The 139,006-nt window shown below is 37.9% G+C and overlaps 6 protein-coding genes and 1 pseudogene across 6 annotated transcripts; 6 read left to right on the forward strand and 1 right to left on the reverse strand.

Annotated features, from left to right (window-relative positions):
• The first annotated feature begins 12,840 nt into the window (after positions 1-12,840).
• Positions 12,841-14,867, forward strand: LOC149827791 (uncharacterized). The gene is made up of 2 exons (XM_090019640.1): positions 12,841-13,096; positions 13,828-14,867. Exons 1-2 carry the CDS (start codon positions 12,917-12,919, stop codon positions 14,443-14,445), a joined length of 798 nt encoding a protein of 265 aa, XP_089875766.1. The 5' UTR covers positions 12,841-12,916; the 3' UTR covers positions 14,446-14,867.
• A 28,730-nt stretch (positions 14,868-43,597) lies between these two features.
• On the forward strand, positions 43,598-52,402 carry LOC149827792 (small ribosomal subunit protein uS19). Its single transcript, XM_090019641.1, has 4 exons — positions 43,598-43,710; positions 43,811-43,956; positions 44,065-44,122; positions 51,948-52,402. The coding sequence occupies exons 1-4, from the start codon at positions 43,708-43,710 to the stop codon at positions 52,194-52,196; spliced, it is 456 nt and encodes a 151-aa protein (XP_089875767.1). The 5' UTR covers positions 43,598-43,707; the 3' UTR covers positions 52,197-52,402.
• Positions 52,403-53,530: 1,128 nt separating this feature from the next.
• On the reverse strand, positions 53,531-53,869 carry LOC149827793 (spliceosome-associated protein 130 A pseudogene; annotated as a pseudogene).
• A 10,624-nt stretch (positions 53,870-64,493) lies between these two features.
• Positions 64,494-66,047, forward strand: LOC149827794 (uncharacterized). The gene is made up of 2 exons (XM_090018573.1): positions 64,494-65,237; positions 66,015-66,047. Exons 1-2 carry the CDS (start codon positions 64,494-64,496, stop codon positions 66,045-66,047), a joined length of 777 nt encoding a protein of 258 aa, XP_089874699.1.
• Positions 66,048-68,601: 2,554 nt separating this feature from the next.
• LOC149827795 (uncharacterized) lies at positions 68,602-69,357 on the forward strand. The gene has a single exon (XM_090018250.1). It carries the CDS (start codon positions 68,763-68,765, stop codon positions 69,279-69,281), a length of 519 nt encoding a protein of 172 aa, XP_089874376.1. The 5' UTR covers positions 68,602-68,762; the 3' UTR covers positions 69,282-69,357.
• Positions 69,358-107,712: 38,355 nt separating this feature from the next.
• LOC149827796 (uncharacterized) lies at positions 107,713-110,623 on the forward strand. The gene is made up of 5 exons (XM_090018574.1): positions 107,713-108,232; positions 108,400-108,901; positions 109,075-109,276; positions 109,420-109,884; positions 110,051-110,623. Exons 1-5 carry the CDS (start codon positions 107,713-107,715, stop codon positions 110,489-110,491), a joined length of 2,130 nt encoding a protein of 709 aa, XP_089874700.1. The 3' UTR covers positions 110,492-110,623.
• Positions 110,624-117,576: 6,953 nt separating this feature from the next.
• LOC149827797 (putative inactive leucine-rich repeat receptor-like protein kinase At3g03770) lies at positions 117,577-119,365 on the forward strand. Its single transcript, XM_090018575.1, has 4 exons — positions 117,577-117,712; positions 118,074-118,207; positions 118,378-118,561; positions 119,043-119,365. The coding sequence occupies exons 1-4, from the start codon at positions 117,577-117,579 to the stop codon at positions 119,363-119,365; spliced, it is 777 nt and encodes a 258-aa protein (XP_089874701.1).
• Positions 119,366-139,006: the final 19,641 nt, after the last annotated feature.

A 139,006-nucleotide genomic window follows, 5' to 3' on the forward strand; every position in this document is an offset into this window, starting at 1 on the left:
AAGGTCGGAAAATTGTGATTGACTTTAATAGAATTGATAACCCGCAGGTTTGCTTGATAAAATTGATGACCGGAGGTCTGACTAACAAAATAGGTGACCCGAAGGTATGATTGATAGACTTGAGTGACCCGAAGGTTCGATTAACAAAATTGTTGACCCAAAGGTCGATTAGACAACAATTGATTGACCCAAAAGTCAGATTGACAAAAGTTGATTGACCCGAAGGTCTAATTGACAAAATTGGCATTGGTCTTGATGTGGAATTAGCGTAAAGATTGATTTTGAAAGAATGACCAATACAAATATGATATTTGGTAAAAGAACCAAGGTGAAGTTGGATTTTGTAAAAGGACCAGTTTGAAAATTGGATTTAACCGGACCGGTGTAAAACTGAGTTCGGCAGGAAGATTCAAATCGGAATTCAAATCTTCAAGGAAAAACTAGATGAATTGGATTTTGAAAGAAAATTTGAGTCGGAACTTGGATCTTTTAGACTAATTACTAAATTTGCAAGAAAGTTTGAGTAGAAATTTGAATCTTTAAAGGAAAGTTAAACAAATTGGATTTAGAAGAAAATTCGAGTCGGAACTTTGATTTTCTAGACCAATTCTGACATTTGAGTTGAATTTGGAAGAAAATTTGAGTCGGCACTCAAATCTTCTAGACCAATTCTTGAATTTGAAGGAAAGAAAAATCGATAAGTGTAAAATGAAATTTTGGACTAATTCAACTAGTAAGAAACTGGATTTTGGAATAGTTTGACCAATAAACTCTAGATTTTGAAAGAGTACCAGCATGAGTACCTGATTTTGAAAAATTACCAGTACGAGCACTGGATTTCGAATGATTACTAGCACGAGCACTGGGTTTTGAAAAATTACCAGTACGAGCATTGGATTTTAAAAAATTACCAGTACGAGTATGTTATCGTCGCAAAATTTTTCCCTCTTTCCTTCCCTTGTGAGAGAAAAAGACAAAAATGTTTTCGCGAGTCAAACTTGACCGGATTTTGGAAATTGTTTAGAAATATTCGCCTCCGTTTTTTAAAATAGTGGGAAAATCCATGGGATGGGGCTCAACCTGTCAGTACGAGGTTCGACCGTTCCTGCCGCCTTTAACAGGGGTAATCGAACCAAGGACCAAAATGTGCTTGACTTAGATAAATGATCAAAACCGTGTTATATCCTAAATGCACAAAGAATTCAGGCAGGTGCTATGAAATTTTGTAAAATGCAAAGTTGGGAAACATGATGCATGCTTAGAAAATGTTTGGAGTTGAAAAGCATTTCTCAGAAAAGTCAATTTCTCAGGAAACTCAGATGAAAGGGGTTTTGAAATCACGAGAAAGTTCATAAAGGTGTGGGAAAATCATGAATGGATGAAAATCCTGAGAAAATGAAAAGAATTCTTGAGAAAAGGGTAAACATTTGAAGGAAAAATGCTTGTCAGGAAAAGCTTCAAGTTTTGAAAGCTTTCTTTGGAAAATGATTGAAATTCATGGGAAAATTCTTTGGAAAGAGAGAATTGAAACTCGAAAAACTGAAATCCTGAGAATCTTAGCCTTGAAACACTTGGAAATCGATTTTGATCTTTTGAGAAAGGAGCGAGACTTCTTTTGAAAATCTTGAGAAAATAACATTTTCCATGGAAAACTGTGGAAAAACTTGACTTGGGAAAATCGATTTTGAAAAATTCTCAAAGTTTCTTGAGAAATCGATTTATTGAGAAATCGATTTCTTGAGAATGAAATTTTCTTAAGAAAATCATAAGAAAACCAATGATTTCATGATGCAAATGATATGAGTGAATGAATGCACTTTGAAACGATTTTCTGAGAAATTTGTTGGAAAATGTGTATTAAGTCAAAATAAATCCTTCACATATTCTGACTGTGGCCATGAACATGTTCAGAGCTTAATTGATTTAATGCATAATACTTTGCAAAATTGGAAATATGATGTCATTTTAAGATAGCCTAAGAGTGTAGGCTCAATGTGACTGGTAGAGAGATGATGGATCTGGGTCTCGTCCATATTCCGACTAGGGCCGTAAATATGGACTCCACCGAGTTCATTAACTCCCTAAGAGTTGGTGCATGTGTCATTCGTGTACATTCATAGTGCTTTTGAAATAAAATGCATGAATCACATAAACAGGATATTGCAGGAATTTAAACTATATGATATGCATCCTAGTTTAAGCAGAAAATTAAATCTCTTATTCCAAAATTTACATTATTACATCACTAAATAAATGAAATAAAAGGAAATTGCAAACTTCAACTCCTTCCTTTGAATGTCTCTGCCAAGCTTGAAATGGAGTTAGTTCAAATATGTGGGTTTTTCTAAGATTTTCCAATAATATTATGAAATTATTGGACTTAGTTAGATATAAACCCTATTTTCATGCTTTCTTGATATTTGAAATGATGTGAATGCAAAAAATTCGGTATAAAATAGTTTGAAATTCGAAATTGTGGTCAAAATGACCAAAATACCCCCAATATTGAAGTTACATCTTTAAAATCAGGGTTTTTGAAGGTAAAATTGAGATTTTAAAATTCGAATCAAACCAAATGATGATGAAATGCAGTATGAGGCATGATGACATGTTGCTAAACACATTAGAACTGAAAATCAAAATTTTGACATGCTACCATTCGTCACAAATAACAAATTTCACTTGTTTTTCGCTTGGATCAGTGTCCCGCGGGGCCCTGTTTTGATGATATGGCTAAACCGAACCTCAAATGAATTTCAAATCACACCAAATTCGGTATGAAGCATCTCTCTATTCTGATAAACATTTTAAAATTCTAAAACTCACGAAATGACATGGTTTAGATGCTAAAATTTAAAGAAAATCCTAAAAAGGGCAAATTTCGCCTACGGACTCGAACCAAATGCAACACTTAATGCAGTAATACGAGAATTACACCATAGAAACATCTGATATTTTGCAGACTGCTAAATGACATAAAAATAAACAATTTTGTTTTTTACAGCTTTAGGATTTGAACTACGGTGAGTTCGGTAACGAGAATTTGGTTCTGACGAAGGCAAAATCAATCTGATCCGATGTAAAATTACATAAAAAATAGCATATTACCATAGAAATTTCTGATATTTAACAAAGAAACTAAAGACACACACAAAAACAACTTTCATTTTTATGATTTTGACATTTGATCAACAAGAACAAAGATAAAAATACGAATTTTCATGCCTAAATCAACATAGCAGACAAATATCACAAAACAGAAGACTGACAAGAAAAATCCGAAATAGATATCAAAACTGTTCTAAAATTCATAAGCTTTCAGATGAAAATAGAAGACATCCTGAACATGACATTCATTTTTTACATATTTGGATTTGGAGCAATACCCAAAGAGAACCCATCGACTTAAGTCGATCCAAAGTCTCAGAGACCCAAATAAGGCTCTGACACATATCCCAAACTCTTGGATTTTTGAAAGACATCACAAAAATTCATAAAAATATTATAAAATCATATTAAATACTAGACATCATTTCAAGTTCAGAACATTTTTTGGATTGAAAATTGGACCTTATATGAGAGAGCTCTTGATTTTACAAGTTGGAAATAACTTTTTAAAACGTATCCCGGGTAACAAAACCTGACCTACTATTTTGAACGTTTACCATAGTAAACAAATTCAAATCATTCCAAATTTTTGGAATATTTCTAGGGACACTTAAAGGCACGTACTGTGATTTTTTTATCATTTTTAAAGAAAAATAAATATATGAAATGATGTATGGACTGATTGACAAAAACAGGAAATTACATAAATGAAGCTGAATGCATGAAATATCAAATAAATTCATGGAACATGCTATTTTAATGAAATAAAACATAAATCTAACTTATTTTAATGCATGAACATGATGAAATACAGAAATTTAATCAAGAAAGCATGAAAGACATCCTTTGATATGTGTCATTTTATGAGAATAGCTCGATCCATCACTCGGATCAGCTCTTTCTTCAAAACGACAATATGAATCAAGTAATGATATTATAATATCAAAATTAATAGAAATATAATTGCACCTTGTGTTTTCCTGCAGCTTTGGAACTCCCAAAATGAACTACTATCAACGACTTCTTTCATCCTTCGATCCGAGCTTCCGAGGGTTCACGAAAATTGATCCACACGCCTAGGTTGAGTTGGAATTGATACGAACAAGGTTAGGGCTTCAATGCACCTTCTCAACTGAGCCCAAAGAGGGCATGAATTCCAAAATTCAAAATCGTGTAGTAGGACACTCAGAGTGAAAATGCTAAATCCAAAGGGAGCTCTCCCTAAGCTGGGCGTGTGACCTTGTATTTGTAGCAATTCTGGAGAATTTTGAATTTCAAGCAGGCTTAATATGAGCCCTCCATGTGGTGCCATCTCAGAGTATGCCACTTGGATTTTTGAGAAAATAAAAAATGAGAATTTTGTAGGTGAGACACCTCGGTAGGGGAATTTGGAATTTTTCAAAAAGTTTGCTTGATTTTCTCTGCAGAAGGCTCCCAAATGGTGCCACCTCAGAGGGAGTTGCTTGGGTTTGAAATTCAAAATTTGCCTTTTGCAGGGAGCCCTCATGTGGCGCCACCTCATGGGGCTACTTTTATTTTGAATAAAAATAAAAAATGAAAATTGAGGCCAAGTGGGGCTATAGAATGGCGCCACCTCAAAAGGTGTTTGAGATTTGAATCTAGAAGCAGTAGAAGCATGCCATGTGGCACCACATCAAAGTGGCTCTTGACACGTGTCAGAAGAACAGGGCAGTGGGCTCAGAAGGTGCCACCTCAGAGGAGTTTGAATATTCAAATTTCTGCTTTTTCTGAAGGGAGCAGAGGCTGACATGTGGCGCCACCTCAGGGTGGCTCCACACTGCCATGTGGCAAGAGGACAGGAACAGAAGAAGCAGAATGCGCCACCTTAGAGGCTATATTTGAAATTTAAATGAGGCTGGCTCTGAAAGAATGGAGGGTGGACATGTGGCGCCACCTCAGGGTGGCTCCTACAATGCCATGTGGCAGGAGGGAGGAACAAGGAACATGTGGTGCCATCTCAGACCAGATGGAAAAAGTAAAGTTCAGGATTTGCGCCACCTAGGCCTTGTTTGAATTTTTTTGAATGGTTGCTTTTTCTGAAGAAGGCCAGGGGTGACACGTGTCCTCTGCTTTTTCTGAAGGAAGCTAGAAATGACATGTGTCACCTACTTTTCTGAGAAAAGTAGGGAGAGACATGTGTCATCCTGCTCTTTCTGAAGAGAGCATAAAATGACGTGTCCTCTACTTTTTCTGAAGGAAGCTAGAAATGACATGTGTCACTTGCTTTTCTGAGAAAAGCAGAAGGTGACATGTGTCAGTCTGCTTTTCCTGAGGAAAGGAGAGAGTGACATGTGTCACTTGCAGGAGACATAATTCAAATGATGCCACCTCAGGGGAGACAAACTCTACTTTTTCTGGATAAGGCAGCACATGACACGTGGCGTCCTCAGAGTGACATCAGAATGACACTTGGCAAGGGGTGAAGGTGGTGGACACTGACACATGGCATGAAATGAAGATGATGTCTAATGACATGTGGCAGCATCTTAAGGTGGCCCCCACACTGACACGTGTCGGAGGATGGAAGGAGAGAGAAAATGACATGTGGCGCTACCCCTAGGTGAACCCCACGCTGACACATGGCAGAGCAATGGGAGGAGAGAGAAAAACGTTCAGTGGCGCCAATCCAGGGACAAGGCTCCTATATTTTTGGGTTTTTTCAAAATTCAGGTTTTTCAAAAGGAAAGCCTATGTGACACCACCTCAATGTGGGCCCCACATTGCTTCTTTATTGAAAGACAATAAAACCTCTTTTTGGAATTTTCATAAAAAACCTGGACTAATTGGCAAAACAGAAATTTTGAAAAGATTTGGCCTCTGTGGGGTGATTTTGCAAAAGAAGGATATTGGAAATTGCTGATAAGAGGGCAAAATCTGAGATAAAGTGGCTGAAATCCATATTGAAAGCTATCCAGATTGTTTTCCTGAGAAAGTATTTTGAAATTTAGAGTCTTGGGGGTAAAATGGGAAGAATTGATAATTTTGAAGACCCAGGGTTTTGAAATCGATTTTGAAAAGAGTTGAAATTCGAATCTGGATTGAAAATTTTGAAATCGATAGTTCTGGACCTCGAAATGACATGTTGTGCAGTGCAGTGATATGAAATGTTCATGCAATGCTATGCAATGACATGTCTTATGAAATATAATCCTGAACCAGGATTTGAAGGTTCCCGTCTCCTGTAAGGAATAAAATTTTGAACATCTGAGCTAAAATAGAGAAATTTTGAGAGTTGCAGATGCAATTTGGACTTTTGCAAGTTCTGAGCTCAGAAAATGACCATTTTGCCCTTCGGTGGTTTCAAAGGCTGGATGATGGTGCTTGGTGAAAATGTCAGGGAGATGGGCGAAAATTTGGGGTGTTTACAGAGTACTGGATTTTGAAAAATTACCAGTACGAGCATTGGATTTTAAAAAATTACCAGTATAAGCACTGGATTTTGAAAAATTACTAATATATGAACTGGATTTTGAAAAATTATTAGTAGAAGCACTGGATTTTGAAAAATTACCAGTACGAGCACTGGATTTTGAAAAATTACCAATACAAGCACTAGATTTTAAAAAATTACCAGTACGGGCACTAGATTTTGAAAAACTACCAGTACGAGCCAATTGGGACTCTAAAAAAAGAGTCCTGATCCAACTAGGACTCTGGGATTTTTGCCAAAATGATAGAAATGGACAAGGGATAAGACAACATCTGGTTTAAAATCAAAATGGAGTTTTGAAAAGGTTTAAAAAGATGAAAAGATAGAGTCCTGATCCAACTAGGACTCTGAAATTTTTGAGAAATTTGATAAATGAAGGAATCTAAAAGTGACACCACCTAGATGGGTCTTATCTAAAGATTGAAATAAGTTGAAATTGAGTTTAAAATGAACCCAGATTGTTTTCTTAAAAAAAAACATTTTAAAATATAAGATCCTTGGGGGTGGCAAATGGCAGAATGTCGATTTAAAACCCAGGTATTTAAAATTGCTTTTGAAACAAAAGTTTTAAAACTCGAATTTAGATTCAATATTTTGAAAACAAGAGTGCTGGATCTCGATAATGAGATGTAATGACATGCAATGTCATGCAATGCAATGAAGTGATATGCCAAATGCATGCAGTGATACATGAAATGTAAACTCTGGATAAGGGACTTGGAATCCCGAACCCCTGACAGAGACAAAGAATTTGGAGACTCCCATCTGAGGATGAGAACTGATAATTGAAATTGAGCCAAAATGAGGGTTGAATCTTGATTGCAGGATGGAGTATTGAATTTTTTGTAAAATTTGAGCTGTGAACAACCCTGGCTCAGATTTTGACCAGCTAGTTCTTTGAAGACTGCAGAGAGTGGGTCCCAGTGACAGGAAGCAGGTGTTTGTGAATGAGAGTGAGAATTTGGGGTGTTAACAAAACCCCAAAAAATAAAATATATAAAAGTGTGTTATCATATACCCAAACAATCTGAAAAAGTAATGAAGATATACCTCGAATGGAGCTTTTGACCTAACAATGGCTCCTTTGACTTCTAAATCTTCTTTATGGTTCTACCTTTCAATATTATCCTCTCAATAGTATGTAGAAACTATGGTTATCATGCGAAGTAACCATCTTCCCTCAACCACCCTTATTAATAGGGCTTCCCTCATATGTTGCTAGATTTTTGGGAAAGGATAGCTACATGTTGCTTTTAGGTTATCTCTTTGTTAGACTTATCTAGTTTAGGTTCAATGAATTAATAAATTTTAACTTTTACCATTTACTAAAACTTTCAGTGTTGGGCGATATTCATATTATGATTGAACCCCTAAATGAAATATAATTTTAATGAATCATTTTCTAAAAAAATATTTTTAAAAACATTCTTCCAAAGTTCAATATTGCACATAGGCCTTCTAGGAAACAAAAATTATTGTCAAACTCATGGCCTATGCAATTAACCATTGAGGATCCAAAATACTAATAAGATCTTATGAAACTTTTCTATAAAAATATGATAATTTTTTTTACAACATAATTTTAATAAAACACTGTTAGAAATTTTATTTATCAAATTACCAAGCTTGAATTTATTTTTAATCTAAATTATACTTTTCCTCAATGCTAGATATTCTCCAAAATTGGTTTTGAATCCCTTGTTGGATACTTATCATTTTTTAGGTATTTCACTAATTATCTAATATACACACTTCAATAAATTTATTACAACTTATTTAGGTATAATTAAAATAATTGGATCATATACTTAATAATAAATGTGTTCCTCAGATCAAAGGATATTATGAACCTTTTTTATTATATGAGAAAATTATCTACTTATAATAAATGATTTTTAAGATAATTTCTCATATGCAGCCAAGTCGGTGTACATTTAAGCACCCCATTTCAATGACTTGCGAAATAGTCATTTCATATCTAATATGAACTTCATACATTATGACAAACCTCAGAAAGAGTTGTCCATCCTTATCCATAGTTGTGACTATTTCCTGTACAAGGAAATAGAAAACTAGTTCTCCCATGTTTACTCGAAGTCAAATATCTAGTTACCCTATAATGTAACATGTGGACCCTCATGATATCCCATATCATATCGGTCATCTCATAGCCAAGATATATTAATACCCACAAACAAAATGATCTGGAAGTATAGTAAAATATTAAATACGTTAAAAAATATTTTATTGGATTTTCAGGGCATAACATCTAACAATCTCCCACTTGCACTAAAATCCAATAATGCCTATGTTTGATTCTTATGTTTTCTAAATGAATACTAAAGTCCTTTCCTAATAAGGCTTTGTTCACAGGATATGCCAAGTTTTGCTTACTAGAATCTTTTGAAATCAACAACTCTTTGTGATTGGCAAAATCTCTTATCAAATAATATTTTTTATGCACATGCTTTATCTTGCCATGATTCTTTGGATCTTTGCATCGAGCAATTGCCCTATTGTTGTCACAATATAAAGAAATGAGAGCTAACAATGAAAGAACATTTCCTAACTCATTAAGAAATCTACGAAACCATATAGCTTTTTAAGTTGCCTCAACTGATGCAACATATTCTGCTTCTATGGTAGAATCAACAACATATTTTTGCTTTACACTACGCCAACTCATAACTCTGCCTCCCAAAGTGAAAACATATCCATAAATAGATGCATACTTATTAGGAAAATTTTAAAAATTTGAATTTGTATAACCAATCCCAACAAGATCTTGACTTTAAAAAGTAAGCATATAATCCTTAGTCTTTTTTAGGTGCTTCAAAATATGTTTCACCATTGTCCAATGAGCAATACTTGGGTTATTTTGAAAATGGCTAACCAAACTTACAACATGACAAATATCTGGTCTTGTACACAACATGAGATATACAATACTACCCACAGATGATGCATATGGACATTTTTTTACTCTTTCAATTTCATATATAGTTTTAAGTGCCATATCTTTTGAAAGAGATACCCATATCTAAAATGTAACAATGCAAATTTACACTCTTTCATGCTATATTTGACCAAAAATTTATCAATATAAGAAGATTGGTTCATTCTGATGGTTATGTTCTTTCTGTTTCTAAAAAGTTGAATTTTAAAAATATAAAAAGTGTCTCCCATGTCTTTCATGCAGAAATGCATTGACTACCATAACTTAATAGATGTTAAAATTCTTACGTAATTCCCAATGAGTAGGATATCGTCTACATATAAGACAAGCAAAATAATTGCTCTCCCACTTTCCTTTTTGTAAATACATGGTTCTTCAAAATTTGTGTGAAAATCGTATTCTTTGATTACTTAATCAAAACATATATTTCAGCTACTTGAAGGTTGTTTTAATCTATATATAAACTTGTTTAGCTTGCACACTTTATTTTCTTGTCCAAAGGATACAAAGCCCTCAGGTTGTTGCATATAGATATCTTCCTCTAACACTCCATTAAGAATGTTGTCTTAATATGGATTTCAAGGTAAGTGATATGGCTGAATTGTTAGGAATAAGTTCTAAGATTGTTGGATATGATGTGATGGTAATAGTGGATCCTAGAATGGCTTGCCTAAAGATTTGGTACTTACTTTTAAGAAAAAATGATCTCCAAGGAAGAAAGGGAAGCAATCTTGCTATAGGTGGAGTTGGATCTCATATGGAATTAAGATCATGATCTATGTATAAAAACCTAGAGTTCAACATAGACTGTTGGTATTTGTATGGAATATAGGTGTCAGTGATTTATGACTTTCAAGGCTTTGTTGTGTAACTCTTTAGATACGCTTTCTTGGAAAGATTTGTTCTAGCTTTATATTTTGATCATTGACTGGGAGGGAGCCCACTCTCAGCATTCATTAAAAAAAACATAGACATTTTAAAATTTGTATTATTTTGTCCACTGCTTCATTATAAATTGAATAATGCCTATGTGAGCAAATGCACAATTTTTATTTTTATTTGTAACTATGAATTTCAACCTTTTTGAAGTCAAATGTAAGATAACTTTTCAAAAGCAATTCAATTTAAATATGTTATACAAAACTATGGATCTTTAAATTACTCGATGCCTTGATACTTTTATATAATGCTTAGTAGCTAAAATATACAAACTCATTCATAGGTAACTTGAAATACAAGGCTTAGTGATTTTTTGTGCCACTAGTTATTCACAAGAAAATTTTAAATTATATTGTTATTACTATTTTGTTAGTACTACTACTTTACGTTCAGTCTGTAATACTAGTTTTAAGTCAATCTTAATCTAATGTCTATGCAATATCAAATAAAAGTTTTTTGGATGGTTCTAATCTTAAAAGAATAGGATGTCCATTTTGATTGTTGTTTTATGCTAAACAATATAAGGTTTTAGTTTGAATTTAGAAAATTATGCAACAATATGAATTAAGAGAAAAAGTACCATATAAGGAGATATGAAATTGATTTAAAAAAAGTTGAGAAAGAAGCTATTTTTATTTGGTGTGGATGATACAAAAGAAAAATTAAATTTAAACTTTCAAAAATATCAAACAAATATCCATAAGTAAGAATTTCTTGTTACATTTGTTTGGCCATTTTTTTTCATCTAATTTGGTTCACTTTAAAATTCATCATCTTTATACCAAGATGTTTTTAAAGGGAACATGTAATTGTCTATTAGATGTTCAAAAAAATGGCTTAACTTATATATAAATATAGCTTTTCTGGTATTTATTGCACATTTTGTAATGTTGTTAGACATAATATTGTAATTTGGATGCTAAAAAACCTACTATACATTTTGGTTTTTCCTTGGAGGGCACTATAGGTAAAGAACTTCAGTAAAATAGAACTAACATGATGGATGTGGGGTTTTACAATAGAAAATAAAATCTTCTATCCATAAGAAAAACTAATATTCATCTATTTAGACTTGCATCCTCCCATATATCTCAAATGAGCTTACTGTTTCTTTAGATGTTCTCTATGTTAGATGTGTTATACATGATACATAATTAAAGGATAGAATGAATTTTTACGTGAATTAGAAATATATCTTGAAGTAAATAGACAGTATCCTTAAAAACAACTTAATGGGTTTTATCCTATAAGAATTCATGGAAGAAAGTTAAGGCATTTGATTATTTAATTTTTCCTTCTAAGATATCATCTTCATGATGATGAACTTTATTGAAGTGTTCTAATAACATACAAGTGTATAATTTCTCAAATTGTTTGGTTGAATAAGACATTTAAAGATAAATCAAGTTGATATAATGCCCTTTACAATGTATAATGTTCACAATATGACAATTATTATTATAAGTGTACCTATATATGTAATTTGTTAATAGCTTGAGAAGACTAAGGAGAAATTAGTATAAGCTTCAAGAATTTTATATTCCATTGTAAACGAGCAATTAAGCATAATTGTACAAGAAAAAGAATGATTTAGAAACTAATTAGCTTAAATTCATAGTAAAATGTACCATATACACTATATTCAACTATTTCCTTGTTTAGTAAGAGAAAAACTCTAGCTATTTATCCTAGATTCTCTTGGAAGACATACAATGATTGAAAACATGTAAGAAACTATCCAAATCCATATAATTAACCCAATTTCTCAAAAGAAATTCCATCATTTTAATCATCTAATTATCACAACCAAAAAACATGTGCAACCTCTGCCACATTCAAACAAAAATTAATCAATCAAAATCCAATCACATTTCTGCTTTTTTGCATCATGGCCATCAAAAAACTAATCCCCCATCATTCAAGATCATCGGCAGAGATCAAAATGCCAAATTCCGCGATTAAAAGACCCAAAACCTTCACAGGTATCCGAAAGATGATGTTCCAGACCAATGTAGCTTTCACACCTCATATCTCCCCAATCCTTGAACCAAACCAAGCGATCAAACACTCATTGGAAAGCCAAGGTCCTAAGGTAAACACCAGTGAAAATCCCAAGCAAATTAAGCAAGGGAAGCCCAAGTTATGGCCAACTAAAGAGGGTTGAGAAACACACCTAAACCAGCCCCATACTGCATCCCATTAAGACCCCCGAAGGTTGGACCACTGAGGGTCGTCGATCGCGCCAAATCGAAAGGCCCACATTCAAAATTTCAATGGGAAAAATCCGAGTGAAGCGGTTTTCAACCAATCACAATGCTCCTTTTGTCTACCGTTCTCAATCCCGGATGGTATATAAGCACCACGCATCTCGGGTTCTTTCTCCATTGGTGTATCCCTTCTTCTCTTCCTCTTTCCGTCTGCTCACCGACTTCCTCACTCTCTCCGGCCAATTTTATCCCAAAATGGCTCCTGCTGAAGACACCAACGTCGCCTCTGCGCCTGCTGACCCTCCTGCTCAAGCAGAGGAGAAGCCCAAGGCAAAGAGGGCGAGGAAGCCTGCTGCTCCCAAGGAGCCCAAACCCAAGAAGGCATCTGCATCCAGGGGTCCTAAGGCTCCTCCTTCTCACCCTTCCTACTATGAGGTATTGCATATTGAGATGTCCATCTTCGAATTTGGTCTGTTTTTTGTCGTTTATTTTTGATTTAGGAGTTTTATCTTCTATTTTTATCCATTCCTTCGGTTTTCGTTTAGTTCTCAGATGCCCATGTTCTAGTTTGATTGATTTCTTTGTTCTCTGCCGGTTTTTGGAGATGTCAGTCTTCTGTTTCAGTGGATTTCATTGTTTTCTCGTTGCTTTTAGAGATGCTCATATCCTGTCTGATCCATTTCTACTGTTTATTCTAGTTCTCAGCTGCTTATCTTCTTGTTTGGTCGATTTATGTTGTTTTTTTGCTAGTTTTAGAGATACTAGATTTCCTTTCTTTCGGTCTTTAGTTTCGTTAAATTTCTTTGTTTTCTGTTTCGGTCCATTTCTCTCATCTAGAAATTTCCATTTCGTCTTCCTTCGTGCTCTGAGTTTCTAGAAATACCTTACTGCTTATTTCAGCAAGTTCTTAGATATAGTTCTCTTCTAAATTGGTCTATTTACTTGGTTTCTGTGAAATTGGGGAGATAAATCATCTTGATGTTTGATCTGTTTCAATGGTTATTAGTTTCTAGAGATGCCCATCTTCTGTTCAGGTTGATTTCTTCAATCATTGTTTGTTTGGGGATGCTACATTTATTCGTTTTCTATCAATTGATAGGATTTGGGAGTCCCTTCTGTTTTGATCTATTGCTGATTATTGTTCTGTGTTTGTCGGGATGCTTCAGATGATCATTGAAGCAATCGAAGCAAGGAAGGATCGCAAGGGAACGAGCCAGTATGCGATTGGGAAGTTCCTCGAGGACAAGCGAAAAGACCAATTGCCATCCCATTTCCGCAAGCTGTTGCTGGTTCAGCTGAAGAAGTTGGTGGCGCAAGGCAAACTCTCGAAGGTCAAGGGCTCTTTCAAGCTTCCGGCCAAGGAGAAGGCCCCCAAGAAGCCAGCTGCTCCTAAGAAGCCCGCTGCTACTACGAAGCCAAAGGCCCCCAAATCTCCGTCTAAGCCCAAACCTGCTGCAGTGAAGCCGAAGCTGAAGGCTGCTGGTGCAGCTAAGCCTAAGCCCAAGAGTTCCACTGTGAAGAAACCAGCGGTGGCGAAGAAGCTGGTCGCTTCAAAGCCTGCTGCTAAGGTGGCTAAAACATCTGCCAAGGCCTCACCAAAGAAGCCGGTGAAGAAGCCTGCTCGATCGGTGGCAAAGAAGCCAGTGAAGAAGCCGACTCGATCGGTGGCAAAGAAGCCATCTGCGGCAAAGGTGGTGAAAGTGAAGAAGCCTAAAAGCGTGAAGACTGTAACAAAGGCAAGGACGACGAGGACGAAGTCTCTTGCAGGAAAGAAGGCGAATTGAGGAGGGTGAATGATGGTGGTGGCGGCGTGGTTGTTAGGCTTAGGATGTGGGTGGCTTGTATATTTCCTCTGACGTAGTCATGGCTATTTGATCTCCTTTTTCTTTGTTTTAATTTCTGTACAAGAATGATTCTCTTCTTCGTCTTCTGTTTTCTTAGGATTGGGAATTGTTAGATGGTTTTCACATGACGGGGATGGTCGTTCCCATGGTTGTATTTCAGGAAAAAAATTGCAGAGATTAGGATTTTTGTGGTTGTTCCTTCACTCCATGTGGTGGTGGTGGTTTTTTCTTTTCTTTGTTTTCCTTCTGTTGTTCTGGTCTTCTTGCAGTCTGGTCCGGATGATGACTTTCAGAGAATCCTTTCTTTTACTTGTACATCTTTATTGAAAAAATCAAGGGAAAGAAGGTTTTGTTGAAGAAAATCCATCTTCTTTAGGAATGAGAATTCAGTGAAGTTGGTATGACGAATCTGAACTCATCCATGTGTAGCAGCAGAACTCTTTTTTTTAACCAATAGTTTCACATATATATGAAACAAAGATTATATGGGTGTTTTGCTTGACAAGAAGCGAATAGCTGTGATGAAAGTAGGAATTGGTTTTAAATAATCTTTCTATCAACTTTGCAACCTTTTCTGATGTTTCAACTATACTACTCACGGGATTTGAGTTGTGGTTGCTTCGAGGGGAATTGATTGTCCCGTGAGGTGGTGAAATGAGTGTTATTTTCCTCCCCTTTTAAAATAGCAATTGTCAGAGTCTCGAGATCGGTTTGGGTTGTGTCAAGAGTCCCAGAGGGGGGTAATAATAAATAAACTTTCTCGACTAAAAAACTAGTCATTCCAAATATCACATTTAATATCAAATTTGAACAAAGACAAGCTCTTATGGGAGTCAGGGTTTTCAGTAGTAGTGCCTTGCTATCAGAACACTAGTATTGTTTATGATGCAATTTGTGCATGAGAGGAGGTTATTTTGTCCAAATGTGGGATGCAGTCTGGAAGTATTCCCTGTTCCATCGTGAGATTCAGTCTCTGCTTTGGAGCCTTGAGTTTGACATGGAAACCCCAACATTTACGCTTGTTGAAATGTGATGGGCTTCTGATTTCATTTCCAACGCAGTGTTTTGACAATGCCTTTGCTCAAGTCTCCAATGGTAAAATCTCTGGGATTCAGTTTAAATCTGTCAAACATAGCTTTATCAAATAAAGGAAAATTTTCACATGGGTTTCTTAGGGAGTCTTGGCTCTGGGATGGGCGTTTATCCATTCCATTTGGTTTTCCCGAGGCAAAATGAGCACGTTTGGAAGGATTTTTTTTTTTTGCCTATGAAAAGTTTTGATATGATACTTTTTCAAATGAAAATTTGATCTGTTTGTGTAGCATGAGAGCCGAGTGAAAAAATTTAAGAAAATGAGAGCGAGACAATTGAAAGTAGGAACGAGACAGATGAAGGAAGCTCCTGTACAGATGAAGGAAGCTCCTGTTTGTGATAGCCAATAAAATGACTTGTGTTGTGGTGAATGGTTGCCCTAATGCAAAAAAAAAAAATTGATAGAAAAAAATTCCTTTACCTCTACCTCCTAAGTCTGGTTTAAAAAAAATGATTAACTTTTTCAATCATTTCAAATGACTTTTTTTTTAAAAGAGTTTTTTCGAAAAAGTGAGTTTTGATAGAAAAAATTCTTCTACCTCAAGGGATAAGAAAATTTTTCTATCAAAAATTCATTTTGATAAGGGCAACCATTCACTTACAACTCATCTCATCTCATGAGTTGTCACAAGAAGTGCTTTTTCCATCTTCATCCCACCCACCACCATTTTTTGGTCTCTCTCTCTCTCTCTCTTTCTCATTTTTCTCACATTTTCATTTTGTTTTTCTAATGTTAAACAAGTGAATATTTTATTTAAAAGTTGTCATATAAAAAATTTCTCATAGATTTTTTTTTGTGAGAATTTTTCTTGCTTCCAAATATGCCTTTAATTAGAGGATTTTTTTTAATATAAAAAACCATATTTTAGAAAAAATTTATTTACAATTTTTTTTCTAGTTTGAAATAGATGAACCGACTCAATGGAAGTTGGGGTTTGCCACAGCCCGCCGAATCAAACCCTGAATGTTGAGGTTTCCAGTACGAGTGACTTCCAATTTGAAATCGTTCTCCATTCGAATTAAAAAATAAAACGAAAACGGTAATGATATGAGAACTAAATTGTGACAAAAAATAAAAGGAAAGCCATAATAGTATCTTGTGGGAAGTTTTTTTTATTACCTCATCCAAACATGAATGGGTTCCAAATCATGAACCATACAAATTTCATGAAACACCATTAGAAGATATTTTTCCTATCTTTAGGAGTATGTGTGGAGTTTTGCACCGGGCTGCTATAATAGTGCTTGGTCAAGATTTCACATCTCAAAGATCCACAAAATATAGTTTTTCTCTGACATTAGTGTGTTCAAGTATTCTTAGTCAAACCGTGATTGATGTTGATGGGTCCAACTCTCAGCATGCTTGAAAAATAGAATTGGCGTTTTAGGGAAGACATTACTAGAGATAATCAGTTTCCACAATAGAATGTTATAATACTAATGCAATACTTCTGGTTAAGAATGTAGTTTGTTCGGGTTCAAATCAAATGTCTCACTGTTGCTTAATCCATTTATTCTGCTTCGGTTGTTAGAACCTGTGACAATATAAAAGCTATTCAGGTCAAATTTGAAACAAGATCTTTAGTTATAATCTTTTCAAGATTTCATTCATCCTTATCGTATCTTGATTATTTTCCCATATTTGTTATAGATAAAGTTTCTTTATCTCGATCACACACCTGCATAAATATGTGAGTGAGAGACTGGATAAGATGAGAAAGAAAGAGAGAACATGAACTTTTTCTCATGAACGTAGGTCTTTGAACGAACCACAAAAATGTCTGTTATTTCTCTTTGTCCGTCCTAAATTTTTTATGTAAATTTTATTCACTCTTTTTTTTAACACGTGGTATCAGAATGGGACTTGATCCCATCTTCACCGACTGGCTGCAATTTTCTTTCCATTAGCAAGTTTATACTATAATTTTCATGTAGTGCATTTTCTGGTGATTTAGGTTCAGCTTGTGACCTGTCCAAGTCTTGGCTGCTGCCATTTCTTAATGACTTCAATCAAGTGCATCAATTCAACATACATTTTCACATTTGCAAGTTGAAAATTCTTTTTGTTCATCCTCTGACTTGAAGGGTCATGTTAGAATTTGCAACAATATGAAAATGGTTTTAGCCAAATCTGAAGTAAGATCTTTCGGTTATAATCTTTTCAAAATTTAATAGATTTAAAGGATTAAATGAGATTCCATCCATCTTTATCGTATCTTAATTATTTCTCATATTTGTTGTAGACAAAGTTTTTTTATCTGGATCATACACCTGGATAAATACGTGAGTGAGAGATTGAATAAGATGAGAAAGAAAGAGGGAGAATGAGCTTTTTCACGTAGATGTAGGCTTTTGGCTGAACAATGTAAATGTCTTTGTTATTTCCTTTTCTTTGTCTTAATTTCTAATTTTATTTTTCTTCAATCCATCTTTTATTTTTCACATCAATAGTCAAAGTTGGATCCAATTAATAAGTGTATCTGGATCCAATATCAAGTTTTTCATTCAAATCCAAGAAAAATCCCAACATGAATACATGTAAATATCAATTTTTTATGTAGTGCATTTTCTGGTGACTTGGGTTCAGCTTGTCACCCGTCCAAGTCTTCGCTGCTGCCATTTCTTGATGACTTCAATCAAGTGCATCAATTCAACATACATTTTCACATTTGAAAGTTGAAAATTCTATTTGTTCATCCTCTAACTTGAAGGGTCATGTTAGAATTTGCAACAATATGAAAATGGTTTTAGCCAAATCTGAAGTAACATCTAAAGAAAAACTACGAAAAGAATCAAAACAAGAAATATACGTGGTTCGGTTATGTAGAACCTACATCGACGGAATAACCCTACTGCTTGATCTTATTCATCACTTGGTTTGTAACATAAATACAAAACACAAACCAGTAGGATCAGCTACAGGCAGTTACAGGAAATTTTGAATGGCCTTATTTTTAGGCACATGATAAGGTAAGTCACTCGGATTTTTGCTGGCTGCTACTGTTACCATATCTAGCATCATTTTTACCATTCCTTGATTCATGCATAACGGCTGGATGCTTATCTTAAATAACAGCAGCCACTTCATTACGTAGCATCATTTTAGCATTCCTTGATTCACGCATACCGATTGGATGCTTATCTTGAATAACAACAGCCACTTCATTGTGATCTTGATTAACGATTCCTCTTGTATTCGGATTTAGACTATCTCCCTTAATACTTCCCATCCAATGAAGCCGGGTGTGGAGGCTGAGTTTGTCTCTCAAACTTAAGAATTGCGCCTTTCTCAAAGGCTTAGTAAAAATGTCTGCAGTCTGTCTGTGAGAAGGAACAAATTTTGTGATGAGGTTTCCATAAGCAACCATCTCCTTAGCATAATGAAAGTCTATTTGAATATGCTTATACCAAATATGAAAAACTGGATTTATGGTCAAATAAAGAGCGCTTAAATTGTCACAATGAAGGATAAGGGTTGAAGAATTCTGATTCCGATGTCTTGAAGGATCTGTAGTAACCATGTGACCTCTGCTGCTGAAGACGCCATAGATTGATATTCTGCTTCAGCACTAGATTTGGCTACTGTGTTTTGTTTCTTTGCACTCCAAGATATACAATTTGCTCCAAGGAACATGCAATATCCTGATGTCAATCTTATGGTAAATTGACATCCGGCCTAGTCTGCATCTGAAAAAGCATAAAGTTCTAACAAACTTTGAGATAATATCCAAAGTCCAAAATTCAGGGTTCCTTTTACATATCAAAGGATTCTTTTAACAATTTAAAAATGTCCTTTTTTCGGTATATGCATAAAACTGACTTACAAAATTTACTGAAAAAGACAATTCTGGCCTTGTGACAGTCAAATATTGCAGTGCTCCTACTAAACTGCGATACAATGTAGGATTGTCAAAAAGCTTATTAGAAGAGTGATTTTTTTCCATCTTGGTGGCCATGAGAGTGCTTAATGGCTTGCAATCAAGCATTTTTGCTCTCTCAAGTATATCCCAAGCATACTTAGTTTGACACAGAAGCAGACCTGTATGGGTATAAATGACTTCTATACCAAGAAAGTATTGAAGTTTTCCCATGTCCTTTACTAGAAACTCATGCTTGAATTGATCTATGAACGTATTGATGAGTCATGAGTTGCTCCCCGTGAGGACCATGTCATCCATGTATACAAGTAAGACAAGGCAATCTTCATGAGAGTGATAGGTAAACATGGATGGGTATGAAAAACTGCCTTGAAATCCATATTGAAGTAAGAAATCACTTAATCGTTCAAACCATGCTCTAGAGACCTATTTGAGACCATACAAAGCCTTTCGAAGGTGACAAACATGATGAGGAAGAATTGGATCTTCATATCCCAATAATTGTTCCATATAAACCATTTCATGGAGTGATCTATGAAGAAAAGCATTTTTGATATCCAATTATCGTATTTCCCATTTCTTTATAGTGACAATAATAAGAATAAGGCAAATACTTGCAGGTCTTATAACAGGTGATAATGTTTCCTTAAAGTCAATGCCTTCTACTTGAGTAAAACCTCGGGCAACAAGGAGAGCTTTAAGTCAATCAAGGCTTCCATCTGACTTAAGCTTGGATTTGAAAGCCCATTTTGAACCAACCACATTCATAGAGAGTTGCCAAGGAACGAGATCCCAAGTTTGGTTAGATTAAAGAGCATCAATCTCTTCATCCATGGCTGACTTCCATCCTGGGTGGGCCAAAGCTTCTCAAGCACCTTTTGGCTCTTTTAGAATGTGATCATAGATCATGTGTATGTTCGCATATTTATGATTAAGTTTAAGAATGCCTGCCATTCTCTGAGTAACCATGGTTCGATTTCCAATGGTGGTCTCTCCATGATCCTTTGATGCCCCATGTTTCGGTTCTCTAACTTCATTAAGTCTGTTATCTTGACTTTCATGGCCCTCTTCTTGACTTTTATTTGTTGAGGCATGACAATCTTCATTTTGGACATCACTTGCATGATCATGTATATCTTGATTCTCAAAACCCTCTTCTCGACTTTCATTTGAAGGAGCATGACAAGCTTTATTTTGAATATCACTTTTATTAACATGCATACGAGGATCTAAAACATAACGAGAAGGGGAAACCTCCGTGTTTGTTTTCTAGGATTATCCCTTATCCTGAAAGAAAATAGAATAAAAATTGACAAAATTTAATCAAAACTGATAAAGTTGATAAAAAATTAAAAGAATTGGTAAAAATTGATAAAAAATCAATAAAAATTAATGAAATAAAATAAAATAAAATTTTGATAAATAATTGACAAAGGTTGACGACCTTTGGTAAAATTGACGAAAAATTATTGATGAAAGACTTCAAGATTATCCCCTATCCTGAAGGAAGAAGGACCTCGCAGGACGAGGTTCAGGTTTATCTCTTAACCTGAAAGAGAATACCTCGGGGAACGAGGTTTAGGTTTATCCCTTAACCTGAAAGGGGAAAAGAATAAAATTTGAAGAAATTTATGAAAAATTGTTCTGAAAAAGAATTCTCACAGGTAGCAGTGTTGCTCCTATGAGGGGTCTCAGGATTATCCCTTATCCTGAAAGGGAACACTTCGGAGAATGAGGGTCAGGTTTGTCCCTTAACCTGAGCGGGAAAAAGAGGAAAGGAATACCTCATTGAAAAGAGGCATCAGGTTTATCCCTTAACCTGAAAGGGTATAAGAATAAAGATTTATAAAAACAAAAAATTGATGAAAAATTTGATAAAACTTGATAAAATTGATAGTAAATTCATAAAAATTTGATCAAATTGAAAAATGAAATAAAAAATGGATGAAAACTAGTAAAGATAACAAGATTAACTAAAAATTGATACAATTTTAGGAAAAAGAGTTTGTCTGATCCTGCCTGCACATGTTATTGAGAGGGAAAACATATGTATATAAAATAAAAATGCCCCAGTATTATGGAGAAGAATGTGAGAATTGATAGAAGATCATTGTTTTATTGAAAAGTCTCTTTAAAGAGTACAAAAGGCTAGAATGAACATTTTAAGTATAAAATCTCTTTAAGTGCAGAGCATTGATAGGATCTGGCAGTTCTACCCCATCTGCGTTGATCAAACGATACAAATTGCGAGGCAATGCTTCTTTAACCACATAGAGACCTTTCCAATTGGGTGACCACTTGCCCCGTGGTCGATGCTTGAGATGAGTTGTCGATTTGAGCACCAGATCATTAACTCAAAATCTTCTCTCAATGACTGACTTGGCATAGTGTCGAGTTATCCTTTGACGATAAGTTTGAGCATGCTCTGTTGCCTTGAGTCTTTTCTCGTCCAACATGTCATTGTACCAACCTCTGTTGCTGCTATTGATCGAGCAGGAGTTCTATAAGCAACGCAAACTTGAATGCGGGCTTCTGAACATAAAGAGGTAATACTATCTCAGTCCCATAAACAAGTTCTGAAGGAGTAGCATTGGTTAGAATCCGAATGGTGGTTTGGTATGCTAAAAGTGCATCGTGCATCTTCTCGTGCCAATCGTGACCCATTTTCGCAGTTCTTTCCAGAATGCGGATCAAAATCTTGTTGGTGGCTTCTGCCTGACCATTCCCTTAAGGATAATACAGAGCCGAGAAATAATGATGAATCCTAAACTTCGAACATAAGGTCTTCACTTGCTCGCCCTTAAAGTGGCTGCCATTATCTGACACAATATCATATGGTACGCTGAAACAATAAATAACATGAATAAAAGAAACCACATGTCAACCTTTTATTATTCGCAGAGTTACAACTTTGACCGATTTGGTGAAGTATTTTGTAGCTGCGAGAAAATATTTGTGGCCATTAGAAGCAGAAGGAGTGATCAGGCCCACCACGTCGAAGGCCCACATTGAAAAAGTTCAAGGAGAAACCACAGATTGCAAGTATGCGACCGACGCGTTTATCGAATGTGCGTGCATTTGACACATTTCCTCATGAATCGATGGTAGTCCTGCTGCATGGTTTTTCAGTAATATCTTGCTCTGATGATCTGTTTGACGAGTGTTTGGTAGCCAACATGACCACCACAAATTCCTTCGTGTGCCTCTTGGACAACTTACATGGTCTCGTTCCTGTCTAAGCATCTGGCGTACTCAGAACTGAACCCACGACGGTAAAGAGTATTGGAAATGATGAAATAGTAGGTTGCCATGCGTTAGATCGCACGTTGCTCCCTTCTTGGCATTTCCAGTGGAAATTCATTGGTTTCAATAAAGTCTTTGATGTCTTGGTACCAAGGCTTCTCTTTCTGAGTGGCTTGGTTTACTTGCTCAACTGAAATGAAGGCAGGTTGATCAAGTCTGCCAATCTCGAAGGAATGGCAGGATTCACTGTCTTTGAATGACAAAATAGACCACAGACAGGCCAAACCATCGGCTATATGGTTGTATTCCCTTTTGACATGATTGAGCTGAAATTCTTCAAAGTTGCCTATGAGAGCTAAGGCAATCTTCTGATAGGGGATTAATTTTAAATCCTTGACTTGCCACTCAACATTAACTTGGCTGACCACAAGCAATGAATCACTGAAGGCATGTACTCTCTTGACGTTGAAGTCTTGCAAAATCTTGAGACCTTGTATCAGAGCTTCATACTCGGCCTTGTTGTAAGTACATTGAAAGCTGAGCTTAAGGGAATAAGGGATCATCTACTTTTCAGGAGTGATCAACAAGATTCCGATCCCTATGCAGGACATATTCTTGGCTTCATCAAAGAATAGACTCCAAACTGAAGATTTTTGAATGTTGCAGATGCGATCAGCAAGAAAATCATCTTCCGCCTTGATCTTCTCTGTCAACGGGAAGTTTGCCAACTGATCTGCGATAAACTGGTCTTTAACTGACTTCTGAGATATATACTTTAAGTCGTATTGCATCAGAAGGACTTGCCATTTCGCAATCCATCCAGTAAGGAAAGGTTGCTTAAGAATGTACTTGAGAGGATTGAGCCTTAACATAATTTTGATTTCTGAGGCCAACATATAATGTCTCAACTTTTGACATATCCACACTAAGGTTAGACATGTCTTTTCCATCTGAGAATATCTCTTCTCGTAGTCGATGAAAGTCTTGCTTATGTAATAGATGGCGTGCTCTATCCGACTGCCTTCCTCATACTATGCAAGAAATCCACCATAAGCATTTTGATTGACGAAAATGTACAAGAGAAGTAGTTTTTCAAGTTCTGGTGGCTTCAGAATGGGTGGATTGAGGAGATACTGCTTGAAGCATTCAAACAAAAGCTGACATTCTGATCCCCATTTAAATTTCACTTCTTTTCCCAACAAGTGATTGAAGGGCTCGCATCTCATGGCCAAATTAGAGATGAAGCACCAAATCGACTGAATGCGCCCTTGAAGGCTCCTCAGCTCTCTGAGATTGGTAGGAGACGACATATCAATTATCGCTTTTGCCTTAGCTGGATCCACCTCTTTTTCTTTCTTGCTGATCATAAAGCCAAGCAGTTTGCCTGACTTTACTCCGAAGACATATTTCTGTAAGTTGAGCCTCAGCTTGTACATAATGAGTCTTTCAAATACTTGGCTGAGAGCATCGAGATAATCCTCTCCTTCTTTAGACTTAACCAGGATGTCATCTACATAGGCATCCATGTTCTTATGCATCTGGTCATGAAAAATAACTGTCATTGCTCTCTGATAGGTTGCCTCAGCATTCTTGAGCCCAAACGACATGACTGTGTAACAAAATGTACCCCAAGGCATGGTAAAAGAAGTTTTTGACTGGTCACGAGCGGCTAGTTTGATCTGATTATAGCCTGGGTATCCAACCATAAAGGAAAACATGACATGGCCTGTCGTGCTGTCGATCAAAAAATCGATATTGGGAAGTGGATAATCATCTTTTGGGGTAGCCTTGTTGAGATCTCTGAAATCAATGCAGATCCAAACTTTGCCATTCTTTTTGGAAACTGCTACGATGTTCGCCAATCAGTCTGGATAATCAATGGTCCGGATGAATCCTACCTTTAACAAATCCTCAAGTCCTTCCTTAACTTGTGGAGCCACTCGAGGATCCATTTTTTTTAGTTTCTGCTTGATTGGCTTGAAGTATGGCTTCAACACAAGACGATGCTCGACCAGTTTGGGATCTAAGCATGGCATATCCTCATAAGTCCAAGCGAAGACTTCTTGATGTTGTTTGAGAAAATGGACGAGTCTTTTCTTCTCATCTGGACTTAAACTGGAGCCAATTTTGAGGATCTTCGGATCATCTTCTGAACCAATATTGACATCCTCTGTCGGATCCTGAACCAAAGGTGACGACAGTTTATCCTGTTTCTGAATACTGGCAACTCTTGAATCGCTGAGTCAAACTTTGCTAGCTCTTCAATCTGTTCTACCATCTTGTTGACCCTTGCTCCTACCTTTGCCTTGCAGATTCTGGCCAGTTTGGAGTTATTTTAAGAAAAATTAGGATTAATAACGAGCCTTTTGAGCAATTTAGGAGTCATGATTTTGGTGATCCTGAAAAGTGCAAAGAAGATTTTTGAGGAAAATTAAGAAATTCAAAAATGACCTTTTGTACAAAAAACAAAGAATGATGACATAGACAAAAATGTAAACAGAGAACGATATACGCCAAGATGTGAAGAGAAGATCAAAATTTCATTGATTGATTAAAGCTGAAAACAACAACTTGATATTTACAGATGACTTGATAAAAGAAAGGAAAAACTGGGACTGAGTTGTCCTTACAAGATGACAGAAAAACAGAAAAGAGAAAACATAAAACAAAGGCATTATCCTCATTCTACCCCTTTGATGAAGGTAGTGCGCTTGCCCGAGGTCTGACAAGTAAAACCCAATCCTGCACTAGTGATGTGTCAAACGGGAACGATCGGCTCCAGTATGCCATCCTCATTCTTGACAAGACCTCTGAAGGACTGGTAACCATGCTTCATCAGAAGATCGAATCATCTCTTGGTCTTTGAAAACTGATGGAACAGAGGATGATCTTTGAGAGAAGCGCAATTGAGGCGTCCTCCTAGCTTGAAGAAATGAGATCTCTGCCACTGAACCACTGCTGCAACATTTTCTATAGGCTGAACTTCTTTCAACTTCAGCATGTCCAAACTTTCACTAAGATTAATTTTGTCAACTTCCCGGATGCTCGGGATGTCAGTGGTGAAAGTAGGACGGGGAATCATGGACTGCGGGAGTCTCTCCTCCGGATCTTCTCCCAGAGCTGTGGTGATCATGCCTCCCTTTGACCACTTTATGCATTGGTGAAGGGTAGAGGGAACAACGTTGGCATTGTGAATCCAAGTGCGCCCTAGCAGAAGATTGTATGTGGATGGCACATTCACCACGTGGAACAACACAATGTGCATTGAATAATTTATGAAGATTTCAAGGAAGATCTTTCCCTTGGCAGTCTGCCCGTAATTGTCGAAGCCGTAGATTGTTATCTGGTCGGGAGTATATTTCTTTTTCTTTAGGCCCAAGGCCTTGGCTGTCATCTCTGGACAGATATTGAGGTTGCTGCCTCCGTCAGCAAGCACATGTGGGACAATCATGCCCCTGATCCGCACCACTATATAGAGAGCATTATTGTGGAATGTATGAGGCTTTGGCAAATCCTCATTTGATAAAGTTATTGGTGCATTCGTCATGACCTGGTTGACTATCTATGCCATATCTTGCGGAGTTGTGCTGGGTTTGACTTTGATTTTTCTTAGTAAGTTATCCAAAACTTGTTGATGTTCCGGGAAAGCATGGGCCAAATCTAGAATGGAAATGTTTGATAGAGCTGTAATCGGCTTCTGAACTGACTCAACACCTTCGCCCTTCTTGGAAGCTGACTTGATGAAGTGCTTCAGAAATCTAGGCGTCTGTTTGGCAACTTCTACTGCTGCATCTGCTGACTCGCTAACTAGCTTCTTCTTGCTGAGAACTGAGATGATATCCACCCTCTTGGTGGAAGACTGTGCCTGGCGTAACACTAGGACCCAATGTTGATCCTGAATGTCCTGGCTGGAACATGGCTAAATATTGTTTTGAAGGAAAGTTGATTGTTCTGAAATGACTGAAACTAAATGTTTTGGGAAAGGTTTGGACAAGATCTCAGGTTGTTCTTCGTCCTCATCCTCAATCAACAAGTTTTTGTCGATACAGTCCTGGATTATGTTTTTGAGGACAAAACCGTGTTCCGTGTCATGTCCCACGGTTCGGTGAAATTTGCATAAGTTCTCCTTCCACTTGCCAATAATAACCGGAGAATCAACCACTTTAGAGAGTTTGACCATCCCTTTTGATAGCATATATTCGAGGACATCTTCGCACGATTGCTCTAGAGCAGTGAATTCTCTGTCATAACTCCAACCATCATGCTTGGGTTTCATTTGTTTTTTTTCTTCAGGCTGTGGCACTGGCTGAACAGGGTGCGGCTTGACGAATTTTCCCTTCTGGGATGCCGAGTTTGCTCTTTCAGCTTAAGAGTTTTTTGAGTTCTTGCTGCAGTTTTTCTTGTTGCTAGCACCTATAAACACCCCAAATTTTCATTCACCTCTCCAACATTTCCACCAAGCATCATCATCCAGCCTCTAAAATCGCCGAAGGGCAAAATGGTCATTTTCTGAGCATGTAACTTGTAAAGTCCAAATTTCATCTGCAACTCTCAAAATTTCTCTATTTTTAGCTCAGATGTTCAAAATTCTACTCCTGACAGGAGACGAGAATCTCCAAAGCCCGGTTCAGGATTACATTTCATAAGACATGTCATTACATGAACATTTCATATCACTTTACTGCACAACATGTCATTTCGAGATCCAGAACTCTCAATTTCAAAATTTTCAATCCAGATTTGAATTTTAACTCTTTTTAAAATCAATTTCAAAACCCTGGGTCTTCAAAATTATCAATTCTTCCCATTTTACCCTCAAGACTCTGAATTTCAAAATATTTTATCAGGAAAACAATCTGGATAATTTTCAATAAATTTCATCTCAGATTTTGCCCTTTTGTCAAACAATTTCAAATATCTTCCTTTTACAAAATCGCCCTACAGGGGCCAACTCTTTTCAAAAATTTTGTTTTGCCAATTAGTCCAGATTTTATGAAAATTCCAAAAAGAGGTTTTGTTGTCTTGTCTTTATTTCAATAAAAAAGCAATGTGGGGCCCACATTGAGGTGGTGTCACATAGGCTTTTCTTTTGAAAAACCTGAATTTTGAAAAAACCCAAAAATATAGGAGCCTTGTCCCAGGATTGGCGTCACTGGACCTTTTTCTCTCTCCTTCCATTGCTCTTCCATGTGTCAGCGTGGGGTTCACCTAGGAGTGGCGCCACATGTCATTTTCTATCCCTTTCCATTTCTTTGCCAAGTGTCAGTGTGGGGCCTCTTCAAGATGGTGCCACATGTCCACCATCTTCCCCTTGTGCCATGTGTCATTCCCAAGTCACCATGAGACGCCAAGTGTCATGTGTTGTCCTATTCAGAAAAAAGTAAAGCTTGTCTCTCCTGAGGTGGCGCCATTTGAAATGTGTCTCCTGCAAGAGACACATGTCACTCTCTCCCTTCTTCAGAAAAAGCAGGATGACACATGTCTCTCCTTACTTTTCTCAGAAAAGTAAGTGACATATGTCACTCTTAGCTTCCTTCAGAAAAAGTAGAGTTGTCTCCTTCTGAGGTGGCGCCATCTGAGGTATTCTCTCCTGCAGCAGACACGTGTCACTCTCTACTCTTCTCAGAAAAAGCAAGTGACACATGTCACTCCCTGCTTTTCTCAGAAAAAGCAAGTGACACATGTCATTCTCTGCTCTTCTCAGAAAAAGCAAGGGACACATGTCTCTCTCTGCTTTCCTCAGAAAAAGCAAGTGACACATGTCACTCTCTGCCTCCTTCAGAAAAAGCAACAATTCAAATATCCAAACTCCAGGCTGAGGTGGAGCAAATCCTGAAGTCTCCTCCCTAAATTCATTTTTTGAGATGGTGCCACGTGTCCCTTTCCCTCCTTTCCCTCCCTCTTGCCACATGTCACTGCAGGATCTCCCAGAGGAGGCGCCACATGTCCACCCTCCATTTCTCCAGAGCCAACCTCATTTGAATTTCAAATTTCTTCTCTGAGGTGGCGCCATCTGAAGAACCTCCTCCAGCAAGCTGACACTTGTCAGGTATGGAACCATCCTGGACTGCCACATGTCCAGATCTCCTTTCATCAGAAAAAGTAGGAACAACTCCCCTCTGAGGTGGCGTCTTCTGCTTCTGCCTCCTGACACATGTCATTGTAGGAGCCACCCTGAGGTGGCGCCACATGTCAGTCTCTCATTTCCTCTAGAAAAAAGCAGAAATTTAAATTTCAAACTCTCTCTAAGGTGGCACCATCTGAATCCTCTGCCTTTCCTTCTGACACATGTCAATGTGGATGCTCTAAGATGGCGCCACATGGCAGTCTCTCCTCCTTCCAGAATAAAGCAGAATTTGAATTTCAAACTCCAAGACAACACCCTCTAAGATGGCGCCACATGGAGGGCTCAGATTAAGTCTCTTTGAATTTCAAAATTTTTCAAAAATTTCTATAAATACAAGGCCCCACGCCCAGCCTAGAGGAGCTCCTTTTGGATTTAGCATTTTCACTCTAAGTGCCCTACTACACGATTTTGATGTTCTGAATTCACGCCCCCCTTGGGCTCAATTGAGAGGGTGCATCGAAGTACCAAGCTTGCTCGCATCAATTCCAACTCAATCTAGGCGCGTGGATCAATTTTTGTGAACCTTCGGAAGCTCGGGTGGAAGGACAAAAGAAGCCGTTGGTAGCCGTTCATTTTAGGAGTTCCAAAGCTGCAAAAGAACACAAGGTGCACCTCTATTCTAATTGGTTTTATCGAAATAATGCCTTTGTCTTGATTTGCACTTTCGTTTTGAAGAAAGAGCTCATCTGAATGATGGATCAAGCTATTCTCATAAAGTGACATATATTAAAAGTAAAATTATGCTTTCTTGATGATTTTAACATTCATGCATTAATTAGATTTAGTTCATATTTCATTTCGTTGATTTAGTATATTTTAGAAATTAATTAAATTTTTTTTAGCCTTTGTTTCAATTCTGCTTCATTTCTATAATTTCCTGTTTTTGTCAGTTAGTCCACTCATCATTTCATGCATTTATTTTTCTTTAAAAAGGCCAAAAAAATCACATTACGCGTCCCTAGGTGTCCCCAACAATCTGCCAAAAATGCGAAATGATTTGAAATTGTTTACTGCGCTAAAAGTTCAAAATGATAGGTCGGGTTTTGTTACCCGGGATACGTTTTAAAAATTCATTCCCGACTTGTAAAATCGAGATCTCTCTCATATGAGATCCGATTTTCTATCCGAAAAATGTCCTGAACTCGGGATGATATATAGTATTTAATATGATTGTCTTAAATTTTTCTGAATTTTTTGATGTCTGACAAAAATCTGAGAGTTCGGGACACGTGTCAGAGCCTGATTTGGGTCTCTGAGATTTTGGATCGATTTAAGTCGATGAGTTCTCCTTGGGTATTGGTTCAAATCCAAATCTGTAAAAAATGAATGTCATGTTCGGGATGTCCTCTGTTTGTATCTGAACGCTTATGATTTTTAGAATAGTTTTGGTATCTGTTTAGGATTTTTCTTGTCAGTCTTTTGTTTTGTGATATTTATCTCCTCTGTTGATTTAGGCATGAAAAGTCATATTTTTATCTCTGTTAATGTTGATCAAATGCCAAAATCTTAAAAATGAAAGTTGTTCCTGTGAGTGTCGTTAGTTCCTCAGTTAAATATCAGAAATTTCCATAGTGGTTTGCTATTTTTTTAGCATTTTTATATTAGATCAGGTTGATTTTGCCTCCGTCAGAACCAAATTCTCGTTACCGAACTCACCGTAGTTCAAATCCCGAGGTTGTAAAAGCCAAAAGTGTTTAATTTCGAGTCCTTTAGTAGTCTGCAACATATCAGATGTTTCTATGGTGTAATTTTTGGATTATCATATTAAGTATTGCATTTGGTTCAAGTCCGTAGGCGAAATTCGCCCCTTTTAGGATTTTCTTTAAATTTCAGTATCTAAACCATGTCATTTCTTGAATTTTAGCATTTTATGCTGTTTATCAGAATAGGTAGATGCTCCATACCGAATTTGAAAGCATTTGGAATTCGTTTGAAGCTTGGTTTAGCCGTATCATCAAAACAGGGCCCTGCGGGACCCGAATCCAAGCGAAAAACAAGTGAAATTCATTAATTTTGATGAATGATAGCATGTCAAAATTCTGCTTTTCAGTCCTAATGTGTTTAGCAACATGTCATCATGCCTCATACTGCATTTCATCCTCATTTGATTCGATTCGAATTTCAAAATCTCAGTTTTACCAAGTTTTCCTTCAAAAAAACCTGATTTTAAAGGTTTAACCTCAATATTAATTAGGGGTATTTTGGTCATTTTGACCACAATTTCGAATTTCAAACTATTTTCTACTGAATTTCTTGCATTTACATCATTTCAAATATCAAGAAAGCATGAGAATTGGGTTTATATCCAATTAAGTCCAATAATTTCAGAATATTATTGGAAATCTTTGAAAAACCCACATATTTGAGCTAACCCCATTTCAAGTTTGGCAAGGACATTCAAAGGAAGGAGCTGAAGTCTGCAATTTCCCTTTCTTTCATTTATTTAGTGATGTAATGATGTAAATTTTGGAATAAGAGATTTAATTTTCTGCTTAGACTAGGATGCATATCATATAGTTTGAATTCCTGCAATATCCTGTTTATGTGATTCATGCATTTTATTTCAAAAGCACTATGGATGTACACGAATGGCACGTGAACCCACTCTTAGGGAGTTAATGAACTCGGTGGAGTCCATATTTACGGCCCTAGTCGGAATATGGACGAGACCCAGATCCATCATTTCTCTACCAGTCACATTGAGCCTACACTCTTAGGCTATCTTAAAATGCATATCATATTTCCAATTTTGCAAAGTATTGTGCATTAAATCAATTAAGCTCTCAACATGTTCATGGCCACAGTTAGAATATGTGAAGGATTTATTTTGACTTAATACACATTTTTCCAACAAATTTCTCAGAAAAACTTTTCAAAGTGCATTCATTCACTCATATCATTTGCATCATGAAATCATTGGTTTTCTCATGATTTTCTTAAGAAATTTTCATTCTCAAGAAATCGATTTCTCAAGAAACTTTGAGAATTTTTCAAAATCGGTTTTCCCAAGTCAAGTTTTTCTACAGTTTTCCATGGAAATCAGTTTCTCAAGAAACTCCTAAAAATCTCCGAAGTTGGATTTCCAAAATCAAAGTTTTCCCTTGATGCCCCCTGGAAAATATTATTTTCTTAAGATTTTCAAAAACAAATTTCTCATCTTTCTCAAGAATCAAAGTTGATTTTCAGATGTTTCAAAAACAAGATTCTCAGGATTTCAATTTCCTAAGTTTTGAATTTCCTTCTCCGATGAGCTTTCCTATAAAATTTCCATCATTTTCCTAAGAAAATTCTCAAAGTCCGAGTTTTCCTGAGAAGTGTTTCCCTTTTCCAGTGTTCACCTTTTTCTCAAGAATCACTTCTATTTTCCCAGGATTTTCAACCATTCATGATTTTCTAAATCTTTATAAACTTTCTCGAGATTTCAAAACTTCTTCGTCTGAGTTTCCTAAGAAATTGACTTTCACCTTTCTCCTGAGAAATATCTTTCAACTCAAAATATTTTCCAAGCATATATCATATTTTTCTTATTTCTATTTTCCAAAATCTCATAGCACATGCCTGAATTCTCTGTGCATTTAGGATAGAACATGATTTCGATGATTTAGCTATGTCAAGCACAATTTTGGTCCTTGGTTTGATTACCCCTGTTAAAGGCGGCAGGAACGATCGATCCTCGTACCGACAGGTCGAGCCTCATCCCATGGATTTTCCCGTAATTTTAAAAAACGGAGGTGAGTATTTCAAAACAATTTCCAAAATCCGATCAAGTTTGAATCGCGAAAGCGTTTCCCTCTCTCTTCTGCAAGGAAGGGAAGACGGGAAAAATTTTGCGACGAAAACATGTTTGGCGACCGTGATGGGACCTGTCCTTGTCTGACCTAAATTGTGCTTGACTTAGTTCAATTATCGAAATTATGTTCACAAAATGTCAGCTCTTTTACTTCTGATATCATGCGAACCTAGGAGCCTAGATTCTGACCTAGCTGACATTGATTGCATATAGACTAGGCATGGTTTGGTAGGACCAGATTGAGGAGATATTTTCATGTTCACATAGACTTAGGTCTAAATACAACTCTCCTCAATTTAGTATCTGAATGCAAACAATGTATGCTTCTTCAAAGTTTTCAAAATCTATCTCTCTAGGATTTAGAGCCCTCTATTTCTTGCATGTGATCATTTTTCAAAATCTCCATTACCTATCATTACCCGGTCTTCACGTTGCTGGGCTCTCTTCCAGAACCCTAGTTCGGGACTGAGCCTCAAAACTGGGCCAATTATTTGGGTTAACACCCCCCTACCACGTACCGCGGGCCACAGTCCGAAGTATATCGGTAGGCGCTCAAGGATGTTGGAAAACCTTACCTTAGAACCAGAGTTGAAATTATATGTCACGTACCTTGGATTTCGATTCAGGTATATCATCATAACTGGATTGGACAAAGATAATCTGAACCTAGAGTTAGGATTAAGGTCCGACAACTGTTTTCAAAATAATGCATCTAGAGTCAGCCTTTTAGGGAGTATTGAATGTGCATAAATGTTTGTGCAGGATGTGATTGTTCGTATGCTACCTTTATTTCTCTCATATTTTCCCTAAAAATATTTTTCAAATATCCATATTCTCATCCTTTCCTTTTATTTTCTCAAACCCTGGATGATCTTCTCAAAATATCCAATTTCTTTCAAAGCTCCAGGTGATTTTCTATTCTCCCATTCTACTGGATCTCGAATTTCTAGCTTCATTTTTATCCTGCCTGCAATTTTCCAAAATCAAATGTTTTCTCTCATTGGATTTTCAATCCTTTTGTCTATTTGCAAAATTCTTCATCTTAGTTTCCTCAAGCATACCTTGATTATTGTAGTGGAAATTGTTTACCTACTTGCCTTCTCCTTATTCTAAATCCATTTGCGGAGTGTTTTTCCAAAAGATATCTCTTTCCTTCAAAAATGGTGTTTTCCTCGTGGTTGACTACCTCGCCTAGGTAACAAGGCACATTTTCCGTTGTTCATTTCTCTTACAAAAGGATGACAACACAATTGTCGTAATCCTCACGACGACTAAATCCCTAGTAATGGGATACTCTTCCAATGGTCTATCATATTTTCCTCCAAAAATCCAAAAAATTTTCTCAAAATTTGATCCTGTCTTTGCCCTGCAGAGTCCTGCAGAGAAAGAGAAAGAGAGAGAATACAAGAAAGCCTTCACAATATTTGATGGTTCAGACAAGGTCCGGAAGGAAAACATCATCACAGCGTATCAGCTACTCATCAACATCAGAAGGAGAGATGAATTCGCCAAGGTCAGACAAAGACCAAGAGCAGCCAGAAGATGACGATATCGACCCTCAGATGTACGCGATGTTTCAGAAAATGATGAAGAGGATGATGAGTGAGCAGGCTGGCATCAGCTTAGACAAAGATCCTTTCAGTCAGAGAATTAGAGATCATGTGGCCAAGAAATCAATCAAGTCCTCTGAGAAGAATGTTCAAGATACTTCAGACGAAGGAGAGTCAATAGATGATACCGAGGAAGAATGCAAGATCATTCATGAAGCAACTCACAAACCAAAAAGTCAAGTCGCAGAAGATCCTCTGCAGACGCAGTTTAAAGAAATGGTCAGAGTTGTTAAAGACCTGCAAGCTCGTGACAAGGGCAAGAAAGTCGTTACCAGTGGGAATTTTTATGACGGTTTAGAAGTGGATGAAAATCTGGAGAATTTGCCCCGCAAGTTCATTAAATTCGATGGTTCTGGTGATCCCAAAGCCCACCTTGCCATGTTCTTTGCTGAATGCTCCAAATTTAAGAGAGACAATAGGGCCCTATTTCTCTGTTTTCCTCGTAGCCTAGAAGGTACTGCCGCCAAGTGGTACTCCGAGCATATCAATCCAATCGAGCTGCGAGAATTTGATAAGGTGGTCAATCTATTTATCGAGCGATTTCTGTTCAATACTGAAGCGCTACCAACGTTAAATCACCTCTGTAATCTGAAACAGAGAGATAGTGAAAAAGCCAAGGACTTCATTCGCAGATGGAGAGAGACCTGCAACAAAACGAGGGATCCTATATTAGAGAGGCATGCTTTATTACTGATTCTGAATAACTTCTCACAACCTTTGAGAAGTTTATCTCCACCTCGCCTTCCAAGTCTTTCATAGAGCTTACTGAACGAGCCGAGTGGCTCGAGATGAGGTTGGAGAACGGTGTCAACGATGGTATCAGCTTCATCAAGAACAATCTAGATCCAAAGAAAAAGGCAAATTTCACCTCCTCCACCAACATCAGCCGCAATGATAACAAAAGTAGTAAGGGCAACCATGCGGATCGAGAGGAAAGACAGAATAGCAAGATATCTCAGCCCAACTTTCCACAAAAGGAAAAGATAAAGCGTGAAGGATGGAGTAATGATCGTGTGTTCACTCCTCTCAAACAAACACTCGAAGAAGCCCTTGAATTCATGCTGACTAAGGGATTAGTGAAGCTCCCAAAGGCCACAACTCCTCCCACCATCATGGGAAGGTTTAAGAATCAGTTTTGCAAGTTCCATCGAGCAGTGGGGCATGACATCTATCATTGTTTTGTCTTCAAAAATATTGTTCAGGATTGCATTGACAAGAGCCTCCTTGCTGAAGAGGAAGAGGAAGACGAGCTGGCCATCTTGACCAAGCCTTTCCCAGATCATTCAGAAAATTGACGATGCTAAAGTTTCCTGATTTCTTCCTTTCATTTTGCCTGTCACCTCGTAAGGGCAAGTCCGCCCAGTTTTTGCAACCTTTTGGTCGAGTGCTTATAAATAGGCAATCTTTTTGTTATCAGTTCTGCTTATCAATAAAATGTCAAGACGATGCTTTGAAATTGACCCTTTTTCCGTTCTCATTAAAGGACAAGGCCAAGTATTGTTTAAAGTCCTTAGATACTATAGAAATAGGGTCCTGAGATCAAATGTAGAAGGAGTTTCTGAAGAAGTACTTTTCCATAGACTGCACCAACCAGTTTAGGCGAGTCATCACTAGCTTCTAAGAGCTAGAGGGCGAACAATTCTATGAGATCTGAGATAAAATGAAAGATCTCCTTCGTAAGTGTCCTCATCACTAGGTACCGAGATGGCAACATGTGCAATGCTTCTACGATGGTCCATCTAAACGGAATCGTTGGATGATCGACTCTTCGTGTGGGGGCACATTCATGTTGAAGAGCGAAGATGAGGCATGATAATTTTTTTATATTTTGAGCGAAAACTCCCTTCATCATGCCTCTAGCTCTTATTCTGAGAGACCCACACCTAGCATTCTCAAGAAAGGTGGTGCTCTAGAGATTGGAGAAGTTGTTGAGTTAAGGAGCAAAACTGAATAGATTACTTAAAAGCTCGACCAACTTCTCGTGGTCCCATCCCCCATTCATCAAGTGTGTGCTCTCTATGCCAGTCTGACACATTCTGTTACCGAGTGCCCTTTAGCAACTCAGTACCTTGAATTTGTTCATGAACAAGTTTAGGTTGCTTAGAGGTTCACCAAACCCATGAATAACTCATTTTCATCCATATACAATCTAGGTTGGCAAAACCATCCTAATTTTTATGGAGAAATCAACAAGCCCCAATTCCAGCCCTTCCACCTCATCAGGTTAGGCCTAGTACTTTCACTCAGTCATAACAGAGGCTGAATTACTCCCAGCCTTTCCCTATCTTTCACGTGGTTACCCTTCAGGAGACTGCTCCACAACTATTTTTTGAAGAGAAAATTCTTCAAGCATTGCAGGAGGTGAAAACCTCCAGTCATAATGCTTTGGAGAAATGTAACCAAATGCTCAACTCCCATACCCATTCTATAGCCAAGCTTGAAACACAGATGGGTCAATTAGAAGATGCATTAACGATGAGAACCGAGGGTAGTCTGCCGAGCCAACCTGTTATGAATCCTAAGGGTAAGGAACTTATGACTTTCGATCTGAATATGCCACAATTTTACTGAAGAACAGAATAGAATCTGAGCAGAGATTGTGTATCATATGTATATAGTAGAAATAGAATTTTATTTTATTTGCTTTGATTTTATTTATGTGGTTACTTTTATTTTTTTGTCATGCAGGTATGCTTTAATATTTAATGCTTCAGTATATGAGTTACAGGTAGCAGACACAAGGAATTGCTTCAGGAGCATACTAGTGGCCAGACTAACAGAAAACTATGCATTTGTATATGCATAGTGGTGGTGCGAAGTCAAGGCAATCATCAGCTCAAGAGGCACTGCAGATAATCGGATTATATCTTTATTTGCCCTCCTATTTATTTTATTGTTCTTTAGTATGCATCTGCATTGCATGTTTGCATTTTTGTATGCCACTAAAGACAATGTCATTCAAGCATGGGGTAAGGTATTAGATGCACACTCATAATTTTTTTTTGTTTAGGTAGTTGTCTGTAATAAAAACTCATAAAATTAGGCTTTTAAGAAACAAGTTTTTAAGCATATATAAATGTTTTTGACATAATCTGATAGTTTAGAAATTTTTATGCCTCATATAAAAAAAAGTTTGAACTAATCTAAAAAGAGTGGTTATTTATGTAAATTTCAAAGAAAAGATCATATTTGAATGTTTAAGAGTATTTTGAATCACAAGTATAAGTATGCACAATCTATTTTTAAACTACTAAGCAAACGAAAAATATAAAGAATTATGAGCTTAAAAGAAAAAGAGCATATGTTTAGTTGTTGATGTCTTTGTGATCCCCAGTAGCTGAACTTAGACATAAGTTGAAGTGTTTGAGTTTCATGACGAAAATGATAACGAAGGAAATCACTTCTTTGTCCAGTCAATATATGTGGCTTATTTGGTTCGAGCGAATAGAGCCTGAGGGGTGTTTACACCTCGTGCCCTAAAGCCATCTGGTTTGGGAGCCACCGGCTTGAAAGCCTGTTATATGGACTTCATAGAAAGCCTAATAGATATAGACATTGCACATGACAAAGGGAAGACTATACATAATCTATGAAAATGGAAGGTCTAGTGGCTCGAGCAATTAAGTTCGAGGGATACTTTGTATTTGGTGCCCTAAAGTCGTCTGACCTAAGAGTCACTGACCTAAAGCTCGTTACACACGTCACAAAAACTAGAAATTTGAAATAGTGCTCAAGTAAAAATTGAAAATGAGAAAAATATGAAAATTGGAAATCTCAAGAAAAATAATGAGCTTAATGAAAAATTCATTGCTTAGAAGTAATTGTGAAAAACTATGCAAAAAATATACAAGTGATGATAAATGAGCAATAACATGATAATACATGATTTTATGAGGAAAACGCATAGATGATGCAAATTTTTAGAAAAGTGAAAAGGAAAAGTTTTTACTGTGGAGGCGTGAAAATTCTAATTATGTCATGAGAATGCAAATTACATGAAATACTTGCTTAAACTAATTTCTTAATTGCCTAATACTTTTTGAAAAAGAATTTTTATTCATGATGTTTGTGGGTAGCATTAATGTAAACCCTCACGAGACCTTACTCGTCCACTGGGGTAACCCAGGGGTTCAAAGGGCTTGTTACATATGCTAAATACAACCGTGATTCCTACAAAAGTGAGTTAGAAATTGTATTTTATTTGACTTTATTACATGCATTGTTTATTTCTAGCACTTAGCATACTAATTTTTATTTATGAGTTTGTTAAGGGACTAATAAATATTCAAGCATGGAGATATAATGCACATCATTTTCATACATTATTCATGCATTTTTTGTGTAATTTCAATGATTAAAACCCATGTATTGGTATAGTTAAATTGAGAAAAATAGAGCACTTTCGAGATTTTAGAGCGGTTTTCAAGGTCATTGGGATCTAGATCTGATCCAAGAGCTCAGGTTTCGATCTTGGACTGGACCCAAACCGTAAATATCCATAAACCTACGTGATCCAAAGTGTTTTCCATGAGTTTTTACCAAAAACCCTCTCTCTTCAATACATTTAGGTAGTTAGTTGCAAATAACATAGAGTTTTAGTATTTAGGTAGAATTTGTTTAAACTTTAGGTGGTTTTTAGAATTAGGAAATAGTTAGAGGTTTAAATAGTTCTGAAAAACCCTAGGCTCACATTTTTTGAGTGTTTGGAAAATCGCCCCTCCCTCTCTCCTCTCCTCTCCTCTCCTCTCCTCTCTTTCTCTCTCTCTTCCCTTTTCTCTCACACGCCCTCCCTTGCGTGTTTTCTTTCTCCTCTTTTCTTTTCCTTCTTTCTTCACTTTATGTTTGTATTTTCTTTGTTGGTTGTGTTGTTCTTTTACAGGTGCTGCAGATCGAAGGTGAGCTTCTCCTCGGTGGTGTGCCATCTACATCAATAAGGGGGTAGCCGTACTCTTCCCCCGCGCGGCTCTCTCCTTCTTTTCTTCAACCTCTCCTTCCAAATCGGCTCCTGGACGAGTGCAGCAGCATAAAGGAATATGGCAGACCACCAAAAGACGTGTTGAGCATGATTTCAACCTCCACTAACCACTCATGTTCTCCCTCATTCGTCGGATGAGCCGAAAGGTTTACATGCATATGGAGGAGGGCGGGTAGTGAACGTTGATCCTTTCGCTTCTTCAGCTAACATCGGAGTTACATATTTTAGATTAGGTTTTTTATTTGTTATTTACAAGTTTGTAGCATTATAACTCTTTCAATTTTGATATATTAATAAAGTGAATATTTCAAGTAAATTGCTTGTTACCTTATTCCGTTCCCTGAGTTTGGCCCGATCTTATCACTATTGTAAGCTGATTTATTTTTATAATTTGGTGTACAGTTTACACAAAAGTTTTATCGAAAAATTATTTTAAAAAATTAACACCAAATACCTTTTAGCGCGGTTAACAATTGTTGTTAAAGGTCCCAAGGATTGTGCAAAACGTTAATTGTGAGCACTCGCTGGATCAATGTCAGACACTTTGAGATTATAAAGTCGACTTTTCACACACACACACACACACACACACACACACATATATATATATATATATATATATATATATATATATATATATATATATATATATATATATATATATATATATATATATATATATATATATATAGTAGCTGCCTACCACCAGTGAATAGGTGTTTCTGGGTTGTTTTTCATAAATATGACCCTACAGATGTGTTTGACATGGTTCATTTGCTAGAAAATAATCCTTGTTTCGTGTTTTTTTTTATAAAAACATGAAATTTTAAGCATTGAATATTTTTTAAAATAATAAATCAAAGGCATGTAGATCACATAAGTATAATTAGATTTTAGAAAAAAAAATCAAAGCCCAATGGACTAGCGTTTGGCTAGAAAAGTGGTAGCTGCTTACCACCTGTATGCAAACAAGTGATTTCGGGTTGTTTTTCATAAATCTAACCATGTAGATGTGTTGGTCATTGTCGATTTGCTAGAAAATGACACTTGAATCATGTTATATCAAATAAAAATATGATTTTTAAGCCTTGAATATTTATGAAAATTTTTAATGCAATGAATTTTAAACTTTATAAAAACTTACCTTTATATTGGAATCAGATGATCCAAGAGTATGGTAAGCTAAAAAAGTGGTAGACAAATGGCACCATATATATATATATATATATATATATATATATATATATATATATATATATATATATATATATATATATAAGTCCCAAACTCTTGGAAGTGCACCGACTTCCAAGTGACCGAAGTCCATGTTTTCAACCAAACAAAATTTAACCAATATTTTTATAACAATCATATTACTTGTTATCATTATAAGCATTTAAACCTTTTTCTTCATTTTTTTTATTTCCAATGTAACTACGTATCATCATAAATGTTATTTAAGACCTCTCCCTGTCTCTCTTCCGTTGAACTTCATACAGTCCCACGTCTGTCTTTGCCTCTTCCATGGGCATGCCAACCTCTCTCTCTCTCCCTCCTTAGACTCACGCAACCCCGATTTGTTTCTCCCTCTTCAGTCTTCCCCGTGCAACCCCCTAGATCTATCTCTAGCTTCCTCATGGAGCACCATCCCAACCCTACTTCTTGAGCCCACACAATGGCCCGCCTTACCCTTACCCTCGTATAATCTAACCAAGAACTATATTAATTTCAGTTTGCCATTTGCTGAATAAGGATAGGCCTAAAAATTATTTTAATAACATTCACCTATGAGTTTTGAATTCGTGTATACCCCTCTCTCCACCTCCTCACCTCAGGAGGGTGGTGTGTGTTCTCTTTCGAAGACGGACACTTTGCTATAGTGCGTGATCGAGGGTCTCAATGAGTGCCACATATGTAAGCACACGAGGCTCATATTCCCGTGTGTGTCAACATCATTTAGCATCGGAGTCCGATGCAGTTGCAAAGACTTAAGTACCCTTTCTTGCTATTCTTGCCATGAAACGACAGTTCAAGAAAATGACAAAAAAGTCCTCCATTCAAAAAAAGGGAAAACAACTGTTCGAAAAAAGGATAAAAATATCCTTCATCCAGAAAGTCGAGGATGATGTTAACTCTTTAAAGTCCAAACAACGAAACAAACATGAAACACTCTCTTTCTTTTCTGTTTGAAATTTCCGTCATCATCTTCTTCTTCTTCCTTCTCCGTGAAACACTGTAAAACCCTCTCTCTCTCTATAGAGAAGAAATTAAGGGAGGCAAAGAGCCGACGATCCGATGGTGATTGTCGTCCTCTTTCTGCTAGCAATGGCCAGAATGCTACCCTTATCCAACGGGCAACCGACTGCGGCGGACCCTCCGCCGCCTTCGAGGGACACCTACAACGAAATCTTCCTCCAGTACACCTACAACTGAGTCTTTCAAAGTACAATCCGTCTACCCCTACATCGGCGATACTTCCGATCAAGGCTATGCCTTCCAGGCCACCCTGACACTGCTCAACACTGACGTTCTCACCCTTAAGTCTTGGCGGGCATTCATCGGGTTTTGGCACCGCAAGGTCCTCATCTCGACCTCCGACGTTATGCTCTCTGACAAGACACACCTCCCTGCCAATGTCGGGAATGGCACGTTCCTCTCTGGCTTCCCCATCACGGACCTCAAGACTACCATCGGGACGACTGGCGACTACAGCCTGATCATGACGAAGATCGTGCTCAAGGGGGTGGTGTTTGGCATCGCGATTTACACATTAGCGATTTATGAAAATCGCGTAGCGCAAAAAAAAATGGCAAATCGCAAAATCGAGTAGCGATTTATGAAAATCACATAGCGAAAAAAATAAATAAATGGCAAATCGCTATGTGATTTTCGTAAATCGCTATATCGAGTAGCGATTTACAAAAATCGTGTAGCAAAAAAAATGGCAAATCGTTAAATCGAGTAGCGATTTACAAAAATCGCGCAACAAAAAAAATTTAAAATTCGATAAATCGAATAGCGATTTACGAAAATCGCGTAGAAAAAAAAACAAAAAAATCGCGAAAAAGGGTGTTACGAAAACCGTGAGCAAGAAACAATTGAAAGAAACATATGAGTGCCACGATCAAATAAAACACTTTATTGTTCTTTTTCGACAATTACAAGAGGGAAAGAAAATAAAGAATTTATACAAGGCCCCATTTTTTTTTTTTCTGGGGGGAGCCCCTGACCCACCTCCTGTAAGGGCAAAAACTTTGAATCAGGCTCCACAACTCATCAAGTTGAACCATGCTATAGTCAGTGTGCAGGTCAATTGGTGCTTGATAGAGCAGTGTAGGATCGTCTACTGGATGTAGAGAGAGAGAGAGAGAGAGAGAGAGAGAGAGAGAGAGAGAGAGAGAGAGAGAGAGAGAGAGAGAGAGAGAGAGAGTTGATATTTATGGCCTTCTCAGGGGGGATTCCTTTCTCGAATAATCCTGCAATGCAAGGATTGAGTCTTAAATAACCATCTTCGGGGTACTTAAGTCTTTGCAACCGCTTCTTTTTCTAGAATCATCGTTTTATGGCACCAATAGAGGAAAGGGTACTTAAGTCTTTGCAACTGCATGAGACTTCGATGCTAACTGATGCTGACAAACATGATGATACAAACCACACGTGTTTACATATGTGGCACTCATTGGGACCCCCGAAAACGTGATGTAGCTAACGACCATCTTGGGGGGGGGGGGGGCATATAACCTGCTTCACCTCGCCTCATGTTGGGTTAAAAATATGTAAATCTGTTTTTTTAAGTAAATATTTTTTTGAATAATTCAAAAGAAAACCTCCTCATCACCAACCACACTTTGGCTGGCTTTCCTGTGGTAAAACCCTTGAGGTCTCTCTTGCTCACGAGAGAGTAAACTCAGTTTTGACTTTGCAGCAAGTGATGCCATTTGTGGGTTTCGAACTGGTAACGTTTTGCCAACTTGATGACATTTATGAGTCACCCCTACTAGATGAGTGGATTTTTTAAAAGTTAATTATTTTTTAAGTGAATGTTTACTCATCAAAAGTTAAGATTGAAGATACAACGAAAATCTTGTGACAAATTAAAAAATATAAAAAAAGGAAAATAAGGAAAAAATATTAAAAATATCAAATGTATATAAAAGTATAAATAATGCGTTCATAATGCTATAATATCACAATAAAAACATAATATTTTCAAAATAGTTGATATTTTGAAAGTATTCGAGATTATGTTGGGCATTTTTTTGAAAATCCTGTGAGATTATAAAAAATTACCAGATATTGTGACTAGGACGTAAGCTGGATCTGATACCCGACCCACTTGACCAGCCTTATATAAATACCCCATGCCCGTCTTCCCTTAAAACCCTATCGCTCCTTTCTAAGGTTTCTTGCCGATACAGATCTAGGGTTCAAGCCGGCACTCCCCCTTTCCCTCTCTCTAGTTTCCTTCTTCCTCGTTGATTCAAGCCATGGTAAGCAATTTCTAGGGTTTCCGGTTTGGATGATAGTTTTCGTGGACTTCTTGATGAGTTTTTCGGGTTTTTTTTCTGGGGGGTTTTGGCCGTTTTGCAGGCGGATGCCGAGACGGAGGTCGCCGGAGGGCAGCCCAAGAGGAGGACGTTCAAGAAGTTCAGTTTCAGGGGGGTCGATTTGGACGCTCTCCTCGACATGCCCACGGAAGAGCTCGTGAAGCTTTTCCATGCTCGGGCTCGGCGACGGTGCGTCGGTTTTTGCGGTCTTTTCTCTCCTTTCGATCTGCTCCTCTCTCTTTTTATCTTTTTAAATTTTTGATATGCTTTGGCATTTTTTCCGCGGTTAATGCGTAGGTTCCAGAGGGGTTTGAAGAGAAAGCCGATGGCTTTGATCAAGAAATTGCGCAAAGCGGTAAATGATCGTTTTTCCTTATCTGTTTGTTTTTAAAAAAATTCTTGGTGGCGTTTTTGATCGGTGTATTGGTATTTGGTTTTCGTTGAGATTCTTTTTTATGCTATGGTTGTGGAAGCTTGAAAGATTTCTGATATGTTCAGTAATGCTAGCAGTAAATTTTTGAACAAAAATTTAGTGTTTTTTTAATCATTTCGGTCTAGATGGGTGAGTTATTATTGCAACCAGGAAGACACAAGATTTTCTGCCCATACCTTCATATGCATTTTAAAAATCCGCCCAATGCGCATGAGCTTCAATAGGGATTGAGCTTTAGTCGGTGGTTGTGTTAACCAGCTTAGGGAAGTACCATTTGATTATGCTAAAACATTATCTTCTTGATTTTGTGATGGGTAGTTTGATGACTATAAAATATAAATGCCATGAGCTTGCTGTGAAATCTTGCTCTATTGTTTTCCATGGCATGATGGTGTAGGCTTCTTCCAGTTATCATAGTGCCACAGAGTTTGATTAACAATAATTGGCTTTGTTCATGTGCCCTAAAGCTGATTTTTTGCGAGTGTAATATGGATGATTGACCAGATTTTCGTTTTTAACATGTCTTACATGCACATGCATAATGTGGTTGTAGTTTGATTTTTGGTATTCTCCTCTATTGGATTGCATCGACTTATTTCATTTAACTTTTATGCTTCTTCAAAAAATTGACTTATCTCAATTGGAACCTTTTATACTTAATCTTGTGATGCATAGAGGCATGCAATGCATTCTAATTCGTAGAGTGTTTGTGTTTGCCTTGTTGATTAGTTGTTTGGTTGGAAGCTATGTACATGGATACAGCTGTCGATCTGGGGACAGGGCCTTTTTTATGAACTTTCCAATGAGTAGCATATAAGGGAATGTGGAACAGAACGTGAAATGGAATTTGTGTGACTCAGGCTGGAAGGGATAGTCATGCTGATGTGCTTAAGGTGTCAATTGTCTATAGGTCTATAAAAGGACCCAGTCAAGCAGAAGCTGACCTCTGTTATTGCTGCTGTTGAGCAGTCATGAATAGTTTTTTTTTGGCGGTTACGTTGAGTCCATCAGCATTTATGTGGATGGTACAGAAGAAGTGCAAAAGAACAATATCATGGTGTCATAGGGTACAAACAGATGGCATGGAGATAAACATAGGATATCTCACTCTTAAGTCTTAAGAGTAACTATCTTTACCCCTTAGCTTATTGTTGGTAGTTTGGCACTAAACAAAATTACAAATGCTCCATTGTTTAATTGTCCATGTTTGTTTTGGTGAATGGAAAATCTTGGGATTTTGTTGTAAGAGATATTTCGTGGAAAGTACTTGTGATAGGATGTCTACTATTTTAGTTTCATAAAAACAAAACGATTTATCAAAAGGGGCTCCGTTTGTTTGGTAGGAGCATTAAGTGCACGTCACCTTGTGTTGGGATGTTGCAAGTTCAAATCCCAATGGTATGGTTGTATAACTGGTGGGGGTCTGCCTAACCCCAACTTGCCTATCTTAAAGAAATACAATTTAATTAGTTTTTCATTTGACAATGATGATGAACCATACCTTTTTTATGGACCATAGTCTTCTAGACATCAGTACTGAACCCTAAAATAGAATATTAAAAAATTTCCGAGTTAAATAGAAAAAAATTAAGTGTTTTTTTGTAATTTTAGAAAAGTTTCAAGATTGTTTTGAACAAAATAGAAAATATAACCCTATCTCTAGTATTTTTCAAAGAATAGGTATATTTATGGAATATCCCAAAAAATAGAGCCTTTGTTCAGTAAAACAGAGGGGCACAAACGAAAATAACTGAAAAGATTGGAGGTAGTAACATAATTTCATCCAAAAATGGCTGAGTTTGAGAACCCACATTTTTTGGTTTTTTCTTTCTTTCTTTTCCCTTTTTTCTTTTCTTTCCTTTTTATTTCTCTTTCCTTTTCCTTTCCTTTTCCCTTTTTCTTCTTATTTTTTTCTTTTTCACCCTCTCGTGCAAAGGGGAAGGCCCTTAAGGTTTCCCCCTTTACAAAAGGGGAAAACAATAGAGGAGAAGGTGGGGGCGGTGACGATTGCCTTCTTCACGGGTTCTGACTGCCTCCTCTACTGAGCACAAGCACCGTCCCAAAGGTTTAGTGCGAAATCACTGCCTCTTAGCCGAGCGTATCCCCATTCGTCGGTCGGCCTCCTCTGCTCAACGCCAGGTACCTCGGCCCATTCACGAGTCTATGGGTGCAACAGTTGCTGGAATGTTGAAACAAAGGCTTGAGCTGGAATGGTTCAAAATTAGCAATATGTGGAATCAAAACAAGTGATTGTTGAGATTCGTGCTAGAACATCCACTTTCCATTTTAAAGAGAGGGTTCAAAAACATATTTATTCTAACTCTGAGGGAGAAATGCATTAGAGTACCAATGTGTACCATTCCCCCAAATATACACACGGTAATGTTTATTTCTTACCCAAAACAAGTCATTTATGGATCTTATTTGGAGGTTTGTGCAAATCCCATCGAGTGCCTTTTTCACTCCACAAGGATCAAGATCAAATGAATGTTCAAAATCTTTCTGTCCAAGAGAGATATATTTCTGACTTCTCGATTAATAATAATCGAGTGAGACACCAATTGTTTGGCTCAGATTCCCTGTCGAAAAGAGGGCAGAGGATTTCTGATTATGCGACAGGATTTGAGCGAGTCATATCCAATGGGCATTGGGATTTCATATATCCCACCATTTTTCGAGAAAATTCTTATTTATTGGCGAAGAGGCGAAGTAATAGATTCATCGTACCATTCCAATATGATCCGGAATGTGAGAAGGAACTAATGCCCTGTTCTAGTACTAGTATTGCAGTTGAAATACCCGCAAATGGTATTTTACATAGAAATAGTATTCTTGCTTATTTTGATGATTCATGATACAAAAGAAGCAGTTCAGGAATTACCAATTATGGCACCATAGAGGTCGATTCAATCATAAAAAAGAGGGTTTGATTGAGTATAGAGGACTGAAAGAATCTAGACCGAAATACCAAATGAAATTTGATCGATTTTTTGTTATTCCCAAAGTACATATCTGGTCCTAGTATTCGTTCATAATGGTACGGAACAACAGTATCATTAGAGTAGATACACAAATCACGTTTAATACAAGAAGCCAAATAGGTGGATTGGTCCGAGTAGAGAAAGAAAAAGATTGAACTGGAAATCTTTTCTGTAGCTTTCCATTTTCCTGGAGAAACAAATAAGATATCCCGACACATTGGTATCTTGATAGCACTGGGAGCGAGAAAAAAATGGATAAGGGATCAAAGGGGAAAAATTGGGAATGCAAAAAATTGGGTCTATGTCCAATGGATCACACCTATCAAGAAAAAATATTTTGTTTCAGTACAACTCGTAGTGACATATGAAATAGCGTATGAGAAATCTAATAATGCTTTTCCCCAAGGATATGTTACAAGGAAAGGATAATTTGTGACTCCAAGTTGTCAATTATATCCTTTATGGGGATGGCAAAGCAATTCGAGGAATTTCCCACACAAGTATTCAATTAGTTCGTACTTTATTATTGAATTGGGATAAAGACAAAAAAGGTTCAAGCTTCTTCTACTGAAGTAAGAGTACTTCAGCAAATGATCTTATTTGATATATCATAAGAATTGATTTGGTGAAGTCTCCTATTTTGTATACTGGAAAGAGGAATGATAGGGCAGGTTCATTGATTCCTGGTACTGGGTCATATTGTGCCAATACCAATCTTTTTTCTTCCAAGGTGAAGATGAAATCACTTAGTCAATATCAATGAACCGTTCATACATTTCTTAAAAGAAATAAGCAAGGCCAATCCCTTATAGTTTTTTCATCGTCGGGTCCCTTAGGTACTGTACCTAAAATTTATAATTTTTCCTCATCTTATCATTCAATAACTCATAATGAGATCCTATTAAATAAATATTTATGTTTGCCTATATTTTTACTTTATGGTTAATTGATTATGTTTTATTTTAGATCTTTCGACATCGTCTTCACATTCATGAAATAGAGATGATCTTGCACGGCAATACTACAGAAGCATGAATGATATACCATGACCAGGGTTATCATTGAAATGTGTGTTTGTGGTGCTATTATTCGTAGGTGGGATGCATAGATTTAAGCAACATATCATAGGTCTTCGTCAAAAAATACGTTCATGTGATTCTCCATCTATTACTATCACTTTTCATGCTGATGCTATTGTTAAACTAGAAGCAATTGAAAGAAGGTTGCAAAAATGCAAAGGACTTCCAACCATTGTTCCAGATTCTGAAGATTGTAATGATGACCCACTTGCCAAAAAAAAAGTGCTAATATGAAGAGTTGGTGGCATGACAGGTAGATGCAACAATAAGGATTTTTTGTCTTAATTCTTGGCCTATAAAAAATAGGATATTTATAGTTTAACTTTAGAGATGAAGATTAGTAGATAAGACATTTGTTACATGTGATGTTTTTAGTTAGCATGGACTTTCAATAGTTTAATTATGACTTTATGACATTTTAGTATGACTTGGATGTGAATTTAATATTGTTAAGGCTTTAATTATGTTTAAATTATGTAATTGCCTTTTATTTACATTGTCAGCTATCGGTTGCATGGTTTGTTTCATGTGTTATGATTTTTGCTATTTTTCTGTTTTTTCTTGTTTTTGGAATTTTTTATCAAAAAATTATGATTTTTTACGATAGGATACATATCTTAGTTTGGGCCCGATCGATACAGGTAACCATACGATACTTACAATGTTGGTCTAGGGATTATTGTAAATAGTTACTAAGGGCCAATAATGGAGCATGGGTCAAACATGGGCTGGGTTCTAGTGGTGATAGGTCCATACTAGTTGAGGTGATTAGGATATAACTACGAGTAGGGTTGTAATAGTTAGGGGACGACCTGCCTAAGGAAAGAATGGATTGACTCTCTCTCTCTCTCTCTCTCTCTCTCTCTCTCTCTCTCTCTTACACACACCATCACCTAAGTCACCATTTCTGATAGCATTCAAACTGAGTGCTATCAGTATACTTCTCACATACACAAACAAATATTTTTTTGCTTCAAATCTGCTAAAAGATATGAAGAAAAAACAGAGTAGAGTATAAGAGGTGCATGGTAATATGCAATGTCTCCTTGTATCATAAGATGCTATATGTAGAAGCACCAAAATGCGTCTAGCAGCAGCACCTGAAATTATTGACATCGATATGGGTACATTGGGCAAATTCAAGTACATGTTACACAGTTTAGCAGACATTATTTTGTAAGATATATCATTTTTAATTATGTTTATCTGCATACAGTTTTCAAGAGTTTTGATGGATGAATTGGTAAAAGAAGATATGGACAAACTGTGCTTTGTGATGATTTAGATTGTGGTCTCACATTATGTTATGTTTTTTGATTCTACTCGTGTTGGTGGATGAGGATGATAAAGGTATATATTTATTATCTTTATTGATTGGAGGGAGGGAAACCTGGCAAGTCTGGCAAAAAATGTTCAGGTCTCATTCGCGAGGATTAGATAGAAGATGCTTCCCTTGGTCTGCCACTGACGGCACTCATGGATCCTGATTCAAAACATTTGATTCTTCTTCTTGATCAATCGGTAATGGTGGTAGACCTGGTATATGTATAATGTGGATGATATAGAGAGAGTTGGTTCAGATTAATAACGCTTCCCTTTCAACTGAGAAGGTCTTGGATTCAGTGGATGGAAATAAATGGGATATAGTGCCTGGTCAATTGATCAAGACTGTTACTAATAATACAGACTGTATTTATTGTAGTCATTGATAATTAACCTTGAAACTTTAAAGGGGGCATGAGACTATGGAGTTCTTTTTCTTTTTAATACAGTCAAGTTTGGATAGTCCTGGTGGGCATTCTAACCTCGGATGCTATCGGAGAAAGTATGATTCAAACTACTATGATTAACCATCAAGTCTTTAAAAATTGTGTGCTTTGGAATTTGCATTATTTCGGAAACATACTTTATTTGATACCATGTTGGCACTGTGCATTTGATGACCACTATGAATGTGGAAATCCTATGTTTATCATAAAGGGTTTCTTAAGTGGGTCTTTGTTTGCATGTTCAGCTAGAGGTGCATTTTGAATAGAATTTTGGATGAAGATAAAATCTAATTTTATCTCACCTATGCTTCACCTGCAAAACATGTGAATGTGAGCTGCAAAATCTTACCAAATGGATAAAATTTGCACAACATTAGTTATAAGTTTTATCTGAAAAACATTTTATTGGTCCAAACAATTTTACAGAGTTGATGATATTGGTTAAGAATTTGCTTCTTTATTAAAGTGTAATTCGTTTGCTTAGACATTTTTATCCATTGGAGAAAATTGTCCAAGAGATGAATTTATTCAGAATTATTTTATCCAAAGGCATTTGTAATTTGTTTGAATTGAAGCACAAAAAATTATTTTCGCAAATCATGTATATGGAGACATGTTTGTGGAGTCCGAGAGCAAGCTTTTCCATATATGATGCAATATGGAGAAAGCAGTGTGTCCCACTCTGTATTGGACACATTTGACTTTTTGATATAATTCTCCAGGTAATTTAACTGCCCTAAATGAAAATAAATGCATAGTTATAGTTGTTAAACAATAAGCAACCATTCTCCTATTAAATGAGATAAGAGTACTCTCTCTCTCTCTCCAGCATACCTTTGTGTCATGTGCCATTATATGCCACTCATAGTAGAAAATTACATAAAAATGACGTGTTCCTCTATCCCTGTGCTTGTGGCATTGTGCGTGCGTGTGTGTGTGTGTGTGTGGCCTATTTCATTGGTTTGCGTTGGGTTTGTTTGGTGGTGGTTCACCGTTGATGTTTTGCTAAAGAACTCTTTGCTTTTGGTGGATTTATGTGGTTCAATATGCTTTGATTGGTTTTTCAGTTTCATTCAGTGTACATGACTTGTATGTGTGCATTCATACTCAAGTAAAAGGGCTGCAATATTCTTTCCTGCTTGTTTTGGCGTGTGAAAACCTCCAAGCTGCAATATTCACGAATTGTTTTGAACTTTTGGTGTATTCATACTCAAGTACATGACTTGCTCTCTCTCTCTCTCAAAGTATTACTGTTATTGTTTCTTTTCTGCAACCAAGTAATTCTTGCTGTTTTTATTATAATTCTTGTTGTCTGCTTGTTCATTGGATACTCTAATAAGCTGAATTTTTGAAGAAAAAAAAAGTTGCCTACTGTAAGCCAATCACTGTAGCTGGTTTATACCAAAAAATTTCACCTTGTGTAGCTGGTTTTAATTCAATTGCAACTTTATTGTTGACAAGTACTACTAGAGGTTGATAAGCCTTATTTGCCTGTGTAAGTTGGATAACAACTTGGGAAGGGGGGACATTCTGTAGGTAACGCAGATCATATTAATTGCACAGACCATATTCGATGGCCCCATTTGGATCTTCATATTCTTGCTGTTTGCCAAACCAACAAGCTCAAAAAGTTAATTGCAAATATTTGAAGTGGGAGGGGCTATTATGCAAATATCATTTTGGTCCCATTTTATAAATACCAATGAATTCTTTGTGTGGAATGATAAGATGAGCTTTGCTAAGACTACAAAGAAAATTTTTAATAAGATGTAGCTGAATTGATGTTATTTGTCAGTGCTTCATCGTTTTCTTTGTTAGTGATTTTGTGTACAAGTGTAGCTGATGCTTATTCTGGCCCGCTGTGTATGCAAATTTGTCATTCGTTTCTGACTATTAGTCTATTTGCATTGTAAATCAGAAACGTGAAGCCCCACCTGGTGAAAAACCTGAGCCAGTGAGGACCCACTTGCGCAACATGATTATTGTGCCTGAAATGATCGGAAGTATCATTGGAGTGTACAATGGAAAGACTTTTAACCAGGTTGAGATCAAGCCAGAGATGATCGGCCATTACCTGGCAGAGTTCTCCATAAGCTACAAGCCTGTCAAGCACGGGAGGCCAGGCATTGGTGCCACCCACTCGTCTAGGTTTATCCCTCTTAAGTGACATGGTTTTTGCCGATTTTATATTTTGGTAATGAAACTCAGAGGATGCTTTGTAGTGTTTATTTGTTTCTCTTTTGATTAGACAAATTTTGGCTGCACTAGCTATTTCGGATATGTGACTAGCGATGGTACATTTTGTTGGTCCAGTAACAGCTAATTAGCTGAATATGTTTTTAATTTCTTTATTACAATTTAATTTGGGGTTCCATGAGGCTAGTTTTTGTCAAAGAGTAGCTATAAGGTGATTGTTGATGTCCATATTAAATTCTGTAACCAATGAGGTTGAGGTTGTGAGCAAAGTTGCCCCCACTGTTGCGTGTTTCTCTTCTGAGAATATGCAGGGTTCTTTAGGGCGTGCCTGTGGCATGTTTACCATGCATGTATGTTACTGCGACACGGCGTTTGCACTCCGTACCTGTGTTGACACGGGTACCAGGCAGCAGCGCTGGTATGCCTGGTATCCGAGAAAAAAAAATTTGCCCTCCCAAAACCCTTGACTCTCTATTTACCTCTGCTTCCTCTCGGCTTCCCCCCCCCCCCTCTCTCTCTCTCTCTCTATCTAGAGAGAGGGACAGTGGCGGACTTCTTCCTGCAACAAACCGGGAGAAAATTAAAAAGAAGCCCTGGGGTTATGCCCTTCTCCCTTTTATTAGGGGTCTTCGTTGACCAAGTTTGGACAAGTCCAAATCTGGTCAATGAAGCTAAAAAAGTTTAATATGAATGGATGTTGATATGAATCCATACATAATTCAGACCCGTGTTGCGAGAGGTGTACGCCTCAGTACCTGAAGTGTATGCCTCAGAGGCGAAGCACACGCTCAAGGTACTGAGGTGTTGCAGTGAGGCGTTTCAGGCTTGAAACGCACGCTTCATTCATGTGAAGCGCACACCTTAAGTCGAAACGCGCTTCGCTTCTTAAGCATACACATCTATGTAGTCCCTACAAACTGCTGCTTTCCTGCCAAAATCCGCCGCCAGAGATGGTGACATGCAGGTTGGCGCCATTGTCAATGGGCTTGGACCACTTGTGGGAGAGCTGAGGTCAAGTTCGTAGAAGGTGAGATGCTTTTGAGCGTCAATGGCAGCATGGCCGGAGGGGTCCTGGTCGGCATCGGAGTAGTCGAGCTTGATGGCGGCAAAGATGGAGTTGTCGCAGTCGACGACAGTGATGTAGTAGATGAGGGTGTGGGACTTGTGAGCCTCGAGAGGGGAGGAGATGGTGAGGCGGGCAGCGGTGTCGCGGTTGAGGACATAGACGAGCTTCTGCTTCTCGCAGGCGCCGATCATGACGGCGCGGCCCTTAGGGTCGACGGCAAGGAACTGACAGGGGACGATTCAATGACAACCGAACTTGCCGAAGGTCTCCTGGTGGACCTTGTCGAAGGCGTTGCACTCCTTGTTGTACTCGAGGATGACGATGCGGCCGGAGTCGGACCCAACAACGACGTAGTCCTTCTGGGAGCCGGTGAGGCGGAACTGGGCGAGGTAGCGGACGGCGCCGAAGACCTCAACGGAGAGGAGGGCCTGGAGCTTGCCAGTGTCATTGGGGCAGAGGAGCTCTGGCACCTTTCCCCGTGCCACCACGATCTCCTGCATTTTTCCACTCACGAAGCTGCCATGCAACGTGCACACCACCCCAGTCGCCCGCTGCAACGTCAGGCTGTATAGATACATCCTTCCTTGAGCCACTCTACCCTCCCAAGACCATCTTCACTTTACTCCCTCCTTTTCTTCTTCTTCGTTCTCTGTTTCTTTCTAAGGTTTTCTTTTCTTTTCTTTAGGGAAGAAGAGGATTTTGTCGTTGCTTCCTATGAGTTGTTGAGAGAGAGAGAGAGAGAGAGAGAGAGAGAGAGAGAGAGAGAGAGAGAGATGAGGATGCCCTAGGGGTCGGGGACTCGAGGGTGAAAATGGATCGGGTTCGATTGGACCCCAATTGATCATAAAGCTTACGCTCCAATGCCTCGAGGCTTACACCTCGCTTCATAACATGCTCAACGCCTCGCTTCGCCTCATCGCCTCGCCTCATCGCATTTAACAACCTTGATTTAGACCCAAACTTTTTTTTTTCTCTTTTTTAAGATAAAAAGGATTTTTAATATGGATCCTAATATAAGTATTCATACATAATCTAGACCCAAACTCTCTCTTTCTCTCTGGTATATAATATATATATTTAGATTATATTCAGTTTATTTTGTATTCATGTGAATATATATAATTATGTCCCCTTACCCACATTTTTGCCGTGTTGTAACTCACTCCGCACCTGTACTCAGGTGACAGCCGTGAGTTGATCTTGTTGTTTGAATAAATTTTACCTCCAAATTTTGTGGTTCCTATTTTCACAATTTCAGGTATGTTTCATTTTGTCTGGCTCAAAGCATTGGGGTACTATGTTTAGACCTTTCAAATGTCAGGGTCCCATATCGCTTGCTTCTCTCAGGAATGAAGGTTGATTGATTGCGTGATGAAATTGCCCATAGCCATAAATGTGCATGTAATTTGGATGTGGCTGAATTTATGGCTGGTTTACCGATCACTACTTCACCAAGATGTATTGTCGTTTTCTCTTTGCTGACTTGGGGGATCATTAAATTTACTTACTCCATTATGATAACTACAGTTGGAGCAGAGGGTGCAGGACAACTATTAAATTTTTTTTTGAGAGTCAACTATTACTTATTAGGGTATGCATCCAGCATAACCTAAGGCCCTGTTTGGATGACGGGACAAAACCAGGTTTTTTGTCTAACTTGGTTTGCCAAAAACATAGATTATAAGGTGTTTGGGTGACAACTAAAAGATAAAGAAAAAAATCAGAAAAAGTTAAAAAATGAGGCTGTCCATTTTCCGGCCACCCACTTGCTGGAAAATAGCTGAGGGCCTTGCTCAGGCAGCACTGAGCAGCAACATCTCGGCCATTTTTCAGCCTGTGGTTGGCCAGAATATTATAAAAACAGCTAAAAACAGAAAAAAGATGCCGGGTTGGTGTCACCCATGAAAGATGACACCATCCCAACACTTTTCTGCCAGGTGGGTGGTTGGAAAATGGCTGAAACACCACTAAAAATAAAGAAAATGGAAGCTAGCCTTTTTCTGGCTGGTGGGTGGTCGAAAAATGGCTAGCTGGCCTCCTTTAAAATTGAAAAAAATAAAAATTCTGGCAAGATACTGACCAGAAAATAGCCAGGCCGATACCACCCACGGCAGGCGGTACCGGTCCAGTCATTTTCCAGCTGCTATCCGGAAAATGGCTGATGGTGGTTAAGAGAGGGGACGGTGGTGTGAGAGGGGAACGATGAGGGTGAAGGAAAGCAGGTTGAAAAAACTGATGGGGTACTGTTTCCAATACCCGGTATTTTGAGGTTTGATGTGCCTGGGCGGGGACTAACGGGTCCCTGCCAGGGCTGTGTCCCTCGTTTGATATGTGCGGACAAAATATGCTGTGCTGCATCCTGCACAGTTGGGTTTGGCGGGATGCTCCAGGGGTGCCACTGGCGCGTTCAGGACAAACACATCGCATCCTGCCCATGCGGTGTTTGTCCGATGGATCAAATGTGCCCTAGGAAACCAAGTTTTGGCATCAAGCAAAACGGTGCCAAAAAAGTCCGTTTAGAGGGCAAAGCCAGGTTCTGGGCATCATCCAAACGGTTACAATACCTTCTTAGGCGTGACATCCGGGAGACTTCATACGGCGGTGAACATCCAGTTTCTAATTCAGTCAAGTTCCAACTAGGGCAATTCCTTCTGTATGGTCTACAATGATTTCTTCATCGGAAAAGTTGTTTGTTATCTCACCATAGGACATAGAGAGCACCCCAGATTGGGCAACATGCCCATGAAAAGATACATTCCACACAACTAAACTTGAGTAGAATCCTGATCTGATTCAAACACAAAATTGGTTGTAAAAAGTTTATAGCGTGATTTGGTTAGCATTACTGTAACTGTTTATAAGGGCGAACTTTTTCTTTCTTTTCCCCTTGTGATGTAAGGTGGGGAATGGTAGGTAGGGACCTAAAAAAGTTTGCACAATGACCACCGAAGAAGGCCCCCAAACCACCTGATTTATGCATGGTCTCCATGGCTCCGGCTTGCACGTCCTTCTCTGCTTCCCGCTGTGGGCAATTTCAAAACCTGTCAACGCGTTCTCCATCATACTTGTTTGACAGGAAAGCATGCAATCGGTCCAGAATAACGGTCATTTGATATATATATATATATATATATATATATATATATATATATATATATATAGAGAGAGAGAGAGAGAGAGAGAGAGAGAGAGAGAGAGATTGGTGGTGTGCCTGAAGTATTGGTGTGTACCATTAACCTTGAACTTTTCAATCAAATGATCATATCTAATCTACATGGCCTGCTCAGGAAAAAAATATGTTTTCAATCACATGATTAGGACGCGTAAGAAAGATTTTCAAGGGTTTCAAAAATCAACAGCCCACTGTGTCAAAAAAAGATTTTACCTCAAAAAAACTTGATTATGGTATGATCCCTTCTAAGAAAACCATAAGGTTAAATTTGCAGGCATGGACAGATGTGTTTGCATTTGGTTTTTTTCTTTTAATTAAGAATTAGCATTCGAGCTCACAAGTGCTTGGCATTCCTGGCTAAGGGTGGGGATGTTCGTCAACTAACATGTGACAACAATGGCTTAAAATATAGGAGCGGTGCCCTTGAATTTGAATCTGGGTGTACTCCCCATAAACAGGGAAAGGGATGCTAACACAACAATTTCTCATGAAAAATGAACTTAGGAGTAAGATGCTCTCTCTCTCTCTCTCATGCCTGGTCAAGCGTGACCTCATATCCAATCCATTTGTATATGTAAACAGATCCATTTTGGTAATTGGATCAGGAAGAGGGCATTTCATACGCGTAGCTGAATGTGATTAGACATGCTGACATGAAAAATTTAGATCTATTTAGGTTCAAATGGTATACAGATATCTTTTAAATATACTCGTAAAAAAAGGAGAATCAATCAAATTTGAACCATTTTATCAATTTTAGCATCACAATGTCAAATTTGAAATCGAGCTTTAACTTTAGATTTAAATTGGGTTTGGATTTAGATCAATAAAACAACAACTATATACAACAGGTATATGCGTGATGTTAACCGATATTAGCCTGTTTGGATCCTATTCAATTGGACATAAGTGATGTTTAGGGTCCAAGGTCCACTGGATAGAAAGCTGTCTAAAAAAAACTGGTTGTCCTGACTTGGTTTCATAAGGACCGTTAGTACGGCAGGCAGAGCCAGAGCTAATAGGTCTATGATCCTGGGGTGGTTTCTCCGAGTAAAAATAAAAAAAAAAAACTGTCAAAAATACCGCTGTGACCCGATTCATGACATGACTTATAAGAGGTTTTAAAAACTGTCACGATAATGCAGATAGTTTTTTATTTTTAACAAATAAAAAACTATTTTTGATATTTAATATATATTTCATACTACAAAAATAACTATGTTTTTGAATCGTGTCAGCGTGTTAAAGCGTGTCCGACTTGTGTCACCAGCAACACGCCACTAAAATGACGTGGGAATCCTTAGAGTTTTAGCTTCACAACACCCAAAAAATAAGGAAAAAAAGGGGGTCAAGATCATTAATTTTTTATTATGACGTGTTTGGATAAGATTGGAGGTGTTAGATTGAATTCTTTTGTTTTTTCGAGAAAGATGTAGATGGCAGTGGCACTAGCTTTGGGGCATAAGACTGAGATTGACCACGAATTACAAAGATATGACAATTTCTTGCAATATAGATATTCCAAACATGGATTTTCCAGTGAATCCAAACACGATCTTTGAAATTACACCACATCCGCACAGACATATCAGGTGCAATCACATTGCACACCTGATCTACCCTCTATCTTCTGTTGGGCGCCACAGCTGACAGGCTGTACCCATAGATGGAGGGCCGTGAGGCACTGGGGCAATCTCAAAGTATGGAATGTGATTGCACCTGATTTGCCCTCATCTACGCATGGCACTTGATGCGGCAGTCACATGGTAAAAAAAGTTGAACGGATTTGCCAAGAAAGTCTCTGAGATATGTTTTCTTAGGGTGAAGGTCGAAAGTCGCTTTTTTTTTTTTAAACCATTTTGTCTTGAGAAAATGAATTACATATTTGCGAAGCAATGACCAATTTTTCTCACTGAAACAAAAATGGCCCTACTTTGTTCGATGAGAAAGCATTTCACAGGCTATGAAAGTGTGTCCTAAATTTCTTGCAGCCCATAGACGAAAAGTCCTTCCCCAAAACCCAAAGATTTCTACACTCATAAGGACTACTTTTTGTCCCAAGGCTGGGCTAAAGATATAGAATTTTGTAATTTCTAGAATTTCTTCAAGTTGTAGGAAAGGCAAAAGAAAAAGAAAAAATATCCAAAAAAAACTGTTGATTCTTTGGGTATTGTAAACATGTCTCCTTGACATACATGGATTATGGATGCCATGCATAATCCATGGTATTGCTGAGATCATGGGACCAGCAGCATTCTGCACAGAGCTGAAAACGGATCGGATATAATTAAATAACTTATTGAAATTTGACTCATTATTTTCTAGTTTTGGGTCATTACAATAAGTTTTCAATGTGGATTTGGATCAGATTTAGATCCACTAAATCAGATTTCTTTCCAATTTGGATTGGAGATCAGTATTTACATCGGTCCTAGTTTGGATGCACTATAATAAATTAACATAATTAATATATGAATATATATTCATTACCGGTGAGGTCGACTAGACTCGTGTACAAGCAAAGCGAGCAAAATCCTCTTCCCTCCCCTCTCACTACACGACAAAAATAAGCTCATCCATCCCTTTGACCTACACGTGCCAACATCGTCTCCAAAACCCAAAAAAAAAACCTGAGTAAATGACCAAATAACCCCTACGCATTCAAAATTTTCCCCCACTCTGCGACAGTGGACCGCAGTGCTTGGTGGTCCCACGCCTACGGACCCCATTTGCAAACAGTCATTACCGGACACGTGTCGGATCTGACGAGACGTGAGCCCTACTGCCAACTAATGTCCCTCCTGTCTCTCGCTGACCAACATTCACTCCCACCACTCTCTCCATGACGGAGAATCTCCCACCGTTACCGTTACCGTTACCGCTACCGTTACCTTCGCGGCCCCGGCTCTCAACGGCAGAAACTGTGCCGTCGGTCAATACCCAATTACTAAAATCGCCCTGCTTAACCCTTCATTTTCATGGATTCCACAAATTGGGATTTTGGTCAGATAGAACCAAATCCATTTATTCGGATTTGTTAAAAATCACTAAAAAGTGGAGAAATGAAGAAAATCATTGGTTATAAAGGTTCAATCGAATTACAAAATCTGCATCCCAATGCTTAAACAAAAAATTTTCAAACGAAAAACCGATCATTCAAAACAAAAAAGAAAAAAGAAAAAAATGATTCAACCCAGATCAGGGCGTATTGGACCGGATTCAGCTCGATACGGTTGATTTGGGGAATCACCTTATTTTACAAGGGACCTGGATCGGCCTCTGTATCCAATTAACTTCACGCCGATTTGATTCGCTTCTTAGTAAACTGGATGCACATGCAGCCCCTGATATTCGGGTCGGATAATTATTTTGGCCCATTGTCCTGATTATCTGAGGTTCTCTTTTGAGATCCAGAATGTTTTGGTCATGTGCTACATACTCATTTTCTCAACGGCCTCGTTGGAACGTATGATGATGATGACCATGGTGGGGCTTATGCTTTTGATGTCTATAGGAGTGTTAACTGGTTGGGTTTGGTTTGGACTTGATTTTCGTGTATGATATCGGTTTCGGACCCGAGTCTAATTAATTCTATTATAAGAGAAATCATACACAGGCCCGATAAAAACAGCATAAACCAGATCCGGACAATACCTGGTAAAATAATATTTTTTAATCATTTTCATATAAAAAAATTATGAGTCCTAAGCGGAACTCGGATCAAAACCGGGTCTGGTATAAAATTTCACAAACTATACTCGAATCCATGTATTAACTGAACCTTTGAATCTAAACCCGGTTCTTATTATTTATCATCATACCCGGACCTTATAGCGTTTGGTTCGAGTCGAGTAGGGTCCGGGTAAACCAGACACATTGACACCTCCATTACATGTGAGGTATGCAAGAATGCCATGATCATTAGCCAACGGCAGATGGTGATGCATGGCATGACATATCATCGTCATCATCATGAGAACCAGGAGGATGGGGCCGCCTCCGCCGTCGATTCCATCTGAAAAAGAGACCACTCCACGCCATCGATTATATATCACTTTTCCTTTTCCTTTTTTTTCTTTATTGTAATGATTAATTTAATTAGTAAATTCCAGGAAACCAGCCACTTAACAGGCAGATGATCCCACACCAACCCTGCTCGTTTATTTATTTAATTTATTTGATTTTTCTGATTTTCTGCAGTAATTTATGGAGGAACATGACAAAGGGCCTAGGCACTAGGCACTAGGCTCGGCTTAGATTCGCCTTACACGCATTGTTGCTTGTGTGTAAACACACCGAATTTCTTGGTTTTAAAATAACAAAATAGTGATCAGAAAGTTTTCTTTTCTTTAAATTGTCATTTTATCTATATATATATATATATATTTTTAAAATTTAAAGCAAGCTGGGATACTCGTGTCATGAGCAAGTTTAGACAGAGAAACAAAGTTTAACCTAATTCAGTGACTGGACTCTGTCAAGGTCATCCAGTCGGTGAGTCAAATCCATGAGTGTGCCAACTGTGATCTGACTCATAGTCATAGATGTCTTCAGGTTGATTTATTTGATATACGTTGGGTTGTTTTTTTTTTTTTTTGAAGTTCGATTTTTTTTTCCACCGAATTTTGGTGCGATTAGAGGTGTTGATTTTTGAAGCCCTTTGACAATTCATATTTTACTCACAGTTATATAATCTAAAAACTAATTTTATTAAATAAACCGTATAGATAATACTTATCAGGGGATTTTAACCATTGGAACATTGTCCGGTGCACTAAGGTGAACTCAAATCTCTCTCTCTCTCTCTCTCAATATATATATATATATATATATATATATATATATATATATATATATATATATATATATATATCATGAACTGATGTTTAAGGGTATCAACCTGAACCGGACCCATACCAAACCCTAAGGTCAGGGTTTGGCGATAAAAAAAGAGGTCCAATTAGAAACCAGACCCAAAAGATTCAATTAGTATATACAACCGGGTACAATTTGTGTAATTTTATACTAGACCCGAGCTCAACCTGAGCTCCGATTAAGACCTGTGATTTTTAACATAGAGAAGATAAAAGATATTATTTTACCGAGTGTAGAACGGGTCTGGTTCATGTAATGTTTGTAGGATGCGGGTATGGTTTTCTTATAGCAGACTTGAGAGGACTCGGGTAGCAGTACCTCAAAGAGAGATCTGGGTTTGGACCCACTTGCACGGGATGGGTGACCTTTTGGGAAGTCCTCTGGTTGCACCACTTTATGCCTAACTCCTTTATTTTTTTCTTTTCTTTTCTCAAAAAAGCTTCACTCATCTACTAAGGGCAACTTATAAATGCTACCAAGTTGACAGGACATTGCAAGTTCAAAACCCATGGGTGGCATACCTTACCACAAGCTCCAAGCTAGGTGTACTCCCCGATGGGCAGGAAAGACTTCAAAGGCTTTACCAATTGGTGTGCGGTGTGGTTGGGGATAGTTTTTTTTTTCTTGGATTATCAAAAAACAGGGTGTTGTTGCCTGGGACTTGAAAATGGTTTCAACATGGGACCCACATACCACCACTGGTAAAACAGTGGTTTCAACATTGGATTATCAAAATCCTTTTTAGACTTTGGAAAACCCATTATGTGAGGGTTTGTATAGGTAAAACAAGGAACGCATGGTGAGGAGTTCCTTTTTCATGACAAGGTAAATAGAACAAAAAAGAGAAAAATAGAAAGCCAGTGTGCTCTCTTTCTTGAAGAGACGTGAGGTTGACTCTTAAAGTCTTGGGAATTGAGATAGAGGGAGGGTATTTTTTGATTTAAAGCTCGCATTGTTTTTTTTTTTTTATGGTTATCAGGAGAATAAAAAAGAGAATGAGTTTGGCTTTCTTGTGGTGGCTCTTTAGGTTTAGACTTTTCTTGGGCATTGAAAGGAGTGGTTGAAGGATAGAAAGAAAAAGGTATATCGACTCTTTCTTGGTGACAAAGGAAAAGTTATAGGCCGAATACATCGATTATCTTGATGGGTCAATACATATGCATGACTGTTTTCATTTTTTTTTTTATCAATGATTGATTTTATATTGATAAAGACTCTCAATACTTTCTAAGTAGACAAAAGCACATGGTTGAACCACATAAACCCTTATGTCTTATGATTGCTTGCTTTTTTATTGGTTTCATTATATCTTTGTGTTTTTTATTTTCCGATATCATAGCTATTGGTTATAAAAAATATGAAATATAACCCTAAAGATGATGAATATTAAGTTTGAGATAGAGAAATTTGATAACAAATAAAACTTTGCATTATAACAAAAAAAGGTTAAGGATTTGTTGATTCAACAACCTGTGTACAAAGCATTGTTTGGTAGGCTGAGTAAACTAGTGGCATAGTGGGACATCAATTATGAGTGATGATAATTGAAAATATTTAAACTTTTTAACATTGAACACAATTCGATCATGCATCATGGATGAGATAATATATAATGTGCGACAAACAAACTCTGTTAAAAGCACCAATTATATGACTTGAAGATGAATGGATGTAGTAGTGTATTGGAGCATCTAAATGCCTTCAATAAAATTGTGAGTTAGCTCCTAAAAATGGATGTGGTACTTAAAAAGGATGGTAAATATTTAATCCCCTTAAAATCATTGTCTTTGGAGTATACAAATTTATAAATTACTTTTTTTTTATGAGAAACAAATTATCAAATTTGATGATATAACTACAACATTACTCTTTAATGATATGCTCGAGAAAACTAGCCCCAGAAAACAACAAGAGGAGGGCTTGATGGCAAAAGCATTATATCATGATCGACACTACAAGAAAAATGTAGATTAGCGACAGACGTTATTTGTCGCTAATCCATCACAAAATTTGTCGCTAACATGTTTAGCGATGGATTAGCGATGAATAGCGTCCGTCGCAAAATCCTAGTCGCTAAAATATAACAGAATTTATCTGTCGTTACTTTCGTCGTTAATATGTGATGGATTAGCGACGAACATGCTCCATCGCTAAATAAGCACGAATTTAGTTTTGCGACAGATTATATTCTGTCGCTAATCTGTCGTTAATTTAGTGACGGAATATAATCCATCTCAAAACATCAAAAATTCATCACTGAATATTAGCAATAGATATTAACCGTCGCTAATCCATCATAAAATTAAAAAAAGAGTCATGAGGCATGCGCATCATACGCCTTGAAGCGCACGCCTCGAGGCGAGGTGCGCCTCAAGCTGAGGCATACACTCCTTGAATTTTTTAGTCAAATGAGGGTCAAAGTCCTCATTTGACCAAAAATTAGGTTTTTTTTTTTACGTACACGCCTTGGATTTCATGAACCCACCTTTTGTTTTAGAGAAAGCTGGCACATGTTCTTTTCTTTAAACTAACATAGAAAAACTAAAATAAAACCAATCTTTCATATAAAAAACTAGCATGTGGAATCAAAATGCCACAAACAACTTCCCAGCCAAGACAATTGGTAGCTCAAGATGTTGTGCATAATGGCAATTTTTAGTCAACAATTTACCAGGTAGAGTTGAACCACCTACCATTCTGAACAAACTTGAACTTCAAGATGTTATGCATAAGAGTGGTTTTCAATCCATTACCTTCGGCACGGAGAGCCCAAGACGAAACTTGTGGCCATCATAATGATGCAGAACAAGTTTGAATGAGTCTTCCTCCAGTGGTTTGTAAAGCTTCCGAACACGGATTCTCACCTGTTGATTTATGGAGACACCAAATCAGGGAGATATTACTAACTGATCAATGATGTATGATAACTGTGCAGGAAATCTTGATTCACCTTTACATTTTTTGTCTTCCCAAGCCGTAGGATCAATATTAGTTCCACCAAAACTGTCAGCTTATACAAGAATCAATAAACAATATGGTAGGGTGAAAATGTTTGAGGCAAATCATAGTAAATAAGAAAAAAAGGGAACAAAATAATTAAGAAGAAAACTAGTGCATGATCATCGGTGTGGTAATTCTGTAAAGAAAGAACGACCATGGCTCTCCTCCAAAACCCTAAACCCTCCCTCCTCTGCCTCTGCAAACTCCTCTTCCTCCGCCACTCTCCTTTTTTCTGCCTCCTTCCCTCTCCCTGTCCCCTCCTCCTTGGAAAACCCCTCCTAGGGTTAGGTTTAGGGTTTTCCCCCAATTTCAGGCGGTTCTCAACGAAAGCATCCCGAAGAAGCCCGAGCAAGCGCATCAAATTCTTTGATTCTGATAATGAATCCGGCAGCTATCAATCGGCAAAGACGAAGGCGATCGACAAGGGCAAGCTCTCCCCGCCCTACGACCCCTTCAGCAAGAAGCCCATCGTGGAGGAGCCCGACGACCCCAAGAACCTTCAGAAGGTCTTCCACAGGATGCGCACCGAGGGCCTCACCCCGAACGCCATCAAGATGTTCGATTTCCTCTCCAGAGATGACCTAACCCATGAGGCGCTGGAGCTCTTCGCCGTGATCAAGGACAACGGGAACATGCCGGATGTCGTCGCCCACACGGCCGTGATCGAGGCCTACGCCAACGCTGGCCAACCCAAGGAGGCCCTCAATGTCTACCTGCGGATGCTCGCCGCTGGCGTTCGCCCCAACGCCTACACCTACCACATCCTCATCCGGGGGCTCGCAGCAGCAAACCGCCCGGGCGATGTCGGGAAGTACGTTGTAGAGATGCTGGATCAGGGGATCCGGTCGGGTCCGACGATGTACCTGGCAGTTTTCAATTCGTTCTGCTGGATGGAGAAGGTGTCGCCACCCGCCGCTCCAGCGGAGCCCTTGCATATATATATATATATATATATATATATATATATATAGATAGAGAGAGAGAGAGAGAGAGAGACGCCCATCGATGCATCTGGTGTGGAGGCTGCAAGGAGAAAGGAGGGAAGAGGGAGAGATCATGCCCCAAATGGGGCTTTTTATATCATCAGCAACGGATTAGCGATGGACAATTTCCGTCATGAAATCCATCGCTAATTTGCGACATATTGGTGAAAAAAAAATTCGTCGATAATCTGTGCCTATTCTGCGATAGATTTTGGGACAAAAATTTTTCGTCGTGAATCCGTCGCTAATTAGCGATGAATTTTGCGACAAAAAAATCGATCAATAATTTTGTCGCGAATTTCAATTTTGGCGACAACTAGTTTTTTCTAGTTAATCCGTCACAAATTTGCGACGAAAAAAATTCGTCATAAATTTTCATCGCTAATTAACATTTTTCTTGTAGTGCGAGACTGAAATCCTAACGTATAATAAGTTCGTTATAAGGTACTACCATTTTAATAAACTGTCACAAGAAGTTAGAGTGAAAAAAGCATGAAGAAGATATGAAAGAAAATGAAGGCCATAGGTATTGATCAAATAAGTGTTCTAGCGAGTACTGATGTGGATGAAGAAAGTTTGATTGTTTTCTCAAATATGAATTCCTTTCACTAGTTAGCTTTTAGATTCTGGTTGTCCTTATAATATATATTATAACATGAATATGTTTCATTCTTACACTACATGTGATGGCAGAATAGTTCATATGAGGAATGGTGTACATTGTAAGGTAGTAGGGGTTGATATAGTTAAAGAATGTTTGATGAAGTGGTTCGTATTTTTGGTGAGGTTAAACATGTACCAAAATTGACAAAGAATTTAATTTCTTGAAGTTCATTGGATTCTAAAGGTTGTATCTTTAGTACAAAGGACGAGACCTTGGTTGTTAAGAGACTGAAAACCTAAACCGAATGGCTGCAAATGTTATAGTCGAGGTAACTGCAATATCTTCTTCTTTTAAGGTAGTATTAAAAAAAAAACTTGATTGGGTTGGATAAAATAAATGTGACTGGTTGTGATGTCAATGTCATCAAGAGCTTCACGGTGAAGGCAAGGAAAAAAAAGGTTCAGAGTAGTAAAAAATGAGAGAAAACTTGGTTGCAGGTGAAGCCTGAAAAAAAAGAAAAAAAAGATGATAGTTCTTCATCAAGATATTCTAAAGTTCAGTAAGAGGATAGCTCACAGCAGAAAGCGATTCAATTTCAAAGAAAAGCTATTCATGCCCAAAATATGACTTCAGCAAGTAAAGAAGATAAGAGTGAAAATTGCAGGGTTAAAGTTAAGAGGTAACCTGAACTTGGTCTCTATTATGAGCTAGACCACTTGAGTCCTAAGGAGAGGGCTTGTTTGTTTGAGAGATAAATAAAGCGTCAACAAGACAAGGTGGAGAATGTTAGATGTGACTTAAAAATGGGTTCCAACATAGAACCCACATAATATTATTAATAAGACCAACAAGGCTCTCAATACTTTCTCTATGGATGTAAGCATATCGCCAAACTAAGTAAATCTTTGTACCTTGTGGGTGTTTTCTTCTTTTTCTGGTTTTATTGTGTTAATGTGTGTTTTTTATTTGTTGGTATCTGATCTGACCTACTGTGATCTTGAGCACAAGCTCTGAAAATCTCAACACTGGGTATACATTGAAAATCACCTTCAATTGGTTATTTTCAAATTCACCTGAACTCATCTCTCCTGAAAGCCAATCTTAGATCATGAGTGCCAATCTGAAAAGGTCCATGAGTCCAACCTCTTTATAAAATTAATTTGTGGGCAAAAATTGAAATGTTAATCTATAGGCTTGTGTTATATATATATTGTTCCATTGTTGCAAGGAGAGGAAAAGTTGCATCCTTTACTTCTTTCTTCTTCTTCTGTGTTTTTTTTGTTTTTATCATATTAACATAAGGGGGCGGGGGGGGGGGGGGGGACAGATATACGTGGGCGAAAGTGGACACCCTTGGCTTTGGGGCTTTATTCAAAACGACAAACCAGCCTCCAACGTCATTATATTTTTGGAATCCTTCATAAATTCCGTAAGTTGGCAAAGAATTTCCTAACACTTGCACATTTACAATTATGTGTTCAGTTTTGACATGATTTACAAAAGTACCCTCGATTGTTTTTTTTGTAAACCGAGCCAAACTTTTCATGAGCTAAGCTCGAGCTTACGATTAAACTGAGCTAAACAATTAAAGTTCAAGCTCACTAAAAATATTTCAAAGCTGAAAGCAATAGGAATCGATCTTTAAGCTATTAAGCTTACAGAAGCAAAGTATATGGATTTGAAACAATAAGCATTTGAGCTCTGAACTTATTTGCATGAAAGCTAAACACTTCAAAAATGTGATTTAGTTTTTGTAATCAATAGAGTGTATGGATTGGTTTGGACCAACATTGGTGGATCTTGCAGTACCAAGCCAAGCAGTTAGGGATGTTAATGAACCTTTTTTTATTTGATATCTGACATAATTCGATCCCATTTAGTTTCATTTGGTAAGCCAAAACAATAACTGATTAGAATCGGATGTGGATATGAGTTTGTTTTTTTTGCTACCTAATCCGAATAAATATTAGAATTTGATGGTTTTTTAAATTCGTTTTACCTGGAAAAAAGCAGACCTGGTACAAGCTTGCTACTATCTGAATCCAAATCTGTTTAGCCAACATCCAATTTGTTGAATATGGTATTGACTACATCCGATCTGAATCCGAACCGTTTGCATCCCAAGCAGCAATCTAACCAAGACCCAACAAGTGTCCATGTATTCGGAACCGAACCAACTCAAATTTTCCCCCAACCAGTCATAACCTCACCACTAGCCAAGTCAAAGCTCAAACAGCCCCAAACAAACTCCACACATACAAAAGTTAAAAAGTTGCCAAGATGGCAGTTTTGTAAATCACCTACAAGATGGCACTGATTACCTGACAAGAGAAAACTATACAAAACCAACACTCACGTCACATATATGCATAGTCAAGCATGTCCTAAACATGCATATATGCATAGTCAAGCATGTGCCAACATACATAAAGCATAGTCATGCATGCATTCCCTCTCTCTCTCATGTAAGAGAGGAAAAAAACCAACATTCATGTCACAACCATCAACGCATCAATCATGGATCGTGCCTGCATACATACATGGATAATCATGCATGGTACATGGTATATATAAGAGAGAGAGAAGGGTTGGCGGTGAAAAAAGTAAATTTTGCTGTCGCGTAAACCGCGGATTTCCTCTATAAATACATCGTTGGCCGCCCTCTCCTTCGTGCCTCCTTTCTCATCACGTTCCTCTTTCTCTCTCTCTCTCAAAAACCAGTAGAAAGGGTTTTGTTTCCTCGCTCTATCCCAACGACGTTCTTTCTCTCTCTAAAATCAGTAGAGAGGGTTTCGTTTCTGCGGTTTGGGGTTTTGGCGATTTTCTTTTCTTCAGCCATGGCTGTGGAGGCGCTCCACATGGTGAAGGAGGCGGGGGCCGGCCGGCCAGCGGCATCTGCGCCGGAGAAGGAGATCCTGTCGCAACCGTCGCCGCCGTCGACGCGACCGGTGCCGGCGAAGGAGACGCACTTCCGTGGCGTGCGGAAGCGGCCGTGGGGGCGGTTCGCGGCGGAGATCAGGGACCCGTGGAAGAAGACGCGCAGGTGGCTCGGCACCTTCGACACCGCCGAGGAGGCCGCGCGCGCCTACGACAACGCCGCCCGAAACCTCCGCGGGCCCAAGGCCAAGACCAACTTCGCCTTCGCCGGCGGTGGTGGGGAGCAGGTGCCGCAGTGGTGGGGGTTCTACGGGGAAAAGCCTTTCACCGACGCGGTGACGGTGGCGGTAGCGGCGCCGGTGGTGGCATCCGGGAAGGCGCCAGAGTTCCGCTTCGAGGTGGGGAGTGTAGAGGACGGCGAGGCCGAGGGGAAGCGGCGGTTCCTCTTCGACCTCAACCTCCCGCCTCCACTCGTCTGAGTTTCCTTGTTTGATATTCATGTTTTTCTTCTTCGATTGTGTAAATATAAATTTTAAGGGATTGTTTATCGTGGAACTACAGGTCCAATTATCACCTTATATCAACTCTCTCTCTCTCTCCGTTGTGTGTTCTTGTGGATTAAATCGTTTAGTGATATGATTATGATGGTGGTGTTGGTGTTGGAGAAGGAAGGACGCGATCTAGTTTTCTTTTAAAGGGTGAATAATAAACTTAATGGGCGTTCTCTCTCGCTCTCTCTGTTTTTGTGATATGGTGCTTATGATGAGCCGGAAGGCCGTGTGCTCGGAAAAGGAAACGTGCACTCTATTTTTCTTTTGTTTATAGCTCTATTCTCTTTCGACAGGGAAAGAAGAAATTTAATGGGTAATGGGTGCTCTCTCTCTCTCTCTCTCTCTCTTACTCTTCATTGGATCGTTTCGTTGGCATGGTGTGTGTTTGTGAGGTTTGGCTATGAGGTCGCAGGAACAAAGGTGTGCCATCTTGTTTTATTAATCTTTTCTATGGCTTTGTTGCTTTTAGATAAAGGGAAGAACCTTGATAGGTATGGAGGGGTGTGGGACTCTCTCTCTCTCTCTCTCGTTTTGGGGAGTAAATATCGGCGGTCAAAGGCAACATTAATGTCGCTGTTTGTGTGAGCCAACGGAATCGAGGGTGCGTGGGGTAATAATTAACGCCCAAGAAAGAAAAGAAAAAGGTGAAGGAAAAAAGAAAAACGAGATATATCAACAAAGAAGAGGGGAAGGCGGTCCCTTTCTTTCAGCCCTCGGGGTTCCGTGAAATTATCAATAAAGAACAGGGGAGAGTCTTTTCAATGAATGACGACACTGTCCTTCCAACTTGTGTTTGCTCGTTACGTGGGGCCTACGGCACGTCAGACGCGCTGCGGTCATCTTGAACAGGTCCGCTGCGTACTTGGCCGTGTCTCCACAAATCTCGGTGCGGGCGGTCCCGGTATGTCTTTTTGTCTTGGACTCGTATATGGATCATGTGTTAAATCGGCTCCGGCTCGTGCCTGCTCAATATGTTGAGTGGATCCGGACCTCAATATAGGACACAAGGTCCATGATTCCATGGTCAAAAGAACATTCTCCATCTAATTACTCCAAAGCAAGTTCCTATAGAAGCACACTAAGCATCCTATAGAGATCACATCACGCTGGATTTTTTTTGCCTTCTAGATCCGAACCGTCCCCGACACAAAGTTCACAACCGGATTCGATAAGATCGGACGGAAGGACACGGGGACAGAAGATCTTTACGTCCACGACCGTCCGTCAAACGCCCTCCGCGAGAAAAACAGAAACAGAAAAAAAGAGAAAGAAAAGAATAAATCCGTGTGAAGGGCCGCCCACCGCGCCGTACACGGACGAGAAAACGAATATACGGGGGGTTGGGGCCCGCCGTGGCAGTGAAGGCACATGCACCCCAGCCGTACGATCGGAGCGCGAGGCGGACGTCGTCCGTCGGATCCGGTCAGTAGGCGGGGGCCACCGCTGACTGCCATTGTCTCTCCCCGCCTTCGGCGCTTTGTACGTGTAGAACAGGCAGCCTCGCACGTGCGGGTGTCCGCCGTCGCCGCGTGACGCGCGGTGGAGGGCCGTCGCTTTCGGTGGGGCCCGCGGCGTCACGTGGGTCGTCTGCGCTGCCTCCCCCCCCTCTTTTTTTTTAGTAGTATATCTGCCCATGCATGATCATGGGATTGCATCCATGAGTAACATATATGCTATGCTCTCGGCATAGTGATAAAAACGGCAAAATATCGTTTTTCAACCCTATCGTTATTTACTTTTTTTTTTTTAAATTTTTTTATGACGAGAAAGCGGAAAACCCCGGGTGGATCCCCACGACCACTCTGTCGTCTTAAGTGCTATGGACACACCCTGACACCAGCAGAGTTTGATATGGTGACTTCATCTCAGCGCCCTCATAACCACCCTGCTGGCCACGCACGGTGGTACCTCTTGTGATTCACAAAAAGACTTTCATGTTCTCCATAAAATGATGATTTTGCCCTTTCGATAAAGATGTCCTTGCTTGGGAGCCCGAATCAGACGAAAGAAATTAGGGTCCATACATACAAAAGGACCAACATGTCCAAGGGTATTCTAGTGATTTCAGTTGTTTTTTTTTTCGTTTTAGCATGATCATGTTCATGAGATGCCACAACTGGTTCAAGTTCAATGTTGTTAAAATCGGTTATAAATAAGAACGATAAAATCAATCTGAAACGGGAATTGTACCGTACCGTTCTAAAGGTTATATTCGATTGATTTGTGTTGATTTTTAACCTTTTAAAAATGTATTCTATTGGATCTTTTTTTTTTTATAGAAAAATTGGATCCCAAACCTGTTTTTCTTTCTTTAAAATAAAAAAACATATCTCAGTGCAGCCATTGCCCAAAGTGATTAATCCAAACATATAAGTGAAAAAATCAGGTGCAATATGATTGCACAAATATTTGTGCATTAAGCACCTGATCACCCTCCATCTTGGGGACAGGGCCTGTCAGTTGTGGGGCGCAAGGCCTGATGGAGGGCGATCAGGTGCTTAATGCACAAATTTTATGCAGGGTATTTGGGTAACCAGGATAATGTAATGGTTACCTGAACATAAAATATCGTTGAACTTATCGTTGTCTTTTTCAAAGATGATGTAATGGTTACCTACGCATTAAAATATCGTTATAGTGATTACAAAGATGATGCAATAATTTGAAATCTGTGAACTTATCGTCGTGTTTTTCAAAAGCTGAAATCATGCTAAGAAATCCAATAATTTTTAAAATATCTTCATTTTATCATGATAGAAGGTAGGCGTTGCACTCATTGAAAATAAGATGAGAAAGAATTATTTAAGGTGGTTTGGACATATTCGACGAAGGCCTAATGATGCTCCAGTTAAAAGGATGAAGAAATGGAAAAATATATTGGTTAAAAGAGGTCAGGGTAGGCCTAGGAAGACATGGATGGAGGTAATAGGAAAGGATATGAATGTTTTGAACCTCACCGAGGACATGGCATTGGATAAAAATGAATGGAGGAGAAAGATTCATGTGGAAGACCCAGAATGATTTTCTTTGTTGGTTCATATCGCCGACCCCAATTGTTTTGGGATGAAGGCGTAGTTGTTGTTGTTGTTGTATTAATGTGCTAATTAAAGGCATTCTTAGTTTCTTATATCACTTGTGCTTTTGCTTATAATTTAAGTTTTTCTATATGCAGATTTTTTTAAAGAAATTGTTTGAGAAAAATATTGTTCTTGGGTATGTCATGTTTGTCTTAACCAGAATTTTATGAGAAACCAGATAATTGGGACTTTTGTGGCAACTCAGGCTATGCTTGAAAGCCTTCGGGACAAGGTACTAACCCCTTGATCCCAGGTTCAAGTCCCACGGGGCATGCAGATGCCTTTCACTGGTGAGCTGCACAAGGGCTTGGGTGTCTCGGTTATCCCACCCGGAGCTTACCTGTTTTGGTGGGAAACTTCTTAGTAAGAAAAACAGTCTTGGATCTTCCTGTCAGATTAATTTGTTCCTGACAGAAGTTAAAAAAGGCAAAATATCGGCAGTAAAAAACTCACGAGAATTTGATTTTTTTTAAATCTCACATTTTTGGCAAAATCTCTGCAATAACAAATAAATAAAAATTAATTTTATAATAAAATATAAATAAAAAATATTTAAAAATAAAAACCACACATTTTTCATGATAAATAGCCGTTAAAAATATAAATATTGTGTTTAAATCATGATATTTATGTTTTATCAAAAAAATCATGATATTTTAAAAATATCACGAGAAATTGTGTCTTTTAACTTTCAAGTAATTTCTAGCAATATTATCACTAGATTTTCATAAATCTCACGAGCCGCATCAACGTTCATATTTTTACATGATTGGTTTGGGAAAAGAAGGGGCAATTGTGCCATTAAAAATTAGAACCGGATTCTGATCATTTTTTTGAAAAGCAAGCTGGGGTTAGGCAGACCCTACCAGTTATACAAGTATACCATTGGGTTTTGAACCTGCAATATCGCAACAAAAGTCGACGTGCACTAACTTTCCTACCAGACAAGGACATCCCCTCTTGGGCTTAGGGGTGGCAAAATCTGACCCCACTCATCAATCCGTTTCTTAGCCGGGTTAGGGTTTGGCTTAAAGGGGTTCGTGTCGTAAACAGGTCGACCCGCCTAACCGGTTTATTAAACGGGTCGTGTTAGGGGCATGCCGACCCGACCCAACCCCATTGCCACCCCTAGTTGGGCCAACCTCATTTGTCATTAAAAAAGAAAACCATGGGGTTTTCGGTAAAAAAAGATTGTTGGTGTTGCTGAATGGCAGCCTAACAAGTAACGGCCGTCAAAGTTAACGGCTAAGTCAACCAACTTGACGTTTGTTCTCCACGTCAAAGTGGAGGTTGTATTGGAGAAACGTGAAAGTAAAAAAAAAAAAAATGGAATTATGTTACCTTATTGTTGCAATAAATATATAATTAAGTAATTTTAATGCACAACATTAAAGATCGTTAATAACTTTTAAGCACAAAGACGAGTAAATCCCTCCAAGGGGGTAAATTTTTAGTTAATATTTTTTTTTTTAACTTGGCAAGCCCCAAGACCAGGAGGCCTTTGGCCGCTTAGACCCTTGGACAGGGTTCCATTCCCATGAGTGTCAAACCTCTTGCATTAAGGACGGCAATTAATAAGTCCTTGCTGAGCCAAAGCCCGACGACTTCTTGAAGACAAGGGGTGCGCTACTGGTTTACGCTATCGGGAAGGCTACCATAGGCTGAGCCTAGGGATGGCCAGTGGCGTAGCTAGGATTCGTGTGTAGCAAAAAAACATATATTTGTGTGATAGTCGGGGGTAAGGGGCAGCGCCCTCGAAGAATTTTTTTTTAGATAAAATAAAAAATGGCTACAATTATTAATAAAAATCTATTTCATATGGACAAATCAAACTATTTGCTGCAGTCAGGGCTGGGCTGAGCTACAAAAATGGATAAAAATCTATTTCATATGGAATGAGGGCTGGGCCAGAACTGGGATTTTAAAATTTTTTTTTAACTGTTTCGGGAGGAAGGATTGGGCTACAGCCCAGTCCTGCACCCCCCTAGCTACGCCTTTGGGGATGGTAGTGGGGCGGGGCGGGGTGGGGGACAAGGTCTCTACAACCGCTCCGCCTCAAGATTAGAACCTCCATCCCCGAAGGGGATGGATTTTAACCTCCACCCCTGCCTTCATCCCCGTTTCATGTCCTCCATCCCCGGTTCAAACGGGGATGGGGCGGGGCGGGAAAAAGTGTAAATCCATCCCCGAACGGGGATGGATTTTAACCTTCATCCCCGCCTCCACCCCCGTTTCATACCCTTCATCCCCTGTCCAAACGGGGCGAGGCGGGGCGGGGCCTCGCTTTCCCCCGGTCCACTGCCATCCCTAGCTGAGCCAGCGCAACTAGGTCTCTTATCCTTGGAGTGGTTTCCCGTCCCTTATGAAAAACATTCAAATTAGCAAGTATGTTTTGGACACAATTAAAAAATGCACCTCATAACCATTATAATCAAGAAAAATAAACCTATTTTTTTTGAAATTATTTGAAAAAGCACGTACTTTGTTATGATTAGTAAAAAGTACTAATAAAAGGATTTGACATTAAATTTATAGCAAACCCACAAATATGACCTTTAAAAACTTGTTAATATCTTTTTCTCTCTTATTCTCCAAAGTTCGATATTTTCTTTTCAATAAGTAGAAAAACATTCTTGTGAAATGGAAATGATTGATGACCTAAAAGATTATTGCAAGTTGAATAAAAAACAATGAAAAAAAGGGGGCTCACCTCAAACCCACCAAAGCCTAATTTAACTCTTATGCCACCCGAAAGAACTTTAATGGGTAAAGAGTAAAAGGGTAAGTTCATTATAGAAACCTTCCATAAGTTAGTAAAAGGGTAAGTTGATTAATTTAGTGCTCAATAGAGATCTAAGAACCAAAACCAACAAAAGGTTGGCTAAACACCCGCATTAAGATGTTGGCATTTATACAAGATTTAATAGTGTTTGGAGCATAGTTACTAAAATAAGAAATAGGTGCAAGAAGTGTGGAGTGGCAAGCAAGTGAAAAAACAATGATACAAATAAGTAGAAAATGATATAAAAATCTGGTCAAAAGTTGTGCTCTCTAATTAAAAATGAAATTTAAGGATTTTTATTAATAATACTCATCATATATGTATATTTTATAAAAAAAATAAAAAAATGAAAAGGTACAAAATTATTTTAACAAGAGAAAGACACTTACACTATAAAGGAAGTTCATTTTCATATTTAGAGACAAACTTTCTATTTTTTAGAGGCTTCTCATAAAACTTCGACAGGATCAAAGAAATGTGTGGTTTCACACTACCAAAGTGAGCTTCTTGGGAAGCAAATTTTCAAGGTTTTAATAGGCTTTCTTTTTTTTAAAGGTCAAGGAAGCTTCGAGTAACTATGATTTATATTTTAGAGAGTCGAACATTTTGTAGGAGAACATGAGAAGAAACAGTTAAAAAACATCACACCATGCCTAGTGAGAAATTGTTTTTAAAAAGCACACGACAGTAGGGCTGACTAACCAACTGAGCAGCTCGTGACTCGGCTTGGTTCGGTTGGTCATGAACTTGTTCATGATTGGTTCATATAGCTAGTGAGCTAAGAGATGAGCAGCTCGTATAGCTTAAACGAGTCAAGCTCGAACACAGGGTGTTCAGCTTGGCAGCTAAGGAGAGCACCTTATAGATAAAGTATATATATTTCATGTACAATATATATTGTAAGTGTAATATATAAAAAGAAAAAAAACATAAAACAGATATACAAAGAGAATGGTGCATAGAAAATATATACACAACTTATCAACTATCAAGTGTATAAAAATATATATTCTATATTTAAATAACATGAAATATTTTTACATGAGCCGAGCTCGAGTTCGGCTCGGCTAAACAAGAATACAAACTTAGTCACGAGATCGGTCTACTGGTAAATGAGCCGAGTCTGAACATGCTCTGTTCGGCTCGTTTCCCAGCGCTACACGACAGTCTCCCATGATCAAATGCCAAGGAATATTTCTTATCAAACATAAGACAAAGAGACTTTCCTGGCGAACAGGGAGGGGGTCACCTTGTGGAGTTCTACACTGCGGACACTGAAACAATCTCTTGTGAATTGCAATCAAATGATACGAGGGATATCTATTATTCAACATAAAAACATGGCTAAGTTCAAAACCAAATCCTCAACTGGATTTTTTAGCAGACATAGTCATGAGAGTAAGCAACGAAATAGAGATGGGAGTGTAGTGAAGCTTAGTGAGAAAGAAATACCGGTGGATGATTCTTTCAAATATTTGGGATCTATCATTCAAAAGTATGGAGAAATTGATGGAGATGTAAATTATAGGATAAAGGTTGGGTGGATGAAATGGAAGAGTGCAACTGGAGTGTTATGCGATCGTAGAATGCCATTGCGGTTGAAGGGAAAGTTTTATAGGACGACTATTAGGCCCGCTTTACTATATGGTACGGAATGTTGGGCTGCCAAGAGACATCATATTCAAAAAATGAGTGTAGCTGAGATGCATATGCTGAGATGGATGTGTGGAAATACAATAAGAGATAAGATTCGGAATGAGGAGATACGTAAGAAGGTAGGCGTTGCACCCATTGAAAATAAGATGAGAGAGAATCGTTTACGGTGGTTTGGACATATTCGACGAAGGCCTAATGATGCTCCAGTTAGAAGAATGGAGAAATGGGAAAATATATTAGTTAAAAGAGGTCGGGGTAGGCCTAGGAAGACATGGATGGAGGTGATAGGAAAGGATATGAATGCTTTGAACCTCACCGAGGACATGGCATTGGATAGAAATGAATGGATGAGAAGGATTCATGCGGAAGACCCAGAATGATTTTCTTTGTTGGTTCATATCGCCGACCCCAATTGTTTTGGGATGAAGGCGTAGTTGTTGTTGTAGTCAAGCAACACTTTGCCAAAGTATGGTATGGTTACAAAATTTCATTAAGCTTTTAAAACAGAGTGGAGCAGCACTTTGCTAGGTGTGGTCATAATTTTTTCAATAGTCCCAGAAAGCCATTGATACATGCAGACATGGAGCATAGTCTTGGACCCATAAGATCCGGAATGGATCCAGTCACCCTGCCTTTTGTCCAGTTTTTAATAGCCCTTGGTTGTTCAACCCAACCGATCTCTGATCACTTAATTGCCCTGTGAGGCAAAAATTCTGCCCCACCCTAATTATCCAGAAAATCGGGATAAACTGGGATTATGGAATTACGGAGCTCAGTGCAAGTTCCTCATCCAACTTACTCTTATAGGTTGTCTGAGGGTTTAAACTTTAAACACCAACTAAAGTACAAGGGTGATTAGGCTGCAGAAACCCTACTTCTTTAATTGAAATTCCTTATTAAACAACTGAACTTATGCAAACAAGCAATTGAAAATTTCACAAACTATACCCAGATCCATGTATTAATGGAACCTTCGAGTCTAGACCCAGGTCTTAATCGGGACTTCTTATTTATCACCATACCTAGACCCTAAAGGGTTTGGTCCTGGTTAGGTCTGTGTAAACCTGACCCAATGACACCCCTAGGGGGAACATGTGGGTGGGGTTGCATATTGATAAGGATACGAAATGAATACACTAAGTGATGCATGAGGCAGGAGCATGTAAAAAAAACATGAAGCACATAGGTTTTGCCCTTTTCGAAGCAATTGCGAAAGTGTTAGAAAAGTAAAACAGAAAAACGTATGAGGAAGCGAACTGAAGAAGAGATATGAAAGCAAATAAGAAATGACATGAAAATGTAAAGGTATGAGCAAACACACACACACACACACACACTAAATACAAGCAAAAGACTTAATGTGGTTTTGCAAGCTTTGCTTAGTCCAGTGGCAGAGCTAAGAATTTAAACTAGGGTAGCCACAAATGCACAGTAAAAAGAAGAAAAAAAAAACACAAAAAAATTTAAAATCTAATTAAATATTCATGCTATTTAAAAAATATATAAAACCTAAATTCTAACAAACACCATTCATATATATAATAATTAAAAAATCCTAAAATTTTAAGTTTATAACTAAAATCAAGCTTCTGAAATAACGTTTAATGTTGATTGAAAAGCAAAAACCAAAAAGTACCTAATGCTAATTGAAAAAAAAAACAAAAACTCAAAAACTTAATAAAATATTCATGGTTCATGATATTTAAAAAAATTTGAAAACCTAAAACCTAAACAAACATCATTCACATGTATATGCTAAATGAAAAAAACCCAAAAATTCTAATTTTCCAATTAAAATTAAGCATGTAAAATCATGCTTAATGTTGATTAAAAAAAATGCAAAAATACCTAATTAAATATTCATCTTATTTAAAAAACCAAAATCAAATACCTAAATACTAATTAAAAAAATATAAAAAACTTAAAACCTAATTAAATATTCATGCTATTTAAAAAAATTAAAACAAACATCATTCATATATGTAATAAAAAAAATAAAGCCCCTAAAATTCTAATTTTATAACTAAAACCAAGCATGTAGAATCAAGTTTAATGTTGATTGAAATGAAAAAACATAGAAATACCTAAATGCTATTTTTTTTGAGAGGTAGCTAAATGCTAATTGGATAAAGAAACACAAAAAACCCTAAAACCTAATAAAATATTCATGGTTCATGATATTTAAAAAATTAAAACTAAATAAAAAACCTAAACCCTAAACAAACACCATTCACATGTATATGCTAATTAAAAAAAACCTAAAACCTAATTAAATATTTATGTTATTCAAAAAAACTAAATAAAAACCCTCAATCCTAACAAATGCCATTCATAGTTTCATACATAGGCTAATTGAAACAAAAAAGTAACAAAACCCCAAAAAATCTAACTAAAATCAAGCATCTGGAATCATGTCTAACGTTGATTGAAGAAAAATGCAAAAATAACTAATAAGTATCTATCTTATTAAAAAACCTAATTGTTAATTAAAAAAAACACAAAAAGCCCTAAAACCTAATTATTGCTATGCAACTATTTAAGAAAAAGTAAATAAAAAATCTAAATACTTAGTCCTAAGAAACATCATTATTAATTTTATATGTTAATTGAAAAAAACCAAAAAATCACCAAAATCCCTAACCTTAAAAAAAGCATAAGAAGAAGAAGTTTGAATGTCCACCATGATGAAGAGACTACCTCATGACAGATTGCCGAATGTAGCCACACACACATGTACCATGCCAGACTCCAACATGAGCAAAAATTCAAAGAAAGAGAGAGAGGTGGGTCAGAGCCGGGGCACACATCATGCCTTGGCCTTTGGTTGGGCTTTTGTGGTGCCCACTCTAACTTAGGGCACCTCTAATGTGTGCTCTAGGTCAGGGTGGGGACTACCCACCTTGACCCAATACCCCTTGGGGGAGTTTTTTAGGTCAGGGTGGGCACGTGCCCACCTTGGCCATAATGTGGCTTTGCCATTGCTCTCTCTTTCTTCACACACATTTGAGAGAGCAAGAGAGTTTCCATTGCCTCTTATAAATAGTTAAAATCTTAGGTTGAATGGAATCTTTCCTTTACAAGGTAGCTCAAATTCACAAGGAAAGTTACAACAATTGTCAAGATCTTAATATCTTCTTAATTGAGTATGTTGGATAGAATTAGACGAGTTTTCATGCTTCTATGACTCCATCTCAACTTTCCTAATTTGCTTCTTAGCCTTATCTTCATCAAGTGGCTTATGAAAAGATCTTGATGGTTCTGTATCTTAAAAAAATGTTGTTCTGCACACCTTTGTGCAATTAATATTTCAGGGACAATCAACCATAGTGTGCAAGTTTTTTCTAGTGCATATGGCAGTGACTCTGTTATTATAATTCTTAATGAATTTTGCTTTTTGATCGTTTGATTCAGTTGTTAGTCATTGAAATAATTCAAAATCATTAAGTTTTTTGTTATGCAACTCATCATACAACTGAGATGCTTCCGCTTCGACGATTTTCAATTGTGCTTTATTGTATTAGAATCCATTCAATAAAAACATGTTCAATCATGTCTTATTAGTGTAAAAACCCAAAATAGTTCTACTGCCCAACAAATGCTCATATGACTTATACAACAATACCAAGGGTTCTGATTTCTCACTTGCCATTTGTGCAACATTTTCAACTGTCATTATTTGTTTAATATTACCAGTGTTTTGGTAATCTCCTATTATTTCATCACTGATATCATCCAATTTTTTACTGTCTTCATTATCACTACTACTATTAATTGACTGTTTCATTGCACAAACTAAATAAAAATTCATCAAATCTATTACCTTCTTTGCTTTCATATATGCAACATTTATGTATTTTCAACTTTTAAGATTAACCATAAAAATATAACATCTATCATCACACTTACATCTTAAAAATAAATTATAAAGTTCAATAACTTGTACCTAGATTTATCATGTCTTGAAAGGCTAGATGCTATCCACATTACTGCGGCCAATATCACTGTCACTAATTTACCCATGTAGTTCAACACCAATTGTTTGCGAAAGTTCTTTATTGTCTGCATCAATGCTCTTTGCATGCCTGAGCTCAATGTTTGGGACATGAATATCATTAACTCTTTGAGAAATCTAGATGTTCACTAAAGGACTGAGCTCGATTGATGGTGCTTGAGATAGATTGACATTCTCTAAAAAATTCTCATCATCAACTCCTTCTTGTACATCATTTACCACTGTTTGTTAACTTCGCAAGCACCAACTTCTTGTTCAACTTTGCGAGCAATTAAGTAAATATTACTACTATATAACATCAAGTCTATACTATCATCATCCAAAACTTCTATCTATATTTGTTAGCTTTCAATGTTTGAAGAATAACAATACCTAAGGCTCAATAACTTATGCATATCCGGTTTTATTAAACATCAATTCTATAAATTCTTTAAAGCCCCTGTTTTTGAACACCATTATAAATCTTCAAATAGGATAATCAATGAGACAATAGTGTATTTTAATACTTTTAGAGGCCATCAATAACTGTCACCAATAACCACACAACAAATAATTCATCTAATAAAAATTGTATGTGAGAAAAGACCGTCCATATACATTTCATATATTCAATTAACATAACTAGCTACAACAACTAATCTCTAAACCCTTTTTAATGCTTGTGTATAGTAAACCCTAACCCCATCACATAAACACAAAACACCAAATATTAATTAAAAGACAAGCAAACAAATACAAATATACATGAGGCTATTAAATGCTCACCTTTCGAGTTGACCTGAGAAGTCGATGCGAAGGATAAAGAAACCTCATCAAAATACAATAAATTTTTTATGAAAGTTACTACGATTTCACGGGAATTGCCACAAAGAGAGAAAAAATGCTGAGGATTCTAGAGAAAAAAATGTTAAGGTTCTTCTGAAAACAAATGAGACAAAAAAATAAAATAAAAACAACTTTATATATGATTCAACAGGCATAAAATGTAAGAAAATTCACATGCCAAAAACTTGAGCAGATATCCCCTTATTTGCGGATCTACTTCAGTTGCTTAATTGAAATCAACATATTTCTATGCGAACTTCATACTATATATGCGAAGTTAGTTTGCAATATTTCGATGAAGTTCACAAATATGAACTTCGTATTATTTATACGCATTTAGTGAAATATTTGTAAAGTTATAATATATTAACATGAGGTTTACACTATTTTTCCATAAATTTCTTGTGATATATGCAAATTTAGTATGTTAGTATTAGTTTAACAGGAGGTTTGCAAATATAATTATTACCCGAAGAACATACCGATATATCAAACCTCAAGAGGTCCTAAGGTTAAAATAGTTATTTTAATGATAAAATAAGTTTTGCACATGAAGCAAATTTTAAGATTTTCGCATAAACCCAACATTTTTGTCCTACAATACGGTCATTTGCATCCCTAGCTGCCTTCAACAGGCAGTTCCCGAAACAGAGCCTAAACTACATTCCCCGCAGCTTCTAAGGACAACCATAAGGAATGATGTTCGGAGCACCGAGTTCAGGTAGCAAAAAGTTCTGTGTTGCAGATGGTGCTGAACTTCCAAATGCTTGGCTTTTCTGTCAAGTAGACAATTAATGCAATGAGTATAGGTTCCATCTAAATCCGAGCTGCGTTGATTTCTAAGAGTTGATTGTTCAAACGCCAAACTCAAAATCAGACATATGAACACCATGATCAGATCCTTTGTAGCACTTTGTCGGTGCCAAGAATGCACATGCAGGCACACCACCTGCTAGAATCTGGCACGGAGAGAAGCAAACACAAACAGGATTTAGTTTGGCTCGCACATGCAAGAACGGCGTTTGCGTACCTCTGTGTGTGTGTGTGTGTGTGTGAGAGAGAGAGAGAGAGAGAGAGAGAGAGAGAGAGAGAGAGAGAGAGAGAGCATCGCAGGCTAAATAGGGGAGGGCAGAGGCTAACAACGAACTTCTTACTACCACTGATGAAAACGGTAAAGCAGCAAAATACCTTCACATCAAAACTCATTTTCTCAATCTCACAAATTAAACAACCAACCAAAACCAAAGGGTCAATAACAGAAGACTGCACTCTGTAGCCTTTAATAAACCAAAAAAACCCTCTTCAACAATCTCAACCATGAAATCCACTCATGGAAACAAACTACTACTTCAAATCTTTCTCCCCATTTCCTAATCTTCTCACCATCAATCAATAACTAAAAAAAATCATATATAAAAAAATACCATAAGATTATCTGCATGCTCTATGATTCAACCACAACAAATCTAACCAAAAACCCACAAAACCTCCTCTTTTCCTGCATGCTCCAATTATATAAATATTCCAGAAAATAACACCATTATAAACAAGAAATCGATACTAAAATTAAAACCCACAAAATAAATTACATAAAAAAGGCAAAACAAGAAGAATTACTCTGCTCAGAAACTCAATCCGACGGCTGCTCTGCATCCACAGATAGAAGAACCTCTGCCGGAGATGATCTCTCACTACCAATCTAACATCTCCGGATAGCAACTCAATCCGACGGCTGCTCTGCATCCAAATCCGGCAGATGGACGGATCGCACCCTCGTAATCCTCTTCCACGGCTGCAGCACCGAATCACCATACCTCGACGGCAATCTCCTCCTCTTCGACCTCAACCCCGACGAGATCACCCTCTTATTCTCCACACCCACCACCGTCTTCTTCTCACCAACCAAGCTCTCTTCCTCCCCCTTCACGCTTTTCCCCTCGATCTCGCCTTCCTTCCTCAGCCAGAACGCTTTCTTCCTCCTCCTGACGACCCTTCTCTGCATGAAGGGCACCCCGAACTCCCACCCGGCCATCAAGGACGCCGCAGAGCCGTCGAGAACGTCGCCGACGACGTGCCGGACGGCCCTCGCCAGAAGATCTAGCCCCTCGCATCTCGCCGCGAATTCGAGCTCGGCCGAAGGCGAAGAATTCGACGAATACCCGGAAGAAGGCGAAGTGAGTGCTTCGGAAACCTCATTCCTGGGCTCGGGGGGCTTCGAAATTGAGATCGAAGGGGAGTCGTTCCAACATTGCCAAGAGGGTCGCCCTCCCCTGATCCTCATCTATTCGGGCCCGGATCGGATCAAAGCACGACGATCGGAGGATTCTGCGAAGATGGGCACCGCGGAAAACGGTTTCCGACGGCGGATTTCGCCTGAAACAGGGAGAGAATCGGCGGATAGAGGTCGGACGGGACGAGCGTCTGGTGTGGATGTGGAGGGAGAGTAATATAGCATGGCGTGCTTGCGGAGAGCTGTCTGTACAGAGTTAGAAAAGTACGAAAATGCCTCTAAACATAATCTCCCTCTAAGAGTTAATTAATTAGTCATTATCAATAAAGTTTCTATTTCATTAAGGATCCGGAACTTGGATTAAGTTTGGACTAATTTTGGTTTAAGGATGGGATTTGTTCTAGTAAGAGTGTATTTTAAGCAAATTAAAGCTTGGTCTTTGTCATATTTTGGAAAATGAGTTTCAGCACGGCTAGGTCTATGAACCCGAGGGTAGTTTCACCGTGTAAATATAAAAAAAATCTACACAATGTTGAAATGGGCATTGATAGGGTGGAAGATTGCAAATTCACCTCTTAACCTCTCCCTGATTTGCATGTTGTCTAGGAACAAATAGGGGCATGGAAATTGGAGGGAAACTTGCCTTGTTTTTGTTTTGGATCCGGTTCAGCCTCATAGGCCCAAACGTAGCCTTGCAGAGTTTGTGTTATCGGGGGCAGCTAAGAGCATGTTTGATCCACCGTTCCCAGTGGAATTCAGACAAAAATCTCGCTGGGAACAGTGATTTCCATCATACATTGGATGCGGCGGACGGCGTTCCGCGGGTTCGCCGCATCCATAATAATATGTGATTTTTGATCCACCTCCCCATGTTACAGAATGAACAGGAATGGAGGGGACGATAAAAAAAATGCATCGATGGGCGAATCACCCATCGATGCGTCTCTCTCTCTCTCCTCTCCTTCCCTGCTTCAAACTCACCATCGCCGAGCTCCTTCTCCACCCACGTCTCGGCGCATCTAAGATCCTTCCCCACCGTTGTTGTGTTCCTTTCCCACTGCACCAGGTGCGTCCTTTCCTCTCTCTCTCGCCTTAAACCCTAATCGGTAAGGGTTTGCTCCCTCTCTTTCCTCCATTGTATAAGAGACACCCACAAGAGGAAAACCACGGTAAGGGTCTCCCCTTCTCTTTCCTCCATTGTTTCTCCTCGAGCTCGCCTTCAAGATCACCGTCCAAGGACCCGTATGAGGAGCATACCTACGTGTTCGTCAAGAGGTTGATAGAAAGCAATGATTTCTATTCCAAGGATTGTAATGCCCATAGAAAAAAATGATGCCATTGAGATTGTTTGTAGGTGAGAATCAATGGTGTTTGATTTTTTCTGGATTTATGATGTTGGATATTGGTTAATTCGATGATGTGGTGGTTGGTTGATGGTTTTACCAGATGGGTAGTAGAGAACAATTGTTTTTAAGGAAAAATAGAGTTTGGGATGTTAATTAGTGTTAATTGTTTGATTTGATGAATGTTGGTTCCCAAAAATTTGATGGGGTTGAAGATCAGAGAGGAGCAAGGTTCATTCTTTGTCTCAAGGGAGGAGATTTTGCAACATATAGAATGAGATTGCTTTTACAGTTACTGAATTGTCAAGAATTAGATTGATGGTTCAAAAAAAATTGGTTGGTGCAAAATAAGAAGCAATTGATCACTCTGAAGCAGGGGAATCAAAGAGGATCAATGTTTTTTTATGTTTATTAGATGAGAGAAAATAAAAAGTTGTGAAATTTTGGATGGATCATCTATCTTGCATTATATGATTCAAGTAGCAGAAAAAAAAAGAAATATGGTTGTGACATTAGTGGCGAATTTTCAAAACTTCTGTCTAAATAGTTTTTTGTTTATTAGAGCTTGTTTATTTTTCTAATGTTGTTCCTTTCATTTGGTGCAATATGAGACTGTAACCAAGCAAAACGAAAATTATATATTTTATTAGATAATTCAATGCAGTTGAACTAGGAAACACCATGAATTGGTGATGAGCAGACATACAAAATGCAGTATTGATGAAATTGTAAGATGACCAATGCTAAGCTTATCATATAAAGAATATGCAATAAGGACTAGTTGAACTTTTTGCAGTGATATTTTTAAAACATTATTTTCATTAAAAGCATTTGGAAAATCGTCAACCAAAGATAATAAAAACCGACTTTTCACGAACGTAGCGAGTACGGGTCAAATCCACAGGGAACGGGATACATTCACATTATATCTAAAAATTCAATTTATTAACATCACAAAGGTTTACAACTATGTTAACATTACAATTCTAATTTAAATTACAATCTAAAAATGAAAATCAACTTGAAACATGATTGCTAAGTCTGCTCCAGATCGCCAGGAGTAATTTTGTTTTTTCGCTACACATGCATCTGCACTTCACATTGTAAATACACCTGTAGATCTATTTTTAACTCATCAACCTAAAACAATGAAAATAAAGAGTCAGTAAACAATCACTAATTAAATATAAGTTACGTCTACAATTATTTATGAACTAATTATGAAATTAAACTACAATTAAACAAACAAAGAAAACTAAAACAATAATCTCTATCTGAATTAACTAAGCAAATGCACTCTAACTAGTCTAATTACTGTTAATTTATTACTAAATGTTAGAAAACACTGAAAACTATCGAAAATCAACTAAGTAAGCAAATGACTGTTTTGTCCCTAAATAGTGCAAAATTGAATTCAAAGAGGTCTTCGCAAACAGGAAGTGTGAAGGGGTAAACTAAGTTTGATTCTAAGTATTTCTCTTTTGTTCTCTTTTTGACAAACTCAAGAGTCTGACGGAATTTACGGAATTGAAAAACTCATCCGGGAACTCCGGATACAAGCGTTTCAAGTTCGATAAAAATTATAGAACCGTTTGACCCGAAATCTAAAATCGTGTGAAACCTAATTTTGCAGAATGCTTAAAAGGTAACCCAAATCAACTCTGAACGAGTTGATTTTTGGTTTGCATGCATTTAACACATTAATGAATAGCATAGAATAGTAATTTCAAGAAAACTCAGAATATTGCATGTAAGGTAGCAAGTGGAAATCAATGCAAAAACTGAATTACTACTTCAGTGCACTATTCATTCAAATGAATACAAAGCTTGCATTATTGCTTGAACTATCTGCAATTATTCATAGTTCTAAAATGAACTCAATAACAGAAAATACAACTAGTAAGGCTAAGAAAATAAAATCTAAATTAGCTACCTACGTTACCTATGAGAACTACAAATTAATGCTAGAACAAAATGCTGGGTTAGGCTAATTTGAACTAACCTACAATTATGAATTAATCTAAGTTAACTTGATAACATCAATTAACCTAATGCTAATTACAAAGAAAGAACAAACATTACAATCTATCTAAACCCCAAAAATTAACTATTGCTAAAATCTACCTAAACACTACTAAATCAAGATTCAACTAGTACATAATTAAATCTATAACATCACAACCCAGTTAACTAACTAACCAACACCTAGACTAACACAGAAATACTACTAACACAGGAAATCAACAATTGTAACCTACTTACATAGAAACACCTAAATTGAATATAGTGAAAAATACATAGAGCAATACTACATAATGATTTACACTAATGCACCATTAACTATACTAACACAACTTATTTGATTCACTAATTAACAATTAAAACTACCTACCGAAATGCTGATAACACAGAAAATAAATAGACATCTTATAATGTACCTAAAACCCAAAACATAGAAATCGGGTAGCTCAAAACATTATGGAATTTAAGCAACACTACACCTACTCCAATATTAAAATTGCTTAAACCTGTACAACAACTCCACTCAATTAAACGAATTTATTTACACTAATATTCTAACATAAAATGCTACAACCGACTAGAATTAAACTAGCCGGTTTAAACAAACCTAAAGAAATCAATATTCACAATTATCCAATAAATCAAAAAGCAAACTAAAAGACAAAATCAGACCTTAAAACGTATACTCAACCTAGTGTGCTGGTTTATGCACAAACTATGTATGCTATGGCTGGACGACAAACGTAAAAACAGAAAAAATGAGAAATCGACATTTGAATCTTCCAAATCTAAAAACGCATAAAAAAATTAAATGCTACACGGTTCCTAATGTGTTGGTTTCTGCACACGCACACCTACACTACGGTTTGAAACAGGAAAACTGCACAACAATCACAAACATTAGAAAATCAAACAAAACAAAACCACACACACATATTGGGTTTTAACTAAATGAAGGGGAAAAAAGGAAGACAAACCTTATTTCGGATGCCCGACGAATGGAGGGGTAGGGGTGAGCGGACTTTGCCTGGAATCTGCCCCAAGAGATCCCTCGGTGGTGCTGGGCTGGTCTTCTTTGATGTGAGTGCTAGACAACGTTGGATGGAGGTACCCCGAAGTATGGAATGCTGGAAGGTGGTGTAGAAAGCCGGAGAGGAAGGGCCGACTGGCTGTGGAGGGGCAGACAACACCCCTTCCACAGCTGGTGTCCTCCATATTCAGCTACAACCTGCAAAAACGCCATGAACCTTCAGCTGCAACAAGGAGAGAAGAAGGGAAGGTTTGGAAGAAAAGAATGGAAGAACGAATGGTGGCTGCTCCAATGGGGGATGCGTTTTCTGCAACTCCACTGATGAAAAAGAAGGTGGATGCAAGGGGCGACTGGGAGGAAGATGGAAGAGCAAGAATCAGGCTCTCTTGGGGCGCAACTTCCAATGCAAAGACGCCTAGGGTTTGGGCGTCATTTTGGTTTTAAACAAGAGAGATTCTTTTCTGGAATTTCCAGAAAAGAGATTAAAATCAAAAGTTTGTCTGGGCGCCTCTTTTGAGAGTGGTTTTTAGCAATTCTTTATAAAACTCGAGTTAAGGGCTGGGCTGGGATGGATCTTGGTGTGTTTTGGCCCAGATCCAAGGCCCAAATGCACCAGTTGGATCCGAAATGCCCCGAGGTTTGACCCGCTTCACTGTAAATGCAATAACTTTCTCGTTTTAAGTCCGATTCGAACGAAATTCGAACCGTAGCTCAATGACATCAATATGCATCTAAGTGTGGGTTCTAAACCTATAAATGATGCATTTATGTAGTGAAAATATGTTATGATTACGCGTATTTAATGTATCATCAAATACCCCCATGCTAGAATAATTGCTAGTCCCTAGCAATACACCCTACCTTTGTAATGAAGATATGGACTTCCCGAATAACATGCAAGCTCTTATTAAACAACTAACTCACTTTCGTAGGAATCACGATTGCATTTAGCACATGCAACAAGCCCTTTAAACCCCTGAGTTACCCCAATGGACGAGCAAGGTCTCGTGAGGGTTTGCAGAGATGCTACCCACAAACATCAATGTCATGCAGGAAAAAAAAATTCATTAAAAAAAATATTAGGCAATTAAGAAATTTGTTTCAGCAAACATTTCATGTAAGCTACACTCTCATGACAAATTTAGAATTCTCACGCCTCCACAGTAAAAACCTTTTTCTTTTACTTTTCTAAACTTGTAATTATTTATGATTTTTCTCAGAAAGTCAAGTATTATCATGTTCTTATTTATTTATTCTTACTTGTATATTTTCTGCACAGTATTTCACCATTATTCCTAAGCAATGAATTTTTCTCGTTAAGCTCATTCTTTTTCTTATGATTTTCAAATTTTTACCATTTTTCAATTCTTCTCACTTGAGCACTATTTCAAATATCTAGTTTCGTGACCATTGTAACGAGCTTTAGGTCAGTGACTCCCAGGCCAGACGACCTTAGGGCACCAGATACAGAGTATCCCTCAGACTTAATTGCTTGGGTCACTAGACCTTCCATTTTAATAGTTTACGTATAGTCTTCCTCTCATCATGTGCAATGTCTCTATCTCTATGAAGTTCATGTAACAAGCTTTCGAGTCAGTGACTCCCAAACCAGATGGCTTTAGGGCACCAGGTGTAAAACACCCTTCAGACTCTACTTGCTCGAACCAAATAGGCCACAGATATCGACTAGACAAGAAGATGATCTCCTTCGTTATCCTTTTCGTTATGAGACTCAAGCACTTCAACTTGTGTCTAAGCTCAATCTACTGGGAATCGCGAAGACATCAACAACTAAACGTAGCTCTTTTCTTTTAAGCTCATCTTTCTAAACATCTTTCAATTGCTTAGTTCTTCCACAAAACATACTGTGCATACTTATACTAAAGTGATTCAAAACATTCTAACATTCAAATACTATCTTCCCTTTGAATAGTTTCATAAATAACCACTCTTTTTGGATCAAATCAGAAAAAAAAAGAAATTTTTTTACATGGGGCTTAAAAAAATTCTAAATTGTTAGATTATGCCAAAAACATTCATATATGCTACAAACTTGTTCTTAAAGACCTAATTTTATGAGTTTTTAGCTACTTGACATAAAAAATTTTAGTGTGCATCTAAACCATCCCCCCATGCTTGAATGACACTGTCCCTAGTGGCATACAAAATATGCAAACATGCAATGCAGATGCACACTAAAGAATAATAAAATAAATATGGGAGAAAGGATAGATACAACCTGATATGCGTCGGGCCTCTGAAATTGATGATTGACTTGACTTCGCACCACCACTATGCATATATGAATGCATAGTTTTTTGCTGATCTGGTCAATGGTCTGCTCCCGAAGCCATATTTTGTGTCTGGTAACTTGGACTCATGTATTGAAGCACCAAATAATAAGGTATACATGCATGACAATCAACAAAATCCGAAACAAAAATTAAAACAAAACACAAAAATAACAATTTTATTTCTAATAAACCTACATCTGATACAAAATGAAAAACAATGAACAAAATAAAAGCTCTAACACATTAAGCAAGTAAACTATGTCAGAATTACTCTATAAAAACCAATCTACATCTAAATCAGCAAGTTTTGCAAATAATCTATTTTAAGCACTGTCAAAACAATCTAATTAATCTCTGAAATAAAAGACAATTCTAATCTAAATCACAAAATCAATAAATACAGGAAATCACCACTATGTTCTCTAAGACTCACCTCTCTAATCACTCATTGAATCATGAAATTCAGTGAATCGTAGGAAAAACAGCATGTGAATCCTATATTTTCTAACTATGTTAAATCCTACTGACTAAAACAAATAAAAACAACTAACTAAACACATGTTAATAAACTAAAATCTCAGAAATAACAGAATATAATCGCCGTTCCCTGGCAACGACGCCAAAATTTGGTTGAACTTTTTGCAGTGATATTATTAAAACATTATTTTCATTAAAAGCATTTGGAAAATCGTCAACCAAAGATAATAAAAAATGACTTTCCACGAACGTGGCGAGTACGGGTCGAATCCACAGGGAACTGGATACATTCACATTATATCTAAAAATTCAATTTATTAATATCACAAAGGTTTACAACTATGTTAACATTACAATTCTAATTTAAATTACAATCTAAAAATGAAAATCAACTTGAAACATGGTTGCTAAGTCTGCTCCAGATCGTCAGGAGTAATTTTGTCTTTTCGCTACACATGCATCTGCACTTCACATTGTAAATACATCTGTAGATCTGTTTCTAACTCATCAACCTAAAACAATGAAAATAAAGAGTCAGTAAACAATCACTTATTAAATATAAGTTACGTCTACAATTATTTCTGAACTAATTATGAAATTAAACTATAATTAAACAAACAAAGAAAACTAAAACAATAATCTCTATCTGAATTAACTAAGCAAATGCACTCTAACTAGTCTAATTACTGTTAATTTATTACTAAATGTTAGAAAACACTGAAAACTACCGAAAATCAGCTAAGTAAGCAAATGACTGTTTTGTCCCTAAATAGTGCAAAATTGAATTCAAAGAGGTCTTCGCAAACAGGAAGTGTGAAGGGGTAAACTAAGTTTGATTCTAAGTATTTCTCTTCTGTTCTCTTTCTGACAGACTCAAGAGTCTGACGGAATTTACGGAATTGAAAAACTCATCCGGGAACTCCGGATACAAGCATTTCAAGTTCGATAAAAATTATAGAACCGTTTGACCCGAAATCTAAAATCGCGTGAAACCTAATTTTGCAGAATGCTTAAAAGGTAACCCAAATCAACTCTGAACGAGTTAATTTTTGGTTTGCATGCATTTAACACATTAATGAATAGCATAGAATAGTAATTTCAAGAAAACTCAGAATATTGCATGTAAGGTAGCAAGTGAAAATCAATGCAAAAACTGAATTACTACTTCAGTGCACTATTCATTCAAATGAATACAAAGCTTGCATTATTGCTTGAGCTATCTGCAATTATAGTCATTCATAGTTCTAAAATGAACTCAATAACAGAAAATACAACTAGTAAGGCTAAGAAAATAAAATCTAAATTAGCTACCTACGTTACCTATGAGAACTACAAATTAATGCTAGAATAAAATGCTGGGTTAGGCTAATTTGAACTAACCTACAGTTATGAATTAATCTAAGTTAACTTGCTAACATCAATTAACCTAATGCTAATTACAAAGAAAGAACAAACATTACAATCTATCTAAACCCCAAAAATTAACTATTGCTAAAATCTACCTAAACACTACTAAATCAAGATTCAACTAGTACATAATTAAATCTATAACATCACAACCCAGTTAACTAACTAACCAACACCTAGGCTAACACAGAATTACTACTAACACAGGAAATCAACAATTGTAACCTACTTACATAGAAACGCCTAAATCGAATATAGTGAAAAATACAGAGAGCAATACTACATAATGATTTACACTAATGCACCATTAACTATACTAACACAACTTATTTGATTCACTAATTAACAATTAAAACTACCTACCGAAATGCTGATAACACATAAAATAAATAGACATATTATAATGTACCTAAAACCCAAAACATAGAAATCGGGTAGCTCAAAACATTATGGAATTTAAGCAACACTACACCTGCTGCAATATTAAAACTGCTCAAACTTGTACAACAACTCAACTTTATTAAATGAATTTATTTACACTAATATTCTAACATAAAACGCTACAGCCGACTAGAATTAAACTAGCCGATTTAGACAAACCAAAAGAAATCGATATTCACAATGATCCAATAAATCAAAAAGGAAACTAAAAGACAAAATCAGACGTTAAAATGTATACTCAACCTACTGTGCTAGTTTATGCACAAATTATGTATGCTATGGCTGGACGACAAACAAAAAAACAGAAAAAATGAGAAATCGACATTTGAATCTTCTAAATCTAAAAACGCATAAAGAAATTAAATGCTACACGGATCCTAATGTGTTGGTTTCTGCACATGCACACCTACACTACGGTTTGAAACAGGAAAAACACACATCAATCACAGACATTAGAAAATCAAACAAAACAAAACCACATGCACATATTGGGTTTTAACTAAATGAAGGGAGAAAGAGGAAGACAAACCTTATTTCGGATGTCCGACGAATGGAGGGGTAGGGGTGAGCGGACTTTGCCTCGAATCTGCGCCAAGAGATCCCTCGGTGGTGCTGGGCTGGTCTTCTTTGATGTGAGTTCTGGACAACGTTGGATGGAGGTACCCCGAAGTATGGAATGCTGGAAGGTGGTGTAGAAAGCCGGACACTACAAGAAAATCATGGATTAGCGACGGCTTATATCCATCGTTAATCCGTCGCTAAGCCGTCGCTAAACAGTTTAGCGACGGATTAGCGACGGATTAGCGATGGATAGAGGCCATCGCGAATTTTTGCTCGCTAATTAGCGAAAAAACTTATTTGTCGTTAATTCCGTCGCTAATTTGCGACAGATTAGCGACGGACATTATCCGTCGCTAATCCGTCGCTAAATTTAAAAAAAAAATAAAAAAAAAAAATGATCCCTGTCGGGCGGTATTCCGGCAGCAATAAGCCGGACTTATACCGCACCCGACAGGCATCGTCGTCCTCCGTGAACCGGCGTCGTCGTCCTCCGTGAACCGGAGGACGACGACGCCAAAGGCAGACCTTGCGTGGCACCGCCTTCGGGGGCAAGGGCTCGCACCCCTTGATCATCAGCCGCTGCACAAAGATGTCGTCCGCCGGGCACGTCCCCCCGATGTCGTACGACATGTACTGCTTCAGCTCCTCCTGGAACCGTCGGCAGGCGTGACCCACCGGCGGGTAGATCTCCTCGGAGCCGAAGGTGGGCGAGAAACCCAGCGGCAGCTTGTGCGGACCCACCACGTTCCTCACCTCGTCGGGGACATCGGGGCCCCAACCAGCCAGGTGATCTGTCTTGGCACCATCATATTGTTCAAGGACCACGGGGTCGTTCTGGCCGCTATTGCTCCCCCGTTCCGGCAGCGACTCCTTCAGCCGAGCCAGCTCCGTGAGCAGGTTCTCGAGGAGGGTGTTGGAGGAGTGAAGCTGGTTCTGCACCTCGGAGAGATGGGCCTCGGTCGTGACGAGGCGATTTTGCGTGGTGTTGAGCTCATGGAGAAGCTCGTGGGCGTCAAGCACGCTGCTCAGGCGCTGAGAGTATTGGGACCAGTTGAAAGGTTCAGCCCGGCCTCCGTGGGAATAAGAAGGGAATGGAACGGGATGGAATGAAGCAACCCGGTAGGATAAAAAAGCAAGAGGAGAGGGGGAGAGTGGGCTCGATTTAAATTTCGAAAGGGAGAGAGGGAAAATTTCGCGCTCGGTTTAAATCGAAAATTAGCGAGGGCTTTAGCGACGGAATTTTTCCGTCGCTAATTAGCGACGGATTAGCGACGGAAAAATTCCGTCGCTAAATCCCTCGCTAAAATGTTTTTTTGGTATTGAGAATTAGTGACGAAACAATTGTTGTCGTTAATCCGTCGCTAATTAGCGACAGATTAGCTAGAGAAAACTTTCATCGCTAATCCGTCGCTACTTAGCGACGGATTCATGAAGAAAGTTTTCTCTAGCTAATTCGTCGCTAATTTGCGACGGCAAAAATCCGTCGCAAATTTCCGTCGCTAATTAACATTTTTCTTGTAGTGGGAGAGGAAGGGCCGACTGGCTGTGGAGGGGCAGACAGCACCCCTTCCACAACTGGTGTCCTCCATATTCAGCTTCAACCTGCAAAAACGCCATGAACCTTCAGCTGCAGCAAGGGGAGAAGAAGGGAAGGTTTGGAAGAAAAGAATGGAAGAACGAATGGCGGCTGCTCCAATGGGGGATGCATTTTCTGCAACTCCACGGATGAAGAAGAAGGTGGATGCAAGGGACGGCTGGGAGGAAGATGGGAGAGCAAGAATCAGGCTCTCTTGGGGCGCAACTTCCAATGCAAAGACGCCTAGGGTTTGGGTGTCATTTTGGTTTTAAACAAGAGAGACTCTTTTCTAGAATTTCCAGAAAAGAGATTGAAATCAAAGTTTGTCTGGGCGCCTCTTTTGAGAAGAGTTTTTAGCAATTCTTTATAAAACTCGAGTTAGGGGCTGGGCTGTGGTGGATCTTGGTGTGTTTTGGCCCTGATCCAAGGCCCAAATGGACCAGTTGGATCCAAAATGCCCCGGTTTGTCCCTAGGTTTGACCCGCTTCACTGTAAATGCAATAACTTTCTCGTTTTAAGTCCGATTCGAACAAAATTCGAACCGTAGCTCAATGACATCAATATGCATCTAAGTGTGGGTTCTAAACCTATAAATGATGCATTTATGCAGTAAAAATATGTTATGATTACGCGTATTTAATGCATCATCAAGGACATAAACTTATGGTGGAGTCACAAGTTATTTTTTGATGACCAATGTTAAACTATGTTATTTTTTCATGCTGATCATCCTATACAATGATTGCAACAAGTTATAACTACATTAAGTTGCACCTGCAGAACCTAAAAACCTCTTCTTCTCACCAAATGAAACAGCACACACTAAGTGTTTCATTGATCGGGTCATCATATTTGCATATGATATTGGTTTTTAGCATGAAACATTGAATTCCTTTGTTTGTCTTGGTTGATCCTTTTCTTTCATTATCTACACCTACTAATGAGATCCATTCTAGCTTGAATGGATTGTGGGAAGAGTATTTACATTTTTCTACATAGAATGTATATTGAGTTCTTGCTAGCTCTTTCTTGTGAATGTAGAATGCATATTGAGTCATTTTTCTATGTATAAGCATTTCAAGTTTCATATCAGTGTTTTTTTATCCCATCTATGATCTTATTGTTTTCTAACCATCTAATCTTTAATCTTTCAACCTTCTTCAGATTAGTTGAGATTGTTAAATTCAATTAGATGCTAGATTCAACTTCAAGACATGCACAAAACAATTTATTTCTGACCGGTCAACATCGACGACTCTATCTTTAACAACAATAACAAAAGTCGCCACTATTGATCAAGCAATACGATGCGATTTTTATCCATACTACTTGCTAGGTAATAGCCGCCACATAAATATTGCACCTTTATTACTCTACTATGGTCGTGAATCTATGTCAAAAATAAATTTGACCCAAAATTAATACCTTGTGTCTTTCAAAGATATCACATAGAATATCAAATATAAGGGATATAAATGTTTTCATCCCATGTTGAGAGATTATATATGTAAAGGCATGTTGTCTTAAGAAAAAAAATATGCCCTGTGTTAATCCTGGGGCTATTTACAAATGTGAGAATCTAAAAGTACTTTGCTAGGCCATTGAATGCAATATCGAGCTTTCTCTTTCCCGTGGACATAGGCTGTGACAGCTGAACCACGTCCATTGTTGTCTCTCTTGTTCTGTTTTTCTTTAAGTACCGGATCTTCTCTCGTGGAGAGGCGTAAACCGTAAGCCAACATGGTCAAGTTCCAATTAAAAAAGGAGCGCCAGCTGAGGAAAAACCAGTGGTATTTATCAAACCAAATCTGTAAATGTCCAAAACGCATATACACCCACATCCACACATGCACAGCACCCTTTTCAATGAGAGAGAGAGAGAGAGAGAAGAGTATGAAGCTTGAAGCAATATGGTCGAAGTTCAATTAAGACGGCCAGCTGGTTAAAAACTTTAGCGATGGGATCAAACCGACGTATGCACAAGCCTATCCATCCTTCCTATCCCTTTTTCAGCTGTTGTATACCCCCGCCCCCCCCCCCCGTATCAGGGCCAAATACTTTGCAACCACCATTGAGAGGGAGAACCCTAATGTGAAGGCCAATATTGTTGAAGAAGGTAATAGTGTACCTTTAGATTTTGGCTGTGACAGGGTATGGGTTTGGGTTAGCAAGAGGAATGGTACAGTTATTCAGGTCCCCACTATAGGTTAAATGTGATCTTTCTATGTAACAACATACCTATGGTTACTGAATAAATTGGCTTGCTATACAATGTCATGGTTATGCTACAACGAGCTTGTAAGTGACAATAAGTTGCAATAAATTAAAATTACTTTTGAAATTTTGTTTCTCCAAAATCTTGCACTTGATTCATAATAGAAACTTGTTTAACAATTCACATTTATCTGTTATACAAATCAAATGTTGTATGGCTGGTCCAGCTCTCTAGAGATTGATTTCTGAACCGATCAAGCCATCTCTTTCATGGTACTCTCTCTCTCTCTCTCTAAGGAAAAAAATTATTAAAAGGATAATAAGATCATGTTATGTAAACTAACCCGGAGGTGAATCATCACCCCATTAAGATAGAAGAAGGGAAGCCACATTCCTAAAATGCTGGTGAGTGAATAGGTCTTTGACACCATCCAAACTAAGGTACTTTCCCTTGAAAGGGATCCAACTCCACGCCCATATTTGAATATTATCCGATGAGGTAGGGTTGAAACCAAATCCAAAATATACATGACAATCATGAATCCTGTAAAAAAAAGAACAAAAATGAGGATCTAGAGTAACGACCAGAGCTGAAACCCGAACCCGTTATGACCTGAACTGATTACATCCTAACGCCTCAGCCCATATGACATTTTTCAGCCATTCCCAAATCCGAACCCAGACCTGAATCAAAATCGTTCGAGTCTGGGTCTAATTCTTACATTCGATTAAAGAACAGGTCTATTGAAGACCCGACCTGATTATAAGCTACTTGATACATACCCAAACCCGTTAACTTATATGGATCTACAATTTCCAGTTATACCCGAATGCCACACATGCGGTTGACCTGAAAAATTAACAAGTGCAAGTTGTTTTGGCTTAATCTGATAACGTTGATATGTATAACATGACCAATGTGACACGGATCGACCAAATGGATTCTGTTCTTACTATAAAAAAATAAATTTGTTAGATCATAAAATTTTGGTGTCATGTAAGTTGTGGATTTTTAAAGCCAATGAAAAAATCGGCTTATGTAATAGAATTGGAAGATCCAAAAGCAGACCTTTATTAAATGAATCATGTAATTTAGACACATTAATGAGGTTAGATGTACCGATGAGAGAGAGAGAGAGAGAGAGAGAGAGAGAGAGAGAGAGAGGGATTTATGGCAATATAATCTGGAACATTTAACTGTGGACAATTGGATGGTCCACATAAAGCTGCAGATTTTGGATCATTCAAGTGCTGGACTGTAATGGTCTCTCTCTCTCTCTCTCTCTCTCTTAGATGTACCGACGAGAGAGAGGGATTTATGGCATTATAATCTGGATCATTCAACTGTGGATAATTGGATGGTCCACATAAAGCTGCAGATTTTGGATCATTTAAGTGCTGGACTGTAGTGGACTCTCTCTCTCTCCAAGAGGGTAGGGGATAGCTGCCAACCCCTTATCGGCGTATGCCTCAGTGGTGTGTCCATTGCACACGCGATAGACGCATCGTGAATAGTGCCACTTAAACAGTCTCTAGCGGTGGCCATGACCATCATCAAAATTTGTTTCCAATCATGGGAGGGAAAATGTGTGCGTATATATACAGTAATGCTGCGGTTCTCCGGGAGCACCTACTCCCACCTAAAGAAAGCTTTAATTTATCAAAATTTTTAGGTTTTTTATTGATCAAACAATATAGATATGATCTACATGCCTTTTCACCTATATATAGGTTTTTCAAGATCTTTAAAAGTCGATGACTCACAATGTACCAAAATTTCAAGACATAAAAACCTTATTTTTGTGTTAAAAAAGTATCATCCAAATTATGATTCCTATCAAATAAACTATGTTGAATGCTTCTATGAAGTCTGATTGAAAATATATAACTTACAGGTATGGTTTCTACTAGCATTAGGTAGGGACAGTTGCCTACTCCCATATACCACCATAGCTTATCGTGGTACACGCTTGATTTACATAGATCAAAGCTTCAAATGCAAAATCTAATTAAAGTTGACTCAAATATAATGATTTATGCCATTTTTAAACCACCCTTATTTTCATGAATTGTGAGTCATCGATGTTCATTGTCTCAAAAATAAAATCTTATGTTGTATTAAGCATGATAAATCATTCTTTTATACTAAATAAATCATGTTAAATACACCTGTCTATGCAAACAAGAGGGTGTACCACTATATGGCTTCATGGCAGAGAATATATATGGTGTAGGAGCGGTTGCCTACTCCCATCTATATACTTGATTTTATAGGAATGGACTCTTATGGCCCGTTTACATGTCATGAAAAAGGGGGGGGGGGAGGGGTGATTTCACAAAAATGCATAGGTGCCCATGTCATTTATATGGGGGCCAGGATGCAACACAAACATGGGAATTGCTTTTCTTGTGGAAAGCGGCTCCCATTTTACATGCTCGTCCCCCCTTTCTACGGATTCAGTTCTCGTGGAGGTGGTCTAATTTGTATTCCGTGGAAGAATGTGTTGCGGCAGTACCTTCTTCAGTGACATGAAAATGACCCCTTAGATCGTTTGACTCCAATAGGTGGTTAGGTTTTTTATTTGTTCTGCAATGACGAACAAATACAATAACCAAGGAAATCATTGCATTGTATGTGTTTCATGCAATGACGGACAAATACAATAACCAAGGAAATCATCGCACTGCAATGACGAACAAATACAATAACCAAGGAGTGTTCTGTAATAACCAAACGACATAAATACAATATCCAAGATAGTTTCAAATCCCCAGGATCGATGATTGCAGAGCCAAGGAAATCAAGCACACAAAAATTATTTTAGTCACAAATTTCCGTCCCTAATTAACGTTTTTCTTGTAGTGTCAGGGTATTCATATCAAGAAAGAAAATTCATGGTAAATCACAGGAGAAGACACATGAACAAAAGCAGATGATGAAAAGGCTTCAGAATGTCCTTGATAGCCCTTTTACACATGGCACCTTTATCCGAAACAAGCATACCTAGAGTGAGAACAAAATAAAATATGTTGCATGATATATCTAACAAGCTTGTGGGATCCATGAATACAAAAATTCAACCTTCAAAGGCCATATCAAGAAAGAATATTAATGTTATATCAAAGGAAAAGACATGTGAATAAAAGTAGAAATATTTTGGTCAGAAGGCAGCAGAGAACCTTGGATACCTATCACGCCTTTCAATAAAATCAGTCACTTCCTTTCGTATTCCTGGTAGACCCCTTGAGTCACTGTAAGCACCTATTTGTTTAAAGAGGCATGATATTTAGTTAACTGTAATCTGATGATAATTTTGGTTCAGCAGCCTTCAAGAGGCTATATTTTGCTCCAAACCAAATAAGAAAACATATAAACACATCACCTACCTTGACCACCTGATGTCAATGAAAGATAATGTTTTGCTCTTGCAATAGCATCAGCAGGGAATACAATTCCCACATTGGGATCATCCATAAAAAATGGTGCTTGACATAATGCTATCACCTGTAAGTGACCACATACTAAATCATCTAAAGTAGATCTTTTCCCCAATTGACTTTGAATAATGAACAAATAAATGGATAGATGCCTCTAAGCATTTAAATCTGAAAGAAGAATAAACCAGCATAAAATGTGATTTATTTTTCTTGCTGTGGGGAAAAATGACTGAAATCCTAAATGCACAAAATACATTGAGCAGCAAAAATTTAATACAAAAATATTGAAAAGGAGAAAATAAGAAAGGAAGAATGGTTAAATTGCATTGTATGTGTTTCATAACAAGCAAAGTTTCTTCATGTCAAGATCTACATTCATGAGCAAGTAAAAGTTCTACAAAGAACTCAAACATCAAAAGAAAAAAAATTATAGGAACACTTGAAGTATCCAAATAGAAGATGAGAAATGTAATGGTAATGAACCTGCCGAGGGAATGTAAGTGGCTTCTGTCCTAGAGCATGTGGGTTTCCAACATTTGTAAAAATAATCTGCAAAAAATATATGGGATTATGAGTAGACCAAAACTATTCTATCGTTGGAGGCCATTCCAGTAAAAGACATGAAATGATTTTCATGGAAAAAAATAAGATAACATAGTAATAAAAAAAATTAACTAAGATTATTAAGGCATACAACATATTTAGATATTTCAGACTATTTGGTTATAGAAGATACAACCGATCATGCTAGCCCATGTATGAGATGTTCTTTCAACTTAAAAATGATACTATTGGTTTCTTATGCCGGTAATTAATATGCAAGAAGAGATACATAGAAACACCTTCAAACAGTTCACGACAAATTCAAGTTTCCATAGGACCATATGGCTCCATGAAAGTTGTCACCATGGGTTTGCAATTATGAGTACACTTTCAAATAGTTCACAACAAATTTCTTCTTTTGCCAATAATTAATATGTAATAAGAGATATGTAAAAACACCTTCAAACAGTTCACAACAAATAAGTTTCCATAGGACCATATGGCCACAAAATCAAGTAGTTAGATCTGATTTAATTACAAAAATAAACCACCAAGCCAACCATAGGAAGGACATAACATTGACAATCTAATTTTATTTCATGCCAGATGTCATGTTCAATCTCAAATTTACAGAAGTTTATTGCATTTTGGAAGTCTATCTCTTCATAAGCCACAGAAAACAGCTCCTGTCAAATCACAGTGGCTAAGTACTAAAGAAGCAAAAGCACAATGCTGAGAAAAAAAATTATCCATCACATATACCTCAAAGGAACAAAAAAAAAACCTGTTTAACATGATTATTTGGCCACATGCATGAAGCAATAAAAAAATGTTAAAAAAAAGCTTCAGTCTGCTAGCAAAGAACAATATAAATATATTAATTCAATAGTAAGAAAGGTAATCATTAATCATAGATAGAACAATGTCAAACTTCTAATGAAAGTTCTAGGATTTACTGCAAGCTTTCATGTATTTGTTTAAGATACGAAGTGTTACATCCTATATTTTCTTTTTCTCTTTTGAGAATTAATTCTTTCCTATAGATTTTCTTTCGTAAAACGGGGTTTCTGACACTTTTATGTATACATCATAGAGTTTCAGGTAGAGAAGTTTCATCATTTTTCCTCTTATAGGACCATGGTAACTGATCCAAATAACATTTTTATTTGTTAGAATATGGTTCATGGAGGTCGCAGTGGTCGAGGACCAAGTGGAGGTCATGGGACAACATTAGGTAGATGTCTTTGTGTTATATTTAAATATAAACATTAATGTTGATATAAAAATTATTACTTATTAATCATCTTTATAAGATCCCAACTCAGTGATCACCAGTCTCAGCCTTCGTCTTCACGTACAACTTTGATAGGTATATCATTTAAATAATTATATACTTTATTAGTTTAAATGTGCATTGTGTGAATTTCTAACTCATTATTCTATAGATGATGTTTTGTCTGCACATGACCCATCTACACCAGCTTCTCATACACATCACGAGTCAACACCAGTTGGTATGTATAGTTCCATAATGATTAAAGTTATTTACTCAACATGTAGATAAAATGTGTATATGGATTTTCTTATTTTGTACAACAGTCCAAGAGAGTCGTACGAATGCTGAGTCTTCTCAGTCTGACACACGATGACTCATTGAAATAGTATATATCGATAGTCGACCGTAAGTAATTCATTGTCACTTGTTCAATACTTATCTTATAAATAGTGTATATCGATAGTCGATTGTTAATGTATACCAATTCATATGCAGCGCAAGGTTCGAGCCACAAGAAGTGATTCGAGAAATTAGGAAGTCACTAGTTCAGCATCTTTCAAGACCAGTCGCTCAATGTAAAGAGTACCCGAAGAAGGTGTTGGACAGATTATGATCCTCATTCATGGTATATAATTGTTTATCATAGCTAATGTATTTCATATTTAATTTTTTGTTAGTCATGTGTACTAACTTTCTAAAATTATTTATAGGCTTCAAATTGCTTTGCAACTGCGAATGAGGAGCATGATTCAAGGCTAGTATGGTAGAAGGTGACTGCCAGTCAATTTACCGACATGCTTGACAATATAAAGACTGCAACAATAAAAGCAGCCGGTGGGATAAATGATCTACTGCAGTGGAAGGGCCATGACCCTTCTACTATTAGGAAAGATTATGGGGATGCAATGTACAACAAGTGGGCGAGCCATGAATTTTGAAACTGCTCAGTAAAGGCTGCACAGAACCAAGCAAAGATGCCTGATGCCCATCTACACACAAATGGTTCTAAGACTTTTGGGACCCACTAGAAGAAAATGGTAACTTATCAATATATATATATACATACATATATATATATATTATCAAATTTATAAGTATTTCTGCATACTTTCTAATTAATTTTTTTATCATTTAACCTTGCAGAAAGCTGAAAAAGGAAACCATGTGCCTTACAAGAATATATTTGTTGAAACACATAAATGTAAGAGCATGGGAAAGTTCCTATCAGAAAAGGTGAGAGCGACAATGGTATATATTTATTGTATTAATAAACATTGTAATATATAAGTTACCATGAATTACATTATCATAAACATTATAATTCTTAATTCATATTGTAATCATTACTTTGTAGAAGTCATACGAGCAACAGATGGTAGAGCGATATGGCGGTGACTCTACTCAACATCCATCTTTTGATTTTGTAGCATGAGTGACTGCAACTGGTAAACCCAAAAAATGTCGTATGTTCGGGTTTAGGGGTAATATGAACACCACAATAGTTGTTGCCTTCTCCAGCCAGGGCTCTCAGAGTTCTCTCACCAGCATCAACTCTCAGCGTTCGATTGATCCTCCTATTTCTTGGGATGGTGTCTGCCAGCTTTTTCAGGACACAATGTATGACTTTTTACATGAAGTGATTCCCAACCTTATCCATACTGAGTTGTGAAACTTTTTTGGGGACATGGGAACACTTCTATCTTTAACATGAGCTTTGGTGCCCGTCAGGTACATATAACGTTTATTTCAATACATATCTAAAGTTTCATGTCATTAGTTTCATGTCATTAGATTTCAATACATATATGCCTATAATATTTTATTATGTCATTAGTTTTTAGAGACTCTACATGTACTGTTTGTTGGCCTCTGAATTCTGTTAATGTCTTTAACTTTATTGCTAGTCTATGTGTCATTAAGCCATGTTACTTTGATTGCCTTAGATTAGGTGCATTGTATATACTTTATTTTATTATATTTTGTTTATCAATACTAACATTTTGGTTCTCTTGTAGGATGCTGGAGATGATCAACGTAGAGGAGATGATGGAGGAATGGATGGAGGGGCAGATCGAGACAATAAAGAGGATGATGCTCCAAATCTTGGCGAGGAGTAACTTCATGTGTTGAATTTGCTTCACGTACTTGTTGTTTCAAACAAAACTCTTTGTATATGTTCACCTACTTGTTAAATTTGTTTCACCTACTTTGTATATGTATTTTTTATGTGTACTTTGTCTTTTATACACAAGTTATATAAATTGTATAACGAGAAATTTTTTCTCGATATTTATATTTCAAACAAATTTGTTTTATTTTTTTTAAAATTTTGTGAGGGATTAGCGACAGATAGTATCTGTCACTAATATTCAGCGATGGATTTTCTGAAGAAATTTAGTCGCAAAATGGCGACGATATTTGGTGATGAATAATATCCATCGCAAATAGCGACAGATTAGGACGAATATCTATCTGTCTCAAAAACCAAATCAGTATTTATTTAGCGATGAACTCACGACGGATCATAACATTCGCTAATCCATCACAAATTAGCGATGAAAGTAGTGACAAATCAGTTTTTATCGCTAATTAGCGACCAAGGAATTGTAACAGACGCTATCTATTGCTAAGCCATCGTCAATCCATTGCTAAAAAGTTCAACGATGGATTTGTGATGAATTAGCATCAGATAGCGTTTGTCGCTAATCCATAGAATTCTAGTAGTGTCCGATCTTAGAGGAAGAGGGCCTTGAGGCCATAGAAGAGAGACAGAGGAGTGAGACACACCCAATAAAGAGAGAGCCCACAGGGGGAGGAGGTTAATGATTCTTGGGGGGGGGGGGGGGTGCATAGAGGGGAGGCCAACTCGCCCTTCATTGGAGGCTTCTAGAGGGTGTGCCTCATGTGGGCCCCACTTTCCTTCAAGGCTCTTTATAAGGGGATGTTCAAGTGTGAGCCCCAATTATTGAGATGGTTGCATCGATGAGGTGATAGTTGATGTGACATGTGTCTCACGATGGTTTAGGTGGCTTGTAGCATCTGAAACTTGGAGCTTGGAGCAACATCAAATGAATCCAGATTGGCTTTTAGGGGATCTATTTACGTCTTATAGACCCTAGGAGCTGGTTCAGGGTCACTTGAGATTTGGTCTGCATCCTTTGGATCAGGAGGTAGGTTTGTAGAAATTGAGACTGCATCATCCCCTCCCCCTTGAGAATTGTCTAGTCTCTTAGGCAAGTTTTTCAGAGGTTGCTTTCTAAGGAAGGAATCAAATATTAAAGAAAAGCACACCTTCGTCTTATTTGCAGACTGTCTTCCAGTCTTGAGAACCACTCGAACGTCCTTCCAACATGTTTGCTTGTGTCATTAAGAACATATCCGCGAAATGGTGTGTCATTGTGACATAACATATCACAATTATGGTTACACCTAACTACCAAAAAGGGTTTTGAGTGAAGAGAATCAACAAATCATGAGATGTCATTTGTTCTCGTGAGTGAGTGGAGATTGTCTTCTTTTGCAAATATATGCCCTATGCAAAAATTCTTATATGAGTTCATTCCATTGTACATGATGAAATTTGATGTTTCCCTAAATTATAAAATGTACTTTATGATTTGTAATAAGAACGTCATTGTTTGGTTAATTAGCCCAAACACTTGTGGTTCACTCTGTGATCTTGTGTATCTCAGCTAATTGCGTTAACAATACCCTCTATAAACTTGCTAACAGGAAGTGTCATTTGGCAACAAGTCATTGTTTTACCATGTTGGATGTGTTAAACCAAGTGTGAGTGTGTGTGTGCGTGTTTGCGTATGTAAGTTCTGGTACTACCAATAGTACCATCACTACCTAGTAGACACCATTTTCTTTTGACTTTTTATTGCATGTTTTTCAGATTATTCACCACAGATGTATTCTACTAGTTTATTTAGTAGAGCACATGCATAAGAACCGAAACTTTTGAATAATTGGATATTGCAATAATATTTCAAAATCTTTGTGATATTTGTGACCATGATGAACAAAGGCTTATTGGCATCATATGGCACCTATTCACTTATCAAGTCCTCGCAGGTATAGGCATGCCTGCCAAGGCAGGCCCATCAAATTTGTGACAAGATTCTTGGTAAGTCATGGAGTCTATTTGAGGTAGACCAAGCAGGTGTATAGTCATCCAAGACCACCAAAGACTCGAGGTGTATTTGCAAGAATCGTTGCACTTTTAATTGTCTTCTAATTACCAGTTTCTCACTTAAAATCTCTTTCATTCAGTCTTGCGAAGGCCAGCTCCTTATGAAGTATAATTTTTTTTCCTCCATTTGATTGAAGAAGCTGGGGGAATTAAGGACCGCCCCTCCCCCCTCCCCACAACAGGGCTGCAGGGGACAAGTAGGAGAGACAATCTTGAATGGTGGACAGGTCCATCCCGATCAGGAGGCATAAGGGCGTGTTTGATACCACAGGGGATGGCCACTTTTCCACGAAAGGGATGAACCGGAGTGACAATCGTTCCCGGAAGCCCCCCCCCCCCCCCCCCCCCACACACACACACACACATTGGACTCATTTAACAAGTGGGCCCGCGCCACCTATTTATCAGGGGAGTGTTCATCTCAAGTTTGGCGAGAAAGAGACCATCTTTCATAAGAAAGAAGGCTTCTTTCATAGAAAGTGGTGTGGAACAAATGCCTCCTAAAAGACCACACACACGCGGTTATAAAAACCACTGAAGCCAATCTTCTTGACCCGTTCAATGATAGCCTAAACATAAAAAAATAATTATAGAAGTCTCGCCTTAGCCAAGTCTAAGGCTGATGCCTACTTTGAAAAGTCATTGCCAAATACCGTTTATTAAAACAACCGTGTGTACAAGCTGCATGACTTAATTGACTGACCGGGTCCGGTCCACAACAGGGTGCCCATAACAATAAGGTAACACAGTCGGGAATTTAACTAAGGACACGGCCCTCCAAGTCCACCCCTAATTTCACCATACCTATATAAACACATGCTGGGGAGCAACATGAATTACAAAGAAGGAAGCCTTCCATCTATCCCTCTTAACTTCACATCTGCTACTTAATTAACCCAGCTCTCTCTCTCTCTCTCTCTCTCTCTCTCTAAGACTCTTATCCGTTGTGCCGCCACGATCATGTCTTCGGGTCCCCTTCTCATCTTCCCTGAGCCCAACCTTGGCCAAAGCAGCAGTAGTATTGGCTACAGTACTAACCGTTTTGAAGATGGTGATATGAGATTGGAGAAGACTTCCATGTTGCCCAAGAGCTATGTCAACAAGAACATCAAAGAGAAGGAGAAGGAGAGCGTGAATGTGGGTAAATGGAGGTTGAATAAACCATCTAACATGACTCAGTTTGGCCATGTAAATGATGATGATGATGGGAGTTCGTCTGTGGTCACCGATGAACAACAGGAAGCTGACGATCTCCGGTATCGTGCTGAATCCTTCAGGGTGCTTCACGAGGGTGTGGTTGATGGTAGCAAGAGCATCGATGAGAAATGTGCTTGGCTTCGTTCTCAACTGGTTGGGGACGATGTGGAGTTTGATACTCCCTTTGGAAAGCGTCTTCTTACCTATGCTGACCATACGGCTTCGGGGAGGTGCTTGCACCATATCGAAAATTACATCATCGAGAATGTGTTACCATTTTATGGTAAGTGCTTACTATTTTACCTCTATTATTTTGCAAAATAAAGTGAGATTATTCATTGACAATATTTTCTCGAGAATGAGATTTGCAATTATGATATGGAAAAATTGTTAGTAAGAGAATTGTTGTGAAAACTCCTTAATAACGCAACCAATGTTGGTTGAAAATAGGCAACACTCACACGGATGACAGCTTCGTTGGGCACCGAACAACCAAGATGGTGCACGAGGCGGCCAAGTACATAAAGAGCTGCATGGGAGGAGGAGATGACGATGCCCTCCTCTTCTGTGGGTCGGGGACGACGGCCGCCATCAAGAGGCTGCAGGAGGTGATGGGAATAGCTGTACCCTCCACCATGAGGTCGAGGGTGGTAAAGTCCCTCAGGCCAGGGGAGAGGTGGGTGGTCTTCGTGGGGCCCTACGAGCACCACTCCAACCTCCTATCTTGGCGGCAAAGCCTAGCAGAGGTGGTGGAGGTGGGAGTGGACCGTGACGGACTGGTGGACATGGAGATGCTTCGCAGGGAGTTGGAGTCGCCCAAATATGCCAACCGTCCCTTGCTGGGCTCCTTCTCTGCTTGCAGCAACGTCACCGGAATCTACACAGACACTCTAGCCATAGCTCGGCTCCTGCACGAACACGGTGCTTTTGCCTGCTTTGACTTTGCTGCAAGGTATGTAAAACTTGTACTCTCTCTCTCTCTCTCTCTCTATATATATATATATATATATATATATATATATATATATATATATATATATATTGTTACCGTCTCTATCTAGAATTAAGGAATTCCAAAGACAATAGCTAATATTAAGCTTTATCTTGTTGGCTTTCTTTTGACAGTGGGCCTTATGCACAAATCGACATGCGATCTGGAGAGCTTGAAGGGTATGATGCAGTCTTCTTGAGCCCCCACAAGTTCGTAGGTGGGCCCGGGACACCAGGGATACTGCTCATGAGCAAGTCCCTCTATTACTTGAGATCTGCGCCACCTTCCACCTGTGGTGGAGGGACCGTAGCTTTTGTCAACGGTTTCAATGAGAAGGTATGCAACTAACTAGTTGTCGCTTGACATACCTTAATTATTCCTCCTAAGAATAATTACATATTCATAGTCTATCCTATCCATCCTATTCATTCCTATTCATGATCTAATTGGTTTCTAAATTACCTCTCTTATTTGTTTAGGACACTTTGTACTATGAGGACATAGAAGAGAGAGAAGATGCAGGAACTCCTGCTATAGTTCAAAAGGTGAGAGCTGCCCTGGCGTTCTGGGTGAAGGAGTACATGGGTTATCACCTCATCGACATCCAGGAGAGCCTGTGGATTGAACACGCACTTGAGAGGCTTCTGCCCAATCCCAACATCAGCGTTCTTGGAAACACCAAGGCGAAACGTCAACCCATTGTATCCTTCTTGGTCTACACGACTTCTTTGGGTACATCTGGTGATGAATCAGGGGCGTTCATGTGGAGGGAGAGAGTCATGGTGAGGGACAAGCCTCTCCACGGTCGGTTTGTCACGAAGCTACTGAACGATCTCTTCGGCATCCAAGCCCGTGGTGGGTGTGCTTGTGCTGGTCCCTATGGTCACACCCTGCTCAATGTCGACAAGGAGCAGTCCCTTGCCTTCCGCTCTGCAATCGAAAAGGTATTTTTTGTAAACAATCATCTTTAGTTCTTAAAGGCTCCCAAATGATGAATTTCAAAGCATTCTTACACTTCTTTTTCTCCTGAATTAATGATCTTTGAAACTGAGGAAGATCATGGGAGAGCATCTGAATTATTCAAAATGATTGGGCATAACATATTTTCAGGGATATAATGGGCTGAAACCTGGATGGACGAGGATCAGCTTCACCTATTACATATCTGAAGAAGAATTTGAGTTCATCCTTGCTGCCATTGAGTTTGTCGCCATTTACGGTCAGCGATTTCTCCCTCTCTACCACTTCAACTGGAAGACCGGTGATTGGACGTTCAGGAAGAGCTCCATGAAGAACATGGTCGGAGAAGAGCGAGCGCTTGCCTTCAATAACTTCATGGCCGTGGGCATTAGGACAGTTCACAACCACACTTATGGTGTAAGATCAGCTACCACCACCACCAATCCAAATGCCGCAATAGCTGGGCTCGAGCAAAAGTATGCAACCTATCTCGAGAATGCAAGGTTTATTGCCAAATCGCTTCCAAAGTTGCCCTCTAGACGTCGCATACCCCAAGACGTCGATCTAGACCTCATCCTCTTTAGGATTTGACTTGACACAGTGCTCTTAAGTTGGTTGATTATTTATTGATAGTACTTGTGGGAATGCTCATGAAGGTTATCGTCTTGATGACCTACCAGGAGCTTGTTGTTTGTTTGCTTGAATGTTCTGTACGTCTAATACAATAATTTAGAAAAGGATTCATCAATAATTATTAGCAGGGTTTTGCGTTACATCCACTGCTTTTATTGTTGCTCTGTTTGGCTTAATTCCTATCACTCAATATCTGATCGGCGTGACAAAAGTTTGAAGTAGCAATTTACTTGCAATGAGTTTTTTCAACATGTGCAATTTTCTCAATTTCTTTGGGAAATATTGATAACAAAAAAAACAAAGAATTTTAGGGTGCCTTTAATTGCCCTTGTAAAATTTGGGATCGGGCATGCACCAGATCTAACTCTCAAGCAAACAAGAGATCTAAGACCTGAGGAACTGAGATCCATAAAAAAAACCCAACTGGTTTCTAATCCAATTGAGTAGAGAGTGGAGAGGGAGGGGAATCTGGTCATGGTGATTTTCAATATCTACCCATCTTGGTGGATCAAGGGTCAGATGCTAAATCCCCCATTCAAAACAATTTTAGGAAATTTGGCATTTGGTGCAAAACACTGAAAATCAGAGGCTGATTTTCATTATTATTTGATCCAAAACCCGGCAGGGGGAGCTTCAAACCAAAGATCTAGGGATCTCAACACGATCGATGATTGCAGAGCCAAGGAATCAAGCACACTAAAAAAAAGAACCAAAACATAAAATATATAAAAAAAGTTAATGGAAAATTTTCTGAAATTTTGCTTCTAGAAATATATTTATTGAAAACTTGTTGAAACAACAAAATTGTGATATTTTAAAATTATCAAGAATTTATTGACATTTTTTCTTTTTAACAAAATATCAATGTAATTGCCCTAAACAAAATCATCTTGAATATCTTGATTTTTTTTAAAGAAGTCTTTATATGAAAACAGAAATGCATCCCAAGGATTCAGGATACATCATAGACTTGGAACCCACATTCTATCATCAAGCCAACCATTCATTTCAAACTATTGATGAAACAAAATAGTTCAAACTCTTAATAAACGTTTTTCTTGTTTTTAAAGATTATTTTCGTCATTGCAGAGCCTTCTGTACACATACAATTAGGGGTGGCAATTTCTGACAAGACCCACCAACCCGCCTCTTAGGCGGGTTCGGGTTGGGCTTAAGCCAACCCGTTTAATAAACGGGTCGACTCGCGTAACCCGTTTATTAAACAGGTCGGGTTCGGGTTGGGGGTATGCCAACCCGCCAACCCGGCTGACCCGTTTAATAAACGGGTTAGGCGGGTAGGTCAACCCGTCTGCCTGACCCGTCAACCCGTCAACCCGACCCGCCAACCTGCCTACCCGATCCGTCAACCCGCCAACCTGACCCGCGAACCTGAAAACCCGTTTACCCGACCCAACCCATTTATTAAATGGATTGGCGGGTCGTGTTGGGTTACCCGTTTATTAAACGGGTCGGGTTCATGTTTGCCACAGCCGACCCGTTTAATAAATGGGTCGGGTTCGGGTTGAGGTATGCTGACACGCCAACCCGCCAACCCGACCCGATTGCCACCCCTACATACAATGCAATGACGAACAAATACAATAACCAAGGAACAAATACAATAAACGTCATTGCAGAGCACTCCAAAAAACGATACGTGGTTAGGTTTTTTATAAGGCCTGAAAATCGATGTTGAAGCTGAAAATTTCACATTTTTCATCAATAAACATGATGCAAGTGTCATTTTTACCAAATCGACCATGCCAAACACATCTACTGGGTTAAATTTGTGGAAACACTGCGAAATGCTCTTAACATTAGTAAGCACCTACTGTTTTCCATTGTGGGTGAATATATATATATATATATATAACTAATTGTATTTAACTTATGATTTAACCTTACTAAAATGATTGCATTACTTTTAAAAGAATGATATTTTTTAAAATAGGTTACTTTTTTGTGCATTATAGGTCTTACCAACTTGAGAAAAATTGAAAAGTCAAATACCTTTTAACTTTATGAACCTATCAAATTTACCTTTTCGGCTTCAAAAAGTAATCATGCATTTTCAAAAATATTATTTTTTAATGGCATTTTAGTTATTTTAATAAGGGTGAATCCATATCTAAGGTTAAATTCAACTAGTTTTTAACCCTATATATATATACATATGAGTAGGGTATAGCTGCCTACTTGACTCAAATATCCCTACCACCAGCCTAACCATACGCATGCATTGTATATGCTGACTTTATAGTAAGAGATTTTTTATCAGCCAATTCCGATTCATGGGTTGGTTTTTATAAGGTTTGAAAATTGATGATGAATTTCATAAATATTCAAGCTAAAAATTTGATATTTTTCCATCAAAAAACATAATCCAAGTATCATTTTCTTACAAATCAACCATGTTGAATCCACCTGCAGGGTCAAATTTATGAAAAACACCCTTACCTCTGTCTGTTCGTGGGAGGCTCCTAACTTTGGTAGTCACTTTTTTGCCACTCATATATATATATATATATATATATATATATATATGGTGGACTGTAGCAAACCTGTTTGGTTAAATCACATCCTATGATCTTCAATAACTATTATTATTCATACTAACTCCCTAGAGGCGAATCTCGAGTGAGAAACATGATGGAATCTAACCCTCTCCCCTGCGGTGAACATCTGCCACCCCTCCTTCGCCTTTGCCTCTGCCTCTGCCTCCTGACAAATCCCTACCAGTTGCAGGTAGTGATGAGTCCCCAACTGGAGCTACATGTTCCTAGGCTTCTGTGGTGGAAGGAGGAGAGCCATTCTCCAAGAATCAAGATAAAATCCAGCTTGTGCGGATATCAAAGGGACCCAATAGCAACTGGTTATTCATTTTTGGCTTCTAAATATGATTATATGCTTCAATTGCTGTGATGGAGTGCCATCGCAGGACTATCAGGGGGATGCAAGGTACACATGTTTGTAAATGCATAGAGTGTTGTGATGTACAACATGTGCCCATATTATGCTTATGATGCGATGTTTGCATATGGTGTTATGATATACATATGCTAATGATAAAGTCTAACATGATGTGAATATGCACATGGCATATAATTTAATACCAATAAAGTATGTCATGTGATGTTTGTGCATGAGACTGTGAAAATAATATGTATGCACATGTTTCATCATTAGTTCATGTTGAGCATTGGTTTTGAAAGAGAATCGAGTATATACTGAATGAGATAAAGTACCCATGTGAATAAGTTGCACTGATCTATGACCTTAATAAAGCTAACCCCACACTTTGCAATTTTTGGGTATATTGTGAAAGGGTGTATGTTACCAAAATTGCAGGATTTTGAGTCTACCTTGAAATGATAGATATTACGAGAGATCACAGGTCCACCTTGGAGAGAGTAGGTGGTACAAACTTAGAAGACCCCTTCTATGAGTTATTTTTTAGAGCAAGACAACTCATTGATCCCCAGTCCTCGGAGTTAGGAGGTCGGAACTACCATATGAACTAGGTGGTATGTCTCTTATTTTGCAAAATTGTAGGTTGTACAACCTAGTTGTTTGAAGTGCCACTGGTGAAAGCTTTTCTTTGTCGTGGACTGCCCCCAATGGGTTTCTGGCTCAGTCAGTCATTCAAGTAAATTAAAACACATAGCATAATAAACCTTGAGTAGTTTGGGTTGAGTATATGGTATACCCTTCGCATACTTCATAGAGTTGGTAAACAAGAGAATCGATGCATTAGTTGAGTATGTTCACTTTTCAATTATGTAGTTACTTTTATTATTATATTTGTGTTGAGAACATGTGTTTGATGATGTTGATGTTTAATTGTGATATTTTCTGATAATATGTTTCCTTAATTTAACTATTGTAGTTATTCAGTTAAATGCATCATGATTACTGAATTGTGTGGTATAAGTTATGAAAGATTGTTGATTGCATGTACATGTATGCTTAGTAATGTGTATAAATGCATTGTTAGTGTGTTTTCTATTGATACTCGTTAAAGTTTGACCTCCTACAATTTATAATATACAGATAATGAGTGAATGAATTGGAGCGGTTGCGGGATGTTGTGGTGGTGCCATGTGAACTAAATATTTGAATCCTGAAAACTTTTGCTTGCATGATTGTTTATTTTCTTTGAGACTGGTTTTATAAATAATTTTTTTATTTAATGAATGACATAAATTGATTTATGGAATAGTGAAGATGTTTTTACACACCCGTAAAACAAATATTTCTGTTGTATTTTTTATTCATGTGATAAAGGGTTTTTGCCCCTAGTTGGCACTATTTTGAACTTGATTCTAGTTGGCTAATACACATTTGTGCTTACCCTCAAACGTGCTACCTAGTATTTAGTTTGATTGGAGCATTGCCAATGATAGGGTCTTGCATCATTTAACCTTAAAAAAAAAACCTTATGATCATATTGATGCAAAACCATCGAGATCCATGTCCCACATGCGAGGAGTGGGAGCGAGATCCAAATCCAAAATTTTGATGCAAAATGCAAGACCAAAGTTACCCGACCCGTTACCGATCCATTTTGGCCAATTTGAGACCTAAGGGTATTTTGATAATTTTACCCATAATAATTTTATGAGAATTTTGCATAATATATCTCAAAAAATTCATTCTTTGTATTTAGTTCTTATTTTATAAATTTTGGGACCTCGAATAATGTTGCAATATTTTTATTTTATTTTTATTTTTTTATTTTTTGATTGGTGCAAGATCTTACGGCTATATCCAGATTGTTTTAGTATCTTGTAAGATTCATTTTGTGGTAATAGAGGGTGTAGTAGGTCCATAGATTTTTTTTTTAGATCCATATTTGAATTCAATTTTAGAAAGAGACCTACTTAAACAAGTCGTCTATTTCGATTGGGCCTTGAAGGAGGTGGTCACCTAAGTGTTCAACCAAGGGCTAGTCACCTCACCTCAAGTGTCATTGGGTTGGGATGTAGGTTTTGACCAAGAGATCCACTCCTAACGAGTTTAGTGGCTCCTCATTGACCACGTGGGAGGAGAATAGGACAAACATTTTGAATGTTGGCTCCTCCTTCGCCACCAAGGAGGCGGCCTCCCTTATGGCCAATGAGAGGCCATGCTACAACTCCTCCACGTTTAAAACCATTCCAACACAAAAAACAAAAAAATAGTTTTTTTCTCAAATATTGAAAAATATTCTAAAAAAGAAAGAAGGAAGAAACATGGAAAAAATGTGAGTTTGGGAAGAAGAAGAACCCTAAAAATCGTCAACCTACAATTTATTTTTTAGAACTCGTGACCCTTGGTGAACTTGAGGCTCATTTCTTGGTGTACACGAGTTGGGGTCGTCCCAGCTGAAGCACCTAGGACGCCCTTGCTGTTGACGTCATTTCAGGCGAAGTTTTGAGGCTAGCTATATCTTTTGTTGGCGTGTTCTTGTGAGGACCAGCCGAGTGGAGCCGCTTGGAGAACCTTGGCTGTCACTATGAGCTTCTCGGTCATCGTGGACGCCACAGCTCACCTTCATTGTTGCACCAACTTATGAGTGGAGTACGAACCAGTCAATTATAGTTTCTCGGTGATTGGTGGACGGTTGCTGTTGACTCGTATGCGTTTGCATACCATTATGGATCGTTCCCATAACATTTGATTTGTGCTGGACGGGTGACCGTGAGCAAGCTTTGAAGCGTTGGCTGAAACGAACGTTGTGTGACCTGTTTGCTTGACCAAGTAGTCAATATAATTTGCTGTATGATATGTCATAAAGAAAACAACGGTTCTGATCTTAACTCTTGCATTCGAATGCCAACTGCTATGTGAGTTTTTATGGTGTGTGACTGAAACAAAAATCAGTGTGTGTTATCTTTTAATCCAGCAATCTGTTTGAGGATCAATAGTGCATATATGCTTGGTATTGAAAAAAAACTATTAGTGTTTGACCAAACCTGTTCCGGATATTCTCGTTCTTGGTGTCTTGTCGTTTAGACAGTTTGTTTCGGTAGCCAACACACTCGTCCATTTACCAGCAAGTGGTGTTGTCACGATTTGTGATCTCTCGTGGCAGCTGGGTATCACATACGCCCTAAGCTTCACCTTGGCGGATGTCCACGTTATTACGGACCAGCGTCTGTCAGTCCCTGTGTTTGAATCTGCATTCAACTGGGTTCTGGACTGTGCGCTGAGCTTTAGAAACCGCTTTCGGAAAGAAGCATAATTTTCTGCGTCTTCTTGTTCTCACGTTGGGTTGCACGAACTCCAATACATGTGTCATGCTTGTGATCTTTGCTATTTATTTGAACTGAGTGTATGTGAAGACTAATCTCGAATGATTTGAGTATATTGTTGATTTTTTTTAAATTGATAACCAGTCACACTACAAGAAAAATGCTAATTAGCTACTAAAATTTGCAAAAAAAAAAATTTGTGTCAAATTTGTGATGAATTAGTGAAAGAAAATTATCTGTCACTAAAATTTGAAATATTTTGTGAAATTAACGACAGAAAAAATTCAGTTGCAAATTCATCACTAATTGGCGACGGATTTACAATAAAAAAATCATGGCTCAAACTCAGTTGCAACTTAACGATGGATTCACAATAATTGTTTTTCGTCACAAATTCATCGCTAATTAACAACCAATTGGCGATGGATTTTTTCGGTGGCTAAGTGTCGCTATTTTTGGATAAAGGCCCATCTAGGCGGGGAATTCTCCCTCCCTTTCTCTGTCTCTCTTTCTCTCTCTTATTACCCCCAAATCGGCTTCCTCACTGCCGCCGTGACGCCTCCTCCCCTTCCCCATCCGCAGCCGGCCGACATCCCTCCTCTTCCCATCTTCCCCACCTTTTTCTTCTTCCCCTTCTTTCTTCTTCTCTGGTCGGAGGACTTTGTCGGTTGCCGGAAAACCGCTTTCTCATGGACTGAGACCTCGTCGGAGAACCGAATTTGCTTCGTTATGGCGGTCGTGGATCCAAAGTCTCCGACGGAAGGGAAGGTGTGGAACATCTTCCGGATGCCGTTCTGGCAATCGGGAGCGATGTCCTCCTCCTCTTCGTCTTCTTCGCAGAACACCCTGCATCACCAGAGCGGCGGCCAGGGCGAGGGTTCGAACCCACCGACAAACTCCATCTCGTCCATGGCTCGCTCGATCCTCCTGACTCGTCGCCGAACTGGTGAAGGAAGAAATTGAGTATGTGCCCGAACTGGTTAGGTTTTGGCATTTCTTTCGTGAATGATTTTTTTTTCTGCTTTCATTCTATCTTGATCTTTTCTAGTTTGCGATCATTAGGGATTCATTTTTTCTTTCTGTGCATAATTTGCTTGTAAACGATTACTCATTCAATTTTCTTTTTTAATATTATTTTGTCTATTCTTGATTTTTTGGTGTTGTAAGCATTTCTTCACTTAAACATATGGATTGGCAAATCCAGTTTATTGGTTCTCTTGGTTGTTTGCTTGTGTTGCAACGAAGTTTTTAAGGATGCTTTGTTATTTGTGATCACAATTTTGATGTGCATATTCTTGTTCTGGAAGGGTATATAGCTCAGACAATGAAGCTGGGTGCTCTTGCACTTCCACCATATCGAACCTTCGCACTAGAGGAACTTGAAAAAACCACTAAGAACTTTGAACCATCGTGTTCTATGGGTGAAGGATCCCTTGGGCCGGTATGTCCTGACTTGCACACCATCTAGACTTTCTGCCTTCCCATGAAAATGCAATTCATTTGTGTGCAATGGACATTTTTTACCAAAGAACAAAGAAAAGAAAGATTGTTTACCGTAAACTGAAAGTTATCACCTTAACCAAGAATCTCTTGGTTTTTATTTTGTCTCAGATATACCGAGGTAGATTAAGGAATGGTTGTCTGGTTGCCATCAGATGCGTGAAAGTGAAGAAGAGGCAGAGTGCCCCCAATTTCACTAACCTTATTGAACTGATTTCGAAACTCAGGCACCGTCATTTAGTCAGTGCTTTTGGACATTGCTTTGAGTATTACCTTGACGATTCTAGCATCAGAGGTATCTTTCTGGTGTTTGAATATGTGCCTAACCTTATTGAACTGATTTCAAAACTCAGGCACCGTCATTTAGTCAGTGCTTTTGGACATTGCTTTGAGTATTACCTTGACGATTCTAGCATCAGAGGTATCTTTCTGGTGTTTGAATATGTGCCTAACCTTATTGAACTGATTTCAAAACTCAGGCACCGTCATTTAGTCAGTGCTCTTGGACATTGCTTTAAGTATTACCTTGACGATTCTAGCATCAGAGGTATCTTTCTGGTGTTTGAATATGTGCCTAATGGGACACTCCGGGAAAATATTTCTGGTACTGGCGTTCACCATGTTGTTGGTTTTTTTCATGGTGTTTTTTGATAGAAAATATTAACAAAAAAAGAGGGAAAAAGAAAGCAGAAGCAGTCTTTTAAATTGGGAATATATTGGGGTCTAATATCAATGGTTGTTTATCTTTTTTGTGTTTAATTTGTCATGGGAAGCAGATGGAGAAAACCTCAACTGGACCCAGAGAATATCAGCTGCTATTAGCATAATGAAGGGTTTGCAATTTTTGCACAATGGGATTGTACCAGGAATTTTTGGAAATGATCTAAAAGCTATAAACATACTTTTAGATCAAAATCTAGTTGATGAAATTAGCAGCAACAATCTGCCCGTTTTGACTGAGAGCATGAGAAAGGAGGTAATTGACAGAAAAGCTGATGTTGGTTCTGAGTTACTTTTTACATCATCTGAGTCCTGCTTTTATGCTCCTCCTGGAAGTTGTGTTTTTAGCCTGAGTATACTGTACACAAACGCTTATTGATTACTTGTTAGCTTTTCCTCACTAGGCATGTCCATACTTACTGCAAGTTTTATACGTTGGAGGTTTTTCCAATTTTTGAACTTTTTGCTGCACAAAATATCGATTGAGTACTTGTATCATTTTGTTTACACGACTGTGTGCTGAATTAGTGATTCCGCGTTGGTGTTACTTTCCAGGAATAAACAAAGGGCTAAGATCGATATTTATGACTTTGGTGTTATCCTGCTAGAAATCATCGCAGGAAGACCGATTTCATCAATGGATGAATTAAAAGTGCAAGAATAATGCAAACTAGGCATTTTGAAGTACCCATGTTTCATGGATGTAGCCCCATATTGGCTACAGGGTCTTGTGTAAATGGACTTTGAATAATTGTTGGAACAACAAGTTGCATTTAGACATCATCAGTGCATCAGTGCTGATATTGGCATATTCAGGGCCATGAAAGAAATAACCGTAGTCTTATTGTGTTTGTTTTCTCTTTTTGCTTTCTAGAAAATCTTAATAGATATTCATGCTACCACTGAAATAGGCCTCATCCATTTAACCAGGTCATTGATTATGTCTCTGTCATTCTTTTATTTGCCTCAAAGACATATGTGGCTGTGATAAGGTTTTTGTTGAAAACGTACACAATAGATTGTGATCAAGCTGTTTTGACTGGATTTACTTCAGTCGTTTTATCCTCATTGTTGTGTAGGAAACTCTAATGAAGATTTTTGACAAGGCCATTGAGTCTCGTTTGGACCGCCGTTGTACCTTCGTTGCACTTGGGGGTGGTCTTTCAACAGCAAAAGCAAATACAATCAGTAGCCAAAAAACATAAATGCCTGTGAAAGCAAATTATAATTGTTGTGCTTGCTGTAGAGTGCACATTAAGCCATGGTACTATTTTATGCAAGAATCAGATTTAACTAGACTCGTCTCTTGTAGGGTCAAGAATTAACTTGCATTTTATAAACTTTTCCTTGCTGGTAGAGATGAGCAAATTATTTCTATGTGAGTGCAGGCAGATTAAAATTTGTTTACTCAGCATAACAAGATAGTTGAATATAATGAAACAACAAATGGATGAATGCGATGCAGCTGTGGATGAATGCGATGCAGCTGCTTTCACATGAGGTAGGTAGTTTATGTGCCTTCCCTTACAGGCCATTTTCATCTTCTTGTGACAGGCACCTCTTTTTTTTTAGTAATGTGTTAACACCACCACTCAAATCCATTTGAACATAGAAGACACTGTTATATGCACTCAAAATTTATGGTATTAAATGCATATGTCATAGGTTAATCATGTAGTCTGGTAGTTTCACTTTGTTGTGACTTCTCATTGCATGGCCTATCATATTTTTCCTTCCCACAGAAGTTAGTGCACATTTCTACTTTTATACGTGACTTAGATGAGATATCAAAATGATGTTTTAGTTGTGTTTGTGACTCGTGATGACTTGTGGAGTCTGATTCAGAGTTTTTTTTCTTACAGGAGGGGGTTCGGGGGGCAGCGCCCCCCAGACCAAATGTTTTCTTGGGCTTATGTTAGAGACCCGGTTTCTTATGGATCATACCCAATTTTTTACTAGCAACTTAGTTAAAATTGTGTAAAAAAACCCTAATTTTTGGTCAAATGAGGACTTTGACTCTCATTTGATTAAAAAATTCAAGGCGTGTACGCCTCGGCTTGAGGCGCGCCTCGCCTCAAGGTGTATGAGGTGCACGCCTCAGGGCTCTTTTTTTAAAAATTTTGTCCATCGGTACAAATGGTTTGCGATGGATTATATTCTGTCGTTGATTTTGTCGCTATTTTATAGACAGAATGAGCGACGGAATATAATCTGTCATAAACCCAAATAAGTGCATATTTAGCGACAGACTCGCGACAGATCATGTCCGTCGCTAATCCGTCGCATATTAGCGACGAATAAATTTTGTCGCTAATTAGCCACCAGGATTATGTGATGGTCGCTATTCGTCGCTAAATTGTTTAGCGATGGATAGCGTTCATCGTTAATCCACATTTTTCTTATAGTGTCGATTTCAATATATATATATATATATATATATATATATATATATATATATATATATATATATATATATATATATATATAAGTATCTCAATCTTTGTTTTATTTTTGAAAAATAATAAAAATAGTTTTCAAAATTCATTTTCTCATTTAGGTTTAGTCACTTTCGCATCGCACACTTGCTGTGTATACGTATTTGAAACACTGAGCTCCCGTAGTCGGGTCGGGTCAACACCATTTTAGTATTAGAGCAAGGTTAGGCGTCTTTGCACCTTAGAGCGGTCATATGCATAGTTCATCATGGCTTGGTGACAAAGAGAACGTGGTTACGACGATGCATTCAATGCGAATGATGCGAGGGATCGTAGGCATGAGGATAGATGCTGGTGGCATCAAGTTGAGGAATTGACATGGAGGGTTCATGAATTGACCCAAGTTTGAGAGCATAATCAAGCATGGATTAGGCAATATGAGCGCCAATTAGGGCAAAATGGTAGAACCCACTTTGTGGGATCACATGAATTCCGCAAAAACTACAAGAATTATGCAGATTAGCGATGGACCCTATTTGACGATAATCCATAGCTAATACATTTAATGACGGTTTGACGACGGCTTAGCGATTGATAGCGTCCATTGCAATTTTTTGGTCGCTAATTAGCGATAGAACTTATCTGTCGCTACTTCCATCACTAATTTGCGATAGATTAGCGAATATCATGATCCATCACTAAATAAAGACTGATTTGGTTTTGCGATAGATACATATTCATCGATAATCCATCACTAAAATTTAACGATGGATACGTTTTCGTTGCTAAATTTCGTCACCAATTTATCGATGGATTCACGACTGTTTACATTCCATCGCAAAACATCGATTGATTTAGTTTTTGAGATAGATAAATATATGTCCCTAATCGGTCGCTAAATTCATGATGGATATTAGCGACGGATATTATTCATCATGAATTCGTCACAACATTTTAAAATAAATATATATTTTTTTGAAATATAAATATCGAGAAAAAATTTCTCGTTATACAATTTATATAACTTGTGTATAAAAAATACATATACAAAGCATGTGAAACAAATTTAGCACAAGTTATAAGTGAAACAAATTTAACAACCCACTATAATCCTCGCCAAGTTTTAATTAGTTACAAGTGAACATATACAAAGAGTTTCGTTTGAAATAACAAGTACGTGAAACAAATTCAACACATAAATCTAATCATCGCCAAGATTTAAAGCATCATCCTCTTCATTATCTCGATCTGCCCCTTCATCCATGCCTCCATCAGCTCCTCTACGCTGATAATCTCCAACATCCTACAAGAGAACCAAAATGTTAGTATTGATAAACAAAATATAATGAAATAAATTATATGCAATGCACCTAATCTAAGGCAATCAAAGTAACATGGCTGAATGACATATAGACTAGCAATAAAGTGAAAGACATTAACAAAATTCAGATATGTGTTCTAAGGCTGACAAAAAAAATTCATAGTGATTCAATCATGCAGATATGTGTTCTAAGGTTGTCAAAAAAATATCATAGTGATTAAAACATGCATATATGGTTGATAAGGCTATCAAATAAATGTGTTATGTATCACAATCATGCATATATGTGTTATAAGGTAGTAAAAAAACTTTCATAGTGATGAAATCATGCTTATATGTGTTCTAAGGTTGTCAAAAAACTTTTATAGTGATTCAATCATGCATATATGTGTTATAAGGCAGTCAAAAAATGTTCATAGTGATGAAATCATGCTTATATGTGTTCTAAGGTTGTCAAAAAACTTTCATAGTGATTTAGTCATGCATATATGTGTTATACGACAGTAAAAAACTTTTATAGTCATGAAATCATGCTTATATGTGTTCTAAGGTTGTGAAAAAACTTTCATAGTAATTCAATCATGCATATATGTGTTTTAAGGTTGTCAAAAAACTTTTATAGTGATTAAATCATGCATATATGTGTGATAAGGCAGTAAAAAAACTTTCATAGTGATGAAATCATGCATATATGTATTATAAGGCAGTAAAAAAAACTTCATAGTGATGAAATCATGCATATATGTGTTCTAATGCTAGCAATAAAAATTCATAGTGATTCAATCATGCATATATGCGTTTTAAGGTAGTCAATTTTTTTTTATAGTGATTCAATCATGCATACATGTGTTTTAATGCTAGCAATAAAAAATTACAATGATTCAATCATTCATACGTGACGGGCATTAGAGCTCATGTTGAATACAGACGAAGTTCTTCTGTTCCGAAAAAAGTTGCACAACTCATTATGGACAAGGTTGAGAATGACTTCATGTAAAAAGTCACACTTTGTATCCTGAAGAAACTGACAGACACCATCCCAAGAAACAACAGGGTCAATCGGACGTTGAGAGTTGATGTTGGCGGGAGAACTCTGAGAGCCCTGACTACAGGAGGCAACGACTGATATGGTGTTTATGTTACTCCCAAACCCGAACACACGACCCTTTTTGGGTTCACCAGTTACAGTCACTCATGCTGCATGATCAAAAGACGGATGTTGAGTAGAGTCATTGCCATATCGTTTTACCATTTGTTGCTCGTATGACTCCTACAAAGTAATGATTATAATATGAATTAATAATTAAGAATTATAATATTTACGATAATGTAATTTATGGTAACTTGTATATTATAATGTTTATTAATACAATAAATATATACCGTTGTCGCTCTCGCCTTCTCTGATACGAACTCTCTCGTGGTCTTACATTTATGTGTTTCAATAAACACATCTTTATAAGGCACAATGCCTCCTTTTTCGGCTTCTTGCAAGGTTAAATGATAAAAAAATCAATTAAAAAGTATGCAAAAATACTTAGAAATTTGACAATATATATATATATATATATATATATATATATATTGATGAGTTATCATTTTCTTCTAGTGGCTCCCAAAAGTCCTTGAACCACCTGTGTATAGATGGGCATCGAGCATCTTCGCTCAGTTTTGTACAACCTTTGCTGAGCGATTTTGAAATTCATGATTCACCCACTTGTCGCACATTTCATCCCAATAATTTGTCTTGATAGTAGAAGGGTCATGGCTCTTCCATTGTAGTGGATCTATCCCACCAGTTGCTTTTATTGCTGCAGTCTTCATATTGTACAACATGTCGGCAAATCGATTGACATCCACCTTCTGTCACACTATCCTTTCGTCCTGCTCCTCCTTCGCAGTCGTAAAGCGATTCAAAGCCTACAAATAATTTCAAAAATCTAGTGCACATGACTATAAAAATAAATAAATATGAAACACATTATCTATGATAAATAATTGTATACCATGAATAAAGACCATAATCTTTCTAACACCTCCTTCGGGTACTCTTTCCATTGAGTGATCAATCCTGGTAGATGTTGAAGTAGTAACTTCCTAATTTCTCGTATTATTTCTTGTGGCTCAAACCTTGCGCTGCATATGATTTGGTACAGATTAACAACCGACTATCGATATACACTATTTATAAGATAAGTATTGGACAAGTGACAATGTAATACTTACGGTCGACTATCGCTATACACTATTTGAATGAGTCATCGTGTGTTAGACTGAGAAGACTTTGCATCCGACATTATCTCGTGATGTATATAAGTAGCTGGCATAAGTGGGTCATGTGCAGGCAAAACATCCTCTACAGAACAATGAGTTAGAAATGCACACGATGCACATATAAACTAATCATCTGCATATTTATTTAAATGATATACCTATTGAAGCATTACGTAAAGACAAAGGCTGAGACTGACTATCACTGAGCTGAGATCTTATAAAGACGATTAACAAGTAACAATTTTATATCAACATATAAGCAAAAATATAATGAATTCCTATATTTAAATATAACACAAAGACAACTATCTAATGATGTCCCACGACCTCCACTTGGTCCTCGACCACTGGGTGCTCGACCACTATGACCTCCACAAACCATATTTCAACAAATAAAATTATTATTTAGATAAGTTACATAACTCTTGATCTTAGCATGGACATAACATATGCATGAAATGTAAAGATTTAAAGGTCCTAGATGAATCCGTTTTATAACTATGCATGAACTGTGCATGTACATGCTAAGTATGCATGAAATGTAACATGATATGCAATTTCATGAACATAGATACATAATTAAATCAAAAATAACTTCATGCAAGCATGAATACAGTTACGTCAAACATTGCAATACATTCAAATCATTCATATCACAACAATGTCAAACATGTACATACAACAAACACACTCCAATATCCCGCCAACTATAACCATGACTAGCATGGTCTCCGAAATACAAACATAAGAGCATATGAGAAAGTGATGTGGTATGTATTACAAGATGTATTTCACTAGCTCGAGTATGCTTCCTCATCACTTGTTTGACTTTCATATTCTTCTTCTTCCTCCTCCTCTTCGTCTTCTTCTTTATTGGGCGCTCATTCACTTGGTATATCATTTGGATCACATTCTTCTATACGTGTGTCATCGAATAATGGAGTTGTGACATGCAAACCATGTGTGACATCGTGACCATAAGAGAAGTCATACATATCATATGATTGATAGTAATCACCATCGTCAACAATCTTGTCTTTCTGTAACTGATCATACTCGGAGTATAGTTTAGACTTCACCTTGCAAATCGCCAACAATTCATTTCTATTTGATTTTATTGTATTCAGATATGAAGTATAGTAAACTTATTGAGCTTGCAAGACTAATATGAATGGTTCATATATTCAAAACCTTAATTTATGATTCACCTCCACAATGCCTGAGGCTTTGTCGACTCTTGTTGTTGTGTGATCAAACCAATGACACTTACATAAAGTTACCGTATTATTTATGCCTAAGTAGGTCAACTCCATTATTTCTTCAATAACACCGTAGTAGTCAAGTTCATTTTCAGCGTAACTGCTACCCTTGACACACACGCCACTATTCATCATTGACTTGTTTATACCATAGTCTTTTGTATGAAATCGATAACCATTTACAATATACCCATTGTAACATTGCACAACTTTGGTCAGACCATTCTATAAATCACATATTCCTTGATCATTAACATTACCATGGTGGACCTACAAGCATAAATAATGACTGTAATCATGATCAATTAAGTAACATATTGTGGTTTACATAGAAAGAATGCATGTCATCGTCCTTACCAACTCTTTGAACCATGCCCCAAACTTATTTTCATGTTCTTTCTGTACTTCTGAATCAGTGAGATGTGAAAGTTCTTTTCGCAACTCCAGATCAAATTGTCTGCACTTAACAAATATTTATATTACCGAATCATGTACGCACGTAGAGAACTTAGTGTTACATATTAAGTATACTTACTCGATGTAGGAGTCGATCGCTGAGTAATTAAAAAAGATATAGATTTGTGCTGTGCCTTGCTCTCGATCTTCCAAGAGTCTTGACCGACAACTGGCAAAGGCATGCCCAAGTGGTTTAAATATCCATAGTTTGTCAGCCATAGTAACTTGTTCTCCATCATCATTATGAGGTGGGCAAGTATAACGTGTTGAAATATGAGGTTTAAAGTACATAGATGAGAAATTTGAAATTTCTTCTAAAGTATGTGCCTCACAAATTAAACCCTTCACTCTTGCTTTATTCTGAACATTTTTTTGAGGTCAAATATGCATTTGTCAACAATATACATCTTGTAATATAATAAATTATCGATAGCATTAGAGAGAAAAATATAAATAAAATATATCTTTCAATTGGGTACATCCACTGATATTGCACAGGACCACCAACCCTAAGTTCATATGAAAAATGTATGATCATATGTTCCATAACATTGAAAAATGCTAGCAGAAATATCTTCTCTAGCTGATAAATAGTAGTGACGATAGAATCCTCGAGATTCTTTACCTTAATTACTACAACTTTCAATATACACAATATTCTAAAAAATCTACTCAACTTGGATAATACCTCCCATATAGGTTTGTCTAACATATCACAAAATGTTAGGGGAATCAATCGTTGCATAATGACATGACAATCATGGCTCTTCAACCCATATAATTGTTCCTTGTCTATCTTCACAGCCTGAACAATGTTAGAGACGTATCCATCTGGAAATCTCAACTGTCCCAACCACTGACATACCTGCTTTACTTGATCAGGTCCAAGCACGTATCTTGCCTTTGGTTTCAGTACTTTGCCATTGTATTCTTGAAGTTTCAATTCTAGTCTTTTACATATTAGTTTTAAATTTATATGGGCCTTCGGATTATTCTTAATTTTCCCTTTGACATTCATTATCGTATTGAACACATTATCAAAATATTTTTCTTCACATGCATCACATCTAAATTATGTTGTATCAATAAGGTCGGCCAATATGGTAGTTTCCAAAATATAGATTTCTTTGTCTAATTGTGATCTTTTTTAAATCCAAGAAAGAACGTCAAACTATGGGCATCTGTCAGTTCATATGAAAAGTATCACAATCGTCTTAAAATCTCTATGCTAGACAACCATGTAGGTGGACCTTTTATTTCAGTTGTACCAGCTAGGAACATATTCCCTTATTATCAGAACAGATGGTCGCTAGGTAGAAATTGACTATGACAATCAAACTAGCACAACTTCCTTCCATGCGTCAATTTAAAAGATTTTGTATCCTCCATACAGTACGGACACACCAACCTTCCATGTGTGCTCCAACCAGATAACATATATACGTAGAGAAGTCACTAATTGTCCATAGAACAACAACCTTCATATCGAAGTTTTGTTTTTTGTGAGAATCGTACGTGAGAACACCGTCATCCCACAGTATTTTCAGTTAATCAATCAATGACCTTAAATATACATCAAGATTTTAGCCTGGAGAGGTCAAACCAGGGATTAATAGAGACAAAAAAAGATTTTGATGCTTCATACACAAGCTTTGAGGAAGATTGTATAGGGATGACAAATACTGGTCAACACGAGTATGAGGTTGATTTACCCCCAAATGGATTAAATTCATTTGTACATAAACCAAGTCTAACATTTCTCACTTCCATTGCGAAAGTCTGATGAGTACGATCAAAGTGTTTTCAAGTTTTCGCGTCAATAGGATGCATGATCTTGTCTTCATCATGCCGAACTTTATTTGCATGTCATCTCATGTGTTTAACTGTCCTCGAAGACATATACAATTGTTGCAATCTAGGGGTGAGAGGGAAGTAGCAGAGTGACCTGTATGACACTTTTTTTGACCTTGTGCTAACATTGCCTCTTGTCTTTGGCTTGAACTGAGGATGCCCACATGATGAACATGATCTGTTATTTTCTTGATCTTTGAAATACAACATACAGTGATTTGGATAAGCATCTATCTTTTGATACCCCATACCTAGAGCGTTGACCATAACCTTTGCATGATAGAAATTTTGTGGCAATTTCTCATCTTTGGGCAACATAGTCTTCACAATAGAGCACAGACGGTCAAAACATGATTGACTTAAATTATACTCTGACTTTAAATTCAGTAGTTGAAGAACTGCAGACAAGATAGTGTGACTCTCACAACCATTCCACAGTGGCTTATCAGCATCTCTAGGTCATAAAATCTACTAGCTGCATCGTTTCCAGTTTTTTCCTCTACCCTAGTTAGTATATCACTAGGGCCCATAGCAGAACCCAGTTCTGGTCCTACGATATCAAATATCAAATCTACATATAGATTATCGTGGACCACATCCATCCGTACGTCAAAATTGTTCCAAAATTCTTCACCATGAAGCATTCAATTCTGATAATCACTTACAAAATCCTTCATGTATAGGTGATGTCTAACCCCGTGAGGTTCTACAAATTGATTGTTCTTACACATCGTGTAGGGGCACCTGATCCAACTGATGGGATTCACTCTACTGATACTTGTCGTTGCAAATTCAATAAAACTGTCAATACCATCCATATATTAAAGCGACACCTCATTATCAACTATCCTACAGTACATCCATTCACGATTTACAATCATTTTATCCATAATGTTACAAATATTATCTTCACCAGTTAAAAGAGAATCATAATAATGCGTTGATGAAAAAAATATCAAATTTATCATGCATTGTTAGTGGATATAATGATTTGATATATATATATATATATATATATATATATATATATATATCATAAGGATATTTAGAAAAATGAAATCACATTCACAAACATGATACATTCAATTTAAGCATGTTTTCATGATATAATTTTACATGAAATGCATAATCAAATAAAAAATAACTTTATGCAAGCTTGGATAATCATGTTAAACATTGCAATACATTCAATCATTCATATCACAATAATGTTAAACATGTACCTGCAACAAACACACTTCAATATCTCGCTAACTACTACAAAAATAAGAGCACTTCTATTCTCATACATTCAAATTATGCTTAGCATGATCTCCAAATTCCAGCAAAACAATCCTAGAGATTCACAACTAAGTGAGTGTGTGAGCAGGAAAGTGTTGCATCTAAGAAAGTAAATAACATGTGATGCACTTGCATTACTTACTCACCATGGGTATTTACCCGATTTGCATGCTTTTGCATTTGTAATTTTTTTGTTTCTTTTTGCATGGCATTTTAAGCCGCATGAGATGCTTAGCATTAAACATTGCGTATTTTGCTCTGCTACGCACCTACAATGCACATTTATATACGACAGGGGCAACAACCCATCAAGAGGCGGCATGGGCTCCGCCATCGTGTGGCAGAGAGAGAGAAAGAGAGAGGTGGCATACCTGCAGACTCACCGACGAAGGGGATCCGACTGCGGGTCAGCTGCAGAGTGAGGCTACCAGAACAAGAGGACGACTGACGACAAGGTCACTGGTGTGGGTCAAGGGAGAAGAGAGCGATCGAGGCTGCCAGAGAAGGAGGAAGATGAGAGGGAGAGGAAGAAGAGGTCGGCGAGGGTCGCAGGTGGGTGGGTGGGTGGGGAACTCCGATGGTTGTCGGCCGAAGGCTGGAGGCTGGACGATAGAGGATAGAGGGCGAAGAAGGATGAGGGTGGTGGTGAGAGGGGAGACGCAGTCGGGAAGAGAGAGGAGGAAGGCAGAGAAGGTTCGACCCTCTATGCCCTTTTAAAGGCACGACGAGGCTGCCGGAGAGGGAGGAAGACAAGAGGGGGAGGATAAAGAGGAGGTCAGCGAGGGTCGTAGGTGGGGGGACTCCGTCGACTGTCGGCTGGAGGTCAGACGGGAGAAGAGAAAGGGCTAAGAGGGACGAGGGTGGCAGTGAGAGGGGAGGTGCAGTCAGGGAGAGAGAGGTCGACGAGGGTCGCAGGTGGGTGGGGGGACTCCGATGGCTACCAGTCGGAGGCTGGAGGTTGGACGAGAGAGGAGAGAGGGCAAAGAGGGAGGAGGGCGGAGGGCAGAGAGGGTGGGCCGAACGTGGAGTGGGGGTCGTCGACGTTGGGTGGTCGGAATACGGTGAGCGGGAGAGATGACTCAACCGAGGGAAAGGGGGCGACAAAGGGGGAACGATGAAGGGAGGCTGGAGGGAGGTGGTCGGTGAGGTCTCCAGAGGGAGCTGTCGGTGGGTCACCGGAAAGCGGGGGCGGAGATGGCGAGCAGCGCGATAGTGGTTGATGGAAGAGAGAGAGAGAGAGGAAAGTTAATTTCGTGCCCTAGCTGCATAGTTTTACACCAGAAATTAGTAATGGATTAGCGACATAAATATTTTGTCTCAAAATCTGTCACTACTTAGCGACGATTAACGACAAAAAAAAATTGTCACTCATCCATCACGAAGTTGCGATGGAGTTTGAGACAAAATGTTTTCGTCGCTAATACATCGCTAATTAGCGACAAATTTTGAGAGAGAATGTTTCTATCACAAATTCCGCAACTAATTTCAATTTTAGGAACGACTAATTTTCTCTCGCTAATCCGTCATAAAATTACGATGAATTATTTTCATCATAAATTTTTGTCAGTAATTAATGTTTTTCTTGTAGTATCAATATGATTCATATTATGAGTTTGGGATGCCTACTTGAACACACTCGAGTGGATCACATGAGACATCTAAGAGTTGTATGCATGATAGGGAGGATAGAAGGTAGCGCTTGAGTCATTTAGAGCATCATAAGGATCAAGGCAGTAGGACCAACCTCTCATGATCACATAAATCCCCACATGGCTTGTCAAAATTTTCAACTCGATATAGTCCTATCAAAGTAACATGTCATGCAAACTCATTGCATAAAAATACAAGTCAGAGTACTCATATGTCACTTTCATCATCAAAACCCCAACCCAACCCATCTTCATATAAACATGTTGCATTTAGGGTTAGGTTCATGAGTACACTTAGCGTGAGTCATGAGTTCAAAGAAGAATCTCATCTTGATTATAGATTAGGACCTCAATTTGATGACAAAATTGAGGATTTCCTAGAAAGAAGTTGATGATGTAGGGTCGAGTTTAGAGCCCCCTTTTGCATTTAAACTTGTTGGAGAGGTTGTTCGTACCTTTCTCATTTTCATGAAGGAACTCCAGGAGAAACCTTCTTGTGAAATCCTTGGCGATCCAATATTTGATGAGGTTGATAAAGAAGCCAAAGAGGAATCCCTACCTATTTTTTAGGATACTATAGTTGTTGATGAGGTTCACAAAGAACCTACATGCGAAATTGAGGGTGAATCTCTTTTTGATGAATTCGAGGATAGTGAAAATCATTCAAATACGTATTTTGTCGATCATTTAGGAGTTGAGAAAGAAATTTCTCATATTGAACCTTTAGAGAGTATCAATATCCATTTTATTCCTAAATATGAGTTGCAAATATTAAATTAGAGAGTATCAATATCCATTTTATTCCTAAATATGAGTTGCAAATATTAAATATTTTATGTATGAAAGCCCCCAAAAAAAATTGGTTTCATTAGAACTTAGTTGACTTAAGACATACATTGAGCATTGCATTTGAAACTAGAAAAAATGTATGCATTTCGTTTGAATTAATGATCTTTAAAATGTGTTTTAATTCTAGTTTTGCAAAGAAAATTGCATCTTGTAGTGAACTTAGCAAGAAATTATATTTTTTGTGTGAAATGCTAAATAGGAAAATTTTATATGTTGATATTCAATTTTTTTCTGAAATTTTGATTGCTTTGCTTAAAGAAAAAATTATTAACTATTATGTTTTAGGTGCATTTTTGCCTCAAGATAACTTGTTGAAATTTTCAAATATGTTTGAAGTTCTAGAATAGGTGAAATTTGAGTTTTATTAAGCTTTACATTAGAGAAATCTGGTAATTCCCCATCTTGGCCACTATAATTTTTTGAGCATGAGCCTTATTTTTTTCTGTTTCTTTTAGAATTTTGAAATGCAAAGTATTTATTGAAGTATCTTTGTGCAGGTATTATGACATCCACTTAAAAAGAATCATGCTCTGAGGACAAAGCCTTTCGACTCAAGAGGGAATGATGCAAGAGTATCGAGATCTACGCCACACATGCAAGGAGTGGGATGAGATCCAAATTCAAAATTTTGATCCAAAATGCAAAACCAAAGTTATTCGATCTATTTGAGCTAATTTGGGATCCAAGGGTATTTTAATAATTTTACTTGCAGTAATTTTTTGAAAATTTTGCATAATATATTTAAAAAATTCATTCTTTGTATTTGGTTTCTATTTTGTGAATTTTGGAACCTCGAACAATGTTGTAATATTTTTATTTTTTGGTAAGAACTGGATCTTATAGATTCGGATAGTTCTAGTACCTTATAAAATCCATTTTATGGTACTAGAGGACATAGTGCGTCCATGGTAAATTTTTTGTTTTAGATCTATACCCAGATTCAATTTTTGATAGAGAGTTCTACTTAAACAAGTGATCAATTTCGATTGAGCCTCGAGGGAGGTGGTCACCTAAGTGGCCAACTAAAGGCTAGCCACCTCATCTCAAGCCTCATTGGGTTGAGATGGAGGTGCCACCCATTTAGTGACTCTTCATTGGCCAGGTGAGAGGAGAATAGGACAAACATTTTGAATGTTGGCTCCTCACCAAGGAGGTGGTCCCCCTTGTGGCTAATGAGAGGCCACACTACAACTCCACATTTAAAACCATTCTAGCAAAAAAAAATAAAAAAAATAGTTTTTGTCATATTTTGAAAAAAAAAAATCTTAAAAAGAAAGAAGAAACATGGAAAAACGTGAGTTTGGGAAGAAGATGAACCTAAAAAATCTTCAACCTGCAAATTTTTTTTTTTTGAGAACTTGTGACCCTTGGTGAACTTGAGTCTCGTTTCTTGGTGTACACGAGTTGGGGTCGCCCCAGCTGAAGCGCCTAGGATGCCCTTGTTGTTGACATCATTCTAGTCGGCGTTTTGAAGCCAGCTATATCTTTTGTTGGCATGTTCTTGTGGAGACCAACCGAGTGGAGCCTCTTGGAGAAGCTAGTCATGAACCTTGGCTGTCACTTTGAGCTTCTCGGGTCATCGTGGACTCCACAAACTCACCTTCATTGTTGTACCAACTTAAGATTGGAGTGTGAACCAATCCACTGTGACCCAAATCGTGCAAGTTTCCTATTGATTGATTGGTGGATGGTTGCTGTTGAGTCGTAGCTAGTGGCATTAACACTGTTACCGGATACACATTTTTAAGCCTCCATTCCCTTATATGTTTTATGTGACTGCATGTTCAAAACAAAAACAAATTTTTATTTCTCCTTGTTCGATGTTGGATTCCAAAGTAGAAGAACAACATAGTATTTCTTGTTTGCATACCATTCTGAATCGCTCCCATAACATTTGATTCGTGTTGGATGTGTGATCGTGAGCAAGCTTTAAAGTGTTGGCTGAAACGACCCTTGTGTGACCTGTTTGCTTAACCAAGTATTAGATATGATTTGTTGTTATACTTTTGGGTGATATGTTATAAAGAAAACAACGGTTGTGATTTTAACTCTTGCATTCGAATGACAACAACTATGTGAGTTTTTATGGTGTGTGATTGAAACAAAAATCAATGTGCATTCTCTTTTAATCCAGCAATCTGTTTGAGGGTCAATAGCGTATGCTTGGAATTGGAAAAAAACTGCTAGGGTTTGACCATACCTGTTCTGGATATTCTCATTCTTGGTGGTGGTGTTTAGACATCGGTGGCAAACACACTCGCCGAGGACAGCGACCAGCAAGTGGTGCTGTCACGATTTGTGATTTCTCGTGGTAGCAGGTTATCACATACACCCTAAGCTTGAGCCTGATAGACATCCATCAGTCCACGTTAATGACTAGCGTTCATCAGTCACCCAGTTCAAATCTGGATTCAATCGGGTTCTGGACTGTGGGTAAAGCTTTAAAAACTGCTTCTGGAAAAAGCATATTTTTTTGGTCCTTTGTTGTTCTAATGATGGGTTGCATAAACTGAATACATGCGTCATACTTGCTTATGATTCTTATTGTTTATTTGAACTGAATGGATGCGAAGATTGATCTCGAATGATTTGAGTATATTAATTGTAATAAATATTGCTGATTTTTGTTTTACAATGATTACTAGTCGATTTCAGTATCTATATACATACATATATATATATATATACCCATGTCCAGTATCATAGTCTTAGGTGAGTTATCATAGTGTTTGTTTTATTTTTGAAAAATAACAAAAACAGTTTTCAAAATTTATTTTCTCATTTAGGTTTAATCGCTTCCACATTGTATACTTAGCATGTACGTGGATTTGAGAGACCGACCCCCCATAGTCGGGTCGAATCGACACCACATATACTTGAGTTAAAATTATGGGGCATTACAGAATTGGTATCAGAGTTATGGATAAGATTTTAAAATCAAATGTCTTTGGGAAAGACAGATTTGATGTCAGACAGGAATAAAATTCTTGGTTTGTGACCCGTCCAACAACCCAACATTGCTCTGTAAGTATGTTTTAGTGTAACTGTTGCGATGTCATTTGATTTTGTATAATTGTGAATCTAGAAAAGAAGATTTCTAGGGATATCACATAACTGACGTGATGATAGTTCGAGGTCCACTGACATTGATTTTTGTTCTAATAGATGGTCGAACGTCAATCACAAAATTGGGCTAAGCAGAAAGATTTCCTATTTGAAGATCTCAATACCTTGACCCAGACGTGACAAAACCTTGCTAACAATGGAGGCAACGGCAATGGAAACCATAAAGGTAACCATAACAAAAACCAAAGAGGCAAAGTTAGTTACAAGTAATTCGTGAATTTAGATCCTCCGACCTTCACTGGCAAGGAGGACCCTGATGCCACAAAAGAGTGGATTCAAGCAATTAGAGAGATATTTCAGGAACTGGAGGTCCCTAAGGATTGACCTTTGATGCTTACCGTTTAAAGGAGGACACCAAGAATTGGTGGGAGACCACAAGAGAGGTCAGTTACTTGCTAGCCTAGCTGCAAGCTTTGACATGGGCATAGTTCATGGAGGTATTTCTGAAGATTTACTTTTCACAGCATGCTCAAGATCGCAAGAAGCACTAATTCCACGATCTCAAGTAAGGTAGCTTGAATGTTGTAGAGCATATGATGAAGTTTAGACATCTAAAGAAATACTACCTGCACATGTATACCATGGATGAGACTCATGTCCGAAAGTATGTCCATGGTCTTTGAGACGATGAGAGGACTAGAGTCCTTACGAGTAAGCCCTAGAATTTGAACTAAGCTATTGAGATGGCCATAATGTTGTAGGAAGACCGGGAGTCTTCTAATAAGTCTTAGTCGAATAAACCCAACGAACGATCCAACGAGCAGGGGAGTAGCCATAGGAAGGATTTTAGTTGAGATAAGTTTACACTCTGATGTAGAGTATCCAGATAGTCACGAGGTGCAAAGACCCGGTCTGCATTGCACGACCTGTGACCCCATGTAAAAAAATTGTTTCGGGTCCATTTGAGGTCGAGTTGTATTTTGGTCATTTGCCATTTAATTTTCTGAGAATTTTAATTCAATCATCTAAGAAAATTTATTTTAATTTTGTGATTCTATTTTTGTGTATATTGGAATCAATTCTGTATTTTTTTTTTTAGGTGTTGTATCTTATGAATCCGGATAGTTATGGTGTTTAGTAGGATTATTTTAGGGCATTAGAGGGTGTATGGGGTATCAAGGTAGATTTTTTCTTTTTTAGCAATTTTATTTTGGTCTAAAATGATTCAATATCCATTTGCATGAATTAGATCTTATATCATATCCAATTAATCTTAAATTGATCCATATTGGCGCCCCATGGCTGGACCAATATAGACTCTATTTGAATTTGTTTGACCAAAGTCAAGAGGAGTGTAGCTTGACTCCCTATTGGTGCGGACGAAAGTGAACTTAAAGTCTCTCAAAGCCCAAGTCACTTCCAAGGTGGCCAATAGGAGGACACTTCCTTTTTGACTATCCAAAAGCAAAGCATTTCAAATTTTACCTTCTCGTTAGCAACTAAAGAGATGACCTCCAACATGGCCAATGAGAGGTCATACTACTTTTCTTCCTCCCTTAAACGAGCCCAGAAAAAGCGTTGGAGGGTTTTTTTCTCTCTTGGTTGAAAAAAAAAACTTTAAATAAAATTCATGGTGGATTTCCCCTAGTCATCTCCTACCTTGGAATGTTTTTTTTTTAAGCTTGCTACAGCTAGACCGTGGTGTAGACCATAGCTCTAGTTGGGCAATAACCAGAGTTGCAAGTGAACCATTCATGTGTTCGTAGTTGGTGTCAAAAATTTATACCAATTGTTGCAGCTAATTCCTTAGTTGTGGTGCCCTTGTCGAGTTGGAAGGGAGTAGATTCCATATTGTTCGTGTTGTTTATGTTTGCGTGAATCTTGATACTTTGCTGAAAATTTACTTTGTGAGTTCTAATCAGGTTTGATTAAACTTGACTCAATTTGAACTGGTTATACATCTTGTTTGATCAAAGAGATTATCTTTTAAGCATTGGATCTTGAATAAAAAATTCCTGCTAGTTTTTTTGATATTTGTTACTTGTTTACAATCTTTGTTTAGTCTAACCGGAGTTGGGATAAGGTGGAATTGATTTAATATTGAAGAAGATACATTTAGAAGTATTTGTGTGTGCAGGTTGAACAATAAACTCCTAATGCTAAAATTTGGATTAAATTAAATTTGTTGTGGAATAGTGTAACACCATTCAATTTTGTGACCGTCAATGTATCACACATAGTCACACTAATCGAAGCATAACTCTTAATTTACTCAATGAAAATTATCATATGATAGCTTGTTGAAAAGCTAACATCTATGGATATAACTTATATGTTTAGCATAGTTTTTTATTAATTCATTTTGGCTATCAACACTGGTCTAGAACTAAGAAAACATTTATTCAACTGACTGTGAGGACTGTAACCATTTGACCCCTTATTTGGTTTGTAGCTGAGTCATCCAAACTCCGATTTAAGTAATTTTTATTGCTATGATTTGATAATTAAATTCTCTGTAACTTTCATGTTAAACAAATTTGTTGAATCAATCGTCTGTATGGTCAAAAGTGTCTTGTAATGGACAAAATAATCCCATGAGTAACTGTACAAGACTGTACCAGTCTGTCATCATGCTTAGGTCATATCAGAGTTGTACGACACCCGATTTAAGTGATTTCAGTTTTTTCGATTTTAAAACTTAATTTCCTACAACTTTTGTATTTGGGTAATTGACTAAATTTTTAGGGAACACTCCCGTCCTGGCCAGTCCATACTGGACAATCCAAGCAGACCTACCTGTGAACACCAGTCAATTGATCTGGTGTTCAGACCGTATCTCGACCATTAGTGGTTAGATTTTCATGTTTTGGGGATCATTAGAAAGAAAATTCTGTTATCTACAGAATTTGTTTTGGTATTGTCCTTCCATTTGGAGCATAATAGGGTCCAAACATCCTCGTATTGAAAACTGACAGTTTTTCAAGTTATCCAATTTAGCTTTCGCATATTAGGATCCACTTGAATCTTGGATCATGGATCGCCGCCTTGCTGGATTCATATCACACTCCCTCTAAAAAGCGAAAGGAGCACAAAAAAATCAGACCACAAACTTATTAGGATCAATGATGCAGGAGTTGTTACAGTCTCCACGATGGATAGTCATGCCCTTGTGACACTATTGCCTATCTTTACCGTGGAAAGACAGACTATTATATCAAGAATTGTCATGAGAAGCAGGTTGATGATAGAAAACTAACAACTAGAGGAGGTCAGCCCTAACAGCAGAACATGGTGGCAGGGTGTGTTTACATCGTCATTGCTGAGACAGATCAGGAATAGCTCCTTAAGACACCTTGGGGGCAGGTATAACTCCTTGAGTACCTTGGAGACAAGTATAACCACCTTGACTCTTCAGGTAGCTACCGATTGAGCATTTTGTAGCTCTCGGCTTGCAACCAACGAGCAGCTGCAACACTTGTGTCCATAGTCTAGGTCAGTTTGGACTAAGTTGTTGTGAGTGGTTTATATGTCTGGCTAACACCGTAGACTCTGAGTTGTCTACATAGGTTGCTACGCTCG

Source organism: Nuphar pumila, chromosome 10 (genome assembly GCF_984573655.1).
Source record: "Nuphar pumila chromosome 10, dmNupPumi1.hap1.1, whole genome shotgun sequence".
Taxonomy (NCBI): Eukaryota; Viridiplantae; Streptophyta; class Magnoliopsida; order Nymphaeales; family Nymphaeaceae; genus Nuphar; species Nuphar pumila.

What these genes read in the sequence shown, in the direction of transcription:
- LOC149827791 (XM_090019640.1), top strand. Translation starts at nt 12,917, where the DNA reads ATGGCTCCTGCTGAAGACACCAACGTCGCCTCTGCGCCTGCTGACCCT. An exon ending in CTCACCCTTCCTACTATGAG is followed by an intron (nt 13,097 to 13,827) that starts GTATTGCATATT and finishes GGGATGCTTCAG; the next exon opens with ATGATCATTGAAGCAATCGA.
- LOC149827792 (XM_090019641.1), top strand. An exon ending in CATGCTCGGGCTCGGCGACG is followed by an intron (nt 43,957 to 44,064) that starts GTGCGTCGGTTT and finishes GTTAATGCGTAG; the next exon opens with GTTCCAGAGGGGTTTGAAGA. An exon ending in TCAAGAAATTGCGCAAAGCG is followed by an intron (nt 44,123 to 51,947) that starts GTAAATGATCGT and finishes ATTGTAAATCAG; the next exon opens with AAACGTGAAGCCCCACCTGG.
- LOC149827794 (XM_090018573.1), top strand. Translation starts at nt 64,494, where the DNA reads ATGGCTCTCCTCCAAAACCCTAAACCCTCCCTCCTCTGCCTCTGCAAA. An exon ending in CGTTCTGCTGGATGGAGAAG is followed by an intron (nt 65,238 to 66,014) that starts GTGTCGCCACCC and finishes ATGTGATGGCAG; the next exon opens with AATAGTTCATATGAGGAATG.
- LOC149827795 (XM_090018250.1), top strand. Translation starts at nt 68,763, where the DNA reads ATGGCTGTGGAGGCGCTCCACATGGTGAAGGAGGCGGGGGCCGGCCGG.
- LOC149827796 (XM_090018574.1), top strand. Translation starts at nt 107,713, where the DNA reads ATGTCTTCGGGTCCCCTTCTCATCTTCCCTGAGCCCAACCTTGGCCAA. An exon ending in TCAACGGTTTCAATGAGAAG is followed by an intron (nt 109,277 to 109,419) that starts GTATGCAACTAA and finishes TTATTTGTTTAG; the next exon opens with GACACTTTGTACTATGAGGA. An exon ending in TCCGCTCTGCAATCGAAAAG is followed by an intron (nt 109,885 to 110,050) that starts GTATTTTTTGTA and finishes ACATATTTTCAG; the next exon opens with GGATATAATGGGCTGAAACC.
- LOC149827797 (XM_090018575.1), top strand. Translation starts at nt 117,577, where the DNA reads ATGTCCTCCTCCTCTTCGTCTTCTTCGCAGAACACCCTGCATCACCAG. An exon ending in GTGAAGGATCCCTTGGGCCG is followed by an intron (nt 118,208 to 118,377) that starts GTATGTCCTGAC and finishes ATTTTGTCTCAG; the next exon opens with ATATACCGAGGTAGATTAAG. An exon ending in TGACGATTCTAGCATCAGAG is followed by an intron (nt 118,562 to 119,042) that starts GTATCTTTCTGG and finishes CATGGGAAGCAG; the next exon opens with ATGGAGAAAACCTCAACTGG.